The sequence below is a fragment of the Ornithodoros turicata genome, chromosome 2 (assembly GCF_037126465.1).
Source record: "Ornithodoros turicata isolate Travis chromosome 2, ASM3712646v1, whole genome shotgun sequence".
Lineage (NCBI taxonomy): Eukaryota > Metazoa > Arthropoda > Arachnida > Ixodida > Argasidae > Ornithodoros > Ornithodoros turicata.
The window spans coordinates 10,396,523-10,540,701 of NC_088202.1; the positions used below are offsets into that span (position 1 = coordinate 10,396,523).

The following is a 144,179-nucleotide window of genomic DNA, read 5'->3' on the forward strand; positions in this document are numbered from 1 at the left end:
TGTCTATGGCTTGTCGTTGTCACTTCTTCTTTCTCGTCTTCATCTACATCTTCTCGAGAATATCTCACAGCCCTCATGTAACCACTGGTGTAAATACGATGAAAGGGGGAGCATGTCATTTTGTACACAGTCGTGGAGCAATACATGTTCGTTTCTGTACGAATTCCGCTTCTGCAAATCAACAAATGAAGATGTTTCACTCTTTAACGAGTGGGTAGACCCACTCGTTAGGCAAACGATCTCATCCGATCGTAACTGGACCGAGAGATTACGCCCCTGTCACTTTAACGAAAAGAACGCGTCATACACCACGTGCTCGAACTCCCGAGTGCCTCGGGCTTCGTTAGATCATGAGCCATGTAGGCGATGAAGCCTGTGAGCCCGTGAACACATTCGTTAGGCAGACGACGCCGTCGGTCGTTACGCGAGCAAGAGATTACGCCTTTGTCCCGTTAACGAAAAAAGCGCGTCACGTGTTCGTGTTAACGAGAGCTCCGCCCCTCGTTTGCTCGCGAGCGATGGAAGTGATTAAGCCCCCAGGTTCGATAATTCTTGCACTGCGCACGAGTTCGACCTGTGCTCTAACCTGTGAGTCACCGAGAGAAACGGTTTCTGAAAACTGTGTGAAATGAGAAAATATCCAACGATTTGTTGCTGCTGATTTCTCTATTGAAACCATGCTGTCTCGGTCATACTGTGATGTCCTGTAGAGGCACCACCCTTACCTTCGACACAGAATCCTGGCATACTTGTGCCTGAACGCGGTCCTTATGCGATAGCCGATTTCGAATGCGAGGAAACAAGCACGGTTAGACTGCAAGGAATAGCCATTGTATTTCGTCTAACCAAATCTACCCGTACTTTACAATAAGTGATTTATCGAGGCCCCCTCACTAAAACCCTCGAATGTTTGGCCTCAGGTTCTGGATTCGATTCGGCTGAGAACGCTATCAGCTTTTCGGGAAGGGGGGGGGGGGGGGTACCAGCTGTAAAAGTTGCTTATAGATTGTGCACGCGCAGCGGGCGAACGCCCAACGCATTGCCAACTGGAAGGGTCCCTCGAAGCGCAAGGATCCCTCTGGACTGAGCGAGAATACGGCCGGTATGCACAATCCGATCACTATTGCATCGCTTATGATCATTGTTGTATCACGACATAAAGCAACAAATTATCAATTGCAAGAGAGAGAGAGAGAGAACCTCATGCAGCAAGCAACGACCTTGCACTGAGCAAGAGCTCGTGATGCCCTGCGATAAGCCATCCATCGGCACCATCGGCACTGTTCCGATCCTTGGCCGGCGCGGTGCGAACCTCTGCATTTCACGGAAAGGGCATGTGATACGAGACAGAAGAGTACCTCGGATCCCCACAGAAATCCTTCAGCAAGGCGCGCAGTGAGCTTCAGCGCATCCATGTAAACAGTCGCACATGGCCGGGTGCCATGGCCGCGACCAAGCGCTCCTATGCATTGGATAGGCCGGTTATCACACCAGTCATTCTAGCTCACCATAGACAAGGTGCTCCACTTCAAAACAGCAGTTCACGTATCTCGAGTTACAGTTGTTCGTGAGCAGTGAAGAAGGTAGTGTGTACGCTTCCACGGCGAAGGCGTAGGACTTCTTTTGCTACCGTGACGGCGGTGCCGAAAAAGCACAAAAACTCCGTAACGTATGATCTGACAGGTGTGGCAGAGCGCCTAAGTCGTTTTTCCACATGTTGTCCTCATACGTAGGGAAACGTCGCAGTTCAGTCATTTCGGCCGCCAGCCGACCGGGCGGCGTCCCATTCACAGCCGACCAAAAAGTCCTAACCAGTGTTGCCCGACGCGAAAGTAATTTTGCATATTACTCCTTACTTCCCCTCCATGGCTCCTGATTGACCGACATTATTTCTACAACGTTGCACTCTCATTGGTCGCGTGCCCAATGTTGTGTACATTATCTCAAACTATGGGGAGCTGTTGGAGCCTGGCTACACTCGTCCAGATGGAAAACTGTCGGAGGCATAGAAATCCCCCTCCCCTTATGATTTCTATGGTCGGAGGGGCCGCTCCTATGCTTTGCGTTTCCTTCTTCCATGTCGACGCTGATCCGCTGACCGATGCACACCTCCTCTATCTAGGGCACACATACACATGAGGTGATGCCAACAAAACTGCCACGTGTTATATCCCTTGTACGAAACCAAACCAGTCGGTCCGAGAGCATCCCCAAAACTGGAGAACGTTTTATTCTCACGCGCCTCCGTCGTTCTCTTCCATGTAGGGCACTACATAGGCCCGGGGGTGTTTTGACCATGCCTCCTGGGATGGTATTGGAAAACGTTGCCGATGGTGGCTAGACGGTAGTGGCCACTGGGGTGAATATACGCGATCGTTTTCAGGACGCCCTGCTTGTGTGCTGTCTGGAGTACTTTCACGGGACCTACTAAGGCTTGTGTGGCGCCAGGTAGTCCCGTCCGCACAGTGACGAGGTCCCCAACCTGAATGTCCGGAAGACGTGTGTTGTGTCGTCTATCGAAGTGTTTCTTCATCGACCTTCTATAGTGACTCTGCTGCTCGTGTGTGCTCCGCATCTCCCGTAGGTGGAGGTCGTCGGCTATCCCGAGTTCCGAGTCAGCGGCCAGGAGGGGTGACTCCCCATGCAATGCGAAGTGAGGGGAGCAACCAATCCCTTTGTTGTGAGATCGGTTGTGATGATGTGTGGCAGCCTCGAGGCACGAACGCCACCCATGCGGGAAGTCTGGATATAGGTGAAGAAACTGCTTGATGTCCCGTATGGCTCGCTCAGCTAAACCGTTTGCTGCAGGGTGATAGGGTGCAGTGCGCTTAACACGGATTCGCCTTTGTTGGCACCAGGTCTCGAGGCGTTTGCTTGCGAAAGCTGGGCCGTTGTCGCAAATGATGACTTTAGTCTGTGCAAACATTTCCCTTTCAAGAAGGGCAATTACACTGTTCGTATCCTCGCGACCCGGTCGGGTGGCAACCATGCGAGTGCATTGATCTATGGCTAGTAGGAAAGCTTGAGTTTTCTTAACGCCCTCAGCCTTCTTCTTCAACTCCGCAAAGTCTAGGTGGACTACCTCAAAGGGTGTACTCGAATGTTCAGGCAAGGTCATCTGATCTGTTCGCTGGTGATACTTGATCTTGTACCTTTGGCACTTGTCACATGACCGTACATATTCCGTAACGTCATTCTTCATTCCGGGCCACGTGAATCTTTTTGAAATTTTACGGTACGTACGCCACAGTCCATCATGGCCGCCTGAATGAGGGCTGTCATGGTAGAGGCGAAGGATTCTCTGGCGAGGGGTGTCTGGGACCTCGAAGCGATCCCCCTTTAGCATCAGAGGTTCAGTTCCTTCCCAAAGACGCGGATCATCAGCCGCGTTAACAGCTTGAAGGTCCAATCCCAGGCGCGACATAGCATCGGCATCTAGCAGGCTCTTCCCAGGCTTATACTGAACATCAATGTCGTGGTGTTGGAGTTCCGAGATCCACCTCGCCAGTCTCCCTTTTGGGTCCGCGGATGTGATGAGGTGGGCGACTGGTTGGTGATCAGTGAACAGTTTAAACATCCGTCCTTCTAGAAAGGTTTGGAAATACCTGGTAGCTTGAACCACAGCATACAACTCTTTTCTGTGGTGCAGTAGTTGTGCTCCGCTTCACTGAAGCTGTACGAGTGGAATCCGATGACAGTGAGCTGTTGCGCCCGACACTTGGAAACGTCTCGTTGGTATAGAACGGCGCCCGTTCCATATTGGGAAGCATCGGTGCATAGCTCGAACGGGAGTTGAAAGTCGGGGATTGAGAGGACAGGGTTCGAAGATATCGTTTGCAGAAGATCTTCGTACGCTGCAGCACACTCGGCGCTCCACGTGAAGGTGACACCTTTTTTCAGGAGTGCAGTAAGACACTTTCTGCGGCTCGCATAGTTTTGTATGAAGGCACGAAAGTGGCCTGCCAGGCCGACGAATACTTTCAAGGAGTGGACGTCGTGCGGCTTTCGGAGGCTCTTGATCTTCTGAACGGAGTCCTGTCTCGTAGTTTTCGTCTTTCCGTCGAAGACCCTGCCCAAGAAAACGACACTTGGCTGAAAAAACACGCTCTTCTTAAGATTTACATAAAGCTTTGCATCTTTCAGCGACTGAAGGACCTGTTGGACGTGGCTGCCGTGTTCAGTAGAGGAGCGGGAGTAGATGAGTATATCGTCGATGTATACGTGGACGAATTTCCCGATGTACGGTTCCAAAACGGACGTCATCAGCTTCTGGAACCAAGCTGAAGAGTTCTTCCAGCCGAAAGGCAGTCTATTGTATTCGTATAGATCAAACGGTGTTACAAAAGCGGTGTACTGCTTGGTTTCTTCTGTCAGTGGGGTTTGCTAAAAGCCTTTACAGAGATCAAGGGAGGAGAAGACCGTGCAGCCGCCAGTGTTATTGATTATGTCGTCCACGTGAGGCATTGGAAAGGGAAAGATGTCAGTCTGCTTATTCACTGCTCTGTAATCGGTGCAGAGCCGGAAAGACCCGTCAGATTTCGGCGCTATGGTGATCGGCGACGCGAAAGTCGAAGTTGACGGGCGTATGATGCCAGCGTTTAGCATCTGCTGTATTTCAGACTTCAGCCACTCTTTCTTTTCGCGGGTCATACGATACGGTCTTCGCCGCACAGGCGACGTATTCGCCAGCTCAAAAGGTACGCTTAGAGCTGACGTGGCTCCAGGATACCCCGTGAGAGAAAGGAGTTCAGGAAAGTGCTTTGCGACGTCTTCTTTGTCGTGGATCTCTGGTACAGAGGTGGTGACTGAACACTGGGACTGAGCGTTGTCAACGCCAACGGTATCATCCCAGTAGATGTTCAGGCGCATTTTTCGCATATCGGAACGTGATAGCAGGAGGTCGTAGTCTACACCTTCTATGACGAGTGCATCAGTTTTGATCTCTTGCTCACAGAGTCTCAGGGTGACCTGAGCCCAATGCCTGAAACGTTTTGTGGTCCCATCAAACGCTTTGATTTGAACAATTTTGCCTGGTGACAGCTCGTGAGGTTGGAGCAAGCGGCGGTTAACAATGGTCACAGAGGAGCCACTGTCTATAAGAGCCTGGACAGGGACGTTATTGAGGAAAATGTCAACATAGAGGAGTTTGCTTCCATTACGGCAGACAGTTTCACAGTGTCAGAGGGAGGAAACTGTGACCCTCGTTTATTAGTTTTTTTTTTTTTTTTTTTTGTCAGTCTCGACGGATGGGGCAAGGGAATAGTCCTCCGCATGTGCGGTCGTTCGTTGACGTGGGGGAGGTCCGCCCCGGAACTGCCTAGCGTTTGGAGTGGAACGCTCTTGTGTCGGAGGAGCGGCCATCCAGTGCATCTGCGGAAAACTGTTCTCTGGTCACATGTCTCGGAAGCACGAAAGCAGCTCTTCAGTGTTGAGAGGTCCACGAATCTGGGCCAGACGTCGTAGGTCGTTCGGGAGGCCGTGTAGAATTAAGGCCACGACGGACTCGTCCGGTAAAGTCGGTTCAGCACAGCGCAGAAGCCTAACCTTCTCAAAGAAATATTCTGGAAGCGATCCAGTGCGGAAGGTGTACTCTATAGCTTCGCTCCATTTCTGCGTCAAGTTTTCTCCAAACGCGAGGAGAAGACTTTCCCGCCAAGACGCCTACTTCGGATCCTTCTTCGCAACGATCCGGGAGTCGTACCACTTCTTAGCGGAACCCGTGAGAACGTTGTGAAGATTGTCTATCTTCGCGTCATCCGTGAGCCAGCCATTCCGATCACAAGAGCGTTCATAGTGGAGCAACCAAGTATCGGCACTTTGGGTATGGCCATCAAAGGGGTCAGGCATACAGGCATCGCGGCGGGAAGGCACAGCGCTCAGCGTAGAATTCAACAGGCGGACTAGGACGTCATGCTGTTTCACCATGTGGCTCTGCTGCTCCTTGAGAAGAGATAGCAGTGCTTGTACGTCCGGAGCTGGGGCTTGTATGTCCGAGTCTTCAGGTGCGTTAGCCGCAAAGGATTGCTGGTATTTTTCTGTTGCCTCAGGAATGAGACGTTGAATGTCTTCGCTCTTCATGTTGATTTTCACAACCTTTCTTTGTAGAAGGGCTTCCGCGCTGCCTGCTTGTGTCTTCAGCAACAGATACTCGATCAGCTCCTTTTGTTGTTGTGAGCTCCGTAAGTCGACGTGCTCACCTCCAACGGAACAGCTGCTGACCATGGGGCTTGCAGATGCACCTTCTATGTGGAATTCGATCCACATCGTCGTCAATGTCGGCTGCGCCAATGTAAGAGACCAAACCAGTCGGTCCGAGAGCATCCCCAAAACTGGAGAACGTTTTATTCTCACGCGCCTCCGTCGTTCTCTTCCATGTAGGGCACTACATCCCTTTTTCTGGACCTGCAGAGGGAAAAAAAATCATTCCAATTTCCCGCCTTTTCATACGTAGAATGTTCGCCAATGATAGCCAAATAAGATTAGCGCTCTACTTTGCTTCGCGGCGAGACTGTTACACATGTAGGTACACTGATTTCTATAGTATATATGGCTGGATCGCGCATATGGTGCGCCAGAGCGTGGTCACCGGCCGCCATATTGGTGGGCCCAACGCGTCCTGTCGTTTGCATTTAGTTCAATCGGGGCTGCCCGCGTTTTTCTAAAATTTCCTTTAAATTAGAGAGCATTCTATGCCAGCTTGTTTCAGTTTTGGGTGCACTTCACGCACGGACAGAGAAAGGGGGATAATTTTTGACAGGTAAGCTCTTCATTTTGAGGAAAAATCATGTTTATTCGTATCGAATGCATCTGACAACTCGGACTTGCTTGCACTGCTACTTCGCTGGTACCATTAAGTACTAAGAAATTATGTTTGGCTGCTCTTATATAAATATCAAAAACATGTATTTTCTATAAATAATGTGCTTGTGCTACAGGTTCCCTCACAGTCGCGCAGCTGTGCCGAAGAAGCGGGTGCAGAACCTGGGTCGCGAAAATTGGGGCCCCATCTAAATTTTCGGTGCTCTGCAGCAGACACTTTGAGGAGACCTGTTCCGATCGTACAGGGCAAATTGTGCGACTCTACGTTATGCTGTGCCTACAAAGTTCGACTTTCCGCAGAACCTCCTAAAAGAATAGTAACACATTAGAATTTGTTGAGGTACCTGTGGAAATGTGCGGTAGTTCTAAATGTGGTAGTTGATCCAACGAGCTCAGTACAAGTGTTCAGAAGCATAACATCAGTCAACATACATATGGCAGAACCATATGCAACAAAATTAATGGTACAAAATAATTTACATTCCCTGCTAGGCTATGTGTCATCTTTTGTAAGGCTCATGACAATGAAACAAACAGCTTCCTAACATTTTTTTTTTATATTGAGGTTCCACAATTTATCAATTTTAGTTGGTGGAGATTACAACAGCTCTGAAATTGTGCATCCCGCAAAATGAGGTTTGAATAGACTGGGCGCAAAGTCACAGAGAATTATACAATTTTTTTAGGAACTTGATCACATTGCACTTGTTGGACTGAACTGACACACCACTGCCTTTTTCCTTTATGGTTCCTCGCAATGTAATTTTACATTCACTACCTAAACCTTCAAAGTGAGGTCCACGATTTTATTATTGAAGATTGTCTAAGTCTAAGGCCAGGGTCCTGTGGCGTATAATATTGGGACATGTAGACAGTAGATACTAGCTCGTTAGGTGTTTCTCATGCACTGCAAAAAAGTAATAATTATAACAATGAATGAAAGAAAAATAATTTCTAGGTTTTCACTGCTGTGCCCACTGGCATCCATCATGACCTGCACGAGCACCTGTTCCAGTGCCCTCCTCAAGAAAACCACGCCATTCACCTCATGAAGGTTATAGATAACTGCTATGGCAAGTTAGGCAACTACACTATCTTGCAAACGAGCACACAGAGCACGTGAATGACAGACCACGACTACGAAAGAAGCTCTCACAAATCATAGTATTTAACAATCAATGACTGACGTAGACGTCGTGTGTTTCAATACTAATTTTTAATTTCTACATGTCATGTTTACAGTGAAGTTACTGTGCCGTTTTATCCAACTTTATCTCTGTATCACTTGCAGCAATGCGACGCTAAATATGCCGATCCGTTCCACTTTTCTTGTAATTTATGAGGTAGAGTAGAGGTAAATAAACTGCAGTGCTAGCCTTGTAAGTACAGTCGCTCCTACAGCATGTGCAATAAGTCATGCATGTGCATGCTCTTCGTGCACAGCGCTTAGAATTTCTGTAATGAGCTGCGCTGACAGCTGAACAACGGCAACACACTCGTAACAACAAGTGGGGAGTTCCATTGCCAGGGGCGATACTCCATCCCATTGCTGGTAGTGGTGTGGTGAATAAAATAATGAGCCCTGCACAATAAGGAACGATGTCTTATTGTAGAACACACACGCACACACATTCGTACATAATACGATAGTGGAGAAAGCCAAACGTGAACCATACAACACCAAACCACACAATAACGAACGAAAACCACCAGAGCACCACAGGAAAACCAAACACCACACGAAAACGACACACACAAACGGAACTACCTTATAATAACAAACAGTGTGAACCCTTTCTGAGCAAAAAGAATCAATTTTATAGGTTGACATTCACCGAATTTCTTCATGCGTATGCTCCCTGTGCACGACCCCATATTACAGGTACAGGCAACGGAGAAGAAAAATAAGGCAATTACCATTAAAAGCTACAGGAACACCGCTGAAGCACGTTTGGAATACGTCAGCACACTGATTCCTAAGAAAGATGTGTGCTAATCAGCAATGAGGAGCGTTTAAAGCGCAACAAAGGCTCCAAATCAAATCGATTCCCATTGTTTCCTATGGGAGCAGCCCGCGCCATTGGGCCCCCCAACATGGCGGCCGGTTGCCGCACCTCTCTCCCACAAGCCCCCTCTCCCCATCTCCTATGCGCGATCCAGATCAGTGTGTCTACGCGGAGCGGTCCATAGTCCCGTTTGTAGGAGGTGTTCACGTTTCGTCTGCTATTGGCACCATGGATGGTTCTGCAGAGAACAACATTAAACGTAAAGTATATTTTACACTACTAACAGGTCAAAAATTTGATGAGTGTTTATCGTTGTTTTCAAACATATCTGCTGTTTCTACGCGCTCTTCACTGCATGATACGCGATGGAAGCACAGGAATACAATAGCACAAAGCAAAAACATGGACGTGCATTTAGCATATGGAACGTTATGGCTATCATTCGTTACTGTGTGTCTTTTCTTCCTTTTTGCGTCCTGCACCAGACGAGTCAGAAGTTTCTGCGATATTGGTTTTACCAATCTGCGTTTAGTTTATTCAAACCTTGTTTCGGGAAAATGAGCAGCTGTTGCCGACGTCTAATGGCAGGTGTTTTGGTCAAATTCCCTCACTGTGCCCTTCAATTAATGTGGCTTGTCTCACAACGCAGCTTGGATGATTATGCTATGTCTGGTTCCTCTTTCTCTTTTCTTTTGTTCTTTTTGTGACAAGCAAACAAACATGCTATGTCTGGAAAAAGCGTATGTGTGACTCGTTAGTTGGGGGTTTGCTGTGGTTTCCACTGAACCGGAACCATTCAACTGAATTGATTCTGAATGTTGCGTGGATAGTTCCCTTTTCTGTAAATAGCGCGCCGTGCGGCCACTCTGCTCGTGTCGCTTAGTTGTATCTTGTGTGCGTTGCGCACCCTTGTAACTCAATCTCTGACAAAGTACCTCAAAATTGTACCTGAAGTAAAGTGCCAGTTCCTGGTACCTTTTGTACTTTAAGTGCAGTACAGGGTACACTACCAAGGTACTTAATGTAAAGTACAAAGTCCCTTGCAAAGTACTTCAAAGGACATTACAAATTTATAGGTTGAATCGCGCGCAAACATTTCAACACTTGGTAGTGACAAAAAGTGAGGTAATTATGTTTTGTCTGTTATCTCTAGAAAGCTTTTAGCTAGCATTTTCGGCAAGTGCTAGTTAGAAAGCATAGATAGTTTACAGCTGACTCATTAATATGAACCAAAAGAAATTACTTTACGACCAGGTTTTGCATTTGTGTTGCCTACAGGGTACTCCAGTACTTAATACTTAAAATACAGTACAAAGTACACAAACTGAAATGTACAAGTACTGTGGTAAATGAACTAAAGTAGTGCTTGAAGTACTTCCCATTAAAAGTTGCGATGCCTTGCGGTTGGCAGTCTGGTCTCTCAGTCCTGTTTACCCATCTCCAAGATTTCGCGACCAATATTTACTTTGTAGGAGAGATTCCGCATTTGAAAATCCGTCAGGATAGTCTTCCTCCAAAAATTATCTCTTGTGGTAAAAGGCAGTGTAAACGCCCTTCAGTACCACAAACATTCAATGGATGGTCCTATTTCGTGGCAGACAGAAATGTTCATATCTGATTGTCTGCACTGTGTATTGATCACAAACAATGGCCAAAGACAATTGTGTAACCCTCGGATGTCAAGTACACACTGAAAGAAATGGGCAGGTGTGTGGCAATCTTTTCCATTATGTTCTGCAGTGTGCTGCCCAATGACAGATACCGAATTACGAATGTAGTGTCCTTAAAACATATTTGCGCAGCTGGCTCGGAGGCAGAGATTGCTTGCTCTCAGACACTCCAACTTGCCTGATGAGTCAGAAAAGGGTTTTGTGTGATAGATGCACTTGTTGCTCACCTGATGAGCACTCCACTATGCACTCGTTGAAGGTGCCTTATTGTTTGACTTGATAAACTGGCGTCGGAGAAATGAGGCTTCACTGGGTACCATGCCAATTTTGGTTGTGAACGATTTAACAATCAGACTTAGGAGGAATGATCAAACTTAGAAGTGCTGTACATGGCTGTAAATTTCAATTTTGAGGCATCCTTCTCCATAAACTAGGTGCTTTACACAGTGTGTGAAATTACCGTGTGTATAAATGGGGTGTTTGTTGTATGCTGAAAAACTATTGCAAAGCCTAAATTGTTTTGGTTGCATGACCTGTCGGGGCTACTGCTTTGGGATGAATGTTTTAAATTGTAAATACTTTTTTTTAATGGAAACAGAAATTGCGAATATTTTATTTCTGAAAGAAAGCCAGAATTAAACTTTAATGGACCTCCGATTTTTTTAATGCGTGGGACAGACAAAAATAATGCAGGCAAGCTGGTGAAGCATGATCCAACCAAATATACGTAATTTCTCACTTATTGTCAAACACCTGGTTTCAGTAATGTACATGAGATACAGGGATTCCTATATATGGTACGTGGGAAACTCAGCCTTCTAATGATATGTAGTGACAACAGTATTTGGATGCACAGTGGTTGAGAGCATTCACAACATCAACATTTGCTGAATGAAATGCACCTCAAGTGATCGTGATACAGACAAAAACCCCAAGACACAGAAACAAACAGGGCTGACAGGGCAGATTCTGAGACACAGTGTGGTCAGCCCTGTGTGTCCCTCTGTCTCGATGTCCAGTTCCAACTGATCTGAAATTAAATACGTGTAACCTAACAATGATGCACTGAAGTGTTGCATCTGCTCGTGAGAGTTTTACTCCATGGCAAACTGCTCCAACAACGTTGCAAGGCAATGTTTAATTGCTTCTTAAAAGTTTTATTTCTAATGTTGTTATTAAATGGTGTTTCACCAAGCCTTCACCTCCTATGTTGCCCAGTTTTGCTTTTTACAAGTTTTTTTTTTTATCCACTCTTTTGAAAGTTACATTAAACCAGATACAGTTAACGAGAGGAACTCTAACCCAACGGAACATGGCAGTGAGACTTCCCATGCTGCGAAGCATGTGGGGACTGCTGCAGTTTGTGAACATTTTAGCATCCCAGGCTGTACATATTTGACCATATTGAATTACCCGTACTATAAACTGGATTGCACTTGACAGTCGCAATAGGGAATAATTTTTCAGACTTAACTTCATTACTAACCCACCCATTTGGGATCGATAAGTTGCAAGGAATTCTAGGAATACTTCACAAGTAGATTTTCCTCTGTCAGTACATCACTTATTTTCCTGCATGCTACTATGCTGCCTATTATCTATTACATCCCTAGTCTCTTTAAATACAATTTTAATTATGAGGACAATACCCAGTAGAACGACGCACTGTGTTTGAAATACTGGTGGCTCCGGTCCTGAGGGTTTTGCTTCGATAAATTATTTTTCACAAATTGTTTTTTACGTATCTTTTTCTCGAAGCTGCGTTTTGTTGTACTTCTTCCCATTGCAGTTCGCATGCATCCCTGTTCATGCCGTGTAAGCAGAATTGAAAGAAATGTGTAACGTCTCTCTGTAAAAATTCAAAGGTGTCATTCCTCTGCTACATTGGCCAATCTCTTGCAGCGTCTTACACAAAATGACATTTTATAAAATATTTTATTATGTATAATTATTCTGAATCGTTCCTGCAGTATTTCGTTGAACATAGTTCATCCAGAAACATAGGTTGACACCAACATTTCTGGTAACCACCTGGAATTGAAACAGTATTACCAAGGACAATATTTTGAACCAGTATTGGAAACAATATTTCCAAGTTAAACCATTTTTATACTGCATACTCTACTTACTTTATTCAAACTAATGGTACAAGACGGACATTAGCATTTGATGAACAAGTAACAATTTTTTAGACTGTAATTGTGTGTCACTTTCAGATCACCCTCATTGCTCATACCAAGAAATAAATTCTAGGCCAGCAGCCATAGTTTCAAAAGCTATTCAGCAAGGTATTTGCCATACTGAGTATCTCATCCCTTTGTTCCTGAGAAATATGCTCAAACTGCACATAGAAAGTCCTCGAAACCCTTATCACACCTCATTCAACGTCAATGTGGTGATATCGCATTGCCACAAGAATTCATAGACGTAGATAGATACTGGATGGCCAGACTCCAGTGCAACCAGCCATCCAAGAAACCACAAAGTTGATCAGATAAAATAGCTCTGAAAGTATCTCAAAGAGGTTCCACTGTCAGGAGGCTGTGTGCCAAGTGGTTCACATGGAGTAGACTGTAGATAATGCACATCTCCTTGTGTATTACGTTCCTTTAAGAAGAATATGTTTGTACTGTATTCAGTAAGATTTCCTAGACTGGAAATTTATGAATTCACATCCCCATGTTTGATGCAGACAAGCTGCAATAGTACTGGCACATAAGAAACTTTGCATCGTGCGTATATAAAAATTTTGTGTTTTAAAATCTGAGCATAATACGTCTTTGCATTTGGTACATCTTGATTATGCAGTGGGTGAGGAACTTTTTAACAATCAGTGGTATTACTCATACAAAATCCAGCATGAGTACTTACCTCTTATTTGGGAGGTTCTGTGGCAAAGTTGTTCTGGCATTTGAACAAACACATTGTTGATGTGCAAGCATCTGATTAGCAGAAATATGCATACCAACCTGCTACAACGTAACCATCTGCACAGCGGGGACCTATTTTATGCCTTTATGCCCTGGCTCCACCACGTTTTCTTTCCCCTTTCCGTACGGCTACATTTCCTATTTATTCAGCACGCCTTCAAATATCACACGGACATCAATAATGGCTGTTTGAAGTAATGCTTAAAAAAGATATTGGATTTTACTCCAATAAAGCCTTGAAACAGTATGCGTCAGTAAGACACCTCGGCCTTTCAGACACCTCGAAGACACCTCAGCCAGAAGGTATATTTTAGGTGCAAAAACAAAAGAAAAACGGAACAGCGCAAAGTTTGAAATATTGAATACGATAGCTGCAGTTAGCATACTTTCAACGAAATATCCTACAAGAAATAATGCAAGTAGCAATCAACAGGCTCTGCAAAGCAGTTCTATATATAACATCCTATAAATACAGAGTTTCTTTTCTTGAGCGAATACTGCATACAACATGTATGTGGTGATAAAAGTTTGAGGCACAAGGGTGTCGAGGTACACTTCTTTTTTTTTTTTTCAATATCATGCCTCTTAATGGAGGGCGCAAAAATTATCTGTTTGCCTCTTGCCTGTTGTTAAAGGCCTCTACCTGTGTACCTTTTGACAGCCTATTTCCTTACGATGATAAGGGGCTCTATAAAAGAGGATCAATGTGGTTTTATTGGATAGATTAGCAGACCCTGGTTGTAAGGTGCTTGGTCAGTTCTGTACCTCCTGTTGTGCGTAGAAGGTTCAAGAGCAAATTTGTTGCATGTATGCTGTTCACCATGTCAGCCATAATATGTTGTGCAGGTAAGCGCTGCATCATGTAGCTTTCAGACATGCTCAACTGTTGCTCTCTTAAGCATTGCCGTGATTCCCGACAGTGTGTAAGCACTACCTGAACCTATGATGACGAAGCCCGAGGTTGGGGACAACACCACCATGTCATGTGACGTAACATGACACAACACGTCCTTACATTCTGTTGTGACCATGTTCAGGCTTTGTCGTCATGGGCCTCGTCCTCCAGCTTGCCTGCGTGTCTGCTATTTTATCTTATGGTAGAATCTGCTCTTGAAATATTTTTTGAATAAGAAACGCATAAGAATTGAAGAATTGAATAAGAAACGCATTTGAATAAGTGCATGAAAGTGCACTTTAGCGACACTTTAGCGAATTTCAAGTTGCAAACTTTACTTATCCTGCACTGGTTTTGTCTCCTTGGAAGACTGAATATCTTATCTTAGGTGGTATTGGCAACATATTAAAACTTTCAGCAGAAGCTCCAACTGGTTCACTTCCACTCAAGCTTTGTCTAAATTCCCGGAGAGCATATTTGTAATTTGTTCAGAATCCGGGGAAATGTTACCAACAACAGCTTGCACTGCTTTTGTCTCCCTGCAAAACTGAATTTCTTATGTTAGGTGGTATTGGCAACGTATTCAAACTTTCAGTGAAAGGTCCAATTGGTTCACTTCCCATCAAACTTCGACTAAATTCCTATAGAGCATATTTGTGATTTGTTCAGAATCAGGGAAATGTTACCAACAACAGCTTGCTTTCATTTTGTTTCTTTGTTATGAATAAAAATATTTTGCTTCCTGAATTTTGTTATCCAATCCATGGTTTTAATGTGTTGTGTAAACAGGTTTCTAGCTTAAAACAAGCTCGAAAGTTTTAAACTATAAATACTACTTACTTTAAAGCACAAATACATTCTTAACTACAGGATCTCTTCCTCTGTAGTTTCTGCCAAATGTATCTGCCCTGTGTGAGTATGAAATCTGAAATATGTGTTTTTTGAGAAAACAACACATAGGTTCCGGATTATGGAGTCCTCTAAATTTACCATTCGATATTCAGATCACAAGATGACTTGCATGCTTACTATTATTGTTTTCATTGCAGAAAATCAGATGAATGCAAGGATGCATTCGAGATACTGTACTCATGAATCTAAGGCGATTGTCTACCCAGACAAGGAGAGCACCTGCAAGTGGGCTTTGGGGAAGCCTGCTTCTGAATCTCCGCATCGCCACGTACAGAGGTATCCTATTTTACACTACATGCAATTTATTTGCAACAGTTTTAATTTTGGTCAAAGCTAAGCTGAGTGTATGAAAAAAAAAATACATTTATCAGGAGAAAATGTATTTTGGTATGGAGAACTTTGTTCTGTGTACATAGGGCCTGACTCGTTTGGGTTATAGTTTTGGGCAATGTTGCGAGATAAATGTCCCTTTATATTTTGCTTCAATAATTTGTGTGTAATCTGGTTGAACTTAACCTCAATCAACATAATTCTAGTTGGATGGGATTGAATCAGGTGCAAGTCTTAGGTTTACTCAGCGTAAGACACCTGCTTAGAATGTGGAAAAATACGTACTAAAAATATGCGTGCAACTATGCACTGAAAATCTTCAAAATATGCAGTAAAAATCCTCAGTGTATGCAATATTTTTCATATGGCTAAAAATGTGTGCAGAAAAGTACTGTGAACAAAACAAGGGGTAGTTGCAGTAAAGCAGATAAATACTTTAAATTATTTCTTGTACAATTAGTTCCATCACAAGCACCAGATGTTAAAAGGGTAAACAGATTTGTATATGTATTATCTACATATGTAGATAAATAAATACATGTCTGTTGAATTGACTATCAACTTTGGTGTTATGCAGATAAATGTGGTCAGTATGTATACTTTTATAGCATTTTATAACAGTTGGTCCCTGGCCAATTCCAGCCCACCAACCTATATATAGGGCAACATATACCTTTTTAGGCTTCGATCCTTTTTGTGAAGGGGCTCATTATTTAATTCCACACCTCACCACAAGGAATGGGGTGGAGTATCGCTCCTGGCGATGAAACTGCTGCTCATCGTCACCAAATAATGTTGTTTGATTTTTACAACTGAGCCTCATTTCATTTTTGTTTCTTCAGGAAACCCTCTCCTAAGGTGTACCCAGACATCTTGCACCATGTGGGAAATACCCCTATGGTACACATAAACAGGATCAAGGCAGAGTATGGTTTGGAGTGCAACCTGTGTAAGTGTTACATGTACTGTTCTCTCTTTCCTTTTTTTAAGCTCTCCAAGGGGCAGTTCTAGTGAGCGTTTTCCTTTCTCATTACCTCTCACTGGGCCTGATGGATCAGTTGTACACCATCAGGGTACACCAGCTTTCCTATTTTCACTAACATGTTCTATATGCATTGTGTATTCACGCACTGCAGAATGTAATTCAATGCAAGTTTGTAACATAGACATTATTTCACAAACAAACATTTTTGAACGTATTTAGCAAATACCATATTCCTGATATATGCTAGAGACCCAAAACAACCATTTTCTTTATAATAATAATTTTACTGTGATGGATACATTCTGTTTCACATGACTCAGCATTTCTCAACCTGTGTGCTGAGATTAAATTAATCGAAATGAAGTAATGGGCTCAATAAATGTATACTGTCCTGTGTCAGAATATTATTTCAGGAGTTCTAAAACAGGGCAAACAATTTGGCAATATCGTGTGAAAGAGCAGATTTTCGAGCGAAAACAAAAAAAGATGCGCTTCTCACATTGCACATGAACACGAGACGCAAAGTGACAGTGCTGGGTTTGAAGTAATTAGCATTGTCCAGTGCCTGTATGGGTGGTCTGATTTTCGGGTCCTACCTGAAGTGACGGTGAAGCATATCAAGGGGTAGAAATGGGTTTTACCGGGTTTAACCCCGAACAACAGGTGACCCCTGAGTAAACCAGTGAACGTTTACTGTTTTAGTGGCCAAGTGTGAGTTCTTCAACCCAGGCGGCAGCGTGAAAGATCGCATTGGTCTGCGAATGATTGAAGAAGCTGAACAGGATGGCATTCTCAGGCCAGGCTCTGTCATCATTGAACCAACTTCTGGAAACACAGGTGAATGAATTAGAGCACTGCACGGGCTCGGGCTTTCCCGAAAAGCCTGAGACCATCCCATATCGTTACGAACTGACGAGATATAACAAGAAGAAAGTTCAAATATTCACCAGAAAAACTCAAGGCGTTGAGCACGAAAGAAGTTTGCAGAACATTATGTCTCAAAAAAATATTTTATTTCGATTTGAACAAAATCCGCACCATCTTGTTCATGGCATTTGGTAATGAGTTTTGGGGGAACGCCGTAAACTGTCTTGCGGAAGCTCCATTGCCCTTACACCTCAGTTTTGTCACAAAGGCCATATGACTGACCGTATGCACTTAAGACCCTAACCGTTAAGGCTGTAAGTGCACCCGTTTGACAGCCTCTAGACTTTGCCTGGTTTATGGAGGCCTCACCTTTCACCTGAGACATCGGAACTGGTGAACTTGATGTTGCTGACAATTACCATATATTCTGTATTTTCTCGAATCTAAAACTACCTCTTTTTTTTTTTTAATCTCGCGTTCCAAAGTGGGGGGGGGGGTCGCTTTAGATTGGGATATCCCCGCCACGATGAAGTCAGGAGAGAGGCAGGAGCGGGCGACGGGATCAAGCCAATAGTGCAGCACCACCGATGCCATGTGCTATGGTTGTCAGCGCAAAAAATATGAAGCAAGGCAAATATGGCAATACGGGCTGCGGGCAATCTGGGACGGCGTTTGTTCTCTGTCATGAGTTGTCATTGTCTGCTGAGTCGGAACCCAAAGCTGTCGCTTTCGGCCACTCAATGCAGCAATAATTTAGTGGAGGCAAGGTAGCTTCAAGCATCGCAAGCAAACGTTAGGAGTGGCTGAAGCAGCAGGGAGAGATAAAGAATTGCACCAGCGCAGTGGATTTTGGAAGCTTGGTGAAGCATGCCCGACAAAGTATGGTTTGTCTGATGAATTGGACAGAGTGAGGGACAGTGAGCTGTGGGCAGATAGCGAACATAAAAGAAAGTAGTGATGAATAAACAATATTGTGTGGTATTTCCAACTGTTGTACTGCCTCACAATCCCTGTTCATTTATTTATTTTTTTCCAAGTTCGTGTACCCTGAACTCTGCTGTCATCTAAGATCCGAGGTCATCTTAGATTAGAGAAATTACTCTATACACTGTTGGGTTGAGAATGGCAGAATGGTGAAGTGCTGCCCAAAAGGGCGAGTCATGAAAGTGCAGTAGTGTGAATGCTGCCAAACTCGGCTAAGTTGGTCTTAGAATGATGCTACATTAGTAAATTGCACGCAGTGGATCAGTTCTACTCTGTGGAATTCGCTCACCACAAACTAGAATGTTTGCTATGCTTTCCTGTTAAGATGATTTTGTCGGACTTAAATAAGAAAAAAACAAAAGACAGTCACACAAAATTTCTGCTTTCTGTTTCACTCAGGCATAGGCCTGGCAATGGCAGCAGCCATTCGTGGCTATCGCTGCATCATCGTGCTTCCGGAGAAGATGAGCCGCGAGAAGGTGGATGTGCTGCGTGCGCTGGGTGCGGAGATTGTGCGCACCCCTACCAGTGCTCGCTATGATTCAGCAGAGTCTCACATCTCAGTTGCTTTTAAGCTCTGCAAAGAGATCCCAAATGCTGTTATCCTCGACCAGGTAAGCCACCACTATTTTTTTTACTCTGTCACACCCCTGTATATGGGGTGCAGTGAACTACAGACCTGTTGCATGTCTTACTTGGCCGCGAAATAATTACAGTGGAATCTCTTTAAATGGAACCTCAAGGGTCCTGTAAAAGCTGTTTCGTTTACCAGGAGCTCCATTTCTCAGATGCTAAATGGTATAATTTGCAGGAGTGCAGAAGCTGTAAGAAGTCTTTATGCGCATCCCTGCATCAAAGACAAGGAGTACATACACAGTTTTCAGGTTTATTCTAGCCCTCATTGAGATGTTCCACCTTCGCACGAATAATTGGCCCATTAATTGGAATATTCTGACTTTGGGCACGCCTTATCCACAGTAGCGAGCATTTTTTAAGCTTGTCGTAGTCGCTGAGTAAAAGTCTTTTCCTTCGTGGTCCAAATCGTGAAGCACTAAAGGCATCACGCAGCTTGTCCTTCTCGCTAAGAGTTCTTGTTGGTTTACTTTTCGGCGTCCCTTACTGCATCGCAAGCACTTTTTTTGTGTGTGTGGTTTTTTTTTTTTTTTCTGTGTAGCAACCACTCTCAAAATTGTTGATAACTTAGATCTTGCTTTGAAGATCAAGAGGATGATGTGCATGTTTCTGAGATGCTGTTTGAAATGGCATTTACCACTGTTAATGTACTAACCTTAATCATGGCCATACCGGAAGCAGAAAGCTCAGGCTGCGATGTGTGTAGCGATGATGCTCTGAAATGTTCAGTCAGTTCCGTTCTCTATTCCGTTTACCCGGTGGTGTAAAAATTTTGTTCCGTTTAGTTGAGTAACTTTTGCATTGCATAAATACGAATCGAAACAACCTTGCGGCTGTTGTTCCCTTAAAGCAGTAATTCTGTTCAGGTGATTTCCGTTTAGTGTGATTTTGCTGTATGTACAGCTGCAGTTGCTGGCTGATTTGAACGTTGAGAAATTGCGAAGACTTTTTGATTTTTTGGACAAGCCCGTTCGCATCACCCGTCCTGTTTGCTCGTATTCAGTATTTTGGCATATTCAAGGGGACAGTTTGATTTTCATACACATTTCAGCATGAAATTGCCAAATTTTTTGGTGCACATGTTTCCTAACAAATGGAGACCTACGAATTTAAGGCCCTCCTTTTTCTGCTGCGGGAAATCCTGAATTCCGCAGCATGGAACTATGAATTCTGCATTTTTCCACGGTTAAAGGCAAATTACCCTAGTTCAGACAGAAAATACTCTCTGTTAGCTCGTAGTGTGGAGGAACACAGTTAAAACTCCCAAAACTTTTGTGACTTAGCGTAACAAGATACATTGTACTTTCTTCTGAGAGGGAGTGACATTTGTCACTGACTATCAAATTGTACTTGCTAAGTGACCTCTCTGCATGTACAGAGTTCACTGTCACACAGAGTTACTTGATAGCTATGGACACCAAAGCAGGGGTCAGCATTTGCATTCAACTCCAGAATTCCAGAGAGTTGAGGGTTAGAGAGAGGAGTTAGAGGGATGTTCCAGCACACAGATGGGGCCATATCACGGCCTGGTGGCCTTATCCGGTTGGCACATCTACGCTGTAGTGCAAGCCGACCTGGTCTGAGCAAAGTCCATTCATCTCTCGCATGAACTGAGTTAAGCACGCGGTTTCTGCAAAATTCTGCGCAAAACCTCATATTCCGCGGCAGACCCACAATTCCGGAAATTTTTGCAGAATCTCTGAATTGCAGAAAAAGAAGGGCCGTAGCTATGATGAATGGCACATTTCAACTCCCGATATTTCAGGCAGCTTCGGTGATTTCTGCTCCAAATGCATGGTGCTAGTGCATTTTGGCATAGCTGGGCGGCCTCACTCATGAGGACCCTCATGAGGACGCCTCACCCTCACCTCACGACGATGAGGTGAGGGTGAGTGAGGCCAGGCCACGCTGAAAGTTCCTTATGAGGACAGTCGTGAGGCATTGTCCCTCATGAGGCCCACCGTGAGGACCCTCATGAGGCCATCAATACGTGAGGGTACAACGTATTTCGTGAGGAACCTCACAGATGAGGCCGTGATGCCCTTTGTGAGGAGCCTCACCGATGAGGCCGTGAGGCTCTTTGTGAGGAACCTCACGAATGAGGCCGTGAGGCCCTTTGTGAGGAACCTCACGGATGAGGCCGTGAGGCCTTTCGTGAAGAGCCTCACGGATGAAGGGGAAGCCACTGTATCCTCTCGCTTGGAGAAGGTGTGCGGCAGATGACATCACTCTGCGCGAAGGGCCAATGGAAATTCGAAGATCTTCGAGGATCACCATGTTCCGTTCTTAGGTTTCATTCCTCCATATACAGAGTGTTCCACCAACCATGCTAGAAATTCATAGTAAAAAACGTTGGCCCCGGAGAGACATGCGGTCAAGGGATTTTTTTTCTGCCAATAACTTTTGCCACATATTGGTAACATTTTTATTTCATTTTAATTGACGGAAAGTTAATTTCTTGAATTGAACTCCGAAATTTTCCAAGGCAACCTGACTTTTTTTTTTTTTTGCGGAAATGGGTTCCCCGTGGTCATTTTTCTCAGTATAGCACATAATCCCACTCGTAATGCAATAGCAATTGCCGAAATAAATTCGTCGAAAATCCGTGGAGATGAGCCCTTGGCTCCGTCTCTTTTTTGACTGCTCTAAGTTTGAGCGCAAAGCTGCGAAGGAGGTTAAGACACATACTGTCCACCCCTATTGCGCTCGACTTCCAGTACATTGTGCTGCTTGGATTGTAACCTTTTACCCCCTCGTGTGGCATGTCAACGTAACCTCCTTTCTTCGCAGCTTTGCGCTCAAACTTAGAGCCGTCAAAAAAGAGGCGGTGCCAAGGGCTCTCATTTCTACGATTTTTGGCGAATTTATTTTGGCAATTGCCATTGCATTACGAGTGGGGTTATGCGCTATACTGAGTAAAATGACGACGGGGAACCCATTTCCGCAAAGACTATGTTAGATTGCCTTGGGAAATTTCGGAGTTCAATTCAAGAAATTAACTTTCTGTCAATTGAAATGAAATAAAAATATTACAAATATGTGACAAAAGTTACTGGCAGAAAAAAATCCCTTCACCGCATGTCTCTCCAGGGCCTACGTTTTTTACTATGAATTTCTATCAGGGTTGGTGGACCACCCTGTATGAAGGCTACCATGAAGAATCTCACTTCAAAGGGGCATGCGATTGTTTCATGAGTGACCTTACAGATAAGTCATAACTCTCTTAGGCGGCCACGTTATGTTGTTGCATAATATAAAACCCCGAGAATAAGGAACACGATTTTGAAGTCGTGTTTTGAGCGCCACACTACCTCTTGTGGGTTCGTTTTTCTGCCTGTTTACTGGAATAGCAGCCTCGTCTGGAGAGGCCCTGTACTGCGTTTTCGAAAGCGCGTGCAGCTGCTTTCCCCCGCTAATTTCGAATGATTGCAACTGGACACATGCGTGCTGTGTCGTGCCATGTGCGGTGTTTTTGTATTTTCTTTTTAAACAAATGTTACCGCTGCTGGGAATGGAACGAGGCTTTCTTTCTATTTTGACATCTCTTGTTCTTAACAGCATAAAGCTCAATATAAAGCAGCCTTTACCGGGCTCCCCAAAGTCTGTTCGACAGCAATAATGAAGGAAGTACAAAGGAAGGAACTAACAAAGCAGAACAAACAAATAACAATCAAAAAGATCTATGATGAAAAACCCGAGACTGGGGAAGAGACGAAAAACAGACGTTGAAATTGAGAGTTTGTGTGTGTCTGTTTTTCGTCTTTTCCCCAGTCCCGGGTTTTTCATCATGGAGTTGTAAGAATTTTCAAATTCTTTCTTTGTCTCCTCAAAACGAAGCCAGGAAAACTGGAATCCCCGTGACTGTAGCGCGCCTTTGAAATGTAAAAGAAGAAGAAAGCACAACAACAAAAAGGCACGACCTGATTGCAGGTGCGATTAAGTACCATCGTTGTGCCCTAACACTTCATCTGTGAGCGTATCCTCCGATTCTGGCAGCAGCGTCATACGGTTCTGAGAAGCGAGTACAGGATCTCTTCAAGCACTATTCCCCGCCACCACCCGATCATTTCCGTAACGGTACATCTGCACTGTAGTATTTCGGGCTGCACTTTACTGATGCCAAACACTAACGTTAAACCTCACTGTGACAGTAACAACTGTCAGCACATTTCTCCAAGCACAGCACGAAACCCTGTAAACAGTTTAATGCCGCGCAGTATCATTAGTACCAACTAGCGACACAGTAGATAAACGCCGACGTCTCATGTGATAGTTCTTTTGAGGCTCACGTGTCTCCTAGTGACTTGAAGACACATGAGGCCATGTGGGTCCTCATGAGGTGAAGGTACGTGAGGCCATGAGGGCCCTCATGAGGTGAGGGCACGTGAGGATGAGGACTCCTGAGGCCATGGGGGTCGTGAATAGCCTCATGAGGTGAAAGCATGTGAGGATGAGGATGGTGAGGCCTTTCGGGATCCCAATGCCCTGAAGTGAGGTTCGTGAGGGGAAAATTTGAAATGGAATGTGAGGGTGAGGGTGACTGAGGTTAAGTTACTGGTGAGGAAAATTTGGTGAGGGTGAGTGAGGCTGATAAAGTCCGTGCTTCGTGAGGAGAGGATGGGTGAGGCCGCAGGAAAATGCCCACCTATGTTTGGAACACACTATTACATATGCATAGAATGATAAATTATACCAATATAGGTTAATATAGCCGTGGCAAAAGCAGCAAGAGTGCAAGTGATCTGATATATGATGCTTGCTTGCTTCCCTCCCAATCTCGGGATATATCTCTCTCGTAATATACCACCCTTGAAGTCGAGTGACACTACTGTGACACACATGTCGGACGCAGGCACGGATGGGTGTAGCTTGTCACGCTCATTTGGCACTGTAAGGAGAGCATGGTTCCCACTAGTCCTTGACACCTTGGAACTTCCCTGACTTTGAAAATGCTGCTTCCATGGTCGGGGGAACCCTAGGAATTTTCCACAGTACATAAAAACTCTTGATTTTGAATCTTCTTATTCTCGTGGAGCAACATTGCAAATTGTGCTGTAGCACCCGCAGCAAGAGAAATCAGTCACAGATACCAGAAGTACAAGAAATTATTTTTTCTGTTGTACTTATTTGGCTTTCTACCTATCCTATGATCATTAACATTCAGGAGCTGTCAGTCACATTTGTGAACAGATCACTAGTGCACAGACCCCATGCATTCTGGCAAGTACCTGTAAGCTGTGGCTTATATTTTTCTGAAATATTGGAGTCCTATCCATAAACTGTGTTTTACATCATGGGCAAAATGATATATGAGCCTTAAAAGGTTCTTGAAGGGCCCTTGAATTTTTGTACCATAATTGAGTGGGAACTGTGTGATAATGGCAGCACACATTTTCACTTGTTTTTTGACAATTTTGTGACAAGGAACAATGTGTGCTGGCAACATACATTTAAAAAGGCCGTCACCCATTAATGAGCTGAATCACTTAAACATTTGAAGGGAACTCGAAGAAAGGATGTTGTGCTTTACTCATCGAGTGATGACAACTAGAGTTAGTTGGGGAACTTGGTTTCCTCAGTGAAGATGAAGATGGTGACTGTGGCGGGAGTCAACTTTTAGACCTGCAAAGAATGTTGAAGGCTGGATGTAAGCAATGCTCTGTTGTGCTCGCCTGACTTCCAATTCATTCCCATGCCTCTGGGCAATTTGCAAACAAGGATTCTATCAAATATGTTCAAGTTCTCCTGGTTGATTACCTGATTGGGCTGATTGTATCAGAAACAAATGAAAACAAAGAAATTTAGGCATTTTCAACAAACGTGTTAATCAATAGTTTAATTAAAGTTCCACAAGAAAACGTTTTGCATTTTTCAGGTCGCCACTCACTAAGTTGTGCGACACTTAACCTGGTTAGTCCCGACAGAGTGCTTCACTGTGGCGCAATATTTGATCTTGATCAAGTGGTGGCTTCAGCAAACAGATGATAAAGAATACTGCCAGCAGACTCATGGCAAACACGATAGGGATAGCTTATCACAGCTGCAGTCCTCCATTCTTCACTTCCGTCATCAACCTGAAGTGCGCACAGATGATAATGGTGGTATGTTCCACAACAGGAAGGCTGCACTGTAGATCTATGATAACTCAAACTTTCACAAAAACATGTCCCAGCCAATGGCATATACAGAAGCAAGAATAACCATGTCTAAAGGTTCTCAGAAACCAAACGACGTTTCTCCACAAACAAACTACACCTCTTGTAGTGCAAACTATCAAGAAATTTCGTGTTCATTTAGTACACCGTATATGAGCCTGAGCTCAGCTTCCCTTGGGCTTGTGGCAAAATTTTTCATGCATAGGTCCTGCATGATACAAGCCATAGCTAGTAACCATGGAAAATGTATCCTTGTCAGTGTACTGCCAACTAGTCTGTCGTTTCTTGCTCATAGGGAAAGGAATATTCCACATTTCTGCACTGTTGCATTTTATTATTTCCATGTACTGGATGACTTTGCATTTGGTATGTTCACATCCCATCAATGTTCCTGGCAGTCTTGTTGTGCTGTTGTGATAATGAAGCCCAAAATTGTTGTCACATTGTGTGAATCACTATTGAGCATTAAACAAGTTGAGGTCTCTTTGATTGAACAGGATTTGCTTAGGTTTCAGATATTAATGTCTCAATGGAAGTGTGTATTCTCACAGTGCAATTTTGTTTTGGATTTGTTGATGTGCAGGCTTGCACTGATACAGAGGACCACCATATGTACAGGGTTTTTCACTTAAGAGTGATGCCTAACTATTAAAAAAATGTACTTGAGATAAAAATTAGAAACCTTCTGCGTCATACTTGTGAAGATTTTTGTCGCCCAAACAGGTGGTTTCCATCAGTGTACCTCATTAATTTGTCTACTTAGCTGAATTGAACTAAAAAAATTCCCAAGGAAAGGTAATGTTTTTTTGCACTAATTAGAAAGCCCATGGCCACAACACCCCATTTCAGTTGCAATTACAGGATCTTTCACGATCTTTCCACAAATATTCGACGCCCTCAAACTTGCCATCTCTGCAAGCGCGCTTTCGGATTTCGCGGCACCGGGACTATCGTCTCGGCCCGAAGACACTCCCCCTGTGCATGGAAACTACATGAGAAAACGGAAAAAGAAAGGGAGGGCGGGGACCGGATGCAATCACGTATTTTGCCTTTAAAAGATTATCTGTTCGCAGCCATGAGTTACTGATAATCACCGACATCAGATGTTCTGTGCTGTTTTCTGTGTTGTCCTTTCCTCCTCCCCATACTTTAGGCGATGCAACTTGAACGATCGCGCCTTGGTTTTTCGAGCAGTTTTTACGTGTTTTCGGGTGTCAAATTTTTGTGGAAAGATCGTGAAAGATCCTGTAATTGTGACTGAAATGGGGTCTGTGGCCATGGGCTTTCTAATTAGCGCAAAAAAACTTTACCTTTCCTTAGGAATTTGTTTAGTTCAATTAAGCTAATTAGACAAATTAATGACGTACACTAATGGAAACCACCTGTTTGGACAGCAAAAACCTTCACAAGTATGACGCAAGAGGTTTGTAATGTTTTTCTCAAGTACATTTTTTTTAATAATCAGGTGTCACTCTTAAGTGAAACACCCTGTATATACGTACAGTAGAACCTCGTTAATTCGAAGTCGTCTGGACTGCGAAAAAATTTAGAGTTAAGAGTACCTGGGCATATGGTGAAGGAAAATATGTTTATTTGCTGGAGAACTCCCTTATCTTTGTCTGCCGCTTTCTGCAAGTGACATCTCCTGTCACCGTTCATTCAAGATGGGATATGAAGTTCATCATATTGCAGCGCGTGCTGTTGGCTTAACAAACCATGGACCATGGCTTAACAAACCACTTCTGAAATTGACGACTATCGCCGCCATTGTCACACTGATGATTTGCCCGAGCAGTGTTCAGAACGATGTCCCCCTTAAGAGTTGCGGCACAGGTCTGTTCGGTGTCTTCCGTCCTGACGAGCTTTTTGAAAGACGCAAGGCCCTCCTCGAAGCTTGCATCACCAGCAGGAGCTTACGGCATATTGCAGATCTCACGGTCGCGATGATCTACACTTTTCTTTCATTGTCACTACCTTTTATTTCACCTGCGGGCTGTCTCCTGTCTCCACACCACACAGGCCAGAAGTGGACTTCGAAGTGGATGTCAACAAAAGCACAAAACAAAAGCAAGCCAAAACTCGGTTCGCACAATACGTAATGGCAGCACAGCTGGGATGCTGGGCAGCAAGGAAGCGCTAGGAGCAGGGAGGTTGCGACGCACAAATGGCGGCTGGGAAAGGGAAGTCTGCTAGAGAGCAAACACATGGTTTTTATGGCAAGTTATCATTGCGTGGAATGGAAGCCGAATGGTAGACGATGAAATTCAAGAGGAAACTTCCAAATTAAGCAGGATATGGGCAGGTCTTCTTCAAATTATATGATCAGATTGCAACGTGCGAAGGCCAGACCACAGCAATCCTCCCAATACGCTCTGCAAGTAACCGAGCATTCGAACCGAAAAAATTTAGAGTTAAGAGTACCTGGGCATATGGTGAAGGAAAATATGTTTATTTGCTGGAGAACTCCCTTATCTTTGTCTGCCGCTTTCCGCAAGTGACATCTCCTGTCACCGTTCATTCAAGATGGGATATGAAGTTCATCATATTGCAGCGCGTGCTGTTGGCTTAACAAACCATGGACCATGGCTTAACAAACCACTTCTGAAATTGACGACTATCGCCGCCATTGTCACACTGATGATTTTCCCGAGCAGTGTTCAGAACGATGTCCCCCTTAAGAGTTGCGGCACAGGTCTGTTCGGTGTCTTCCGTCCTGACGTGCTTTTTGAAAGACGCAAGGCCCTCCTCGAAGCTTGCATCACCAGCAGGAGCTTACGGCATATTGCAGATCTCACGGTCGCGATGATCTACACTTTTCTTTCATTGTCACTACCTTTTATTTCACCTGCGGGCTGTCTCCTGTCTCCACACCACACAGGCCAGAAGTGGACTTCGAAGTGGATGTCAACAAAAGCACAAAACAAAAGCAAGCCAAAACTCGGTTCGCACAATACGTAATGGCAGCACAGCTGGGATGCTGGGCAGCAAGGAAGCGCTAGGAGCAGGGAGGTTGCGACGCACAAATGGCGGCTGGGAAAGGGAAGTCTGCTAGAGAGCAAACACATGGTTTTTATGGCAAGTTATCATTGCGTGGAATGGAAGCCAAATGGTAGATGATGAAATTCAAAAGGAAACTTCCAAATTAAGCAGGATATGGGCAGGTCTTCTTCAAATTATATGATCAGATTGCAACGTGCGAAGACCAGACCACAGCAATCCTCCCAATACGCTCTGCAAGTAACCGAGCATTCTGCACGGTATCTTCTCTTCCGGTTACTCCACTCAGAAAGCCCTATTGGCTACGGCAGCGCTCTCCCTCTCACTGCCTCCTCTCGTGCGTAGAGACGCACTTGCACAGGGTATTAACCGGAATTTCGAATTAAGCGAGACCGAATTAGCAAGGTTCTACAGTATCTAACATTGAGTTTGGGAGAAATGTTTCGCCTATTCTTTAACTGTTCTTGAATGGGAAGATCGCTTTAGATGTTCAGATGAAGATGTTTATTTGTGTGTGCGTGACATCAAACTAAAGAGCTGCTAAATGTGTTTATGCAGCTGCAATCACCACCTAAGATGTTGCCTAAGAGTTACTTAGCACTCACAGCCACAATTCAGCCGATCTGGGAGGTAATTTCACTTGTGTATTCAGGTGTGATGGTTAAGCCTGTTCGGCCCCTTAATGTTACCAGCGAGTGATTTCGATTGGTATGTCTCTTTATTGTGCAGTACCGTAACCCAGGCAATCCACTTGCCCACTACGACTGTACTGCAGAGGAGATCTTGGAGCAGTGTGATGGCCACATTGACATGGTGGTCATGGGAGCAGGCACGGGAGGAACCATCTCGGGTGTTGCAAGAAAGGTCAAGGAGAAAGTGCCGCATTGCAAGGTGGGTACACCAAAGAGCCTTGTTTCCAGAACCTGCAATGCTCAACTGATATGCTTCTTCTCAGAAGGCCATTTTTGTTTCCATTGTACACCGCTACTGCAGAGACAGCTTCATGGAAGTGGTCGAGGTCAACTCTGTCACAGCGAGGTTTTAAAAAAAAAATGTAATTTGAGATACAGTAATCCCTCGTTACAACGAAGTCACTGTATTCAAAGTTTCCCCATGTCCCGTATAAAGCGCATGCAGTTTTAACCGGATTAGATTCGAAGCATACTGTCGCCCGACTCCGCATTTTACGAAGGGGGAGCCCCGTATGCCCCCAGCTCCTGCATTACTGGCGGAGCGATAGAGACGCTGGGGCAGCATTCTCTGCGACCGTTCTTTCTCTCGTAGAAAAGAGGCGAAAGTTTCACACCCTCTCTTCTTTTTTGCACGGAAAGGGTAGCACGCACATTCCACTGTTTCCACTTCGCTCGATTGGCGTCTTGCTCTCCGCGCAGTTCCTGCGTTTTCCAATGGCTCCACCGAGGATCTAAGTGTAAGTAGCACTAATTAAAGAAGTTGAAAAGGCTACTATGCCTTTTGTGGAAGGAGCTGGCGGCAGCTAAGATCGCAATTTGTTTTGCACGCGCCAGATTTTCTAGGGGACGTGTGCACGATGAACAAGAGCACGTTCCAGACATAGAGGACTGTGATGATCTCTACAGGCGAGTGCATGAGCTTGTTGGACAGGAGGCGGACGACAACTTCTCTTTGTTTGCACTTGAAGATGCGGACGTACCCGTCGTCTGCCCTACCAGGGACGAGGATATTGTGGACACTGTGATAGGGCGCCGATGCGAAAGTGACGATAGTTCGAATAATAAGCCCCCGGGAAGTTCCAACGACGGCTGAAACACGGGACATGCCTCGTTTGATCCGCAATAAAATTGAGTGCGGCGGTGGTGACGACTGCCTCCTGCGGTGCGTGCACAGACTGGAGCAGGCCCTCCTGGTGCCCAACAAGGCCGCGTGTCAGACGCAGCTCGCCTCTTTTTTGTAATGAAATAAAAGTGCTACCATGCTGATAACTTCCCAAGGTATGTGTCTTTTGGGACACCATTGTTTGTGCGCAGTTCGGGCACCACTGGCAGCATATTTAGCTGTTCCCACATTTATCGAAATAGTACTGCTTATAAAGAATTTTTTTCCGGTCCCGACGACTTCGTTATAACGAGGGATTACTGTACGTTTTTTGAGAAAACTTGTATTCTGCTGGCTTACTTATTGACAAAATGTGCTAAGCTTTTGCAGAGGCCCATCATCTCATTTTGTAATGATAGTTGCACGAGTTATTAAAGGCCCTGTCGCTGTAGGGCAGCTATGATGTTGTAAGGAATCGCAGGAACCACAGCATAGAAGAGGTGCTCAACGTGAACAGGTCATCAAGAGCTAGTGATCGTATACAGCAACTTGCACTGAACATATATGCAGGTCATCAACATGTTTCTGTCCAGCAAAAGAAGATAAACAGATATGTATGGGTCACTTGGCAGAATGTGGTTGAAGCGCATCAGGTACATCAAAATATGACGCAGACCGTTGTAGAGTCATGTACAAGCTAGATACATGGAACTGGACTGGAATTGACATGAACTGGATTGACACGGAAAAAGTCATTGTCGTCACAGCTGGCCTTATGGATTTTGAAGTGTGACACTACTGTTCATGCTGAAAAGCTCTGACTAGATGGCATCACATGAAGATGGGAAAAAACTCAGAGTCTAATAAGCACAAAATATTTGTAATGATGTGGAATCACATTACAACTAAAATGCCTTTTTTTTTTTTTTCTGTCCTCCAAGCTGCCTGAAGTGGTAAGGCTTGAGTGCCACACTTGCTGCCTCAAGAAAAATATGTGGCGAAACTTTAGGTATGCGTACAGCTTTCTGATGTTTGTGTGACATTCAGAAGCGTACCAAGTGAAGCCTTCTCAGAAAATAGAAAAAATACAGGAATGAAGGCAGATCAATACACAGAACAATATTGGAGTGGTGCAGAAAGTGAAAGAGGTTTCTGATGAGTTCTAGTAGAAATTACTGCCACACAGCAACGCATAATCTGATGAATATCAAAGTTGCCCTTTTGCACTGTAATACTGGTGTCACTTGCATGGGCTACTGTGTGAGAGTGACAGTTCAGCTGCTGCAACTGATCATCTTAGATTTTATGTACGCACACTACTATTTGTTTTCCTAATGTGTGTGGGGAGACAGCCTGCTAATTAAAAGCTTCCTGCCACCAGTGGTTCGGTAATACAGGCTGCTATCAGTAAAATGACAGCTTACGTCGGCGCTTATATGGTGCAGACGTCATCTTGAGAAATTTATCATGTAAGCGGAGAACTTCGAATGCATGGATCATACCCAGGCCTCTCTGACTGCAAAGCTGCAACTCAAGCTACCTTGTGGTTTCACATTATAATCCACGAGAAGAAATCTAATGGCCCAACCAGCTTGCACATCGTTAAGGAAATATCTGACCCTGGAGAATAGGAAATGCATATTTTCTGCTACTGTCTCTGTCATCCGAGATGAACAAAGTGGCCATTGGACACCAGAGGACATGTGAATGACATGCCAGCATAGCATACAAAGCTCTAGTCTTTGTGTCTTATTTGGCTTGTAAAGTTCTGTGCAATGGAGTGAAAGTTTTAAGCCATAATATCTGCTCACCATTGTAATGCCTTACATTCTCAGTCAAATATGGACAATTTGAATCTCTGGCAGAGAGTGAAAGATGCTCGAACATGAAAAGTGGAATATGAGCAGTAGCTGCTTGTAGCACAAGCATGCAAAACTAAATATATACAGATCGCCTGTAAATGGCTTTTTAGGTTATATATATCAAAGAGGATAACTCGCATAATACACTGTGCATGGAGTTTTCATGCAGCATTCAGGAGTCACCAACAGCTTGCAAAAGTGAACATAAACCTGAGAGTGCTTCCATGACATTGATGAAACAGCAAGAAATGTACCATGATGTCTGCACTCTCCTTGCATTGTATTTTCAAAGCCCAGGTGTTGCTCTGGGACACTGCCAAGTACCAAGGTATATGCAAAGTATACGCAAGACAATGCCTTCACAGTTGTCTAAAAAGAGTCTGTTGCAGAAGTAAACGACATGAAATATTGTGTGCAAGAGCACTATTGCAGCTCACAGTGACAAATGTGTGAAATGTAACGTAAAAAACACGAAACATGTTTAGGTGTCGCTGACTATGGCAGACACCTTGTGTTCATTAATTTTAATACCGGTTCCAGAAAGGCCAAGGTGTCGCAACATCCGTGTGACAACCCCTACTTCCTATGTGCAAGTTCCAGAGAGGTTGCACTGCTTGCTTCGGCTGAAGAACGGCTCTGCTTGTGGTTCATCTGTAAGAGCAAGGCATTCTGTTGACAGCATGCCTTCTGGGATGCATATCATCAGCAAAGGAGGTTAGAATTATCCTTCAATGATTGCAAAAGCTACGAGACACTTTTTTAGGCATACAAGACATGTTGGATTTTCTGCACAATACTGTTGGAGAGTTATTTTGTTCCATTTCACTGGGTGGAGGCAACAGTCTTGGTCTGAGGCTTTCTCGCAAACGTCGTTCATGTAATTGTGTGGCAGTACCTCCAATCTGACGGTGTACATTGTCTTTGGAAGTGCCACATCTGTGGAGAAAAGCACCAAAAGAATATACAAGCTGGCATTAGAGGGTTACATGCACTGGCTGTGTATAAGTTGCATTTGCATCTGTTCATTGTTATCTCTGTTTGTTTGAGGAGAGCAGGGGCACTCGTGCCATTATCAAGACTGTAAATTTTCTGTGTGCTCCAAGCTAAGCCCTATCACTTGCCCGAGTTAATGCAATACAGTGCAATTCCATTAATTTGAGATCTCTTACCGTATTTACTCTAATGTAAGTCGACCCCTTTCTCCCAAACTGACAACTGAAAACTAGGGGGTCGACTTTCAATCAGGTCAGCGCTCCCGCGCTGCCCTAAATTCTGAAGTACTCTGGAAGAACCCTGGAGAACACACAGTCCGCATTCCAGATTATGTTGTACACGTTATTCACCCGAGAGCAACGAATAACTGTGAAGCGAAACCTGACACAAGACTCGGAACGACAACACCGTGCACATCACGGGGGAAAGTCTGAAGCTTGTTTCCTGCGTCTTTCAAGCGGCCTGTGATACGGTACGCCGATGGAACAGTCAACTGTGCCACGGAACGGGAGTTTGGTGTCTCTGAGCGTGTTGTACGTCAGCGGAGAGAACAACGTGGTGCTATCTTCAACTGCAGCGCGAAAAGCTCCCCGAAGATTACGAAGAGAAAGCGCTGGCACTCCACCATTATTTCCTATCACTTTGAGACTAGCATCACGACATGACAGGACAAACCGTAATGCTGATGAAACAGCGGCGTTTTTTGATCCGACCAACAAGACGACTGTGTCAGCGAAAGGCAGCCGGAAAGTGAACCTTCTCTCGTCCAGCGACGAGAACTTGCATTTTGCAATGATGCTGGCTGGCATGTCTTGCAGATGGCACGAAGCTGACACTGTACATCGCGTTTCGTGGACACATTACGGAAAAAGGGTGCTTCGTGACGCAGCTATGACATGCTTGTCACTCCAAGGGGTCCTAAAACTCAGCTGCAGCCGCTTGACGTGAGCTCAAAACAAATGGTTGGTGCGAGGAGATCACGTGCTCACGCCAACCGGAAGGATCCATAGAGCATCGCTGCTGGAAGTTTGCAAATGGGTGTCATTGGCGTAGGCAGCCCTGCCCCATGACCCTGTTGTGCGCGTGTTTAAGAAGTGCGGAATTTACTTGGATAACGACATTTGTTATAGCTGTGATGAGGAGCGCAACAGCACGACGGAGGGGGATTCTTCTTCTGACGAGGAATAAATGTTCTCTCGGAGAAACTTTTTTCTATTTTTGCTGATCTAAAAGTGGGGGGGTCGACTTTTCTTTCGGGTGAACGCGGTAATCCAAACTTCAGGATAATTCAAACACACGTCCGAGTCTCTACAAAGCCATCTGTATTTCAATGGGGGAGAACGCCCAGTAATTCGAACAACTGAAAGTGTGCACAGGTTGATTTGAACAATTTGCAACGCTGCGCGTGACTACGCATGGGCTTTGAAGTGCTGCTGCTGTGTCAGGGACACCTCCACTTATTAACTGCAAAGTTTACTTATTACTTATAAGTAAGGAACAAACCACCGTAACACTGCACACACCGTCACGGAACAGTGCCGCTCACTCGTCGTCGGCACCGACAAAGCAAGCAATCCTCACGGTTTTGGGGCGATGAAGACTTCCGTACCGTTCAAAAGACTTGCAGTTAGTCTTCAAGTTTCGCAGCTTCTGCCAGAGACTCTTCTCTTTAATGGACACACCAATCTTGTCCAAGGAGCAACATCTCACTGCGCACCTACTTGGAATCGTGACTATACTCACTTGGCATAGGGCTGTCGATGGTTTTTAGAAAGTCCCGCATTCCTGAAAGGAGTTTTGTATAGCTTCCCACCTGTAAGGTCAGCTTCACCTTAAGCAAGGTAACCATTGGTCGACCATTGGTCAAGATGCCCTTGCGCCATTAAACCCCCAAGTAATCATCACCATCAGCCTGTTAGAAGATAGAGGATTCATCAAGCGCTCTGTCAGGAGCCTCAAAGTTAGCATTCGATGAGAAGTCAGCAAGCGTCTATGGTAGGGCTGAAATCCACATCGCTCTCAAGTACTTCTGAGGTTTAAAGTGGAACTCTGCAACCAAATCATCATAAAGGTTGTGGTACATCCATAACCTTTGGCAGGCCAGGAACATGTAGTATACGAAATATCTCGTTCCAAAACTGCACATATTGTACTCATACGAATTTATTACAAAGTGAGCACTTCGCCTCTGTGAAGCGAGAGGGTGCTGAAAGCAACACACTGCTGACGTCATCTGACATCTTTTCCTGGCGCTGCTTCATTTGACCTGCTTGTGGGTTGGAAGAATACAACCTTTTTTCCAATGCGTAGTCACTTCTATCCTCTTGCAATCAACGCCGGAACGATTGGCTCAATATGTTGCATGATTGAAAGCAACGGTTGGTTGGTACAGTTGGTACATACTGACATAAACAACAGCACAGAGACAGGACGTGAGTAGACAAACGAAGCGCTGACTAACAACTGCGGTTTATTGAGAAGGAATGAAAACATCAGGAACAAGTTAGTTGTTGTTAGTAGTTGAAGTGGCTTCGCTTCCTCTATATCCAACCCTTGTCAAAACCTTATGTCCAGTGCCAATGTAATGTTGTATATGAGATAAGCCTTTCCTGTGGCAAGCCCTATGTGAGCCAAACAGGACGATGTGTTAATGACAGATTCCGGGAACACGCCAGGTTACTCACTACACACACGGGGAGCAACCTAGCAATTCATTGCCATGATTGCGGATGCCGTCCGTTGCTCGAAGACACCCTTGGTGTTAGGACGATATCGAGATAAAATGGATAGGGAAATCTTCGAAGACTTTTAATCTTCAAATTCGTAATAGAGGTGATAACAGTGTGAGCACATGCCTTTTATTAACCTCCTTTTCCACAAGATCTGGTGTGTCAACAACTAACTTGTTCCTGATGTTTTCATTCTTTCTCAGTAAACTGCAGTTGGTAGTCAGCGCTTAGTTTGTCTACTCACGTCCTGTCTCTGCGCCGTTTTTGTATCAGTGTTGCATGAGTGGCTTTGGCAAGAGATTCGCTACACGACGGAAACGGCAACTACGTGGGACATCCTTTTATGTTTCCTTCAAAACGCAAGGGAAAAAGGCAGGTTTTGAAGCAGATGACAATTCTGGGTGACGTCACAGTATCTCTTCGCAGTTCGATTTCAGTTTGCTGTTATCATCATTCACAACCTAATTACTCGAGCAAAGTGAATGCGAATGTTGTATTCAGTATCAAGAAGGTGGTTCGTGTTCGAAGTGTTACTCAACTAATTTTTTTCGAATCCTTGTTAAGTCTTCCTTTAAAGGGACCATGAAATGATTTTTGCGAATTCTGAGTACCCTGCCGGAAACAGTTCCCTCATGATCCCTCACTATCATATACACATCGGCTTTTAACCATATTCAGTGCACCGGGGGCACAGTTATCACACAAAAATGGCGGGTCGTCGCTGGCGCATACATCCCTTCGAGGAGAGGGCTTTCGTCATCAATGTCCAGTCCTCTCGTCCAATTGTGGCCGACCTGGAGTGCACACTCTTTGAGACCATGTGAGTCGGTGAACAAGGAGCATTCAAAACAGGGACAAAAACACAAGAAGACACACAAACAGAGGCTCCACTATCAACAAGTTTTTACTGTACAGGCACAAGCACATTTATAACCAATGGTAGGGAGGGGGAAGGGAGCATAAACGGGACACACGTGGGGGCCATAAAGACGAGGAACAACCGGATCTAACTACTCACTTCCACCTTTCAGTCTACATTCAAGGAAACCGAACTCTTCCCCTGTTAGCGATATTAACGGCTCACTGACACATTTATCAGACCCGTACTTGAATGCTCCTTGTTCTCCGAGTCATCTACCAACAAGCCCATCAAGCTACTCTAGACCATGTGAGTGCATGGTCTCGATTTGGACAACAACAATGTTGTATACACAAACTGTGAGCGATGAAGGAAGAGATTATGCGACGCACACAGCGTCTAGGAATCGTTCCGTACGCAGCAGTGACCAAATGGCCACCGACAGACATTTTCTGACAAAGAAGCCGCTCAGAGAGGAGAACATGCTCCGGTAAACATGCTGACAATCAGCGGCTACATTACGGTTCTGGTAGGATTCTGTGTCAACGATTAAATACAATCTCAGCTTGAGGTTAAATTAAAACATATTTCATGGCAAAGTTTGCAAGCCTGCATGCAAATTATGCAATTTGCTCACAAAAGATCGTCCGAGAATCGGCAACTTCTTCATTGTATGATGTCGTGGCCAGTTCGCCTCGCAGGCAGGTCGTAGCAGACGCCGTTCACGGCTGTGATTAATATATAATATTTTTGCTGCTATTTGAACGATTTTCAGCTTCATATTTCACAGGGTGAATACTTTAGTACAGAGGAACAAATTGAAGATGATTGCAGGCTTGTCAAATATCCTTTCATGGTCCCTTTAAATGTTGTGTTTGTCTTAGTTGTTTGCTCAGCCTCTGCAATTTACTTTATTCTCAGGAGGCAGCATGCTAAAGCTTCATGCAGGCGCCAGTATGCGAAATGAAGGAGTGAAGTTTAAAGGAGTGGACAGTGCCTCCTAAAGGGTGTGCATGTTAGGGGACCCCTTGCGTTGTGCAGCGGTGCTCGTTGTTCCTTTGCAAGAGCTTCTTACTTGTTGCACGACGTGCCGCAGCCAAAACCTTATAATTTCTGAAGGAGCATTTCACTGCTCCATTAAAGGGTCAATAAACAGGTACGGTAAACCCCCGTTAACTCAGAGTGGTAAAAAACGGGAAAATTCGAGGTAAGCGGGGGTCTCGAGATATGTGAAATTCCAAAATTTTCGATGTAGCAGTCATCTTTGTACGAGAAAATGCTTACAAAATTGCTTTTTTAGCACGTGACTGTTAGCATGTGAAAACCATTTATAACAACTGAAAAGTAACTTGTTCTTGGTATTTGTCGACACAGTCCTCTAAAAGTATCCTATAGACGCACATGCAGAAACCAATTTTGACATTAACGTTGAACATTCTTCATCTATCTTAATGTACTGCAAAGTATTAGAAGCATTCTAACAGCTCTTTGCATCAGCATATCTCCTCTCTCATCTCAGCTCAGCACACAATTCAAACTGCTTGGAAATCAAGAAGCGAAGGCTTTTACTACGGGAGACACCTGTCCGCAACGTGGATGTGGCTGTTGCTCACCGGGTTAGATCTGTCACAAAGTTAATTTCCCAGCTCCAGTGCATGTTCGAGCAATCTCAACTTGCAGTGTATGCCGTGAGGTGGAAGCTAGGTTGGATGCACAACCTTTATCTTAGTCTCGTGTGGACAACACATGTTCAAAAAATGTATGGGCTACAAATTTTTTACAGCATTTGTAAGCAACACAATTAGTAGTTTGATGGCGGTGAAGCCCTAATGGACGCTGTTCCACTCCCTTATCCGCCAATGGACTACGTCCTTACACCGATTAATTACGTCCGTTTGCACTTTGCCGCGACTAGCCGCAACAAAAATATGTAAACTGAAACCAATTAATGACTGCAACAAATGACTCGCTTCGGTGGCAGATTTTTCTCTGAAAGGTGTCTACTGAAGGTGTCCACTGAAGGTCCCATAAGGGGTAGTACCCATTTTTATGCCGACGGCGCCCTGCTTTAGAAGTTGTTTTTTCACGAAATTCATTTCAATTTTTATTTCAATAATAAGTGCCTCCCACTCATTCACACAGTGTGCAGCTTGTAGGTGGTATCAGGCAGATACTTGTAAAAAAAACTCCTTGGATTGGTGCACCCTCTCGTGAATTATTTAGCTGGGGGTTTAACTGAAACACCCTATGTGTCCTACACGATTTCCATAGCATGACGGAAACCAACCATACTTACAGCCCAGATCTTGAAGATAATTATGTTATGTTGCTCTGCTTATGAGTTTCATTTCACTAAATGTTGCAGATTGTTGGTGTGGACCCCCATGGATCTATTTTAGCCTCTGGGGAAGTGAATGATCCAGAAGTGAATTTTTATGAAGTAGAAGGAATTGGATATGACTTTGTCCCTACTGTCTTGGATAGGGAGGTGAGTACGGACCTACACAATATCATGATAGCACTTTCTTGCACATTGCCAGGTTGTCCAATTATCCATCTTTCCTTTAGCTCTGAGGCTCTTGAATGGCAGTTGATTGATATAACACTGACATATGATATCAGTAGATACCTTTGCAAAATTACTTTCTCTGAAGCTGGAATCAGCAGAGCAAACATGTTGCAGCACTCGACACGTTATACCATGCGTTCTGCACCATCACCGGGCTGCCCAAACTGGCACCCCTGGACAGTTCACTATTCTGAAATTATCTGTTCCTTTGTACTATTCACAGTTCTCTTTCATAAATGACATAATTTCCTAACCCTATATATTAAAACAAAAGTTGACTTTTATTTTTTTTAAGGACTGGCAGAAGGAAACTGAAGCCTTTTGTCCATTTTGGAAAGCAGCTTAGTTACAAGTAATTACTACCTGAGCAACTAACCTTTAATTGTAATGAGTAACTCGTTCTCATAGAGCAACTTAATTTCCATATTGAGTAGCAGTCATAGGTAGTAAATGAAGATGTGTCTAGAAATTATAGACATAAACAGGACAAAACAATTCTAAACCAAGTACTGTAAAACTGCAATAATTCGACCCTCGTTAATTCGGAAATTCGGACAACCTGTGCGGTCCCGGCAAACATCTGCACAAGTCCATGGGAACGAACGCTCGTTAATTCGGCAGCAGTCGCATGCACACTGGATAATTCAAACAATCACGGCTCAAGGGAAGCGCACCGGAGCAAACAGCGGATGCCAACATGGAAGAAAAAATGCAAAGTGTGGCAGACGCATCGCCGTTGTCATCAGTACCATGACCAGCATAAAGCGAAATCTCGTTTTAAACCACGTGTATCAGTCAGTCTTTGTACTGCCTGCATGCTCTTTTGACATGGCTGACAATGGATGACAATTGGAAGACGCTGTTCTTCGTTAGATTACGAACTTTCGCAATGAACAGCTACTTCTGAGTGGACATCTGATCTGCACCCAAAATGAGAACTTTGCAGCAAGATTAAGCATCGAAGCCTTCAAAGCATCGGAAGGCTGGTTCGCGTGGTGTAAAGGATGCCACGAACTTATCCGCGGAACTCCGTTAATCCGTGGACCTATCCACGGATTATCAGAAAAGTTGTTTTAAAGGCTAAGATCTCCGGTACAAAGCAGACCATACTCTTACAGTTTTTTTTTTTTTTTTTCCACAATAACGGCAAGTTCACCTTGTATTTTGTTGCCCGTTCGATAATTCAGACATTTTCGTCGGTCCTGTGCGATCTGAATTAACAAGGGGGATACTGCAGCTAAACATCACCTTGATGGGAGGCTATCACATTCTATGTGACCTTCCGACGCCACCCACTCAAACATTGCCCACCTGCTCACTGCTGATGATGGCCCAAGAAGGCCGAAGCAGCTGTCCAGTGCTCTGGTGTGGCGACATTTGGGACTTGTGAACAGTAGTTACAGTTACTGTAGAATTTCGTGGTTGTCTCATTTTTGTTCAGTGCCTGTCGCCGACTGGTATTGACCATGAAAGTTTCTCTGTTCGGAAGAGACACAATTAATTGCAGTTCAAGTTAATTGCTTAGGAGGTGATTTGTGTCTGAACTACTTCCCAAGACTGCCTTTCATGAATATGAAAGTCAATATTTTTTAGCTGTAATCCTTTGAGTAAGTGTGACGGGGGTGAATATATCTGAAAATATATAACGGAAGCATAATAATATCACATACTGACTGCTGAGATAACACACTCACGTACTACTATGTTGTAACAAAATAACTTCACTAATTTGGTAATGGCACTTAAGTGGCATCTAGATTCAGCATTTCTTAAGCAAAAGGCTTGTAACCCGGGAGTGAACTAATACACACTATCAGTAACCCTTCGTTGACATCGTCCGAATCACCCTGATCCAGGATGCGTACAAGAAATATCTTCCCTGAGCACTGTACAAGATAGATGATTTTTACACAGATTGCAAGAATCCTCATACCTACCATAGGTGAAGCCCTTAGCTTTATGCTGTGGAAAGCTTACTTTCCCCGCGAAGTTGGATTCACAAATCTGCAGGATTCTATGGGTAAGAGAAAACAAGGAAATGAAAGAGCAGCATTCTTCCAAAGATCGCACACAGACTCATCCTGCGCACTTTTCCAGCTTTTCGTAACTTTTTGATGCGCAAAGAAAATTAGACGCAACTTTGTCAATCTCACTTCGGTCGTTGCTGTCGTTACTGTACCCTTTGTCACAGCACATTCGGCCATGCATCATCAGTGATGTCAGGCATTGCAGTCATGACTGATCAGGTTTAACCGGCGAAAATGCTGCAGATCGATTGAAACCCTTACCTAATTCTGTAAGATATCGAATATTCCTCGAAACATGGGTGATTCTGAGGGAAAGAACAGGTTCTGCGAGACGCGGCCAATTTTGCGGATTCGCGGAAGGCTATGGGTTCTAACCGTGGGCACATCTAACTGTGAACATGCAAGGAAAAGTTGCCAACTAGCTGTAGCCGTTGGTCATGGTCAGCGAATACTAAAGATTGGAAATATGGTCCATAAATCTCAGTACATTGTTGACACTTTGCAGTGGTTCTAAAATGAAAGTTGTCAAAGTACATTTCTTCTGTCCTTACAGCTTGTTGACAAGTGGTATAAATGCGATGACAAGGGTTCGTTTTTAATGGCCAGGAAGTTGATCAAGGAAGAGGGCTTGCTGTGCGGTGAGACAGAGTTTCCATCTTTCTCCCATATCAAGTTTTAACTTAGAATGTCTTTCCAATATGGATGACACTTTAAGAAATTTCATTCAACTTTTTTGCATTACAGTTTGGTGTTCGTTAAATTAGTTAATGCACTTACCCTAATTTTAGTTGACTAGCTAAATTTATAAAATACAAATAATTAAAGAAAAATAAACCAAAGTAAATTCTACGCCCAAAACATCTGTATCCCTCCAACGTTTTTTTTCTTTCCATCGATATGTAAACGTGCATGCGATGACCCACAGGTGGCAGCAGTGGATCTGCCATGGCAGCAGCCGTATTGGCGGCTAAGTCACTGAAGAAGGGCCAGACCTGCGTAGTTATACTTCCTGATGGAGTGAGGAACTACATGACAAAGTTCCTCAGTGACCAATGGATGGTGGAAAGAGGATACCTTGACATGACAGCAGAAATGAGTTCCAAGCACTGGTAGGCACTTTTTTCCATACGATTCCATGCCTGCGTAAAAGCCTGTGTTTTACACCAGAATCTGTGACATGGAAATAAATGTTGGTTGTTGTACAGAAGCTTTACATGATAGCCTACTTCGATTCCTGCAGGTGTGCAACTCTGTAATTGGCCTGTAGGTTTGAAAACATTAGAAGGCAGAGATCAAGGAAATTTTCTGGAAAGATTTATGGTTGTAACCGGGACCATAATTTTGGGGATTTTTTTTTTATTTGCAGCATAAAAATTGGGAGCTATGCTTCAATAGGGATATACAGGAAAATTTGGGGTTGATATATGCTATCGGTTGATATCGCATAAATGCTCATGGGCAGGAACGGGGTTTTATTGAATGGTATGCTCCACGTCGCAGCTTCCACTTGGCACGTTAACAGGTCAAGAGCAGCTATCCACAGGTCTGGATACTTGTGGTTTCGTTTGTAGTGCTTCGTGATGCTGAGGTGTCTCATTGGTTGGAACACCATCCTTGAGGCACTACTGGAACTCTGGTTTAATATTCTCACTCTTGAATACCATTGAACACAAGTTTGTGTTCGAACTTTTGACTTGCACTGTGCATCAGTAAAGGGTCCAATACCACAGCTCATTTCCACATTTCCATGTGTGTTAGTTGCTGCCTTTGAAGCCCCGTTTGGTCCCTCGAGTGTGTTGCTGACCACAGTGGGAACATGTGGCGATTCATCTATAACGATGCTGATATTTGACTTTTCTCCTTTGTCAAGGCAAGCTTGAATCCATAAAAAGTGCTTCCCCCTCGGTTGCTTCGCCGATGGCATAGCTTTTGTAGCAGAGCAGTACTTTGTGGTAACATGTCAAAGTCTACTGTCGGCATGTTCCAGACGCCCGGAAAACAAAATGCTCGCGCAAAGTCCAGGTCATTGATTAAGAATGTTAATCAGGAGAGGATGGTAGGGTGTAAAATAAATCATGAAAAAAATGTACATAGAGTGTAGTGTGTGTGTGTGGGGGGGGGGGGGGGGGGGGGTAGTATATTCCATACAGTTGAAATGCGGAAGTGAATACATCGGGTAGACATCCCAGTGTGTTACTACAAGGTTGAAAGAGCATCAATATTCTGTAAATAGGGGGAATTGGTATGCATTTGAGGGGTTGTCAGCAGTGTTTTTCCCAAATTCAGGAAACAAGAATTCTTTGTAAAGGAAATGAGGCTTGCAATTCAGTATTCTATGAAGCAAAAGAAATTAAGATGGCAGGAAAGGAGTGCATAAGTATGCCATCAATTCAGTTATCAGATCATGTTGAAGTGTTTCTAGAAGGTGAAGGAAAAAACGGTGCGACGGATAGGAGGGAAAGCAACGAGGAGATAAGGCACGAGGACAAAAAGATCGGCTGGGGAGAGGCAACTTTGAGGAGGTGGGACTTTGGCGGGATATAAGCGGAACTTGTGCAAAATAACATTTCTTGGTTCGTTAGTCAGTGTTGTGTTGTGTCGACTTTTTTTAGCTTCCCAGCACTGGTGGATTTTAGCGATATTAAAGTAAAGCGAGGAGAGTGGTAACAGTATTTGCCTTTGTGAGGACTTCTAATGTAATGTGTTTTCTTTTTGTTTTTGTTTTTCAACATAGAGGTGAATTTTTTTGTCTTTCTGAATTGATTACAATTACTTTTGGAGGGAAAGGGCTCTGGCAGAAGAGTTTCCACTTTAAAACCCAGTTCCTCTTGATGCTTCTCTGGACCATATCAAAGTCCAGGTGCAAGGTCCAGACCCAGAAACAGCAGGCTATGAATATTCTAGGATGTGTCTATCCTTAGTCGACAGAAAGGCGTTGAACTCAACGTTTTAGCTATACTGTTGGGCAGGATTCGTGTTGTTTCTGGGTTACAAGGAGCGTTTCGGCACCATTCCACTCTTTATTTCACTTTATTGATTTGGGGCAATACAGGGTGGAACTCGATACCGTGCTTTCACTTTTTAAGGTGGTGGAATGAACCTGTGCGTACTCTACGTCTCAGTACACCAATGGCAGTTCTACCGACTGTCACGTGCCAAGAAGTCATCGAACTCATGGGGAGTGGAAATGTCGAACAGTTGCCTGTGGTGGAGACTGATGGGTAAGTTAGTGATGCATACCCTCGAGTTGATTCGCTGCATTAAGCTTCATTAGCTCGCAGACGGCAGTTACTACAGGAGACTGTTTGTTGTTTGCTTCGTCATGCGGTCCACAAAGAGTTTCCTTATATGAAAACATAAATCTTGCGCAGCAATTTGTATCCATGACTCACACACACCTGCCAAGCGTGTATAAAAACAAAGGAGAGTGAACAGCATGCCTATGATAATACGTACATTCTGGTGCAGAAATTGATGTGACAAATGTTACAGCTTTTAGTAAAGAATGTGAATGCTTGATGATCTTGCAGCACCTTAATGGGCATGGTGTCACTACAAAACATCATGTCCAAGCTCTTGGCAAAGGCAGTTGATGCCCAGTCTGCCATTTCCATGGCCACCTCTGAGCAGGTTAGAAAGGTAAGCATGCTCATTAATCTATTTAATCATGATGTTTCTCTTTTTCATTCTTTTTTTTTCTCGTGCATGTTACATTCCTTTCGTGTTTCATCCTAGGTCACCTTAGACACAAGCCTTGGAAAGCTGTCCTCTATCTTGCAGCAAGCCAATTGTGCTGTGGTGGTTGCAGAACAGATGCAAGGCAAGTTAACCTAAATGATTTAGGGCTGTGCGAATATTCAAAGTGTTCGACATTGGGCCCGAATACAGCAATCATGTATACGATATTCGATTGAAATAGTATTTCGTCAAATAGGTCTAATATATTCGAGTCATCGATCACCCACTGTAATGGCGTGCACATCTAGCACTTCAGTTTCTAGAGTCTACCGCTTTAGGTTGCATTTCTTTTCTGTTTGTGTTCAGAGCTGCACAAAACCTGAAAGCAATCACCAGCAGTGATAACATCACGCAGCACAAAACTCTAGAACAGTCTCTTGCAAGTTCAAAGTAACAATGATTGGTCAACTCTAGCCACCAGCTGAAAGCCACTCAGAGATGCAAAAGAGTTACGAAGTGAGTTTACGGCCACTTATCACAGAAAGCTAGGAATAATATATGCATAATTGGTCATACCAAATTATGTACGTTTTCTATTGTTTTCACGACCTCAAGACCTCTTATTATTTCATATGATAAGAAAAGCATGTTCACTGGAAAAGTGCACAGACTTCCTGACTGCTTTCTCTTTTTTCCTTTCCTTTCCTGTTCCAAAGTTACGCAAGTTTACCGTTACATTTGAGTCTCAAAAACAAGTTAATCTTTGTTCTCCGTAATTCAAAAATGCTATTGCATGTAGAATGATCCCAAAGGATATGCAGCAGCTATTGGAATATATCACAAAGTATCACAATGGCTATGCTAATGGATTAGCGAATACTGACAGAAAATATTTAATATTAAAAATATTAATGTATATCTATATATATATTAATTTATATATTAATATAGAAAATAGAAAAAATATAGAAAATATTAATATTTTTATTAATATTTTAAACTTTATAAAACCCCAGTGCAGAGGAACTAGAAGAGAGACTGACGACCTCTCCTTCAAATAAAGTATTGGCAGAGCACTTTCAAGCGCAACTGAGGTAATATGGGCCGCGGAACTACCGACAGGTGATTTTAGTTGACCGTGTCCTCAACAGTACTCCATGCGTGTTGGACTTAATGCTATATGCGTCTTACGGTCAGTCATCTGTAACAACAGTTAGTGCAGTTTCAAATGACTTTGAAGCGTTATTGTCATCTTAATTGGCACTTTTAACATGCCGCCGCACAGACTATGTCAAAATACTATCACATCCCACTCCTCAGTTATCGCCGCCATGGCATGCGACCATGATTCCACAAAATGACCACCATGACCACAAAAATCGAAACAATAAAGATTTGTTCTAGATGCAAGTTTTGGCCGTGCATGCAGTGGCACAGTGAACAGCGGTGTTCGGCTCAACGCCAACAAAATTTCAATATTTGAACTGGAATTTTATTAAACTGCTGCCTCACATGAACATTCAGAGCTCGTTGGCAATTCTCTAAAGCCGCGACTGTGCTGACGATGCATGAAGCTTACCCTGGTTTCACGTTTGGCTGGGGCAGGCTTTAAAATGTCGGCTGCATACGACCGTGTACTAGTTTCGCTTTCGGTTACCGAACATGTAGCGATGCATTCACTGATGAGCATACTTTGAAAGCTCTGCATGTCGCTCTGCAGCTGTTGTTGCAGTAGCATTGACAAACATGCACAGCAGAACAGCTGCGGAGTGACATGCAGAACTTTCAAAGTATGCTCATGAGTGAATGCATCGCTACATGTTCGGTAACCGAAAGCGAAATCTACGCTCATCTGTGAAGGTGTCGCTGCATGTTCGCAATATTCTCAATATCAAATATCGCAAATATTCGATTTGTATTCGAAATTTTGAATATTTGCACACCTCTAGTTCAAACGCTTACGAGTAATCCCTATAACTGACTGCGATAATGATAACCAAATCCGGAACACTGCTCTTGAAAGCCTTTCTCAACCTGCCATGTGGGATCTTGTGGATGCCAACCCATGTACGATGGCACACGCTTGATGCACAGATCGAGAGATGTGCATAGACAACTAGTCGTCTATGCACGTCAGAGTTGCAAAGATTAAGCAATCAAAAGATACCATATTTTCTCTAATCTAAGACAGCATTTTTTTTTCCCAAAATCTCTTGTTCCGAAGTCTGTGGTTGACTTAGACTCGAATATCTGCGCCACAATGAGATCAGGGGAGATGCAGGACTGGGTGACTGGATCGTCACGACGGGAGCGTGGCACAACTGATACCATGTGTTGTGGTTGTCAGCAGAGTTCGAGGTAACTCGTTACTGTAACTAAGTTCCTTTTTCTAGTAACTTTTAACTGAACTCGGTACTTTTCCGCCGTGGTAACTTTCAGAGGAACTCGTTCCTTTTTCGGGTAACTTTGCCAAAGTAACTTAAGCTAAGTTCCAAGTTACTTTTAATTCGCTTTTCACTCACGTCCACATATTTTCTTGCTTTCTCTCCAGTTCTTTTATGGCATTTTATGCCATAAAACGTGATATTCAATCAATAACAGTATTCCACTCAGGGAGTAAGAACACTGCCGTTGAAATGAAGCTGAACCATTGTGAGCCCACAGGGAGTAAGATGCAAAGCGTTCAAATTGTGGCACATAAACAAAAAAGATCTAGGTACGTTGCACTCCTCCGCAGGTCTAACTCAAGGTCTAACTCAACTGCTCACGCGCGCTGCACCTGTGTATTGCTATTTTATGTCCGAAGTAACTTGGAAGTAACTCATTCTTTTTTGTAAGTAACTCCGTAACTGCGAGTTAGATTTCAGGCTCAAGAACTTCGTTACTAACTTAGTTACATTTTTCACACGGTAACTTAACTTGTAACGAGTTCTTTTTGACGGGTAACTTGTCGATCTATGGTTGTCAGCACCAGTGAGCTCGAAACAAACAAAGCCATGCAAGTTGGGGCGTAGTGTCATGACGTTGTCACTGCTGAGTTTGAACACAAAGTTATTGCTTTCGCCACGAAATGCAGCAACAATTGAGCAGAGTCAAGGTAGTTTCAAGTATCGGAAACAAATGTTAGAGATGGCTGAAGCAATAGGGAGCGACCATGAATTGCACCGGCACAGTGCATCTTGTACGCTTGGTGCAATGTGCCTGACGGCGTTGTTGTGCGTGCTTTTAAAAAATATGATTTGTCTATCGCTTTGAACGGAGTGGAGCACAGTGAGCTGTGGGCAAATAGCGGCGAAGAAAGTGGTAATGAACATATGGTATTGTGTGTCATTTACAGCTGTTATACTGCCTCCCAATCCCTTTTTACTTTTTTTCCAAATTCGTGTATCCTGAATTTGGGGGTCGTCTTATATTCAAGAAAATACGGTAAATGTGTCAATTCACCTATAGCTGCTCTGACGAGTAAACAGGATCTATGCTGGCACATGGTTCGGCTAACCGGTTGACCCAGAAAGGCTTTTAAGTGAGGTGTTTCGGATTTTGTTGTCATTCATGTTGAAGGAAGAGTGGTTAAAAGTGTGACTGTTTCCAGGTCTGTTCCATCCTAGTGTCATTTGTCACTTCATCGTGGATATTTACCAACTGGCCCAGTTATTACTCAATGTTCTCGATTCCAGCATAGTCTTTGAAGTGTCAGATCTTGCTCAAAATTACCTTGTACCCTTAAAATTGTTCTTCAACTCATGTTAACTGAGGGCCACCGAACAATAACGGATTTACATTGCCTTTTTTGGCTCAGGCCTGAATTTTACCTGTGACTCGCTGTTTAATCATGAATCTAGTTCATAGTGTCTTGCAGAAGCACAAAGGGAATATGAGAGGAAAACGAGAGCAAAGATAATAGAAGCATGGAATTGCTTCACAAAATTATGTTAATCGGTTACTTGGCACAAAATTTATGTGGTCGCTACCACCGGTTAATCCAGCTTCGTTGCTCACTATATTTTGTTTAGGATGGAACAATTCCGTGTCAGCAAGGATGATATCCTTCACTTCACATCCCCTGACAACAGGTTATTTTAGTTGCAGGGACTACCTCAACGAGGAAAGAAGTTGTCATAGGCCTTGTGACCAGCCTTGATCTCCTTCGCTACATTACAAGAGGAATGAAGACGATGCACAATTCGCTCAAGCAAAATGGTCATTAATGTACTATAGTGTTATATCAAATGTGCAGCAGACACGAAGCCTGCCCCCACTGTTGCCAAGGGTCCTGTCAGAAACCTGTGTGCCAACTCTTATGACTCAATGTTAGTTCACACTACACCGCACCTGTCCTCTCTCTGAACGACCCAAATGTATACCTCAAGCGTGTTTAATAGACTTCACACTTGCTCAAATGTTCTGCAATGCCAAATCGATACTGTTCTTGCAAAAGCCACTTGGTTAGTTTCTTTTTTCTTTTTTCATTTTAGTTTGGTTTAGTTAATGAATTTCTTTTGATAAGTTTTTGTTTTAAATGCTTTATCTGGCAGAGCAGAGGGGCTATCAGTAAGGTCTGGGACACTTTTTTTTTCTTTCTTTTTCGAAAAAAATGGGGGGGGGGGAACATCCTTTGATCACCCTGCTGTCTGGTTTCTAATAACCATGACATTTGAGAAATGCAGTTTATATATACCTCTTTTAAATGTGGGTGGCAGATATCTGCTTTATTTTGTGATATGCTCTATCATATATACTCTGTCGTAGTAAGATTGCAGGTTCTTTGTACCATGTATTGAGACAGATGACACCCCTTTGAAGAAGCCCGCAAGACTTTCACGTTTGCATATTTGCATACCGTTTTCCATTCTTAGTGAAGGTAGAACATCACTACACTGATGCAGGATGGAGTTTATTATTGCTGCAAAGTGCATAAACATGCACAAAGCTCTTGATTGCTTTATATGCTAGTATTAAGACTACCATTCAATCTACAAAATTGAGAACAATTTAGATGAAGGCAGGAGGCTTTTGATATTGGGTACGAATCATTTAACCACAGCTCAAAAAGTGATATTGTGCATTCCTTTCTTGTATTTTCTTATATCATGTAATTTCTTGGGTATACAAATACATATTTGTAGCACTTATCAATAAATTGTTACGCACGTGGCAACACTGTTGTGCACTAGTTTCTGCGAGGGTTTCGCTGCAGATATTTTCTTAATGTTGGAGGGAACAAAAGCGTTATGCAGGTCTTAGTACAAAAGAAACAGTTCTGACAACTTACAAATTTCTACAGCATCTAATGTTTCTGCTCCGGCCAGTCTCCTATTCTCCACCTCCCAACACGTGTGCATGTGTTTACGATCTTGGTACATGGCCACGACAAAGCAAGCAGAATTCTTGAACGCTCCCCATGCACCAAAAAGACTGCCGCGGAAACGGGGACAAGAGGGCATGCCATTAGCCAGCTGATAGAGGTACAAAGTGTGCAACATTGCAAAAGTCGGTGTTTGTTTGAATTCCACTCCTGGTGCTTTTTCATTAACTGACATTCTTTAATAGTAAAAGAGCAGAGAATGACGCGAGCTGGTGTGAGAAGAGGCTCGGGAAGAAAGCTGCCGACATTTCGAACAGAGGCTGTTGTTCTGGACGCTCACCTTATCATTGACATGGTATTTAGAGGTTTAGAAATGGCGTGTTAATGGGTTCATGCGTATTACAGGTCAGCAGCATGCGTGAAGGGGAAAAATCAAACTAGGTTTGTACAACTGAGGTGAACAACCTGCGTCCTTGAGGTGCTTTGTTGGGGTGCAGAAGTGTTAGGTGAACGAATACATGTGCTAAGGCCATGTGGTTATGCTAACTGTTATGCTTCGGTGCTGTGCCTGTATGGTTATGCTATGTTATACCTTCTTAGCTTCAGTGATGGAAATGCTGAGCCGTAGAGGGTGTTCCTACTGCATTTGCGCCAAAGTTGCGCTGAAGCGCACAGTAAGCGACTACTACGCAGTCATTGCTCGTCACGAGAAAAAGAAACCCAACAAGGCGTTTCATCGTTTGACCAAATTTAAACGTGAGCAGGAGCCGTCGCAGCGACTTAGTCTGCTAATCATCGAAGGCGATGCCAGCCCTAGCCAAGCAGTCTCAGGACGCACACATGCACAGCTACGTTGATGCTGCAACAACTGTGCTTTGTTTTCCCCTTGCCAACGTCAAGTATACACCAACTAGCGTGCATTTTGCTTCTACGTTCATGGTTTTCCAAGCTGAGAGGTACGAAGTGGTTGCCACACGAATGCCGCCTTTCGATCCCTAAGGATAACTTTGCAAGATATCGTTTAGACCTATTGTTCACGGTCACTGTAACTCGCTATTCGACAACGGAACACATTGCGTATGTGGACACGCAGTTAACGCCCGCTCTGCACTGGCTCGTCAGAAGCGGCTTCACCATGTTACGTTCGCGGCACCCTGATCTCACGACTCTAAATTGAGTGGGAAATTGCACAAGACACAATGAACCTGAAGTTAACGTGGAAAACCCCCAATTTGACATCATAAATTAGTAACCATACACGCCCGAGGCCCTCCGACGGCGGATCGCGAAGCTGCGCCATGCTGCGCCAAAACTCTATTTTTCCTGCGCCACAATGCTTTGAGGCACTTCCACCACTGTATCTTTCTGAACAGCTTGTTGTGAAGATGCATTCACTCACTTCGCCCACTTCCGTACACCTGCCAAAGCGCCTCTTGTTGTTCACCTCAACCGAAAAAGCTGAATGGAAATCCATATTTCTGTCTCTCAGTAAAAGCATATAGATGCATCTGTAGGAGGTGGCGTCCTTTTGCACGAGTCCTGACCGGCGATGATGGCGTGTCCCAGCGGGCAGATGGTTGTGACCTCAGGCTACGACAGTGCCGGTAGAACTGGCGTAGAACTAGATAAACGTGAGCACTGCGCACACTCCCATACTGCTCCAAGGTACACGTGGCATGATGGCAATTGATGTTCCCGGAGAACTGACAGAACTTATATGTTTACGACGGTGCTGCGCGTGTGACCCGATCAGTACTTTTGTTTCGCACGGACAGCCCCCGTGTATCCACGGCCGGCGTCTACTTCTTGGTCCTGGGGGGAAGGGGGGGGACACTCCGAGATGTGTGCCCCCCGCCCGTACCACACAACCTCTTTAGCCGTGCGTTCCGTGGGTGATCCCTTAGCATATGACGCCCCGAAACGAAGGCACAACGGAATGAATGAATGAAAAGCGTACCATACGGTATCCATGGGCCTTTGATGTACTCTAATTTTATTGAAAGGCTCCTATATGTGTGTAGGGTGATTTCTACGCCAAATCAGGCTGGGCGGTCCGGTCAACCTCTCAATTTTTTTTCTTTCAAACATACGAGGGGTGTTCATGTCAAATCGGGACTTTTCATTTTTCGCAAAAGTAAAATTAACTTACAGGCGAGAAATTAGTTTTATTTTTCAACGTAATCTCCAGCTGCACTAATGCACTTGTCCCAGCGTTTCACGAGGGCTTGGATGCCAGCAGCGTAGAAATCCGTACCGGCGCGTAGCAGCCATGATCGGACCGCATTCTTGACCTCGTTGTCGCAGCTGAATGGTCACACCTCTGACAGGGAATCGTAGAGAGTGTGTTCAAATACCACTGCTGCTATTGTTCATCAACTGCCATTCTTTAAGCTTCGGAGAGAACTTGCACATAGGGGGTTATGGTTGAGTGAACCTTTGCTGTTCACGGCAAGACTGAGAAGTTGCCCAGGATAGCATCCCTCACTACGGCTTGTGGTTTGCAGACATGCACTCTAGGAATTGCAGGAAAGGCATACTTGGGAAGGATAGATGTCAGCAGTTCCTCCAGGTCCAGGTCAAAAGTTGTCCAGGGGTACATGCTGGCAGAGTACAGGGAACACTCTGTATCTCTCAGGGTTGTAAATAAAGATGTAAAATTTATGTAAATTTTGAATGGCATGAAAAAACCTTGTTTTTGAAAGAAAACAGTGATAAAGTATATGGTAGCCATCAAGTGCATTCTCACGAGGGGCAAAATTTGTGGAGTGTGGGGTGACATGGAAGAATGAAGGCGGAATGTAGTGGACAGCCCTGACCCTAAACCAGCATGAAGCAACCCATTCCTAAATTTGAGTGGCTATCCTCCTCAAACCCGAGAAAAGATTGCCCTTCACACGTACGTGTACACGTATGCATTCTTCGCTTCGTTCATACATATTTATTTCATAATAACAAAACTATTAAATAAAAAAAAATGGTTCAGAATTTTCGCGTAACACGTTAAAAGCGATAAAACACCCCAGTGTAGGGGACACAATAGAAGAGACGATCACGAAGAGCACTGATGTACCATTTTACATCCAAAGACGCGGACTCGAAGCGCTGTGTGTCGCTCTGAGCTAGTTCCGCCAGTTCCACTTTGCAAGAAAACCGTCCCTGTGCATGGCGGAAAGTTTTTTGCACGTTGAGATTGCACATGCATTAGATTTAGATCTGCTCGCATTGTCCAGCAATCCCGCTGCGCAGTTTAGTAGTTTAGTACACACATTTTGAAATTTTCGTGTCATACCGCATATGGTAGAATGTATGTAATTGCTGCACATGGACGAATCACTGCGAAAATCAGCAATGCTTGTGCAGAAAACGCATAAAACATGTGCCATTCGAAAATGACAACTGCGACTTATCACGCCTTTCGAAAACAAAACCGAAATCGACAGTCACCGAAACGCAACACGATAAAACGGAAAGTGCTTTCTCGATTGTTGCCTTTTCTTTTGTTATCATAATTCAAATGCCGTTGGAACGAAACTTGAAGTAGATATAGGTTGAAATGTCCAATCTACGCGCGTATAAACTCGTTGTCTGGAACTTTTAGTTTTAGAACCTTTGGAACTTGTCGTCACTTGTCAGTCAGCGCCTGTTGCCGCTAGCAACCGCTGCCATGACAACTCGGCATCGGACGTGACGTATGTCGCATCTGAATCCGTAGGATCCGTAGTAGGGATCACGGGGGACGGGCAGTGTTGCCACACCTACAGATTTATCATGAGATCTACCTACTTTTTGAAAAATCTACAGATCTACAGAGATTTATATAAATCTCATGAGTTTTGGTCCAATGAATGCATCACTCGACGCAGTACGTGTTTCGCATCAGTGCACAAAACGACAACGATGAAAAACGTCAGCAGAACGCGGGAATGAGTTGACCGACTATTTTTTAGAATATTTTCTGCAGTTAATTTGATGAAAACGAGTCAAAGAAACAGCCTCTCAACGCCCACCACAACTGGCCTCCTGCACACAAAACGCATGCTGTTGGGTCAAGCTGCTTTGCCTTCGCCATTGACAAGGATTTGATCCGCCGATCACGAAACTGGCGGGGCTCGCCGGACGAGAAGGACGTCTTCAGCGAACGAACCATTGGCGAGCCTCAACGCTAAATCAGTTTCCCTGAATATTAGGCGAGCTCTTCACCAGCAGCACCAGCACGCTCTTCACCAGCAGCAGCAGCAGCACCAGCTGCAGTCACAAAAACCGCGACATCGCAAACCGAAACCGAAAGTTCCAACGGCAGTGCGCCGCAGCAAGAAATTCCGGCTGTGGTCTTCAGCAGTGGAACGAAATAAGCCCTTGCTCTTCCACTAATTTAGAGACGCAGGCAGACATTCCAGATTCGAAGGCACTGAGTTTTGAGTGGACTCGGATCTACAGATAAATATTTTTTTGCGTGTGGCAACACTGGGGACGGGGTTTTGAGATTTGAGAGGTGTGATCGTGATTTGCTTAGCTTACGTTTGTGATAGGGAAACTGGTGAAACGAAACGCTTATTTCGTCCAGAAAATATTCGCCTCTTGCTACCGATCCCTCCGAAATGACTACTCTAGACATTCGACTGAAGAAAGTGAATAAAATTTACCACGAAGGGGTGAGTGAGTCGCTTGACAGTTTGGTGGTAAGGTAGTGAGAGAAAAGAGTAAACATTGCAGTAACTGAAAAGTTTGGGCGAAGACCAACCTATGTATTATCCACCCTATCTCCTTCATACCACGATAGAAACTTGAAGTCGTTATTAAACTATACACGTGAGCGAAACAACTTGTAGCATTTGTGTTGACAATCGCTGTTTTGTAGTTGAGCACAGTCGATATGGACTGCATATAAACTTCCTGTTTCTGTTCACGTGGTGCATTGATCAGTTTCAAGCTTCATATACAATCCTAGTGAACGTACTGTTAACTAGGTCTGCGTGTGAAGTTTCCAAAATATACTCGTGCTTTTCGTTAACGATTGTCACTTTTCAGGAAGATGTAGTCGGTGTGGTTGTCGTGGACAGCCGAAGTGAAGTGAAACATGAAGGCATCACACTTCATCTTGATGGAACTGTTACCATGCAGCTTAGTGCTAAGACAATCGGAATCTTCGACTCATTTTACTCCTCCGCTAAGGTATGTGACTTTGCAATTGCTGCATAACACCGGGTTGAGAACCCAATAGTTTGTGTCCAAATGGTCAGCTGTGTGTTACTAAGTGCGTTAAGTAAGCGCCTCTCTCTTGGCGCACTCAAATCGGGGGTGTGACACATCCGAAGTGACCGCTAAACAGCAAAAAGCAACTTTGAAGCGCCACACTGACGCTGCATCCTGTTGTCTGCTCATGTAGTGCACAGATGGAGGACAAGTTGGCTTAGTTCGAGCCTATAGCAACGTTGGAAGAGACGACTGGGTTGTGAAGACTTTGTTGTAACAGTGAATGAGATGGAAAAGATGGGACTTTGTAACAGACATAATAGGAGCTTTTTACTGTGAAGACGGCTGCATGGCGTGAAAATGTCTGCCCTAAAGCGTTTCCGGGGTATAACCACCAATTCCATGTGGGAGTTGTCCTGTAATACAAAAGGATCATAAGAGTTACAAAAATATTACAGTTTACTGAAATCAGAGCATTGGGTAACGTAGAAAGTCCGTATTTTGCTTCCAAACCCGCACTTCGAAGGTTGTCCCGCCACCGCACAGGAAGTACGTCATGGAAAACCTCTAGCACCCGGGCACTTGTCGTCTGCTTCCACACACTTCTTTGAAACTGGAACTCGGAAAGCTGCACAGTCTCATACTCTTGGGTGCGCAAGGGGCACTTGTGTTGCGTTACGTGAGTGGAGTCTGACACACTCAGGAGCACCTACTGAACACTTGTGTATACCCAGTGTCTCGGAATGCACATTTAGTCTTTCTTTCTAATTTTTGTCCTCTCCGTTTGGAGCATTTCATTAATAGAGAGAAGAAAGTTCAGGCTTGCCACACTCTCTACCATTGCGTCCAAATGCAAACATTTTCCTAAAATTATTTTGCTCAAATATTCTAAAAAAAGGTGGGGGGGCAGCTGCCAGTAAAATCATTTTCAGGTCTACGTTATCCAACAATTTTTGCTGGCTATGTTATATGCACTCCGTTTTTACATTTAACTTCATAAAATTTTGTTCCTGATGTCTAAGGTAACCTTTACGTGATTCCTGACTCCAATATTTCCCCCATAAACTGGGAATTTTAATCACACTGATCCAGCTGCATAGAACTACTTGAGCAATAAATTGATTTGGTTTGATTTGATTTACAGTTGAACCTCTATATAACGAATTTGTAAATGCTGACTCTTTGTTTCGTTAAATCGAGATATTCGTTAAATGGAACACGCCAAGTTAAACGAAGATGGCCGCCGCACTACCAGCGCCGCGCGTTCCGCAAAACGTCATTTGTCATGAAACGGGTACTAAGGTAAGAAGGGCACAAAATATCAAGCTTTATTCATTACATAATGCTAGGTAACACGTAATTTGTGCACAGTGTCGCTCTGAGCGTTCATTACCTTCGTAACTCCGGATGAACCTCGACTGCTTTATCCTACGCGCTCGCGTATCGAAGTTTCTTTGGTTCACTTTCACTCATGACGTCCGGAAAGAACAATAGTACGCCGCCGAAAAGAACGAGAAATGGGTACATGTCGCGTAGACGCCTACGCTGATGGAACCTTGAACGGCAGCGGCATCATGCCCATTTTACCACCGTCAGCATTAGCGGCGCGAACAAAAAAAAAGTAATGAAAAGGCACAAAACCACAACGTACTGTCGTCGTCATCAACACAAGCAGATAAGACTTCGCGAGGCGTGAGCAAAAAATGTCAGCAATGCGTGTTTTCTTGTCCGAAAACGGGTGCGAAGAGAGCCTCGCGCGGAAACGGGTGCGAAGAGAGCGAAGAGAGCGTCGCGCCGGCGCGACGCACCGTCGCGGCGCACAGCATCGGCGCACCGATCACCGGCAGAGGCGAAGCACACGTCGGCACGTTCGCGCCCCCAGCACGTGACGACCGAAGTAACCAACGAAAACTCGCGTAAAACCAACGGAGAAGGAAAGTTTCTCCTCCTTTTCTTTGTGGTTAAGGGGTAAAGAACGCGCAGGAGAGCCCGGGGACTTCGTTAAATAGAGGTGACCAAACGAACGTATTCCGTTAAATCGAGCTCAAAAATACATTGGCGTCTATGGGGACGCGCTCGTGCAACGGAAATTTTTCGTTAAACGGAGGATTTCGTTAAATAGACGTTCGTTATTGAGAGGTTCAACTGTAGTCAATTATATCGTATACACCAGTGCTTCCCAAACTCTCCTATACTGCGGCATACCAAATATATCAGATTTTCCTGATGCCACAAGCTTTTCGATTTGCGTGCAAGGAGAGTAATACACAGCATTGGTGCTGAAATTTAATTGGACAATTACTATAGTCAGAGTGAATCAGCCGGGCTGGAAACCTTCACAAAAAGAAAAACACATGGTAGCAGGAATGTCTGTTCCTGTTCACTAAAATGAGCTAGTTTGTTAAGCCTTGGGGACTGCCACCATGAGCCTTTTTTGTGACACAGATTAGTGGTCAGAGCATGGTCAAACAACATCATCTGCGGTCCCTTTTTTCAAGTTCCCGAGCTGTATTGCGACGTCCATGCTGAAACTGTCAACCCACAGTTTGTGAAACAGTGGCATAGGCAACTTCCAAACATCGTACAGACAAACAAGCTATGGTCAAGGGTTATATCATATATGCGTACATGAACAGGGTATTGTGTTTTTGAGTTTTATGGTCCTTGAAAATTAGGGTTGTTAAAATTTGGTATTTGTTTGAGGAGCCGTACAACAGTGTAAAATCGTGCAATGTCGGGTGGAAAAGGAAAAAAAAAAGAGTGCTTCTCGTATTTTAGATTAAAACAAGAAGCCGAATTGGTAGTGACTAGTGTTCTCCAGTGCCCACATTCGTGGCTGAATTGGCACTTTGCCAAGCTAGTTTTCGGGTTTTAGCCTAGGTGAGGATGATGCCAGTCGGGGGATAAAAACAGGTTTCACCTGGTTCCACCCTAATAGGCCATGCCCTACATATGAACTGTGACACAGCATAAGCAAAATGTATTTTGGATAAAACTGGTTCTTGAGAATAATTAATCATGAAAAGCTGGAAATAAAACGAAAATATCTTTGTACCACCTGTGGTCGCCACAATTGGACTTGCTGGAGAAGGACCGCAAATATATGGCAAATTTACAATGTGATCGACATGTCACACATCAGAACTTTCTTCAGTGTTGAAAGGTGTGCTCGAAAATGTTATAAAAATTCTGGATGTCCCAGGTTTGTTGCTGCAAAGTAAGCAAGCTGAAAGCAGAATATATTTTTTACATTGTTGGCCTATTATTCTGCAATTTTCTTGGGCACAGGTGGCATCACTCTTACTTTGGAACTGACTCCAAAAGGGCACATTTAGGAAAGATATGACAGCGATTGTTAATGCTTGAAAGTCGTAAAATACAGCAGCGGCAAACTAAATGATGTAACCAGGTTTATGATGTTACATTACCAGTCAGACCTGCACATTCATTTCAGACATTGGAAATGCATACAGGGTAGTGTCCTCTTAATTCTTATCTGAATACAACAATATCTGTACAATACAATATCTTCAGGGTGTCCCACGGAAAAACCACAAGCCATTGCAACCTCGAACCACTTCAGTTGTGTCTTTTTCGACATGTACTACAACTTCCTCATTGACATCTGAGAGCTAAAACCGATAATTAAAAAGTTCGATAATTAATTACCACTAATTAATTGACAAGGGGCGATGAAAATATTTTTGGAATGACCACACAACTACCAAGCACGTACAGTTGGTTCCATTTGCGTAGAGCACTCTGTTTTTTCTTTAGCCCCTGGCCCTTTTTCCATTGGACACCCTGTATACAATACAATACAATATCTGAACCAAGTGCCTATCTTTGTGGGATCTTTCAGAACCCAATAAGACTGTCATTGTGAGCCTGGACATCCAGACAGTTGTTGTTACATCCTTCCTATAAATCACAAGCCATCTAGTGTCACCCAGTATTACGCTATCTTTCTCCTGCTCAAATGAGACTGTTTCGGCCATACGAAAATTGAATACATGTGTATAAAACTCAAATACAGCTGTCAACATGCATAGCAGTGTGATAGCTGCACACAAGATCCATTTGCGGAGAACTAAATATCCATTGTGACAACATCTTGCATTCATACACAACTACCGTATTTTCCGGTGTATAACACGCGCGTTATAGTGTAAAAAAAAGTGTTCTGAAGAGGTCCTGTGCGTATCTAACAGTGCGCATTACACACGGAAATATTTTCCTACAGAGTTCCTTTTCAGGTCAGTGACATACAACTTCTAGCCTCTTCCAGAGTGTGCTGTGGCTTTCTCCCATATCTCTTAGGGTCAGCTGACAAAACCGCCAAAAGGGCACTGAACTTCATAAGGGGTTAATGATGCTGCTTAAGGATGCTATTCAGCAGTCAATAATCTTGAATTCATTTCAGAAGAATGGCGTGATTGAGAAGGGACGCGAAACGAAAAGCAGAGAGGAGACTGAAGTACACAGTGACAGCGACGCAGTTGCATCGGAGTTTAATGAATTTGACTACATGTGTTTCAAATATAGCATATGCATGTATGATACACCGCTTTGGTTTAATGTGTGTACTGGTGGCAGTACAGAAGCTTGTAGCACCATTGCGGTGCGCGTTATAGATAGAACATTTTTCAAATTCGGCCCATTTTTAGGGGTGTGCGTTATACACGAGTGCGCATTATACACAGGAAAATACAGTAGCAAGATTTATTAAATGCATTTGTGTTACAAATTTGGTATACATGTACTTCTTTAGTTGAACATGGAAGTGCATCAAATATATGCCTGCAGTGACTTAAATATTCCTTTTCCATTCCTGTAGCCTGTACAGTTGATTAGCTACACATTAGAGATCGCCAAGCCAGGAAAGCTGCCTGCAGGAAGAACTGAGCTTCCGTTTGAGTTCCCTTTGAAGACCAAAGGAAACAAGACATTGTATGAAACCTACCACGGCGTATTTATCAATATCCAGGTGAGATATTGCTCACTCTAAGTAGAATTTGTAAGACTGTGTAAAAGTTGTAATCTTTCTCTTTTTTTTTTTCAGTATCTGCTCAAGTGTGACATGAAGAGGTCGTTACTGAACAAAGATATGCAGAAAACAGTGGAATTCATTATGGAGTACAAGGTAGTGAATGAAATTATGTTGTCAGATGTAGTGGCATTACATGTGTATTATGAAAGTGAACTGGAGCTATGAGACACAGACAAAGATAGATAAGTTGACACACAAACGCTCCAATAACAACAGTTTTTACTCGCCAAGGTGTACACATATCTGTTCTGCCGTGATCGAGGTAATGAAGTATTCCGAGTCATGATGTAAGAACTTTTTTTTTTTTTTTTATCATGTGGCCCCTTTTGCTATGACATGTGCCATCACTTTAAACAGAAGGCCAAATATATGTGCTGGATTTGTTGCACTTCTTACCAGTACAGACTCGTGTGGTGTTGATTTATGTTCCGTTGTGATCTGGAATGTTTATGCTATGGTGAAACCATGCTCTGTTTGTCCCATGTACTATCTTGAGATCTTACATGTACTTAACATGATCTTCCTGGCTGCTGCACCACCCAAAGTGGTTAGCTTTAAAAGCAACATGTGACAGGATGTGGCTTCTGGAGAGGACAGAGATGCTCTTGTACCACATCATTGGTTCTTGAGCAATGTTGGCTGTATGAGCAACATCGACGATTGCACTCTGTACGGACTTCTGAGTAACAACACAACATAATATACAGTCGCTGACCGACTTTCCGGACTTGGTGGTGACCGGTAAATGGTCCGAATAATACAGCAGTCCGAAACATTCGACGATCACTAAATTAAACTTTATTTTGTCACAGCTGCACCAAAGAAGTCCGTAATTGAACCCGTGGATGCAATAAGGGGATAAGTCGGCTCATCTGCTTTCTAGTATTTTTGTGTCTATGACATCTACGTAGCAGTATGTACCTGCCAAAGAAAATTCAAGATCGTATTGCAGTTTATTGACCCGTAACAGAAGGGTAAGAAACAGGAAATGCATGTGTGTCAATGGGATGGATAGTCAGATCAAGCCCGTTTTCTACACACGCATACAAATGGTGTAGCTTAAATTTTGCTACGATGCGGAAATGAACTCCCGCTTCCACTCAAAAAACACGTTCTTCGTACCTCACGTGACTGTGTCAGCAGTGCTACTAAGCATTGTAATAGAAAAAATGCATGCACTATGCTAATGAGTCGTATTATGCTGGTCATCTTAGGATATCATTTTCAAGAGTTTGCTCGTTTATCAGCCCGATCATGGCTGCTCCACTACACACAGGTTCTTTTTTTTTTGTTCTGCACCAAAACCTTGTGCATGCAGTGTTGTATAGGAAAAGGGGATAAGTTATATTTCTCGATTTTGTTCAGTTTCTGCTAAATCACACGCCCCAAAACAATGCTAACAAGATATGCCTGTAGGGTAGACACATACATGTACATTACACATTTTGCATTTGCGTTATTCGAGGAAACCCAGATGCAATACTTTATTCATTTGAAGTTTTCTCGGTTTGGGATTTCTCGACTTATCCTGTTATTGCACCCACGGGTTCAATTGTGCCCTGTTGCATGTGGCGCATGCGTGTGATGTTGTCTGCTTCGATTCATGCAAGCGTCGTATGTTAATCATACACATTTGACAACACTGTCAACTCGTTCACGATGTCGACGGTTGTGCGTGGTCAGCACATTCGTCTTCCGAGTCTGATTTGCTTTCTTGCTGCACGAGCACTTGCCACACAATTTTGGCATCCGTCAGCTCCGTGCACAGCTCAAGGTTATTGACAATACCAGTGGCAGCGTGCCCAAGCACAAACTTACTCAAGTAGCGTGCAGCACTACCAGAAGCGCCACAGTGGCGTCACCTAGCGGTACGGTTAGGAAGTTTTAGAACAGTATCGCCTAGGATTCCAATTACCAATCCAATCCAAGCGCATAATCTAAAACGGCGAAAGTTGTCACCGTAGAGCCAAAAATGGTCGTATTGGTGCTTGTCTGCAAGTGTTTTAGTCCGGAAAGTTGTGCCTTCAGACTTTGATCTGACTGGAAAAACGGTACTAAAAATGTATTGATTCTATGGCAAAGGTCATGGTTTCGTGTGATAGTCCGAACTATCAAACGAGTCCGAATAATCGGCATCTGAAGAATCAGTCGGCTACTGTACTCATGCCCATTCCCAGCTCTACACACACTAGTTTGTTGAGAGCTCGACATGACTGATTTTCTGCCTCGTATTATTCAGATCGTATGACAGCTATTATTAGAAGCACATTGCGATATGGCAGTTATGGTTAAAGGCTTATTTGTAGTGTCTTTGCAGAGAGTAGCACCCTGACTAGAAAACTCTTGGGTGTACTCTCACAGAACCGTAGCGATGGGGGGGGGGCGAGAGGGGCAGCCGGCCAGGCCGCCCTAGCCCGAGAGTGTACCGAACGGCAGGCCCTGGTGGGACAGGATAAAGCGGAAACAAAGAAAATTTGAATTTACGGTCTCTGCAATACAAATACGCGTTTTCATTACCTTGTTTACATAGCTTCTGACGACAATGAGAGAGGAAAGGGCTTCAGATTTACCCTGCCCTGGGCGCAAACTTGCCTTGCTACGGCTCTGTACTTTCGCACGCTAGTTACACCAGTGACCAAACTGAAAATATACTGCTGACATCCTTGCATGGCTGTTATTGTAAAAGTATCACAACACCATGAGCTTCAAACCAAACAGTGCCTCCAACCCAACATCTTTTGCAAATTTACGTTCTTGTAAATCACCTTTCGAGGATATTCTCCCGAAGAATGAGAAAAAAAAAAAAAAACGTGCAAAGTGATGGAGTCCTCCAATATAAATCGTAGCGAGCTGTTGCAATTCCTTAGTCACACTTGACTCTGCTGTGGGATTTCCACATATTCTGAAATGTGCTCTCAAATAAGAGGCGCTCAGCCTTGTCTCTGAATATCAGCTGAATATATATCTGTGTTTCAGGAAGGGGCAGAGAAAGCGATACCAGTACCAGTGAACATAAAAATATCTCCAGAATCAGTGCAGAATGTGCAGGATGTAAGTCAGCATCGTCTCATCAAAATCGGGACTGTCTTTTGCTACTATGGAAATCTCAGCATGGTTTCCCTTGTTGTTCTCATTTTAGCGCTCCAAGGTTCCCAACTTCCTACTGAAAGGCCGCATTGACAGCACCTGCTGCTGCATTACACAACCATTCACTGGAGCGGTAAGATACCTTTCCAGATTTGAGGGAGCCAAATCGTGGTCACGCCTACATGTGCCAATTACTGCTCACTTAATGGGTCGTCTACAAAATTTGTATATGTAGGCAGGTAGCAAAACTCCCCTGTGTATTCAGAGGGATGCCGTGATAGAGGCCGTCTGTGCCATTGATTCGTTGCGCGGACCACTACGATTGTAAACAAATGACGCTCATGACTTTGTAGATGTGTACGAGCGGGGCAACAGTTATATTTTGCAATATTGAAATTATGAATAAACTATTAGAGTATACACACAAATCATGCACATGTCATAAATATTTTTTGTTTATGATTGTGCTTCTACTACCAACAGACAGGATCTCTCGCGCATCATGAAGATAGCCGTGTCGATAGGTCTCACTTGGTATTGTTGCTGGCTTTCGCTACCGGTTTACATTTACTTTGTTGTGTGTGCCTACCACAATTGTAAACAACCCTGAGGATTATACTGTTGCTCACTTTTGCCATCAGTTTACTGTAACTAGACTTTTGTTACCTGCGTAATATACAGTGACAATGTTATCAGGCTCTACTAAGTAAATCCCTGTTTCTTTATGAGAGTATTTTGTGCAGTAAGCATAGCACACAATGTTCTCCATTGGCAACCTGCACTGTTGCTAAGTTGCAAAGAACACAATTGAATGGACATAGGACACAGAAAACGCGAACACTTTTATAGCATTGCAGTACACATTCATGCGAGTGGCAAAACAATGGGTCACACATGAACAGCCCACAGGAAATTATTTTTGGAGAGGAACCCAAGCAAGGAAAGTAATTAAAATTAAGTGTCTGGCAGCAGTAGAATTTTTTAAATATTTTTTGTTTTGTTTTCGTTCTTCTGTGAGGTGATTTTGTTGTTTATTTTTGCTGGACCTGGTGGCTCGGTCAGTAGTGTGTCTGCCTGCTGATCCCAAGATCGCGGGTTCAAACCTGACCGAGGATGGTGGCAACTTGGTGGAAGGGTGCAAGTTGCTCAGACACGCCATCTTTTGTGAAGGAAGGTAAATGTGTTGTGCGTTGTGTCGAGATTTCAGCGCACGTTTAAAGAAACCTCAGGTGGGCACAATTGATCCACAGATCCGACAACTGCGGTGTCGCTCATGGTCAGAGTTGTCTCGCGACGTAAAGCCCTGAATTATTATTATTAATATGTTGTCAAGATTTAGTGATTCTTTTGTGCACTAATTTCCATCTAATGAACAGAGTTGTTGTGTTGTGCCAAGGCTGTTTTAACTTTGCTAGATAATCTTGATATCTACTGAGACAGGCGAGCACATAAACGTGTATGACTTTATTGTTTTGCTTTCTCATACAAATTGGGTAAGTGATCACTATGTTCAAAATCTAAAAGAGCTTAGACACATAGAGAATCTCTTTTAGGCGCAGAGCTATATGTAACATACTCGTGGATAGCATGAAAAGGTACAATAAGACTATATACGATGCTATCGGCATTCTTTTTTGACATCATGGTAGGGAAGGAGCTTTGACGGCCATCTTCCACTTCCCACTTGTATGCACAGTAACACTGCACACTATATTCTTGTACCATAGATTTGTGTGGAGCGCTGTGACATACCAATACGATCGATTGAGCTACAACTGGTGCGTGTGGAAACTTGTGGATGTGCAGAGGGGTATGCAAGGGATGGTGAGTCATTTTTTGAAATATGCAACACATATTTATAACAGTTGCTTCTGCACGCACGAATCAAAATCACATCGTCAGTGACAGGTGAAATTCTGACCAGTACTGGAGGTCTACATGGATAAAAACCACATTGGCATTTTCGACGACTGCCATATTTGAATTGTTCATGTTCTTAGACACCTTGAGGCTTGTGTTGTGTTTGTCTGTTCGTGTGTCCGCCTCCGAACAGATACTTTACATCGTTTTATAAAGGGGCACTTTGCAACATGAAATATGAGAGTACTGCATGCCGGAAGAGTGGAATATTCTGTAGTTTGTTCCCACGTGAAATGTTTGCATCTGAGCAGCGTCACGGTCCCTTGATAGCTTTCTGGTCGTGCAGCTCCATAAAAAAGTTGGCCTAGGGACAGCGGGAGCCACGTGGCGGCGGCCCGATCGGAACCCATTTAAGATCCCGCTAGGGCCAGTCATGGGAACGGCAGATGCAGTTTTGAATTTGTGCTTTTCCAAACATCCTACAAGAAAAATTGCACAACACCCCCCCCCCGAAAACCGATGGATTGTAATATCCATGACCATGTACTCGATACGTGGCCTCTGTCTCTCCTAATTTCCACTTGACAATATAATTAGAGCCTGAAGTTTTCGGGAGATATTTTTTTCTAGATTGAGGGGTAAAAATCGGGTACATAAACATGCGCTCTAAATTCATGAAAATTTGTGTGGAAAAACTTCCAGTATACTAAACTTGGGGAGAAGTCGGGCTCAGTTACTCCCACTAACTGTACTGATTTGCTACAAATGGTGATTTAACTGCTTGTTTACTGCCAAACAAGCCAGTGTACACTCCTATAGATGTCTCATTGAGTGGCTACTTGAGGGCAAAAATCTGGTTTCACCCTACAGAGGCAACCTTCAATTCAGGGTGCAAATACGGGCAAGAATCGGGTCGAACCCTAAAACCTTAGGCTCTAAATATAATGTAAACGTTGCAGTTTTTTTGCATTTTCCTGCTAATTTAAAGTCCCACGAAGTAATGCTGATGATGACGGGAAATGTACGGAAAAATTGTACGTTGCAATGATCGAGTGTCACTAAGTTGAGCTGACCAACCGAGTGTGATTTATTATGGCGCTATATTAATTATATAGCAGACATTTAGCACACTTTAGCAAGATTTATGCTACTGGACATGATTCTACACTCTTTCCCAGCTTGCGAGGGTATGCATAGTCATCAACATCAACTTCACCTAGGAAAGTTTTGTGCGTGGGTGGAAGCACTGCCGATTCCTGATATCCTGCCAAAGCCTCAGGCTTCCAGCATTCTGATCCAAGCGGCCTCCATAATACAACAACACGACACGCGTTGCACAATTAAGATTAGCATTTCATGATACGTACGATTACTGTGCTTACCAACCGCTGAAAATACTGGGTGTACAGTAATTATCAAAATAATTAACAAATTACTTATTTGTGTGTGCATGTATGGGTGTGCATCATTATTACATATTGGATCAAAACAAACAAACATGACCATCTGCACATGCAGTGTGTAACATCTTTTTGTTTTCTAGCCACCGAAATTCAGAACATACAGATTGGTGAAGGAGATGTGTGCCATGGCATCAACATCCCAATCTACATGGTGTTTCCAAGGCTCTTTACTTGCCCAACGCTAGTCACAAACAACTTCAAGATTGGTGAGTTGATAATCACGTGCTACGCATATTTCTTGAAGAAAAGAGTGAAAAGCAATACACAAGAATAATTGATACAAAACAGGAGTCTGGGAAAAAAATTATTTTCGAACTTATCAGTGCGACACGAAACGATACATATATAAGAAAACTACACCAATCTCCCCGAATCACTCTCTTAATTAGCTGGAACTCTTGCCCTGCTCTCTCTCTCTCAAAATTGCTTGATCCCTGGCCAAATGCAGCCGACCAACGCTCTGCCCTCAAAGCTCTTTTAACCTTTTTGGACACCATAGGACTTCGATCCTTATTGTGAAGGGGCTCATTATTTCATTTCACACCAGCATCACCCAGCATCACCCAGCATCACCCACATCACCACCAGCAAGCACCACCAGAATATCGCCCTTGGCGATGAAACTCTCCATTCATCATCTCACTGTAAAGTTGCTGTTACACCAATCTATCCTTTGACATTGCAGTCTCATTTCTTGATGCACTTGTAGGAGCTATGAATGAGAATGATGACTGTTTCTATTTGACAACCTAGTGACGTGATGTAGTCATTAAAAGACCACCAACCACATAGCCAACCCAACGCCTCCTCTAACTAGATGCCTGCTGAGATGGCGCAAAGTCTCCCGCGTTACCCTTTCCCTCGTTTCCCTGGTGTGAAAGGCAGTGCCGCCGCGCAGCTGCCTTTCGCACCACCAAGCAGACAACAGCCATGATAAGAAATGGAATCGAATAGTTTTTGGTGTTAAGCCGACCTCCCTCCGATATTCAACACATTGTGAGTGGCGAAATACTGCTTTGTTATCCCATACCTGCCAAGTCTCCCGATTCACCCGGGAGGCTCCCGGATTCATACCGGTTTGTACGACTGTACGACCGAGAAGCAAATCTCCCGGAAAATGCAGTTTCCCCTTCTATATCTCAAACTCCTGCTTTTTCTGTGGCCACACAGTCGCAAACGTCGATCCAATACCAGTGCGATTGCCATCCGCATCACTGCATCTTTCCGGTGCCTCCATGTTATGGACAGAGTTCAAGGGTTCTGGTCATGGTTCTAGTTCTAGCACTTCTAGTTTCCTCCATGTTTTCAGGCAACAAAGGTGCCTTTGCACTGTTTCTGCCTTGCATATTGCACGGCTCATGGTTCAGTGTAAGCGAAACAAGTATTTACATGTGTTTCTGAAGCAATACACAGATGAATTGGGACGCGTGATCGCGTCCAGGAAGGGCACCTTGTGTTCTGCACAGTTTACGGCTGCGACGTCAGCATTGTGTATGAATCGTGGACCGACATTGTCACCCATGTTATGTCGACGAAGCACAAGAACCTAACTTTACAATAACTTGCTGGCTTTCTCCTACACCCCCCCCCCCTCCCCAATTTGAAATCTCCCTAAATTGGATGTTCCCAAGTTGGCAGGCATGTTATCCTGTACCCACGTTTTTGCTCTGCCTCTGAAACAAGGAATCAGTCGAAAGCAAAATGAAGTGCTGCTGTGCGCTGTTTTGTGCGTCGTCCGAGCACAACAAACAATCAGGCGTGTCATTTCACGAGATCCCTGCGGACTTGAAACTCCGTGAAACCGACAGTGATTTCTAGAAAGGACTGGCAACCGTCCAGCTGCACAGTTCTCCGCAGTCTTCACTTCCCCGAAAGTGACTTCAAGACCGATACGAAGCGGCGAATGTTAAAACAAGGAGCTGTGCCCAGTATCTTTTCCCAATACCCCTCATACATGCAGCCAGTCCAGATAGCAGCATCAGGAAAACGCAATGTGAATGCAGCCTGTCTCGGAAATGAATGAGCCGGTACCTATCTGGATCGGGTTAACAACGACTTCCGACTATGTGGCAGGGGAAATAACTGCAGAATGTAGCACCTCCATTGGTGAGGACGAGGGAGCCCAGGAATCAGTGTCGCCAGGCCAGGCTGTGCCTGTGCAAGTTACGCGATCTTTCGGGGCCCAGACATTATGGGCTCATTCGCCCAGCTCTTTTAAGGGAAACAAAAAAATTCTGTAAAAAAGAACTTGAACACCTGAAGAAAGAATGCCACGTGGACAAGTTTCTTGCTGTCGCAAGGGATTCTGAACACGGCATAAAAGCGAAGCTTCTCATGGGCCATGTACAAACTTTGAAGTAGAAAGGACGATGCTTACGTGAAAATGTTGGACGTTCATTTATTCTATTAGCGACCACGAGTTCATTCTTCCTCCTTTTTCAACGTTACAATGACGATTGTTCTTACATGCTAATAACTTCCTTTTCGTTTGTACAGCAGACATCACAAAGAGAATATGAAGACACAGATACGATTGAAATTATGTAACACACTCCCCCTGCAATGAGCTAGCTCATTCTTACACAATTTCTAATGGGAACAAATGTTGAACTGCGCGCCTCAAAGTTTAACCATTAGGAAGTTTTACAACACAGGAACGGACTCTACCGTCTCTACCAGGAAATGTTTAAACCACATGACACATCCTACAAAGTCCCCTCTGCATTTTTTCTTCTTTCAAAAGAACCAATGCGTCGACCTGCAATGCCGAAGAATTTGAAACACTTTGCCAATGAGCTGTCTTAAGTTCGTGTAAGTACCCATGTTGCCTCCTCCACCAGAATCATTCCAGTAATGATTCTCGATACTGCACGGCTCTTTGAAGTTGTTGCTGGCTTGACATAGGAAACCTAGTAGTAGGTATAATACGGAAGTCAGCAACCTCATCAGTCGTTTCCAGACTAAAAAATGCAGGGCTCGGCCTCTGTTGTCTCTGAATAGACAAATGTAATGGGTCTGGAGTTCAGCGTCGCCTCCACTTCGGTAAGCACTGTGACTAGCTTTTCGAGCTTCAAGCTGCTCCTTCCAAGTGCCTTTCTGAGTGCAGTCTTGACAGACCTCACCAACCTCTCCCAGAATCCACCCCACCATGCTGCTTTTTCAACTATAAATTTCCAATGTATGTGGAGCCCGGAGAAGTAATCCATGGCTTGTGCACTGCGAAGTGAGTTCCATAGCCTTCGAAGATCTTTCGATGCGTGTTGAAACATGAGGGCATTATCTGAGTAAATCATATGACAAATCCTTCGTCTTGATACGAATCTACAAAAGGCTAAAAGAAATGTTGGAGTACGCAGGTCGGTAACTACTTCCAAGTGCACAGCCCTTGTGACAGCGCAAGTAAATAGGATCATATAGCACTTGCAGCTATTTGTCGCATCCTTGTAGTAAAGCGGTCCCCTAAGTCCACCCCGACTACAGCAAATGGCTCGTCCTTCGTGACTCTGTCTTTCGTACTCTGAATTCGTATATCTTTCCAAATCCCAGATTTTTCTCAGCTCGTTAGACAGCTCTGCCTCTTGTGGTCCGACTGTTACCCCATGATGCCCACAATCGTGCATACAGTAGTTGACGCTGTATATAATGGACAGTGTACTGTCCAACCAAAAACTGTATTCACCGCCACCAGATCCTCGATGTGCTTTGTCTCGCCCGTAGTAACTCTCCAGTAAACGTCGGCGCCTATAAGCATTTCGATCCCGCGTTCACAGATTACGCCAGTAGTGGAAGGTCAACAACATGCATTCCTGCCTGATGAAGCCTTGAAATTACATCGCTGTTTGGTAATTCCATGACATCATTGCATATGTCTGGCATTTCCAGAGCTTCTATCTGTTGTTCTGTTCTGTCGTATTGACTTCGTAGCCGAACCTCGACGCGGCGACAACTCCTTTTACAGGGAGCGTTATTGCCGAACGTGTGAAGTGTGATCTGTTCCTCTCCTACTGGCCGACGGTTGAGTTTCTCCAAAAGAGATCACTTAATAAAAGACCTCTGGCTTCTGCCATCAAGAAGTACTCGCACCATCTGACGTTCGGTTTCGCTCTCGGCCAAAGCATTTAAGGTCTGAAGCAGAACAGTGTCTCTGGCAAAACTTGCAGAGCTCAGGCCAGCAGACATGATCAGCGTTGACGATTGTGCGGTATTCAGACATGTTAACAGATCGCACATAACCGTTAGATGTTTGCCTCCATAATTTAAGCATCGAAGTCTATTGGCATTCCTACAGTCCCTTGAGCAGTGGTATTGTCGACCACACCGAAAACATTGTCCCTGAGACATCAATTTGTCCTTCTTCGCTTGAAGTGGAATTTGCGTGGAACAGCTCTCTGTACTGTCTCATGAGAAGTCTTGTGGCTGATGGATCCCGATGTCAAAGTGACGCTTCTCTCGTGGCTAGTGATCTCAACCCTGAGAAAGTCTAAATACGAGGTTAAGTCTTCTTTGTTGTCGATGTGCTTTCTGTCGTACTCAATGTTGAGATCGCCTGGAACAGCCTTTCTTAACGCAGAAAGTAGTAAGACACCATATGACGTTGACGCAACGTTGAGGGCCTCGAGTGATCGAACACCGGTCATCACTTCGTCCTACAGCCCCTGCAGTTTCGTTACTTGGCTGGAGTCGTTGACTTTGGGCAAGTTCAGAAGTTGCGTCAAGTGCTCATCGATTATGAGGTCGCTTATTGAATCTTTCTTTCAACAGCTTCGAGGCAACATCATAATTATCTGCAATGAGTGAGAGTCCAGATATCGCCGTTGCAGCCTTGTCGGTGAGGTAACTCCTTAGATACTTGAACTTGTCGATCTTATTGATTGACTGGTTTCGATTAATGGTGGAATCAAACTGGTCCCAGAAACTGCTCCAGTTACGAAGATCCCCATTAAACTTAGGAATTTCTAGCTTCAGTAGCTTCACTGCTGTCTCCATAGCATTCGTTGAAGTTTCGACTGTACTGTTGTCTCCTGCAGCTTGTTTCTGCCCTCCCGATCTGTTGACAGCAATTCTGTCGTTCTCATCGCTTATGTTTTGCAAGGCTTGAGACTTTGCGATGCATATATTGTCTTCATACGTTTGGGAGCTTGCAATCTCTTCGTCATAGTCTTTGTCATCTGTGATGAGCGCTTCTATAGATGTGTTCAACTGTTGTAATGTGGCCTCTTTTACCTTAAGTAGATCTAGCTTCTCCTGAAGGTCACCCCTGAAGCTAGTTGAGCCTGTTCCATTGATTACCGTGAAAACCGGACTATAGGTCGGACCCACGTATAAGTCGACCTTAAGAACCAGCGAAATAAAAACACAGACAAAAGGCTGTGATTTCAAACACACAAAAAAGTCACGATTAGTTTAATCACCAATCAATAGTTTAGTCACCAGCGGCATGGCCGAGTGGGCTAAGGCGTCCGCTCGTTGGTGGTAACCAAGGTCGTGCTGAAGACTGGGAGGTGGTGGGTTCGAATCCTACCGCCGGCTGTGCTGTCTGAGGTTTTCCCTGAGTTTTCCGAAGACTTTCCAGACGAATATCGGCACAGTTCCCCCTGAAGTCGGCCCAGGACGCATACTAACCCCCCTGTCCCCCACTCCTTCCTGCTGTCCTCTCTCCATCTGTCCACATCTGTACGCCGCTCATAGCCACAGTTGCTTCGCGGCGCTAACACGCAATAAAAAAAAAAGAAAAGTTTAGTCTTGGTTGCATTGTCACTCGACGTCCGCTTCACCGGCGACTCTGGTTCGTCCGAGTCGGATGACTGCTGCTCATCCCCGCTTGCCCAAAGCACGTCATCCTCTGTTCCATCTAAAGCGTTACTTATGCTGCACTTCTTAAAGCTCTTGACGACCATCTCTTCGGGAAGTGCCCGCCATCCCGCTACGACCCACTCGCACGCAGTTGAGAGGGACGGCCGCCGTAGTCGGCCACTCAGCGTCTTCAGGTTACTCTGCAGTAGCCACTCGTTATACAGTTCGCGGACACGGTCCTTGAATGGTTTATTCAGCACGACATCGAGTGGCTGAAGCACTGATGTCATGCCTCCCGGAATCACGACGAGGTCGCATTTCGACTCCCTCAGCGAGTCTTTGACACGGTCTGTGAGGTGTCCCCTGAAGGAGTCCAACACAAGGATGTTGCGTCGCTGCACCAGGGCACCTGGCCGCCTATTCCAGACAACCCAAATCCGGTCGAGCATTAGGTTTTCGTCCATATATCCCTTAGGGTGATTGCGCACAACCACATCGCGCAGGAATCTTTCCTTGGGCAGCGCCTTCCGTTTGAAAATGACGAACGGAGGCAGCTTTCGACCGTCTGCCGTACATGCGAGCATCACGGTGAACCGTGAGTGTTCGTGCCCAGTTGATAGCACTTTGACTTCTTTGGCTACCTTTGTCCGTTACAGTAGTAAGACATGGCTAAAGGCTCCAACTTTCTGTGGTGGAAAATTAATTTTTCCACGGGGCTCCAAAGTCAAATCCGCGGGCGTCCGCGAGTAAAAATCGCAAATTCCGCGCCATTCTGCAAGTGTGGCACAAATGCATGTCTGGAAGCAGATGCACTCAGATCAAGCCAGTCAGTACCTCAAAGAGTGAAACACACTTTTCTGTTAGCCACGTTATTTTCGTCGACCTCCACCGACGCTGTCGACCCACGCAGCACGCCAATCTTCGTGTTTCTCGAACAGTTCTGGAATTCGACGGCGAAGTGCGTTCGGCCCCGGTATCAACCCGACGTTGGTAACTCGCGTCTCCAAGAAATTCCTTATTTTTCGGGCGTCCAACCTTTTTCAGCGGAATATTAGCGGCAATGAGTGCTTCCAGAAATTCCGTAACAACGTCCATTCTTGCTTCCCGGGCTGTGACCACAGAGCCCATGCAGCGTCTGCAATCTTACATCACGCTGCTACAGTCCAGAACAACCAGCAGCAACGTTATTGCCTCGCTGCGTTTCTTCCTGCCTTCGCTTCAACTTGTCGGCGTTCATGCGGTGCCTGTTGCTCATTACGTGGTCGTCGATCGTAGATTTACGTCGATGGTCGACAGACTTAGCACACACCTTGCAAAAAAGGATGCCTCCGTCCTTATAGAATACGGCGTTTCTGTATTCCCGAGCGCGATCCCGCGCAGTTTTCCGCAAAGGTGCGACGTGACATCGTACGAATAGGAAGGCGTTTGTTCTCCACCGTTCCCCGAGTGCACGTGCGCGCTGAGCCGCTGACCCTATCTCATTTCTTTACAACACGCGGGGAGAGGAGAACCGTGCCATGTGACTCGCGCTGGTCGCGCGTCTGCTGTCGGCGCCGTTTGCACGCATCGCTCTAAGCAAGTTTTTTTTTTTTTTTTTTTTCACAAGGCTTTTTTAGCGAAGGGCTGTTTTAGATCTAATAGGCATTATTGACTAAGAGAGCATAAATTATTACTTGCACAGTGAATTACAGCATTCCGCGGAGTTTCCGCGGAAAAAAGGCGATTCTGCGGAAGATCGTCATTTCCACGAAATTTCACGGAATCGCGGAAAGTTGGAGGCTTTAGACATGGCATGTCGAACCACACTGGTGTCTCGTCCGCGTTGCCGATTTGGCCCAGCATGTACCGATGTACCCTCCGTAGCTGGATCACGTGCCGCTGGAAGTTGACAAGTTTGTCCTCGTACTCTTCGGGAAGTTTCTGGCAAACAGATGTCCGGCGCCGAAGACTCAGGCCCTTCCGCTTCATGAATCGTCGTACCCACGACGGGCTGCCCTGAAACACCGTCCTGTCAAGGCTGGCAGCACGGGCGAGCTGGACAGCCTTATTCCGGATTGCTTCGTTGATGACGGGAAGTGGTCTTTGCTGTAGACCGTGCACTAACGCGTATAGCTCCTCTTCGATCTCTGGGTGCAAAGGCCCATTGCCACGAAAGGCCCATTGCCATTACATCTAATAACTTCCTTTTCGTTTGTACAGTAGACATCACAAAGAGAATATGAAGACACAGATACGATTGAAATTATGTAACAGACCAAGCAGTAAACTATGGTGCCAAGCAACCCAAGTGGTCCGAAGCGACCATCCGACAATGTATAATCCTGCTCAACTTTTCAGCAAAGTCGTACGAATACATGAGGGCAGAAAACCTCTTTTCCCTTCCCTGCAGTAGCACACTTCAAAATTATGTGAAAAAAATAAGGATGCGAGAAGTCCAGGTGCGAACAAACGTTTCTATATCAAATTTTTGCCAAATTGCGGCCGTGCGGAGCGTCGCTTCATCTGTTCCCTCCCCTTTTCCCCCCTTATTACTGCACAGTGTTTTGGTACTGAGGTGAGAATTTTGTCCTACAGGGTCAGTTCTGGCTACTGTATCGATTACAGCTCGAATTATAAAAAAGAAAGCACAGAAAACACCCTAAAACTGCACTTCTTCTGCGGTTCCACGTAGAACTACATTGGCGATGCAGTGCAGAATGCTGCGCCATACCACGGACAACTGCGGAAACAGGTGGCAGATGGCTCATAATGGAAGCGCGCTCGCCTCGGCAGGCATTTAGTTAGAGGAGGCCTTGGCCAACCACACTGTGCTTTCAGCAGACGTAGCTATGGGGACTAGCCACCATCAGCCGCATATAAAACCAGAAGTGGTGTGCTTGTGGTCATTGTATCAGACTCTTCAACATGGGTCAGCCGCGCAAAGTGTGCATGCCATTTGAAGAGCGAGAGTGCAAAGCGCAGCGAGCCGTGCTACTCGTTTGCGTCATCGTACACAAAGTGTATATGACCCGGAGATGAGACAATGTGAAGTGTAGGCCGTGAAGCGAAGACAAGAAAACCTGATGGTGATGACGTTTTATTTGTGCTCTGTTGCTTCACTTCCTCACCCAAAGGGGTGAAAAGGCATGTTTTTTCTTGTTCTGAGGGAGAGAATCTTCTCTTTGTAACTACACATTTTGCAGGCTTTCGTGTTGGTGCATTTTGCTGGCTTCATCCTCGCACAATACACTGGTGTTTCTTTATAACCAGTAGATAACGCGCTGGCAGTACAACAACAGTTACAAACTGATTAAAAACACATTTCGAAACCCATTTGGGTTTTATCATCAGAATGACGACCCTGACATTCACACGCTGCTTTTGCTTCTGCTTTGTGCACACTGGTCTTTGCTTTAACTTGGCTCAGGTTATGTGGGACACCCCTGTGTGTGAGAAGTAAAGTATTCCTGGCTTATGAAAATATGTTTGAACATGATTTGTCAAATGGCATGCAGTCACATAGTGAAGCATGTACGTATGCAGCTCTAGGTTTTCACGATTTCTGGTGTATAGCTTAGCATTTTATTTCACGCTAGATTGTTTTTCTTTTCAGAATTTGAAGTCAACATTGTCGTCGTGTTTGAAGATGATCACCTCATGACAGAGAACTACCCAATAAAGTTAACTAGATTCTAACTTTTCTTCTTCCTCCTGACGACAGTTGTAAATCTACGATGCAAAGGTAGAAAGGAACCCCCCTTCCTGCGGGTGCAGTCACGTGTGCAAAAATGGCCACATGAGATGCTGAGCAAGATCAACATCGGTCCCGGCCAGGTGATTCCAAAACACTACCCAGTGCAACAGATCATGCTTTCTCTACTCCTAGCAGACGATAGGTGATGCTCTGGCAACGTACGTTGCCGTGGCGACGCTGAGACGCCACGGTATGACTAACCACGGCCTTCCATGTGGTTTCAAATATCGTTGGAGGAAAGAATGCAGGGTTATTCATCAGCGTACCCTTCCACTTCTGTGGACGAACTTTCTACAAGATGTGTTAAATTGCACAACTTGCACAATCGGTCTACTTGGAAGGTACCAAGTAGACTGATTGTGTTAAACCAGGACCTGTGATTCACGATGAAAAGGAGGATACTTCTTCTTGGTATGGGGAGAGAGTTGCCAGCCAGTTTTAATGGCTTGGCTTAGCCAGCTGAGCTGTGAAGACTCGTGGTGCTTGTAGTGTGATGATTAGCATTGAACTGAGGTGGTAACAACATTTTGGGAATCATGAGTACTTTTCTCTACGTTATAGGCGTGAAATGCACATCAGATAGTGATATCATTCGGGCAAACCCCTAGCGTAAATGGGAGGCACATGCATGGGCAGAAAAACTGAATCAGAAAGCAAAGGAGAGGTTTTCTTTAGTTATGAAAATAATTTCATATCACACAAAGGACACATATGTGGTACAGCTTGGGACAAAAATTTTACGGAACACCGGGGTGTCGCATTTCGCTGTTGGGACGACACCCTAGCAGCCAAAAGGAGCAGACACACATACTGAACGATTAACAGAATAGCCGGTCACCCGTTTTTTGTTCGATCTCTTCCTAATATCTAACAGGGGGCCGCTCCGATAAAGAAATGTGCCAGTGCCGTGTTCCGTAAACTTTTGTCCCAAGCTGTACATGATGTAAAACCCCGAGACTAGGGAACACGAAGGGACAGACACAAACACTTGTATTTCTTGTATGTGAAGTAAAATTTTCAGCTTTGTTTGAGACTTCGTGTTTGTGTCTGTCCCTTCGTGTTCCCTAGTCTCGGCGTTTTACATCATGCATCATCTTCACCAGCTCGCTTGCTTCCTAGCCATTTTTTCATTGACATATGCTGTGGTTTTAATTTCCAGTTGAGGATGGGGTACCGTAAAGGTGTCATCTCTGGTCTGACCATGAAAAGCGCCGACGTATGTTTCAGATCAACTACCTGCTGAGTATGTCTCAGGTATAATTATTTCTACGACGCGCACACTGCTCTCACTGCGCATCGCATATTTATAAAGATGAGTGCGGTGCAGGTATACGCGCGGATAGCCGCGCAAGTTTGCTCTTCGCGGGTACACATTTACGTGTCTTCGCCCCAAGAACACACATTGTCCTCAGGGTGTCCCCACAGTGTCATCGTGTCCTCGTCCTTCGAGGTGTATCCCCAAGAAGTCCTGAGGACAACACTCGCGGACTGTCCGTGAAGAGTCATTCAGGCACGTCCTGTGCCCGTCCCTGTGGGTAGCTAGGAGGACGAGAACTATTATATTGTTTAGTTTACCTGCTCAGACTCCGTAAGCACATTTGTTTTGTTTTTGAGCCGATCCTCTGACCTGACTGACCTTTTTCTTAAATGTAGGGTACGTGGCCCAGCGTAAAATTCCCTGCCGCCAAAAGGAATGACTGTCTATGATACATGAAGGATTTCTCCTGGAAAGAACAAAACGCGCGATTCTGTGGCACTTGTTTTGACTTTCAAATGTTCTACCTGAATGTCTCAAACCAAAGGAAATAAGAAACATAGACTTTGGAATGAAGCAGAGCTACTACTTCAATCAATTTTCGCTTTGGGTATTGTTCTTTGCGTAATCGAAAGAAACATGGACAGCTCACCCTTCGTTTTGCGTAGCGGGCGAGCAGGACTCTCGAATTTACGGAGGGTCACGTTATATGCAACAAACAGTATCTACGTGGGCTTCGGGAGAGAATTTTCGGAGTTGGTTACGGAGTGGGCAAGCTTAAGCTTATCCTATCCTACAGTTGGCAGTACGAGGATTTCTCAGACTTAGTGTCCTTGACAAGATTCTGTTTCTCAGTGGAACAATAAAAATACTGCCTTAACTTTGGTGTCATTGCAATTTGATGTAACTTCTGTAAGCACTTGGCTGATGTGCGTGCCAGAAATACCAAAATAATCCAGGTGACACGTGGTGCGCTAGTATACGTCTAAAAATGGGCTAACTTGAGACTTTAGGGGTACCGATAAATTTAGACGTCTACAAGCTGTCCATAGCACTATACATTATTTAGACGTCTAAGAAGGGGCGGTCATGAGACATGGCTGAGATATTTCGCAGTAGACGTCTCACGTTGACCACATTTAGACTTGCATCACAAATTCATGCAACCATTTTCACTGGAGCTATAACACAACGTTGCCTCTGTGTTCTGCGAAATATTAGCAAAGTATACTTTGTTCTTGCTGCTGTCATGACAGAGTGACTACCGTGTGTGTTGCAACCGTGAGGCTCAACGTGATGAGATTCAACTGTTATTGGCACGTACTGACCCTGTGAACAACCTAGTCTGAATAAAGTTTCAAGCAGGCAAAAGAACATGTGACTGCGGAAGAGTTCTGCAATGAGACGAAAACATACAGCACGAGGCGCAAAGACGCCCTCGGGCGCCAGTTTGGAAACGGCATCGGCAGAGGGCGCCGCCAGCGGCGCCGCGGGCCGCGCAACGGTCGGCGTTTAAACTTGTTCGCTCAGTTGCTCGAGCTGACGCTCGCTGCTGTAGTGTTTCGAAGTTAAGTTTATTTCTTGTCCAGCGTCGTGCGTATGTTTTCTTGCAATCTGTCGGTCAACTGGACAGTTCCGGCATCCTGTCCATACGCAATGAGCGATATCGTTAAGCGTAACAACGAGGGCTGCTGTAGCGGGGAGGCAACGTCCCTTATTTGTTCTCTGTACTTCAGGTTTCAGGGGTCAGTTTGCTTTCTTTCTTGTCCTCTGCTTTCAGATTTGTGCCTGCTTGTGTTCACAATCGCATGCGATAGAGCTCTGGAGCACAGCAGCTGAATATGGTTTTCTTTCTCTGTAGAATGATGTTGCGAATGAGTGACGAGCACAATGGAGATGTGGGACTGACCTAAATGTGTTAACAAGATTGTCGTTTGGTTACGTTCGATGCTGTCTGTTCAGTGTACTGGCGACGAACAATATGGAGATATGGGACTGACGTATGTGTGTGTTAAGATTCAATCGTTTGGATACGTTGTTGGCTCGGGTACCTCTTGGATTTACGTCTTTATTATCTTTGTAGGTGCTGGCAGAGTCATGGAATGAAGATCACGATTACTACGCTTGGCCTGTAAGCCATTTGTTGGCACTTCAGCTGCGCTGGAGCTACGATCACATTTAGGTAAACGCAAACAGTTACCTTTTCAGATTTGTTGTCCCCTTGTGTTCTATGTACTCGCTGATCTGACGCTGTCTAGTCTCACTACTCTGTGCTGTTGCCACTAATCTGTGCTGACTGTGTTGCAGTGAAATATGGGGGCAGTGACCATTTTGCCACGGGCAGCATGTTTATGATAGTTGCATTTTTTAAAACAGTGCGTACGTTGAGAAGTTCTTTCGTTTGATATCTGGCTATCATGATATCTGGCTATCAAAAGCCGCACACATTATGCTGGCGCGGGTACCTCATGGTTTCATGTATTTTATAGGTGCTTCCAGGCTCATGGATTGGAGGTGACGAATACAACGCCTGTCCTGTGGGTCATTTGTTGGCACTTCGGCTTAGCTGCAGCTACGATCCAATTTCAGGTAAACAAAAACTATTACCTTTTCTAATCTGACTGTGCTGTTGTTCAATATCGCTGGATTTCTAAGAGTTCGCTAATCTGATGCTCGTGTGAGTCTCTTGTAAATACTTTGTTGCCAAATAGCTTCAGTTACAGTTGGATTGTCTGAACTGCGTCTGATTCATGTCATTGATGCCATGCAGCCTGTCAAAATGATTATTTTTCAGATTCAGTCACACAATTTCCTTTTTGACGTGTGCACATTGTGATTTGCCGAGTAGGATGTGTCTCTTCACGATCCCTTTAGTAACCTCATCTTTCGTCTTCGAATTGTCAGTCTGGAATCAAATGGGTTCTCCACGAGCAACTATGATCCGGCATGTATAGATACGGAAATACTTGACACTTGCATAGTGCCTGAATAAAAAATATGCATAAATTGCAGTTCTGCAGTAAACAAGCTGCATGCAACATTTTTACATACAGGCATTTATAGTGATATCACACATTGCCTTTTCTATTTTCAGTGTACCTCGGAAACGTTCCTTCCTGCTACCCACAGCCGTCTACCACCCCACACGTGTGTAAAGTACTGGTTGTATTTGGAGCACTCAAGCACGGACCCAGAGACAGAGGCAATACTTGCAGCTACCAGTGGTATAAGTGCTGCGATTTGTGTACATGTACATTACTATCTGCTTTGGAAGAGTATCAAGATTTGCTGGTATGTGACTGTGCAATAAGGGGAAGTGCTCACAATGTCTGCTGACTTGTCGACATGTTTGGAAGTCAGTGTTTGCCCGGCATATTCATAGAAATAAATCTTGTACCAACATCCATGTTGCTTTTGTAAGACATACTGTGCATGAACCGCATATAAGTGCATGTGCATGTGAGTGACATATACCTGGACGAACCAACATGGGCCACTAGTACCAAAATTTAGGTAAAAAATATGTATACGTTTAGATGTCATGGCTAATACATGTCTATATGACGGCTCAGTGGAGAGATAAGTACCGTCCCATTTTAGACGTATGGTCTAAATCGATCCAACAATTATCCCGCTATTAGCTGTATTTTAGCGTAACGTTAGCTGGACAAGGGGACGGATACGAAGCAATAGAGCTACTTTGTTAGACGTCTAATAGACACTCGCAAAGTCTACATTTAGACATCTTTTAGACGTATACTAGCGCAAACGTGTTGCATGGGAACACAAATCAAAACAGGGAATTGAGGGAAAGCATTGTCCTCCATGTGTACTTAAACTGCCCTAAATTGGTCCCTGAGGATGGGCGAGGGACAGCCTCGGGGATGTCATCTCATATGCCAAAGTGGCAGTATTATGACATTTTGAGGATCGGATTTTGACATCCTAGGGATGCCATACCTGTCCCCATCTGACAACCTTAGGATAGCCCTGGGATGACAGTGTGTTCAGTGTGTTCGCGGGTTGCGGGTAAGGCGCGGGTAGACCTGCACTGCCTCCGCGGATTACGCGGGTATACCCGCAATACCCGCATGCACAAAACCAGCCCACCAGCGGCATGGCCGAGTGGGCTAAGGCGTCCGCTCGTTGGTGGTAACCAAGGTCGTGCTGAAGACTGGGAGGTGGTGGGTTCGAATCCTACCACCGGCTGTGCTGTCTGAGGTTTTCCCTGGGTTTTCCGAAGACTTTCCAGACGAATGTCGGCACAGTTCCCCCTGAAGTCGGCCCGGGACGCATACTAACTCCCCTGTCCCCCACTCCTTCCTGCTGTCCTCACTCCATCTGTCCACATCTGTACGCCGCTCATAGCCACAGTTGCTTCGCGGCGCTAACACGTAATCAATCAATCAAACAAACAAAACCAGCCTGTCGACTTTTTGTGTACGACCCCACTTACCGCGAACATTGTGCCCAAAATATTTTCCAAGACGTTCGATGTCCAGTCCTTCCGTGGTGTGCGAGATGTTCACAGCGTTGCCATTAGGTTTGTCAATCCCGAGCCATTTTTGCAGTGTCGGGATTTCAGGATCTTTTGCTGTCAATCCCGGCATCCCGGGACGGGATTTCGGGATTGTGACGAGTCCAGATGGTGCTTCCAAGTATAGTCCTCCGTGGGTCAGAAATATCTAACCCGCATCCGACCCGCAGGTTAAAATCTGCACCCGACACGCAACCCGCTTCCCGTTACAAATTGAGACTCACATATCCGTCCGCAGCCCGCATATTTTTTCCAAGAGCTCACCCGCACCCGACCTGCTACCCGCAAGGCGATGAACGTTGACGAGTAAACCGAGAGTACTCCCTGGCCTATGCCTGATGATTAGATGTGTCTGTGTGCATGGTTTCTTGTACGGCATCAGCGCAGGGGGCAAAAAGGTGCAAACGCGTATTGGATTGTGAGTTTATGCATGATGATACGAAACGCAACTTGGACAAAGAAGGACACACACGCTGTTGCATATCCTAACGGTGTGAGCGTTTGTCCCGCCTTTGTCAGCTATGTTTTACTTCATATTTCGGGCGACTGCAGTACAGACGCGTAAGAAATTAAGCAACTCGATGTACTTTCTAATAGTGTTTTGGTAAAATACGTCGACCGCACACGGCCCTCTGCCAGCTCTGCCTTCAACAATGATGTCCGCACCCGACCCGCTATATACCCGCACAACACCACAAACCTAGACCTGCTACACTCAACAACGTGCGGGCCGTGCAGGATTCTACTTACAAGTCCATTAACCTCAAGTGACTATATATCGGCGTGTTGTGCAGAGTTCATGTGCGCTTCGTCAATTCTACCTTTTCCTGAAGGAAAGCACTGGAAAATTCGCAGTGTAACGACATCGGTAAAATAATATAGTGACGGCGAAATTCTTACATATTTTTTTCTGCTATGATAATGCCACTCCTTTTTTATTCATCTGTTTCACTGTTCCATGTAAAAAGAAGGCGAGTCCCGCTACACTTGAAGAAAAGGAAATATTACTTTATAATTTTCTCAAACGGTGTAACATTCCACTTAAATGAAGAACAGCAACAAAAAATACAATAAAATACACAAATGGGAAGAAATGAAACATTAAACGGTTTACAACACCGTCGCTGCGTGCTTATCACATACTGTACAATGAATAGCACACGATTTTTTTTTTCGTTACAAACAAACACGATCTGAGAAAGCAGAGAGCGTTGAGGGTGGTGTTCCCCAGTTCGGAGCGAACTTTTGTGCAAAAACTTCCCAGCAAACCATATATATCCAGAAAACGTCTACAGGATATCCTATTTCAGACGTTGGGATATCCCACGGACTTTGTCACAGAGTCCATTTACATCCCCGAGACGTTCTGTGAACTAGCACTTTGTCATTTGTAGATCCTGCGAATATCCCGGGAACGTCTCTTTAGGGTATATGGACGTACATGGGGCTACATGCAAGCAGGTCCAAACATGCACTTGCTTTTAGTTGATACATATGTGACATGACAACACCACTCTGATATGTATGTAAATATATATGTATTTGCATACGTATTATGTACAATGTTAATTTTTACGTGTGTGTGTGTTGAAATAAATGCCTCGAACATCAACAACAGATAAAAAAATTCAGGGAATGTAGTACGCCCCGCCAGCGTTCGACCAAACTCTGACGCGTGGTCCACCAAGGTTGACCATGTTACCACACGTGCTTCCACACTAAAAAGAAGAGCACGCTCCCTTTTTGTCCCCTCCACCGCGTACGCGAATTTGAAGGGAGCATTCACAACAGCTGTATTGGCATCAGAGCGGAAGACCAGCCACACAGACTGCCTCCCTCTAACGTTTCACACGGACTAAACACATATATATGTATTGGCATCATCGTAAACACAACAGTTTATGCTGACAAAATGGCCAGAGCTTATACTGAAATAAAAGCCGTTGGGGCAAGTTCGTTACGTATTTGGGCCGTGATACACCTGTAACGGTGAGGAGGTGCTTCTTTGCAATTAACCCGTGAATCTGCAGAGACGTGGTATAACCAATAACGTTTCTCACATTCCTTCATGCCAGATACTGTGTTTTTAATTCAAGCTATTGTCTATAATGGGATTAGCTGCTGAGTGGAGCTATAAAAGTGATAAAATTCCACTGTTGCTTGAGGATTGTTTTTGTTACGAATATAGATAAATACTTTCACGGCTAGCAGCACGCGAACGATAGAAATATATAACGATTTTGCTTGTTCCCCCATCCAGTTAACGTTTACAGAAGTTTTTGCTTGCTCTCAGCAGGACAAAAATGTGGCTGTCGCAACAAGATGTCATAACTTCACGTTTATTCGCATATCTTCAGTCAACGTCCTGGCGGCGTTCCTGTGACGTTAAATCAGTGTCCAAAATCTCGTGTACTGGATCTTTCATGGGTATCCAAAGGATCTCCAGGCTTTTCCTCCATTCAAATGTCCAAAGCGCGATATCCTGCAGACGTACCTAGGACATCTGTGGTTTACTCGATGAAATAAAAACGCGAATGTCGTTCTGGGACATCCCACAGATATTGCATGGATGTCCAGATATTCAGGACGTTCACGACCTTGTAAGGATGTCCTAGGGATATTAGTGGTTTACTGGGTTGTTGCCGAACTGAAGGTCCGTTCAGGTTCTGCGCTAGAAGAAACGACAGTCAGCAAATATCTGTACGCACGTGTAGGCAGCGGTCATGTGCCACCTCCAGTCATAAAAAGTGCCATTTCCTTACGAAGGAGTGAGTCCATGCCTGATGGCCTACAGGTATTTGATGTTCCTGTCATATTTGCTCTCACGAAATCCCGGGATTTTCCGGAAGAAATCCCGGGACTTCGGGACGTGAAAACTTGGCCGGGATTCGGGATATCCCGATTGACAACCCTAGTTGTCATTTACTGGCACCGTTCTGTGCATACTCTTTGAGAGAGAGAGGGAAGGAGGGAGGGTGAGAGTCCAGCTGGCTATGAGACCGGAAAGGTTGGTAGATGGTAGTGTGGGCAATAAAAATGGGGTAGGGCATCGCCCCTGGCGCTGAAACTCCCCATTCATCATCTCAAAATAAAGTTGTTATTGTCACTCTGGTTATGTTTATCACATAGGGCTAATTTTGGCTATCTTGCCATGCGAGATAGCCATGGCTATCTAAAAGTGGCTCGTTAACGGACAGTGTACCCAGCATCAATAAATCATTTCGTGTTGTGACGATCTGGCATAACTGAAACATGCGTGCGCATTGGGCTGCGGGTACCCGCCTGGATGTGCGGACGCGGCTTGCACCAATGACATTGCTGCGGATGCGGGTACGAATTTTCATACTCGCACTCATATCTCTTTATAAGTATCTTAAGCTGGAATTCGGTCAGCGAACATGTTCAACGTCTGAAACATGAAAACAATGAAAACGTCTTGCTCAATTCAACGATGAAAGCGTCTTGCTGGTTTTGAGCCTTCGTGTTTGTGTTTGTTTACGTGTCTTGCCCATCGCTCAGGCTTGCCTATCATGGAATGTTCAGTTTCCTACAGATGGCACCCAATCTATTTGTATTTAAATGGAACGAGAAAAAAAGTTGAGTTCGAGTGAGTTTGCGCAAGGTATTACGAGATACGACGAAGATAAGTGGCAAAAGAGAAGTTATCTTGTTGTTTATGTTGTAATTCAATCTCATAGTACTGTAATTTGCTTTGGTGTACATTTTTACCGTGTTTTGAGTCTCAAAAATTATAAACACCGAAAACCGGAAGCCGGTTGTTCCTGCTGACGCAACAGCAAAAATATAATTATAAAGAGACCAGTTCCGAAGCTCTGAGCCACAATTAAGTTGTGGACCATTGTGCGCCATTTTCACGACGCCACCACTACGTCTCTTGATATACGATGTCTCAGTTGATATCTTGCATGGTCTCACTGACACACTGTCAATGTTCACAGTTAAACCAAGTTCAACCACGGTGGTTCAACATATCACACGACAGGAAGTCGAGCCATGAAATTACAAATTCCATGAAATTTTTCCCACAGGGTGCTCCGCTTTATGTTTCTGATGCTATTGATGAAATCGTACGTAATAAATAAAAACAAAACAAAAACAAAACAGACTCAAAGGGTATCGATGACGAGACATCAACTGGAAAAGATATCTTTCTTTTCATCTTTCTTTTCCTCCATCGATATTTGAACCCGGTGGAAATGTAGTAGCGTCTCGGCGTTGCCATGGGAACGCGGGTTGCCAGACGACCAGCTGTCGCCCGCTAAAGCTAGACACAGCGCGATCCGTTGTACAGGGTTGTGTTTTGGAATTACGACCAGTTCTCACTTGGCGACGCCCGACGCCACGTCGTGAGCGGGCGGCGGAAGTAGAGGCGCATTTCCGCCGCCCCGTCAGAGCGCACGATTTTCATGTTCCCACCACAGTGGCATTCCGTTGTACCTCCACTATTACTCAATGCCTCTCCATTTGGTCAGAGGTGCTGTAGTGCGCATGCGTATTAGTTCACGTTCTCTCGTTTGACGGCGCCACTACCCTACACCCAGGTCTGACGCGCGCTGACATCACCTGCCGCACATGTTCGTGTTTTGATGTTTTCCTTGTAATGACTCGCAAGGAAGTGCTTGCTGCACACAACGGAAGAGTTGGAAGTAGTGTTCGACTCCCAATCTTTCCTCGCTATCACTTTCTACCACTTCTTTCGTAACGCGAGATCCGCAGGTACCTCGTGAAACGATACCCCTTGTTCCTTTTTCTTGGTCCCAGAAATAAACAAATGGTAGAAGGCAGTACGCAGTAGCGCATTTTTCGAAACTTTCAAAACCGCGCTTATCGAAATCAGACAAGAGCGCATAGCAGACGACAAGGGGTATAGGGAAGTGGCGCCCTCTACGTGCCCTCCGCGGGAAAGGGAAACGACTCGGCTCATCTGCAAATGGACAGGCATTGAGTAATAGCACGGTCCTTCAATACTCTTTCTGGTCAGGAAACTCCGCTCGAATACAATAGACTAGGTCACTTAGGGACAGTTGCTCCCGCTTGGGGCGGTCGCGTCGTTCGAGGGGAGACACCCTCATGGAGCAGACGACGTTTCCGCAGCACTGCGTGTTTTCAGGGAATATTTGATAAGCTACTTTTTAGAGTTCATTTCTTGTTCATAGCAGAAACAATTAATTCTCGAAGCGATTCATGATTTGAGCCGGCACATTTCAGTTCAGTGGACGTAAATTTGCAGATTTGCCGCGTATATTACAACTTTCGTTGTTGTCTTTCTTTGACACGAAAAATTTTAATTTTGCTCTCACTCGTGTGGCTCTCAATGATGGTCTAGAAACATATTATAGCATTTTGTTGTACAGTCACTCGGTCCAGTGATATATTGTAAGCTAATGACGCTTTCCGTAGTTATTACGTGAGGGCGAAACTTTCCAAATGCGTGATTTTCTTGTTTTTCCTCGTAGCAGTTTGTTGTAACTTGAACAGAGATAAAATCACGAGATGATTCTATTTCAGCGCAGACAGATAAGACTTCAGATGAATATAGAACTCCAGTATTTTAATAATCTAAAATGAGCTCTGGCGATATGAGAGCCGGGGGGATACACATATAAATCGTATGGCTCGACCGTTCTCGGCGAGGAAATATACTAATCTTCTTCTTTTTCTTCTTTATATGTGGTGCAGTGCCATGCACAAGGTTTAACGTATGGTAGAGGGCAATTTTTACACACTTTGGGAAGAGGTGATGGGAAAACCGTTGTGAGCGGTCACAACGAAGCCAGCAGGCACAATATTGGTGCCTCCTGACTGTAGTTTGGACAAATACTCTGTAATTACGTAGGAAACGATATTTTCCTTTACCGATTCCAACAAGATTCAAGCCGGGTTATTAAATTAACACGATAGAATTTCCTCTTGCTGAAGTGTGGCATGATAGCGCTTTCCAACTATAGAATTCGGCTGACAAGATTCAGATGTCGAACTCAACGGCTACACTATCATCGCGATGTAGATAGCCTCGGCATATGAGTCAGATCAGTTCCAGAATATTTAAAATGGTGGAATGAAGTTTTATTTGTTAGGTCAGAAGGAAACTGTGGGATTGCCCAAAAACTACATTTACGAACAACACGGTGATACGTGGTAACAAAAACAAACAAACAAAAAAACAGTGGAAAGAAATAAGCAGGGGGAAGGAGAGAAAATCTTTTGTGTTAGCCTTTCTCTTCAAATTCAGGATGAAGACAAGGAAATTATATATTTTTTGCGCTATATGCTGCTATGAATGGGCTCTGAGTCTGTATTTTATGGTCCGCAGAAGCTTTTGAGGCATTGCAGAAGCATTGCGGAAAGAAAAAAAAAGAAAGAAAAATGAATAGATAAAAAGAGAAAAACATCACCCCTCCCTCTGCCTGCTTCCGGTGCAGCAAAAACTAATAGGTATGCACGGACTTCGTTTACTAAGCCGACTTGGCATTACATCTTCCCCCCAAGTTGTACCCTAAGACTTGTTGTTGTATTGATATCATGTTGAATGATATATCGTTGAAAATTTTACGGTTCTTAGTGCTTGATGCTACACATGTACACAGTGATCAATTTGAACGAGCTCAACAAACCACGCTCATCACAGTGCATCTCCAATAAGGCTATTAGCGAATGTTTTCTGTTTATTCTCGTAGACCAAGTCATCGCTGTTTTTTAGACAAAGAAAAAAATACTTTCATTCAGTCCTCGTCAAGTTAAGGATCCCCTTCCATGAAGAACATATAGCCATCACGAAATACTGCACGCTCGAATCAGACGATCGAAGTCTCCTTTGTATGTTTAGATCATTCTTACATACGAACAGAGTGCAAAGATTGCAATTATCTTCAAGGATATTTAAAAAAGAACCTCTGCTTACGCACTCAAAACGCAAGCACAAAGAAAGAAAAAGTGTACATTTTCAAACACCCATAGAAACACTATGCAAGCCATACGCGCAGGCACCGGCGGACACGAAAGTCTCCCCCCGAACGATCGCCGCGCCACCACGCGCCGCTCGGCCGCCGAAATGAAGTTCTCGCGCGAGTTTCCTGACCAGAAAGAGTATTGAGTGACCGTGGTAATAGAGAGGGCACTGCAAAAGCAGACGAAAAATCAGGAGGCGTGGCCTTTCTGTGTCACCTGATTAGTCGCCGGTACAAGGTATATCTTGGCCGGTATATCGTTCTCGGCAGCTGTCGCCGAGGTAGTGAAAGAAGTTCGGCATGGCAAGTTTTTTGGCTCGACGACTCTCCTGTCTCAACGCCGGAAATGCACATCTAAGTATTTCCGCCGTCCGTTCACGACGTAGCGTCGGGCGTCGCCAACTGACCCTTACGCGTCCTGGCCTCCTAGTAGAGCGCGGAGTTGACAATGAATAAAAACTAGATGTGTGCGAATATTCGAAATTTCCAATATAAATCGACTACTTGCGATATTCGATTGGTGTTCTGTTCGAAAATTTGATATTCGAAGTTTTTGAATATTCGATTTTTTTTTCGGACGCGCGGAGCTTTCGGGGTACGCTCATCTGCGAATGCGTCGCTAACCGGAACAGCAAAAGTTGCAAACAGTTGTGTGCAGCCGCCATTTTAAATTCCGCCCCAGCCAAACGCAAAACCGCGGTACGCTTCATGCATAGTCAGCACAGTCGCGGCTTTCGTGGATTGGATTACCAACGAACTCTGAACATTCGTTGCAGGCACAGAGTTCGGCGAAATTCAGGTGAAATATCGAAATTTTGTTGGTGTTGAGCTGAACACCGCTGTTCTACGTGCCACTGCATGCACAGCCAAAATCCGCTGTCGAACGCGTTCTTTCGGTTTCGATTTGTGGTAGTCAGCAATATACAGGGTAGAGCCCTGCACGGGCCTGGGACAGCCCGCGGGCTTGGCCGTGCTTGTTATTGGCTGTGTGATCCGGGCCGAGCCCGGGACGACAAAAGACGCCAGCACGGCGGGCCGGGCCGGACCCGGGCCGATAAACATGCTTCCGAGAGTCTGCTCGACCGGGTCACGCAGCTAATTCCACGCAATGGAGGACTATTAGTTCATATCATCACGTGCTTGCGTCATTCCTGTGCATAGTATTTGCAAAAACAAACAAAGGACACTGCATTATGCGCATGATTCGACCCTCTAGAACATTCTCAAAGCCACTTTACATTGCTCCTGACTCCTCACGTATTTCACAAACACGTTGGCAAAGCTTGGTGAGAGGGGTAAGGATTGGGAGGAGTCTGTCGACGGCATCCTCTACATCCTCGAAAACTTGGTAGTGTAACGGTAACGCACTTGCCCGCGTGCGTTCTGGATTTAATTTGGTCTCCTGCTGTTGTGGTGTCAAAGCGACAGTTCTTGTATGTTTGTGGCCGTGTCTTCTTATAAATTTACGCGTACGTCACGTCTGGAAATACTAGGCCGGGATCTACGCGCTGAGTCACCGGGCCGGGCCGGGCTCTATTCACTGGGTTCCTGGCCGGGCCGCATAAAAACATGAAGGTCCAGGCCGGGTCGGGCCCGGAAAAGTCGGCCCGTGTAGGACTCTAATACAGGGTGTCTTTTTTTTAGACAGATATTTCATAAAGAAAACTATAAGAGCTATAGACATGCTGTTCTCACTTCTATCATCTCTGGGCTTGCGGACGTTTTTCGCCATATGTTGTACAACCGTCAAATGACTAATTACCTGAAAATCGTTAATTAACTTTTTAATTATAAAAGCTACAAATTTGTCCCAACGAGAACATCTGTTCCTTTCGGTGACCTCCCAAGCACCAAAATGCACTGAAAGTCGAGTGCAATAGGGGTGGACGGGTAGGTGGAAGGCCTTCAACAAACTCGTGAGACTAAAGAAAACTGATAAGACACATACCGTCCACCCCTGTTGCACCCGACTTTCAGTACATTGTGCTGCTTGGGCTGATATCGTAGCCGTTTTCAGAACAAAAATCCGTTCGGTAGATCGTTCGCAGAAGATTCGTGAAGGAACACAATTTTTTCTTTATTTTGTTCATTGCACATCTTCGGAGACCCGTCTTTCCTTCACCCCCAATGTGAGAGGGTGAAAGAACACACTGCGCTTCTTGCGTCCTGGAAAAAGATTAACAGAAAATACAACCCAAGATAAGGGCAGTTCCGATAGCGTCACCCTATACACGTGTGTTTGCTTTGTTTCCGCAAGTTAAAGCTGATCTTCGACGCATGAGGCGGCACTGTGGCGGCATCTTCGAGCCATCAGGCTCCTTCACCCTCTCACATTGGGGGTGAAGGAAAGACGCGTCTCCAGAGATGTGCAATGAACAAAATAAAGAAAAAGATGGTGTTCCTCCACGAATTTTTTGCTGACGATCTACCGAACGGATTTTTGTTCTGAAAACGGCTACGATATCAGGTGAGTGAAAGGAACAGATGTTCTCATTTGGACAACTTCGTAGCTTTTATAATTAAAAAGTTAATTAGCGATTTTTAGGTAATCAGTCATTCGACGGTTAAGCAGCAGATGGCCAAGAACGTCCGCCAGCCCAGAGATGATAGAAGTGAAAACAGGATGTCTATAGCCCTTATAGTTTTTTAATGAAAAATCTGTATCGAATAATAAAAAAAGACACTCTGTATAATAGAATAATGGTCGCGTGCGATGGCAGCGATAATCGAGGAGTGGTACGTGACGATATTTCGACACATTTTGTCAAACTCCGGCGCTGTACGACCGTATGTTAAAAGTGCCAACTAGGGCAATAATAACGCTGCAAAGTCATTTGAAACTGCACTAACTGTTGTCATAGATGATAGCAAGACACATGGAGCAATTTCGCTCGCGATTCGCGCGCGTCGGCGTCGGCGCGACAAAGTTTTGAGGCACGCGTGCAGATTTTCGCCTTGAAATGAAAGAAACGCTGAACACGAACGTCGCTGAAACAGTGATGAGCACAGCCATACAACATCGTCGACGGTCGCGGTTTCACTGCGCTAATGAATGAGGCTGTTCCAAATTATGCGTTACCGTCGGGAAACGATGGTCTCACGTGTGAGAGCACAATCGAACCGTGCAGTTTCTCGCTTACAGGACAAGTGCGGGAGGCACTGTCAATGCAAGAAGATAGTACTTGATACCTCCATTTTCCTTCTGAGATGTGCTTGTCACTAAACCATCCCACATTATGAACATGTTACCATTTACTTCCATTCTGTCTGTTTCCCCGGCACTTGTCAACACAGGTGTTCACTATTCATGAAAGATGCTTGAAGTGCAAGTTGTTTTTACGCTTTTCAGCTTGCCTCGTGAGAACAGCACATTGCTTCACTGTAAAAATAATTTTACTGTACATGCACGTATGCCCTACGCTAAGCCAATACATTAAGGGTTGAACAAGAGAGAACTGATGTTATGAGGCTGGAACAACATAGAAAGGACAAATACATACAAAGCCTCAAATTGCTTAAGAAATTAACGATGAAAGAAGAAAGTCACTGAAAAGGTTAGCTAAAAGGTTAGAACAATAGGTTCGCTGAGGAGTATTGCAGAGTATTGTACGATACAAGGCAGGAGGTCTCTGTTCCTGGAGCTTTCGCCGTTCCTCGCAAGCACTGCCAATCGTGACACTGTCTTTCTGGGAGACTTTAACTGCGTTCTGAGCCCTGGCGACAGGCTGGGTAGGGCTTTTCGGCCTGATAGTGGTGTGAAAGTACTTCAGGAAATCCTCCACAGAGAAAACTATACAGATGTAGGGGAGATATCGGGTACGGCTAGATAGGATTTATGTCAACTTTCAAGTAGCTGGTAGGACGAATTATGCTGTTGAGGCGTTGCACTTCACCGACCATTGTTTAGTCTCGTTCGTGGTGCCCGGTGCACCAAGAAGGCGCAAGCTAGTTTATTTGTCCGGTTGGAAGTTAAATAACTCTTTGTTGTCAGACAAGGGCTTGGCAAATTTTGTCGCGCGCCAGGTTGAGATCACTCGCTCTTGCTCAAACCTGGTTGTTGGGTGGGAAGAGTTCAAGTGTGCCTTTAAAGATGAAGCCATTAGGCTTGGGGACTGCTTGGGCTTCAAGTCGTCCGGTTATTTAAGATGTCTCGAACGACAGTTGTGTGCTCTCACTGCCCTTGAGATTCGTCAGCCTGGGGTTTTTCGTGACGACATTAAGCGGTGCGACGCGAGATTGGCTCCGTTATGTACGCCAAGTACGCCGGTGCTGCGATGCGGGCTCGTTCGGAAAAGTTTCTTGAAGGTGAACGACCCTCCAGGTACTTTTTGGGTGCGGAAGCGCGGCACGCAATGGAGAAGAAAGTAGTTGCATTTGATTGTGGAGGCGTAACGGTTACAGATCCCGATCAAATCAGGAGGGCTTTCTTCGCTTATTTTCGTGACATTTTTGGCCGGAGTGTACCGCCGGCTCCTGAAGAAACAGTTTCCGAGTTTCCTCGTGAAATGCCAAGGCTGTCCAAAGAGAGTGTCGAAGGCATTAATGGACACGTTACTCCTGAAGAGGTCGCCCATGCTATTGCTTCTTTAAAATCTGGAATGTCGCCCGGCCCAGATGGCCTCACTGCTGAGTTTTACAAAACCTTCGTACCGCGCTCGCGCCGTTACTATAAGAGGTTTTTAATGCGGCTTTCGAATGCGGAGTTCTGCCAGTTTCCTTTCGTGCTTCACACACTGTGCTTATCCCCAAGAAGACTGACCCGACGGAGAGGCGTAAAGTTGGAAATTACCGCCCTATCACTCTGACGAATGTTGATTATAAAACCATCGCAAAGGTTCTTACGGAGCGCTTGCAGTGTGTCATCACAGACATCGTGGGTGTCCATCAAACGTACGGCATCAAAGGTCACACAATATTCACCAATGTTCACACGGCGCGCTCAATTGTAGAAGGTTGCTCGCTATTAAGGATGTCTGTGGGAATGTTGAGTATAGATCTCGAGAAGGCTTTTGATAGAGTAAGTCACAGTTTTCTATTTCGAGTACTGACTCATGTAGGAATCGGTTCAACTATGTTTAAGTAGATCAAAATGTGCTGTAAGGATGTTGATACCCGCCGTTTTGTCAACGGAGTTGCTTCAGATCCACTCCGAATTCGTTGCTCGGTGAGACAAGGCTGCGCTATGTCAACACTCTTGTTTTCCTTGTACCTTGAACCCCTTTGCCGGTTCATCTTAGCAGACAGGGATTTGCGAGGTTTTATTCGTGGGCACTACAGCATTAAAGTTCTAGCCTATGCTGATGACGTCGCCTTTTTCTGTGGCTCTATAGGCGAAGTGTCACGCGTGTTAGCACATGTTCGCCAGTTCTGCTCGGCTTCTGGTGCGCGTGTCAGCTGGTCAAAAAGCTCGGGTTCTTGGTTGGGAATGCCACAGAGCTTCCCTACCCAGTTCGCGGGTTTGTCCTGGTCTAGGTCCCCTTCTGTCTACCTTGGCGTTCCTCTGAACGTGGTTCGATCGTCAACGAGTTGCTGGATATCGCGTGTCGCTAAGGTGCGGCAGTGCGTCAGAACGTGGAATCCGCTGGAACTGTCGGTCTTCGCTCGGGATTTTGTGTGCAATGCGAGGTTGGCTTCGCGCATTGGATATTTCCTGCAAGTGTTGCCTTGTGAAAGGATACCCATCAACAAGATTCACAGAGTTTATGCTACCTTCGTTTGGAATTCGCAGTACGAAAGGACACGGCGTGAGAATCTCTTTCATAGCTTCTCCAATGGGGGTCTTCACTTGGTGCAGCTTTTTGTCCGTCAGCTTGTGTGGCGAGTCTGTTTTCTCCGCCATGAGACTCATCCGTTCCTGAGACACCGTATTTCTACCTTTTTAAAGGATGAGCTACCTGGGATAGTTGTATCCACAGTGTACGACACACCACTCCACATATGGGGATTCTACAAGGAACTTGCTGACACTATACACTTCCTCGCCAGGTGGTTTTCGTATGAGTTCATCTTCCAGGCCTCGCTTCGGTCCCTATATTGGGCTGTTGTTGACTCTCTTTCCCCCCTCCTTTCTACATGCACCTTTTCGGCTCGGGTCCCGGGGAAGATGTGCTCATGCGAGTCAGGAAGATGCCTGTAGAAGCTAAGGTGAAATACTTTTTCTTCCACCTACACACCGGCACTCTACCTGTGCGCGCTTGGCTGCGAGAACGAGGTTTCTTCGTGGCTTTCAATAACTACAACTGTAGGCTCTGCCCAGAGGAGGAGACCATCGAGCATGCCTTCCTGTCTTACAGGGATGCTTTCTTCTTCTGCGACGTGTTCCAGCGTGCCTTCAAGAAGAACATCTACCTGAGTGCGCGGGCTATTCGGTACCTCCCGATCCGTCGAGGCGGTGAGCTCCCGTGGGACGTACTTATTTTGTTAGGTTTGTACTCGTTGTGGATATCTCGTCGTATTAGAGACCGCAATGATCCTTCAGTTGGCTCCTGGCCTTTCTTCAGGAGGTACGTGACGTCATTGTGTATGTTTCTCCTCTCCTGAACAGGTAGTGCGGAGGACCCTATCTGGCTGAAAGTACTTGAGCTTGTGCTGTCAAGCCCCGCGGAGTATTAATGGACTGTCCCTGGTCAAATCATCCTGGTCAAATCACACCCACACTTTTGTACATACTTCATCTCAAGCACGTATTCTTGTGTGTGTCATCCCTCTCAATCACATACCGCATCTTGCATTGTAAATAACATTTATGTCTTCAACTGTAACAGTGTGAAGTAAACCGTTCATGAAAAAAAAAAAGTGTTAGCTTAGCTCAATTGGTAGAGCCCTGCACCGCAATCCAGAAGATGTGGGTTCGAGTCCTACAGCTGGCTAACCTTTTCAGTGACTTTCTTCTGTCAACATTAAGGGTGGTGTCCGCGAGGAATCCGGAATAAACCTCTACCCGAGAAACGTCATCGTGACGTTGGTAGACAGACTGAAACCGAAACAAAATCAGAATGGGAGGGCTGGGTTCCACGAAAGTACATTTGTTCGCTGCCTCCCATTAGAGCCCTGCACGGGCACGGGCCCCCGACCCGGCCCGCGGGCCGAGCCGGGCTTGTTATTGGCTGTGTGCTCCGGGCCGGGCCGAGCCCGGGCCGACAAAATACGCTAGCACCGCGGGCCGGGCTGGGCCCGGGCCGTTAAAATACGCCACCACCGCGGGCCGGGCCGGGCCCGGGCCGACAAATATGTTTCCGAGAGTCAGGCCCGGCCGGGCCACGCAGCTAATTCCACACAATGGAGATGCATTAGTTCATATCATCATGCGCTTGCGTCATTCCTGTGCACATTTTGCAAAGACAAGCAAAGGATACTGCATTAGGCATATGATTCGACCCTCTAGAACATTCTGGAAGCAACTTTACATTGCTCGTCGCTCCTCACGTATTTCACAATCACTTGGCAAAACTTGGTGAGAGAGGTATGGACTGGGAGAAGGAGTTTGTCGATAGCATCCTCTACCTCCGCAAAATCTTGACAGAGTAACGATAACGCCCATGCCCGCGTACGTTCTGCATTTAATTTGGTCTGGTGCGGTTATGGTGTTAAACCGCCATCACTTGTATGTTTGTCTTCTCTCCTTATAAATTTACTGATAAATTTGTTTGATAATCGCCAGAAACGCGTACGTCGCGGCTGGAAATACTATGCCGGGATCTACTCGCCGGGTCACCGGGCCGGGCCGTGCTCTATTTGCTTAGATTCAACAAAATGATTTGCTTAGATTCACAAAAATATGAAGGTCCGGGCCCGGGTCGGGCCGGGCCATTTTTCGATGCGCCCGGGCCGGGTCGGGCCCGGAAAAGTCGGCCCGTGCAGGGCTCTACCTCCCACTGAAAGAAAAGAAGGACCGAAGGTCGCGTCCCTTTCAGGGAACATCGTAATCTCCTCAAGACCGTGCCTTTCGGGCGCGACCTTGTTCGCCTCTAGCTTCCAGCGTAGTTCAATTCTACCAAACTGGTGACGCTGCCGAACACTATGACGTCGTTTGTTTACGGGGAGAGGTCTATTCGTTCGTGTTTTTTCATAAAACATCGAGTTCAACTGCCGGCTTCCGGTTGAAACGGCCCTTCCTTGCTTCGCCTCTTCCTGTGACGTAACTGGCATTGCCGGCGAGATTCCCAATTGCTCAGCCGACGGCGTCGCCAGGCTGGTTGCAATCCGATATTACCGAAAGCGTGAACGGAGCTATTTCTCGTGACTGTTCGGCAGCAGATTGCGAGTCGGAAGACGGCATTTGGTGACGGACAGCCTGCCTATATAACCGACTCCAGTGGCGTCGGTCCGCACACTGTTGCCTGAGTTCAGTCGGGAGCGCGCAGTCGGCTGCAAAACCCGATTAAATTCATTTTCTAATGTTTCTGACTGGTTCGAAACGAAAGATTCCGGTTACAGGTACCCACTATTCCGATTGCACCCTCAGTTTAACTGCGAAGAAACGTCACCGTGACGTATTCATGACGTTGGGAGACCTAGCAAAACCGAAACAATGCGGACGGAGGGCACTGCCGTTTCACAAAGCCGTATTCCGTCACGAAGGTCAAGTGTCGCTTCTTTATATTAGTGGTATGCACAAATGAGGTCACGTTTTTAGTTACTTTGCTGTCTTCATTCGCGTATTCCCGGTCCACCGCGGAAAGAAAAGAAGGAAGGGTTGATTGCATACAGAGTTTATACAGCTTTTTCCGCCGTTATTAATCCTCTTGTCGTACATTTTAATCCTTATACCATGACATTTAATCCATTTGCCATCGGAATTAATCCTCCTTTCATTGTTTTTAAATCTCATTTCACATAATTTAATCCGTTCCTCACGCAATTTAATCCAAGTGACTATGTGTGGGCTACATGACTTTTTTTTTTTGTATTTTGGAACAATTCCGATGTATACGCATATTGCACATGCTTCTCACTAATATTGTGGGTTTCTGCACCATAACGGGATACTCTGGGACTGTCAATCTGGATTACGGTGTTGTGGGACTATTCCCATGTCTACGAGTATTACCCATGGTTTTCATTAAAAACGTGGGTTTCTGCATTGTAATAGGAAACTGTGGGGCTCTGTATATGGATTACGATATTGTGGTACTATTCCCAGGTGTACAGATATTACCCATCCTTTTCATTAGAGATGCGGGTTTCTGCACTGTAATGGGATAATGTGGGACTGTCGATCTTCATTACGATATCCTGGGACTATAAGCATGTGTACGGTTATTCCCAGTGCTTTCCATTAAAAACGCGTTTTTTGCACTGTAATGGGATACTGTGGGACCGTCAATCTTCTCTACGATATTGTGGGACTATTTCCATGTGTACTATTACCCATGCTTTTCATTCAAAATGCCGATTTCTGGAGTATAATGGGATACTGTAGGACTGTCTATCTGGTTTAGGATACTGTGGGACTATTCCCATGTGTGCGGGTATTACCCATGCTTTTCTTTAAATATGTGGGTTTCTGCACTGTAATGAGATACTGTGGGACTATTCCCATGTGTGCGGGTATTACCCATGCTTTTCGTTAAATATGTAGGTTTCTGCACTGTAGTGGGATACTGTGGGACTATTCCCATGTGTGCGGGTATTACCCATGCTTTTCGTTAAAACTGGGATTCTGCACTGTAATGGGATACTGTGGGGCTATTCTCATGCGTTCGGGTATTACCCATGCTTTTCGTTAAATATGTGGGATTCTGAACTGTAATAGGATACTGTGGGACTTGCAATCTTGATTACGATATCCTGGGACTGTAAGCGTGTCTATGGGTATTCCCCCTGCTTTTCATTAAAAACGCAGGTTTTTGCACTAATGGGGTACTGCGGGACTGTCAATCTTGATTACGGTATTTTGAGACAATTCCCAGGTCTACGGGTATTGCACATGCTTTTCATTAATAATGCGGGTCTCTGCACCATAATGAGATACTGTTGGACGGTCAATCTGGATTGCGGTATCGTGGGACTATTCCCATGTCTACGTATTTTACCCATGGTTTTGATTAAAAATACGGGTTTCTATACCGTAATTGGATACAGTTGGACCGTCAGCCTAGCTTGCGATATTGTGGGACTATTCACATGTGTGCGGGTATTACCCATGTTAAATATGCTGGTTTCTGCACCTTAATGGGATACTGTGGGACTGTGATCTTGATTACGATATCCTGGGACTATATGCATGTCTATTGGTATTCCCCTTGCTTGCAATTAAAAACGCGGTTATTTGCACTGTACTGGGATACTGCGGGTCTGTCAATCTGGATTACGATATTGTTGGACTACTTCAGTGTCTGTGGGTATTACGCATGCTTTTCATTCAAAATGCGGGTTTCTGCAGTATAACGGGATACTGTGGGACTGCCTATCTGGTTTAGGATATTGTTGGACTACTCCCATGTGTGCGGGTATTACCCACGCTTTTCATTAATTATGCGAATTTCCGCACTGTAATGGGATACTGTGATTTAGATAGACAGTCCCATAGTGTCCCATTACAGTGCAGAGACACTCATTTTGAATTCAAAGCATGGGTAATACCCGTAGAAATAGTCCCACACTATCGTGATCCAAATTGACAGACCCACAGAATCCTATTATAGCGCAAAAACACGCGTTTTTAATGAAAAGCACGAGGAATGCTCATAGACATGCTTATAGTCCGAGGATATCGTAATCAAGATTGCCAGTCCCACAGTATACCATTACAGTGCAGAAACGGACATATTTAATAAAAGCATGGGTAATACCCGCGCACATGGGAATAGTCCCACAATATCCCAAATCAAATAGAAAATCCCACAGTATCCCGTTATACTGCAGAAACCTGCATTTTGAGCATGGGTAATACCCATAGACACGGAAATAGTCCCACAATATCGTAATCCAGATTGACAGACCCGCAGTATGCCATTACAGTGCAAATAACCACGTTTCTCATGGAACGGAACTGGAATACCCCTAGGCATGCATATAGTCCCAGGATAGCGTAATCAAGATCGACAGTCCCACAGTATCCCATTAAGGTGCAGAAACCCGCATATTTAATGAAAAGCATAGGTAATACCCGCACACATGGGAATAGTCCCACAATATCGTAAGCAAGGTTGACAGTCTAAACTCTATCCCATTACGGTACAAAAGCCCGTATTTTTAATGAAACCCGTGGTAAAATCCGTAGACATGGGAATAGTCTCACAATCCAGATTGACCGTCCCACAGTATCCCATTATGGTGCAGAAACCCACACTATTAATGAATATCATGTGCAATACCCGTAGACATGGGAATTGTCTCAAAATACCCTAATCAAGATTGACAGGCCCGCAGTATCCCATTAGTGCAAAAACCCGTGTTTTTAATGAAAAGCACGGGGAATACCCATAGACATGCTTATTGTCCCAGGATATCGTAATCAAAATTGCCAGTCCCACAGTATCCCATTATAGTGGAGAAACCCACATATTTAATGAACAGCATGGGTAATACCCGCACACATGGGAATAGTTCCACAATATCCTAAACCAGATAGACAATTCCACAGTATCCCGTTATACTCCAGAAACCTGCATTTTGAATGAAAAGCATAGGTAATACCCCTAGACATGGAAATAGTCCCACAATATCGTAAAGAAGATCCACAGTTCCACAGTATCCCATTACGGTGCAGAAAACCGCATATCTAATGAAAAGCATGGGCAATATCCGTACACATGGGAATAGTCCCACAATATCGTAATCCATAGACACAGTTCCATAGTATTACAATGCAGAAACCCATGTTTTTAAAGGTACTGTAAAGCAGTAGACAAGCATGATATGCCGGTGATGTGACTAGAGACTTTGTTGCTTCTAAATACCATATGCGGAACCATACGACCGACAACGCGCTATAAATATTTTTAATTTGCCATGAAAGATGCGGCGTAGTGGAGCGGTGCGACGCCTGGTGTCAAACAGCCCCCTGTACAGCGCGCAACACTGAAAATTGGTATTACACACTATTACATCGGAACTTCGTTATTTCAGTAACCATATTATTAGTTTTCCCGTTAACCTATGCATTCTGAAACCCCTGCTAACACTGTTTTTTGCGAAGTAACCCAGCGCTGGCCGCTGTTCGATGGAGGCTCTCTCTACTTCTCTGCTGCGCCTGCGCGCTCCTTCTGTTCTCGGCCTCTTCCCATGTGTGCGGGTATTACCCATGCTTTTCTTTAAATATGTGGGTTTCTGCACTGTAATGAGATACTGTGGGACTATTCCCATGTGTGCGGGTATTACCCATGCTTTTCGTTAAATATGTAGGTTTCTGCACTGTAATGGGATACTGTGGGACTATTCCCATGTGTGCGGGTATTACCCATGCTTTTCGTTAAAACTGGGATTCTGCACTGTAATGGGATACTGTGGGGCTATTCTCATGCGTTCGGGTATTACCCATGCTTTTCGTTAAATATGTGGGATTCTGAACTGTAATAGGATACTGTGGGACTTGCAATCTTGATTACGATATCCTGGGACTGTAAGCGTGTCTATGGGTATTCCCCCTGCTTTTCATTAAAAACGCAGGTTTTTGCACTAATGGGGTACTGCGGGACTGTCAATCTTGATTACGGTATTTTGAGACAATTCCCAGGTCTACGGGTATTGCACATGCTTTTCATTAATAATGCGGGTCTCTGCACCATAATGAGATACTGTTGGACGGTCAATCTGGATTGCGGTATCGTGGGACTATTCCCATGTCTACGTATTTTACCCATGGTTTTGATTAAAAATACGGGTTTCAATACCGTAATTGGATACAGTTGGACCGTCAGCCTAGCTTGCGATATTGTGGGACTATTCACATGTGTGCGGGTATTACCCATGTTAAATATGCTGGTTTCTGCACCTTAATGGGATACTGTGGGACTGTGATCTTGATTACGATATCCTGGGACTATATGCATGTCTATTGGTATTCACCTTGCTTGCAATTAAAAACGCGGTTATTTGCACTGTACTGGGATACTGCGGGTCTGTCAATCTGGATTACGATATTGTTGGACTACTTCAGTGTCTGTGGGTATTACCCATGCTTTTCATTCAAAATGCGGGTTTCTGCAGTATAACGGGATACTGTGGGACTGCCTATCTGGTTTAGGATATTGTTGGACTACTCCCATGTGTGCGGGTATTACCCACGCTTTTCATTAATTATGCGAATTTCCGCACTGTAATGGGATACTGTGATCCAGATAGACAGTCCCATAGTGTCCCATTACAGTGCAGAGGCACTCATTTTGAATTCAAAGCATGGGTAATACCCGTAGAAATAGTCCCACACTATCGTGATCCAAATTGACAGACCCACAGAATCCTATTATAGCGCAAAAACACGCGTTTTTAATGAAAAGCACGAGGAATGCTCATAGACATGCTTATAGTCCGAGGATATCGTAATCAAGATTGCCAGTCCCACAGTATACCATTACAGTGCAGAAACGGACATATTTAATAAAAGCATGGGTAATACCCGCGCACATGGGAATAGTCCCACAATATCCCAAATCAAATAGAAAATCCCACAGTATCCCGTTATACTGCAGAAACCTGCATTTTGAGCATGGGTAATACCCATAGACACGGAAATAGTCCCACAATATCGTAATCCAGATTGACAGACCCGCAGTATGCCATTACAGTGCAAATAACAGGCCCGCAGTATCCCATTAATGCAAAAACCCGTGTTTTTAATGAAAAGCACGGGGAATACCCATAGACATGCTTATTGTCCCAGGATATCGTAATCAAAATTGCCAGTCCCACAGTATCCCATTATAGTGGAGAAACCCACATATTTAATGAACAGCATGGGTAATACCCGCACACATGGGAATAGTTCCACAATATCCTAAACCAGATAGACAATCCCACAGTATCCCGTTATACTCCAGAAACCTGCATTTTGAATGAAAAGCATAGGTAATACCCATAGACATGGAAATAGTCCCACAATATCGTAAAGAAGATCCACAGTTCCACAGTATCCCATTACGGTGCAGAAAACCGCATATCTAATGAAAAGCATGGGCAATATCCGTACACATGGGAATAGTCCCACAATATCGTAATCCATAGACACAGTCCCATAGTATTACAATGCAGAAACCCATGTTTTTAAAGGTACTGTAAAGCAGTAGACAAGCATGATATGCCGGTGATGTGACTAGAGACTTTGTTGCTTCTAAATACCATATGCGGAACCATACGACCGACAACGCGCTATAAATATTTTTAATTTGCCATGAAAGATGCGGCGTAGTGGAGCGGTGCGACGCCTGGTGTCAAACAGCCCCCTGTACAGCGCGCAACACTGAAAATTGGTATTACACACTATTACATCGGAACTTCGTTATTTCAGTAACCATATTATTAGTTTTCCCGTTAACCTATGCATTCTGAAACCCCTGCTAACACTGTTTTTTGCGAAGTAACCCAGCGCTGGCCGCTGTTCGATGGAGGCTCTCTCTACTTCTCTGCTGCGCCTGCGCGCTCCTTCTGTTCTCGGCCTCTTTCGAACGAACAAACTCTCTCTGTGAACCTCTGTGAACAAACAAGTCACGACGCAGTCTGGCTTCTTGAACGTCGGACACATTTTTTTCAACGGCTCAGTATTTCATTTCAGTTCGCTTATCCGTTTATCCTGAGATGTGGATCGTTGTGTGGATTGCAGGGGCGGATTTTATGGTGGATTGTGGTGGATTGTTATGTCGGGCCCAGTGTGATACGCATGCAGTGTGGTTGCCGCCGTATGTGTCAGGAGTACGGATTCATTTCGAATACCTAGTACAGTGTTGCCCGTAATCTTTAATTGTAGTTTTCTAATTAATTGCACCGTCGATTGGAATGAAACTTGCGCAGTTTTTGTCCCGGTGGCTTGGACTATCGAATAGCCACACTAAATGACATTTGATCGGTGCTGTTTTACAGTACCTTTAATAAAAGCATATGTAATATCTGTAGACATGGAAATAGTCCCACAATATCCCAATCCAGATTGGCAGTCCCACAGTATCCCATTAGAATGCAAAAACCCACGTTTTTAATGAAAACCATGAGTAATACTCGTAGACATGGGAATAGTCCCGCAACACCGTAATCCAGATTGACGGTCCCACAGTATCCCGTTATGGTGCAGAAACCCACAATATTAGTGGAAAAACATGTGCAATATGCGTACACATGGGAATTGTCCCAAAATACACACAAAAAAGTCATGTAGCCACACATAGTCACTTGGATTAAATTGCGTGAGAAACGGATTAAATTATGTGAAATTAGGATTAAAAATAATGAAAGGACGATTAATTCCGATCGCAAATGGATTAAATGTCATGGTATAAGGATTAAAATGTACGACAAGAGGATTAATAACGCCGGAAAAAGCTGTAGTTGCATCGTCTCAAAAGTCAATCCCGCGTAATGTGGTTTGTTATTACGCCTTTGTTCGCGCTTGTTTTGCATGTTTTAACACCACGTGCACTCTGCCCCGAGAGAAACTCGTGCCTTCAGGCTCCTGAAGATGGAAGAGCCCGGCAGCCATCTTTAGAAAGGGCTGCCGAAAAGATAGGGGAATATGGTAGCCAGTAGAATGGAGTAGAACAAGGCCATACAACTAATATTATGCAAGGAACTACGTAAAAACCTTACAATATGAAAACTATATTTAATCGTGCTTTCTTTTGACTTATTTCTTCTATAGTACTTCCTCTCTACCAAGTTGGCGCTGTTGTACCACCTGACGTCATTTGTTTGTGAACAGGGGAGGTCTATTTGCACTTGGGGCATTTTTCTAAGGATCCACAAAATGCAAATGTGATCATGCTTGTTTTCGAAGCTTAATTGTTACTTTCAGAAGCCTTTATCCTATGACGTGATATTTGATATTAGAAGGACAATTTTGCAGATATTCGTATTCGATTGGTATTGGAACATTTCAATAGTTGCACACCTCTATATAGTAAAACCAATTTGTCACGGAATGGTAACGGATATATTTTTGTTACTGCAATATTTTCGTGTCCGTTATCCGTTTCTGATACAAGCCTTTCACTTTCGTTTCCGTCACTGTTTCCAGTAATGCAACGTCTGCTACAGAGCTGCAGGAGGACAGCCCATCCAGCTCTGTCAGCATCAAGTTTTGCCCAAGTGCTGCTTTGGCGTTATGAGTGCACACTACACAAGTAATTTCGCGTCGGTGGGACGTGCACATCTGACAGGATTTTAGAAAATTGTGTAGAACTATATATTCATCCTGTAGAGTGCCGTGCTCAAACTCTGAGTCCAGCAACTCATTATGGGCGTGACCAGACCTCTGTCGAACGTCACATTCATACGCGGGCACACTCAGAAATAAAGAATGCTTCCATAGCCACGGTAAAAATGAAAAAAAAAAAAATCTTAGACTTGCATTTTTATGCTATGTCGTGGAGTCTTGTGTAGGTCGCATGTGTTGACGTCATGACCCATGTGCTATGAGGACTGGGACGAGTAAGCAATGGATAAAACCCTCAGGATGCAATACTATAGTGCTTTGCATGCTCCCGTGTAGTACCTATTCGGGGCATATTTTACAAGGAATTGAGTCACCAAGATACAAAAAGAAAATGAAAAGCCACTCAATGTCATCGTACTTCAAGAATAGCTTACTCGAATTCAATGCTGGACAATCATTATCATCTCTGATTTCGGTAATAGTATACTACTTCTGTTACCGTTCCCTGCATTTTGTGACACGATGGGTCCCACCGTGAAGGTGAATACTGAGATTGCCCCGCAGCGCTGGAGGATGGGCTGACTGAAACAACATTCAGGCATGAGGGAACAGGTTTGGCAGCTTTTAGCTGCGAATCACACACCCATTGCTTACGTGAATTGCATGACGCTTGTTGGACAAGCTAGTGGTGCTTCCAGGTCTTCTTGCGTGTAGAAAGATAGTCATATGCTTCTACAAAATATTTCTCCTTTTACAACGTGACTGAGTACTCTGCAAAACTCAAAATAATCTTGTCCAACATACTGCACTTTTTATTCCACGTATGTGCAAGTCCAGATCGCGGGCCGTAGTGGTTAGGATGATCGATCGCCTTCCCCGCCGAGACTGGCAGGTGACACGGGTTCGAATCCAGGTGCAGACTGTGCGGTCCGAGGCTTTCCCTGGGTGTTCTGGCAGACTTTAAAAGCGATAAAACACCCGTGCCGGGGAACAAGTCAACAGACGACACAACACACAGGCACAGACTGACGAACAAGGATTTATTATTATCAAACCTGGTTTATATCCTCTAACCTAACCTAACCTAACCTAACCTAACCTAACCTTTTTTGTTCTGGCAGACTTTCCAGCCGAATGGCGGCACAGTTTCCCCTGAAGCACTAACCCCCCTGCCCCAACTGCTGCTTATGCTGTCCTCTATCCATCTAGCTGTCTACGCCTGTACACCGCTCGTATGTATATCCCCCCCCGCGCTCGTAGCCATTTAAAACAGATGTGCAATAAACAACATATCATGAATTCATGAAGGCAACTAACTGGATGAGTTTGCATCATTTCCGCCGATTATGCACCTCGGTTTTCTAGGTTTTACTCGCCATTGAGCACCTATGTAGTTGTCAGTTCCTAAGCACCGGGAACTGACATACCTTCCAGGCTTCGACATACCTTCCAGGAACTAATCGAGGGCGCGTGCATCTTGATGGCACGGTACCAGTTGCTTAGGTACTTCGGCATGCGATTTTCGCACTGTTAATATGTTAGGGAATTGAAAGTGGGTTTTCATTTAGGTGGCGGTGGTGGGTGGTAATGGTTTGAAAGGGCTCGCCGTTGTCGGCCTCACAGAGGTGGGCAACGTCACGACTGACGCCCTGTGGGAATGTGCGTCCTGGGAAGACTTCTAAGAGAACTGTGCCGAGATATGTGTGAAAGCGTCTGAGGGAAACCCAGGGAAAACTCCAGACAGCACAACCGGCACCGAGAATTTTCATTTAGGAAGGGGAAGTGGAGATAGCGACAGAGGCGAGCGCGTCGTACATGATACCGCTGTGTCGCAGAATGCATTATATATTAACAACCATGGACGTTCCTGGGACTTTATCCAAACAGGGACGAAGGGCTTCCAAGAGGTGGGAGGGAAACCCTCTCGCCTCTCCTCCTCGAATCGGACGCTGCGGGTGTTCATGGGTTAAAAAAATTAGGACGATAGCAGAGTACCAATCATGACGACCTGTGAGGAGAAAGCGCGCACTTTTCACGGGGGCTTAGGAGCTGCGGGGGGAGGGGGTGGCACGGCCCCCTTCCCCCTTTCGGAATGCACATGTTATGAATGCAGAATATCAGAGTCATTCTGTTGCTCTGGCAGCATATCCCGCACCAGCAGCGAGCACGTGGTCAACGCACTGGCAGGGCTATTGGGTATGAGGCGGAGATTCGTCTCAACTGGTATGCAAACGGGGTCGAGAAGAGGGGGTGAGGGAAAGGGGTGACGCGTGGTGGTGGGTAGGGTGATGAAGGGGGAAGGTGTGGTGAGCCTGCTGTGGAGTGGCGGCTAGGTGCACCCAGGTGAGGTTGAAAGAGGGAGGGGAGAGATGGCGCTGGCATAGGAGAGGGAGGGATGTGCTAACACTCTTGCTCTGGGATTTGGGTAGTCCAAGAAAACTACCCACCACAGGAAACATGCGAGCATTCTCAGGGGCGGATCCAGACCCTCGGTTTGGGGTGGGGGGCGGTTTCTTTGTCGGAGCGCGTAGTGGGGGAGGGGGAGAGTCCAATGTATGTAAATCCAATGTCTAAACTGACGTTTTGGGGAGGGGCGATCGCCCCCCCCCCCCCCTTGGATCCGCCACTGAGCATTCCTCATTGGAATGCTCTCTGTACCACGGTAACCACCAGGATTATTGGCGAAGTTACCCCATCGTAATGACGTATGGCGAAGGTGTAGTGAAGAAGAATTTTGCAAGCACGAGGACAGCAGAAACATGAGTGGAGTTCCTCGTTTTGTCATCGCCAGTCTCAAGCTTTTATTGAAGAGAGGTATTTCATGCATTTACAATTGCAACACTGGTTACTTGTCTTCCCGTCCAACAACAATACGGGTCATCTACGGGTCATCTTAGCTTATAGTATATTAGAGTATAGTACAGTGCTGGTATGTTAGAGCCTATAGTTTGTAGTGAGCCATGCCATTGGGGATGCAGAACTGAGCGGAGCATGGCTCTTGATGCACTTTACCAGAGACGCTCATGAACACCGACGGAGTCTGTTCCGAGGGTTGGTTCCTGGAAACGTCGACAAGGAAAGGGATTCCACGTATGGGCACCCTGTAAAGCCTTACGTACACTGTGTAGCGGCCCTCCTGTCTAACGATGAACTTGAGGGAATACCGACCATCTTTCGAGTCACCACTCCAATGCTCAACATCGGCTCCGCTGGGGTCCCGCACCATGCAAGAGATGAAGTCGAACAAGAATGGTTCGTATCCAGTGGTGCACACGTAGTACAGTTTCACAGTGTCACCTACGCTGCGCGAACGCGAAGAATAGTTCTGGGCGAAGGTGATATTTTCAGGTCTTGCCTGACATGCTTTGAAGTAGCCGAGTGTGGTGGGCACTAAAAGTGGGTTCGACAGCCATTCGGAGGACAGCAGAGACCGTAGAGGTGTTGATGTGTAGAAGACGTCAGGTCGCATTGTGTCTTCTGCGCCGGTAATTGCTTCCTCTCCAATCCGCTTCAGCTGCTGAAGTTTGACGCGAAAGACATCATCCACGTGTGATAAGAGACGATTGCAGATCTCGGCCACTGTTTTCTCAATGTCACATTGTACTTCTTCTTTCTGAATGTGAAGCGCCTTTGTAATATTGGATATTACTCGGTCAATCCTTTCGTCTCTGCTCACAGTGTCGAAACGCCCGTCCATTGCCTGCGAAGAAGAGAGAAATGTAATTGTGGCAGAATATTCAAAGTGCCACTGTGGTCTATGTAGAACAGGCGGGGCCTCAAATTCAATTCGGGTCGCGAGCCGCATTGACCTTAGACCACATCATGAGGGCCACACAGAAAATTAATGACGGTTGTGTTTGACTTTGAATGTAAAAAAAAAAAAAAAAAACAAGAAAGAAAAAACTGGAGAAATTGTATTCGTCACTCGACGAATTCTGCTGCTTCTGTAATGAGCCCCTAAATGAATGAATCCCACAAAAAGAAGAAGAAGAAAAAGGTTAGTTTTGGCTGGAGGGATGACTGGTGGGAAACATCAAATTTCTGCGAAACCTTTTCGGCGATGCGCATGATTGAAGCTCATCAACAGTAAAATGATTCATATATGTGCACAATTCAGCATAGAAGCATGGTAGAACTCACGCTGTAGTCGGTTATGTCTTTAAATGCAAAGCTTGAGTGTAATAATCGGGGACATTTATTTGTCGTTCATGTATTTCAAAAATATCTTTCAGGCGAGTGCAAAATCGTATAAAAATCATGCGTATCAGTGCTGCTTTTACGAAATGCTGCGAGCGTATCGAGCTAAGTGCCGAGTAGACTAATCTAGTCGCAGATTTTAACCCCGACTTCGTGAAATGCAGTGGGCGCACATATAAGCTCAGTGGTCGCTTCGTGAAAACATGGGGCCGATTCTGTTGAATATGACTCCATACCGTGAACCTACAAGGAATGTGAATTCCCTTGGTAGGTGAACCTCGGAAAGGTCTTTTTGTACCTCATATCTCGGGGAGCGGTGCTGCTTTGTGTATGGGATGTGGTGTTCCTCCTTCTAGTATTTCCTGTACAGGTAACGAGCACTGGGAGGTTTCCTCCTGATTTCCTATTTTCTTGGAAAATCAGTACCACAGGAATGCCGGCTGAAAAAATGTGAAGTTTCAATACCTCCAAGCAACAAAGAAAAGCAAGTTGTGGCCACGGTAATAAATGGTCAAGACAACTGCCAGCTGTCATATCTTGCGTTTTGGAAGTCATTACCTACGCACCAAGGAGAGACTGAAGCTGTTTTTTAGCAGATGTCGCACGATGCATTTGTTTCTAAAATGTTAGAAGAATTAAATTGTGATTTAAAAAATACAACGCTCATTTATCATTCACTATTTCACACGGTGAAAAAAAAAAGGTCAAAAACTTACTTAGGTGGTGCAGCTGTCGGTAATATCGGTAGTTCCAGTATTCACTAATTTATAGTTTAAAAATGCTAAATTAGCAAAAAGAAATTAAATAAGGAAACCGTCAGGGTGGGCTCATGGTAAAGGAGAACGGGGTGAACAAATGTCCGGTCTTGGCTCTGGATTGGTGAGCAAATGCTCGGTGAGTAATTGTCCGCTCGCCGTTGTGGATATGCCTAAGCCTGGCAGAATAACCCATCCTAACAGGCTAACAGCGAAGCTGGGAGAGAATAGCAGCGCGAGACAGGGCAGACGGTTTAGAGCAGACTACCAGGTGTGTTCCTTTTTTTTTTTTTTTTTTGAATAGCAAGCCGACACTCTGTCTGGCTGACCTTTCCCTCGTTCCTCTTCTTTGTTATCATTAAACATATCCCCCCCCCCTCAGTTTATTTATCATTTACACGATAGGACGGCAAAGCAAAAAGTTAACAAAAGGTGACTTGACCAGGCTCTGTCGCCCGAATTTTCAGCAGCGAGCCATCAACATGTATCACGAAATACAGTCGACACGCGTTAATACGACACCCGTTAGAATGACATCCTCACTTTATGGCGACTTTTCTGGGTCACCGTATGTTCCCAATGGAGGTCCTGTGTAAAGGGGTAACATCTCATTACGGCCGAAAATCCTTTAATCCCCAAGTGTCTCGTTACGGCCAAATCTCATTTCGGCCGAAGATGTTTCATCACGGCCAAAAAGAAAAAAGAAGCATCCACCATATTAGCAATCGCTGTGTTTTATGCTTCCCAAAGTGCGTCCGAGGCGGTGTGCCCCCACGGTTTGTGTCACACACAATGGTTCATGCACACCATACTGCGACAGTGTTTCACGCATTCCTCGTGAAAAATGTTTTTATTGTCATACTGTGTCACACGATCTTTGTAGGTGATACGCCATTTTCTCTCAGTATTCGAGCAACATCCTACTCGTTGGTTTTGTGAGCAGAGTGTGTGTTCTGAAAAGTTACTCCACAAGGGAGACCACTGGGAGCTCCAGGAGCCACATCACCTATGACCATGATCTTTTGCCCCACTAGCTGCCTTCTACAATTTACGTCCACCTGAAATAAAAAAAAAGTACAAAATGTGCTGAACAAAACGACATATGCTCTTGTTTGATGATAACCATAAGACATATGCTGTCAAGCAGGCCTTTTTTTCATACATTTTAAACATATTTAAGAAATTATGGACAACAATGACAATTACGTCATAATGATGCAGCTGCATAGCCAGGAAAATACTTGAGGAGGTGTTTTATGAGGCTTTACATGGGGTGGAGTCCCCCTCGTCAGTGCTTTATCCAGACCCCCCTACACACCCAAATATTCAGTGACACCTCCTAACTTTTTGCCTGTGCACCCCCTACAGGGGGTGCCCTTGCGATTTTAACTTCAGACATGATGACCCCCTCCCCCCCCCAATCTTTTCCAACACCGCTCTCGTACTTGGGATTCTGGATAAACCACTGCCCCTCGTTCATTTTAGTGGGGTACCACATTAGTGCTTATGCCACTGCACTGATGTCACAATGTTATAAGCGTGTGTCACATTGGCATTATGTAAATTCAGAATCAGTATATCCGAAGGGTAAGCATCAGATGTTACCTGCAGGTTTAATGCTGAAACGCGTGTGCGTAAAACACTTCAGCCGTGGTGGGCAACGTCGTTAGTGTAATCATACACGCAGGACAATTGCGGGCACATGGAGTAGTGGCAGCAACCTGAAAACGAAACATTTTCTCGTTATATATGAGTAATCAAAAATATACCTTCCAACATGTTTCGGGGGGGGGGGGGGGATATAGGTTTATTGCAAAACAAAAAAAAAAAACATGTTTCGGTTTATCGTTTGTAAGAAGCGCTAGTAAGGGAACAGCACTTGGTTGGTCACATGCAAGCCACAACGCAACATGTGCCGGTATTCCGATTACCCGATCAAAAATTAAAAGTCTAGAACCAGGCACACTTCCCATACAACTACTTCCCCAGCATCGTGAGACACGACACCCATGTATTCACGTACAGTGTAATGTGGAATGATATGCAGGAATCAAAAAGATGCCAACATACCTGTAATCCAGTGTCTCATAACTTTGCTTCGTTTCTGGCAGCTACGATGAAGTACAATGCACGATATACAAGTTTCGTTTCGCCATGCTCATTGCTGCACATTTCGCAAGCGTCACGTAATCCCACGTGACCTCTTTTTGATCAGTGAAAATAACTCGCGTCATGGACATGTATGTTCATCGCAGCGCTAATCACGTTTTGAACGCTATAGAAGGAGGGGGGATCAATACTCTTCCTTTCGTGTTTTGATATCTTATCATTTTGCTACTCTCACGTTCTCAACTCCGGATGGTGTCTAGCAACGTTGGGTATCTCGTTTCTTGTGTTAGCGAGCAGTTGTAGTTTACGACGTGTTTATGTATATCGATTTGTAGTGCTGTAACGTGCAAATTAGCGGACTTAGGCCCGGTTTCACCAACGCTGGTTAACTTTGAACCGAGATCAAGCGTTGCTAAAACTTGAAGTTAACGCTCAATTCTTTTTTGCAAACGCTAGTTGGTGACGTGATGAATGTTTCAGTAAAAATAACTTTCTTCTGTGAAGCACGGTTAAGCGTTAAATTCAAGTTGAGGTACCGTTGATCTCGGTTCAAATGTTAATCGGCGTTGGTGAAACCGGGCCTTAAGCGGCTCTTTATTTTCCGTCGTTGTCTTTCGTGCAGCGCGTGTCGTTCCGGTGAAAATTGAGCTGAATCAATCGTCACAGTCCCAACGTATATCGCGCAGTGTTGACCAAGGCCGAGAACCAAGAATAAACCTCTACCCGAGAAACGTCATCATGACGTTGGTAGACAGGGTAGCACCCCGATTCGTCCAAATGTTTATTTCGTCCAAGTATTCACAACGTCCAAGTACTCAGCACGTCCGAAAAAAATTGGACATAGTGGGCATTGGACGAACTGAACCAAAGGGGGGAAAACTTGACCAACCCGTCCAAATAACCGTACCGTCCAAACGCTTGTTTCGTCCGAAAAGGGAGGGGGATCTCCGAATGCGAGGGAACAATTGCTTCGTTTACGATTGAAGGTAGGATTTAAACATTCACACCGAAAGATGCCATGCCATACACCAAGTAAAACGAAAAACAAATGCTCAGCCTGCTCTGTTTATTTATTGTTCTTTATTTCTTTCTTTTTTTGATTCCAACAACTGACTTATTAATTGAAGGTAAGATTTAAACATTCCCACAGAAAGATGTTATACACTGAGTAAAACGAGAAACAAATGCCCAGCCTGCTCCGTTTAGTTTTTTTTTTTCCTTTGAACAACTAACTTATTAGTTAGCATGGCCCAGCAAGTGGGACATGCGCTGCAGGTATGCCTTGATGACATGAGCAAACTGCTCTGTTACGTCTGTGAAGGGTGCTTCGTTTCCCAGCATCATTTCCCCTGAGCTGTATTTTCCGTACGCCCATGAGAAGGAAGAGCGAGCCTCTTGTATCGTCTCCTGCTTGGCGAAGCCCCGTTCAACAGCAGCCGAATGCGTACCTGCAAATGGCGGTAAGAAGCATGAATACAAAGAGAGAAAGCGAGGAAGTATATATGCTATATTCTATTAATTATCATGATGATGTTCCCTGATTATGCGAATTTGTTGCGTACCTGGTTGTGCTTACATTGTGTATGGTTGACTCAAATTCGACGAGGAACTTCGAAAACGTCATGTGGGGTTGGCTCTTGAATTTCATGCGCAGCGAATTATGCCACCCTTCGGCGTGATTGTTTGTGCGGAGATCGTCCTCATCCGCAAACTAATTCCAGAGATGAACGTTGGTAAGCTACTGCCGCTCGAAGTAGTCTACGTAAAGGCAAAGGACCGCAAGTTTCCTTTCAGATCCCTAGATGTTTCCAAGATCACCGACATTGGGAAACGCGGTACTTAGCGAGAACACAGTTATGGAAAACAACACATCGTTAACTGGACGGTCACTGTAGGTCAGCGGTCCTGTGAACGGGTTTGTGTTTTCTGTGATTCCCCGTTTGATCGATAATCCATTTGCTTTCATGAATACAGTCACCTGCCATTCACCCAGTGTCAAAATGGCCTGTGCTTTCATGAATGCGGCCAGGCAGTCGCCTGCCGAAAGGAGCAGAGCCTTTGGGAATTCCCCCATTTGGACGAAATGGACTATTGGACGGTACGGGTATTGGACGCGCTGGGCAAGTTTCTCCTCGCCTGTTCATTTCGTCCAAGTGTTCAGTACGTCCGATTTTTTTCGGACGAATTAAATATTTGGACGTTGTGAGTACTTGGACGAAATAAACGTTTGGACGAAATGGGGCGTAACCGGTAGACAGACTGAAACCAAAACAGATCGGAAGGGGAGAGCTAGGTTCCACGAATGGGCATTTGTTCGCTGCCTCCTATTGAAAGAAAACTAGGATCGAAGGTCGCGTCCCTTTCAGAGACCATCGTAATCCCCTCAAGACCGTGGCTTTCGGGCGCGACCTTGTTCGCCATTAGCTTTGAACGTAGTTCAACTCTACCAAATCCGTGGCGCTGTCGAAAACTATGACGTCATTTGTTTACAAACAGGTAGAGGTCTATTCTGGTGAGTTATGCTTTCGTAGACTGTCTGGCTTAGCATGCAGTGTGTTATCCACACATAGTTGCATTCTCATACGAGTAATCTGACTGAATCAAAACAGCCGAAGAGCCTGTAATAGGTGTAGCTCGGTATTGTAGATTTGCACCGTTTGTAGTTCGTTGCGCGTTTAGGAACAACAAATTCATTCGAAGTTAAGACACCGATAATGCCGCACCGTACAGCAGCATTTATCATTGTGAGCCATATTTGATTTGTTAAAATTTGTCGTCATATTTGTTCAAAAATAAAAGCACAAGTCTGCATACTTGAATTGACTCCTCGAATTGCTTACCGCGAACATCTGCAAATGTTGCGCAGGCTTTTGCACCGTACTAAGCGCAAAAGCATATATGAGTAAAATAAATATTTCAAGAGGAAGTAATTTAAGTACATTGTTATTTATAGCTATTTTCCATTCCAGTCATGTTATGTGGCTGCGCGAAGGATTCCGAAAAAGAAAAACAACAACAACATGGCTAATAGGATGTTGCTGCCCAAGGAGTCTTGGCTTAAGAGGTGAGCTGTTAAGATTACCAATGTATCATACGGTTCTGTTGTGAAGTGAAAAATTGTGTAGTAGTGCACGAGTGTTAATTCGTGCACTACTTTTATAAGAAGAAACGAGAAAAGGATAGTCGTGCATGCATCATTTCATGAATTGTAATGTATCACTGTTTCATATTCACATGTTTCCATTAAGTCAATGAACTGATGCAACTAAATTCATCTCATGGTCATGCATTGTGTTTACCTGGAAGTCACATTCTTAAGGCTTGTCATTTTTTGTCTAGATGAATATTTATGTTAGCCTTGCATAAAATAACGGACACATATCAACATGTATGCAGCTTGTGCACATTAAAACCAGCCATGTAGAGTCAAATGCCTGTTTTTTAAAAATATTCTAGCGTATTCATGGTTGCTCTTTGCAGGTCTACTCATTCCAGAAGCAAGAATTGTACCATTGTAAAGCAAATGGAAATAAACTGACGTCGACTGAGACAGTGTTCCTTCTTGGCCAGTGACTGCATGTAGGACGACTCCAAAAAACGTCCCAACAAAGCCGATGTTCATCTAGCTCTCCACATAGTAGCCTGCTGCTTCACAGCAACATCTTTGGGGTGTACACATTACACAGTATGCTGCATTGTGCTGTGGTATGATAACATACTGATTGTCTCACAATATGTCTATATATATGATAAGGGCCCTAAGGGCACACTGCATGGCTTATACCCTCTGGAATGTACGAAGGGCGTTCAAGTCAAACCGGGACTTTCTGTCTCCTGAGTGTACAAATGGCTCCCGCTACTTCTTTTTCATCATTTTCACACGCGACAGGCCTCCGCGTTCACCACGTAGTGGTCCAAAGTTTGTGCAAAACAGATGACATGTGCTAGCCAAGAGGGCCGACAACGATGTGAGCGCGCACATCGAACAGCGAATTGTCATGAAGTTTCTCGTGAATGAAGGCGTAAAGTCATCTGAAATTCACAGAAGACTTCAGGCTCAGTATGGCCACGATACCTTTAGCCGCAGCAAAGCGTTTGAGTGGTGCAAACGGTTCTGATACGGCCGTACATCAGTGCAGGACGATCCAGGCCGGGGCGGCTCAGAGCCCAGTGTCAGAGTTCCTGAGAACACCCAACTTATGGAGCGCCTGATCTTCAAGGACCGACGGATAACATGTCTCGAACTGGCTCGGAAGACGGACCTTTCTGTGGGAACGTTGAACACTATCATTCATGAACACATCCAGTTTCGGAAAGCCGGGCCTCATCACCAAAGGAGTCCTCCTCCTACAGGACAATGCACGCCCGCATACCGCGCATCTCACGACACGCACCTTACAGGAGCTTGGCAGGGAGTTGCTGCCACATCCCCCTTACAGTCCAGACCTCGCCCTCAGCGATTTCCATCTCTTCGGGCCACTGAAGGCGTTCCTTGGGGGCCGCCACTTCAGCTGCGACGACGAGGTCAAGAATGCGGTCCGATCATGGCTGCTACGCGTCGGGAAGGATTTCTACGCTGCTGGCATCCAAGCCCTCGTGAAACGCTGGAACAAGTGCATTAGTGCAGCTGGAGATTACATTGAAAAATAAAACTAATTTCTCGCCTGTAAGTTCATTTTACTTTTGCGAAAAATGAAAAGTCCCTGTTTGACTTGAAAGCCCCTCGTATATCCATACCTGGCTGCAACATTGCATGTCAATGAGCGTTACAATACACATTGACTTTTGGCCGTTATGAGACATCTTCGGGCGTAATGAGACTACCTTCGGCCATATCGAGACTTTGGCCGTAATGAGACACTTGGTGATTAAAGGATTATCGGCCGTATTGATACTTTCGGCCGTATTGAGACATCGGCCGTAATGAGATACAATCGTGTGAAGGCCCCTCGTTATTATGACAACTCGATAATCCGACTATGACCAACATTTCCGGGTACGACCTGGGGAGGACACATGTATTATTTCCCCGTTATTGTGGCCGTCCACCACGGACCGAGTCATCCTGACCTACAAGTCAAGTGGTCGAGGAGTGACATACGTGCAGTATGTGTTCGCCATCACCGGTGAAATTTAGTCGATGGGATACCTACATATTGACAGTTTTTTTTCAAGGCAGACGATTTAAACGAATTTCTTTTGTCGATAAATTGTGAACAAATTGCAAACACTGTAGATAATAACTGTTGTTGGTAAGATAAAATAAATTGAAATAAAATACTGTGCCTCACAATATATGCATATTCAATAAATCAGACAGAGCCAAACAGATTTCCTGTACTATATGAAGGGCTTACCCGGAGGATCATCCATGATGCTCGTTACTATGACAATTCGCGTAATGATCTATGTTTATGCGTGATCTGTGCTGCTTTGGTTAAGTTTGCAAAAGGAATATTTACTTATTATAATTACATATCTTCCATTGTCTTTATGTATAGTGCTCATCTTCATTGTATAGTGGTTAAACATTTCTGATGACAGTTGTGTGATTCGATTCTCCCAAAATCTGAATGCAATTGTGTGCCACGTGTTACGATGATTAGAATTGTAGACTCCGCCTGCGCGTCATGCTTGCAAAATCCATCACTTGCACCGCGTCATTTGATAATAGATTCATTTCAACATATATTGACAATTGTCCCACCGTTTGAGAAAATATATATATATATATATATATACACTGTGCAATTTAATTCATAAAATAAGCTTTCGCAAAATATTAGTGATCCTCTTTTGTAAACAAAGATTGATGTAATATGCCTCTAAATTTCATTTTGCGATTCTTCTACAATTCTGTCCTTCGGATGTCGAGGTTGTATAGAGTGTGGTCATGTAAAATATCTTTGATTGCCAGCTCTGATTCCATGCGAGGATCCTTGTACATAGTGTGGAATAAACGTATCCTTGGCAATCTTCAATGTATCCATACTAATAAGCTGTTTTCGTTGCAATGTGTAGAATACATTACATTAATGACGAATATTACATTTAATATTTTGAGTTATACACTTGTTTATTTCGATTGACTTAGTTTTTATTTTTGCTTTATACGTTTATTTTACTTATATTAACGACTCTGACAGCCTTCGACAGCCGCTCACCCGCGTGTACATACTTGCATGTAAACCACTCACGCCCCACCTGAACAAATTGGGAATGAAGTCGACCCAGTGTGAAAAATGTGAATGAATTTGGCCCAGATGTTGTCTGTGTGCATGCCCCTACTTACATGTAAACTACTCACGCACCACCCGAAAAAATTGCGAACGAAGTTGGCCTAGGCAGAAAAATCGCCAGAGAAGTCGGCCCAGGGTGAAAAATACACGACGATAAGGGCTCGCCTAGCCCTTCGGACAGCTGGTAAGCTCCCAGGCCGCCCCTCACCCGCGCACCACCCACCGCGCACTGGAAAAAAAATTCGTGAGAGAAGTCGGCCCAGGTTGAAAAATGCCAGACGGTAAACAAAGGCCCTCCGCCAACTCCACCGATCACTTCATTAGAATCTGATTATTTGTGCCATATTGGAATATCAGCTGTTGTGCTGAAAGTTATGTACATCTGTCAGAACTTTTAGTTAAAACTCCGCTATGGTGCTCACATATAATAATGTTAAAATTTTTATAATAAAACTTTTAATTTTGATTGTAATCGTACTGATTAAAAATATCTTCTTTGATTAAAATGTGCTACCCCTTCTGCTTAATTGAAAACTTGCGTGATTATCACTAATAAAAATATTGTGTATGATGTGTGATACACCTTCAATGCTATTGCATAATGTCTGTAACAAGTATAACCTTTGTTATGTGTATCGTATTGTGTTTCTTCTGAATCAGGTTTTTTGGCTGGGTTTTTCTCCTTCATACAGAGTCATAACATAATTCACGACACTAATGACTTTAATAAATATATTTTCACTTGTACTTTTGTGTATGGTTATCCTTTGTGTGTATATGGATGCATGTAAATCGCCTACTTCACGCCTGTTGTAGCGGGTAAAAATACGAATGAAGTCGTCCCAGGCGGAAAAATGATGAAAGAAGTTGGCCCAGGCTGAAAAATGGACGAGTGTAAACACGAGAGCAGCCCTCCGGACACGCGCCGCCCACCGCAGCAGCTCTCCACCCGAGCGCCGCCTGCCGCGCACGGTAAAAATCGCGAAAAAGTCGGCGCGACGGTTGCGATGCCCCTGCGGGGGCTCCGGCGTTTCTCATTGCCGTAGTTTCTCATAACTTCTATACTACTAGTAGCATCCGGAAAAGTCCGTGTGAGCCTTTCCCAAGCTGTCATCCGAGCCTGCGACGTTAGGTGCCCCCTGTAGAACCGACTGTACAGGTCAAGTGAGGCGGTTGTTGCTGGCATCGTGACTTCTCAAACTGTGTACGCCATGGGATCTTTTGGCACGCAAAAGGCGAAGCTCACTGGTGCTCTTCAGAGAAAGGAAGAAAATTGCGTGAGAAAAAACGTGCCTGAAATGCACGGAAGAAAACGCTGCGGTCCAGCGTGAACGCCTACAAAAAATAACTTGAGAGGCTCAAAGAAGAAGGCCAAACTAGCAAGTTTCTTGAGATCGTTATATGCCGAGCAGATGAACATTAAGGCAGCTTGTGTTTTCACCGTGTCTTCAATTTTTGCACGTTCTCAAACTAGTCCGAACCCATCCTTAATAATAATAATTGGGTGTTTACGTCGCGAGACAACTGAGATCATGAGCGACGCCACAGCGGTCGGTCTGTGGATTGCTTTTGCCCACCTGAGGGTTCTTTAACGTGCAATGAAAGCTCATTACACGGCACCCCGTATTTAACGTCCCTCGCGGAAGACGGCGTGTCTAAGCAACTTGTACCCTGCCACCAAGTTGCTGGCGTCCTCGGCCGGGTTCGAACCCGCGATCTCGGGATCAGAAGGCCCGAACCCATCCTACTCGCTTAACAACACTCAGCTATCATGCGTTTCAACATGTAAGTATCTGGGGCTGCATTTGGATTCGAGCATGCCCCCCCCCCCCCCGTTGGGCACGTCATATCCAAAAAATCGTCGATGACGCCAATAGGAGACTCGGGTATCTTCGTAGGCACCTTGTGCTTGCACCACCTCATGTAAAACTGCTTTCATACCGTGCATTGATGCTGCCCAAACTCGAATACGCATCGGTCATATGGGATCCCCATCAAGAGTACTTAATTCAAGCATTAGAGTCAGTTCAAGACAGGGCGATGCGCTTCATTACATTCAACTATTCTAGAGACGCACACGTATCAAGAATAACCTTGACGTTGATCTTCTCTCGTCAAGACGGTTGATAGCCAGGCTGTACCTCCTCCACAAAGTTTATCACAACACAAACGCTCGCGATCGCCTCCTAGTCCCTGCTAACTACATTTCATCTCGTCTGGACCACATCCATAAGATTAAGCTACCCCATTGTAACAGCGCTTTCTTTCTAAAATACTTCTTTCCTAAAACAATTAGTGATTGGAATCTCTTGCCTGAACATGTTGCTTGTACACACTACCCTGCTGGTTTTAGGGCTGCCCTCCTCCAATCCAGAGCTTCAGGTTCATTATGCTCTTCCCATGGTACACATGGTCTTCTTCCCTTATCAACTTGATATTTCATTTTTCACTTTTTGTAATACTTTTGTGATGCGTTTCTATTGTACGTGCTTCTCCCCACTCCGTTATGTACTACCCCCTGGGGGTCTTTAACGTACTTAAATAAATAAATAATGTGCTTCTATAATGTCGCCTCACTCTGCACAGCTCCGGAAAGGATAGAGAAACTGCACTTCTACTGAGCAGCTCTCTCGAATGTATGATATCCGCATAGCAAATGCATGAGAATGTTGTTGTTGTGTGCCTCCCCAGGAACATGGTTCTCTATTCGCTTGCCTCTTTGCTACAATGTGCTCAAGCTTATTGAAAACAGCTGGGATGGCAGAACTCATTTACAGTGAGACTCACAATAAATACCTAGTGAGTGGAATAACGAATTCCACTCACGTTCGTAATTGTGGTCAGCCTAAGCCATTTCTCGTTGTTTGCGAGCGGAATAAATATCTAATGCATTGAAACAGCTCGCATCCTGCTGGGATTTACAAGGAGACTGTAGCGGGCGGCAGTGTCAGAAGCTGGCGCCATCCCGCGTTATCTCGCGAACCAACGGGGTACACGCAAAAGTATGGAAACGCGCTCGACGTGACAGGCATCTACAGGTATTCCCGTCGTACTCCTTATTCCGCGGAATTTAATCCTTCCATCGTGAAATTTAATCCTCATGCCGCCACCTTTAGTCCTTCTTTCGCGGGATTTAATCCTTATGCCACCACTTTTAATCCTTATGTCGTAGGACTGTTAAATCCTCTTAAATTTAATCGTCGTGCTGCCAATTTTTATGGTTATGCCATGGAATTTAATCCTACATTATCGGGCTATATTTTCATTACTGTTTTCACTACAATGTGATACTGTGGGACTGCCTGCATGATTTATACCCTGTTTTGACTATTTCCCCGTTTACAGCTATCACTTCCCTTTTTGTGACTGTTACTGCCCAATCCTGCTGCTCAACGCTGCCATCCCATTGCGGTGAATAGAGCAGTAATAGTCGAAAAGTCAATTTATAGTTATAACAAGGAAATAGTCATAACAGGTCATACATCATGCAGGTAGTCCTGTATTATCCAATAGTAGTGCAAAGAGTAGGCATAGTCATACAAGTCAGTTTATAGTTGTAAACAAGGAAATAGTCAAAACAGGTAATGGATCATGCAGTTAGTCCTATACTATCCCATTGAGGTGCATAAAGCAGTGATGGTCAGAAACAGTCAATTTATAACCGTAAACAAGGAAATAGTCACATCAGGTCATAAATTATGCAGGTAGCCCCATGCCATCCCATAGTAGTGCATAGAGTAGGCATAGTCACAAGAATGACCTGTTCTTTGACCTGACAATGACCCGACAAATTATGACCTGTTTTGAGTATTTCCTCGTTTAAGGCTATAAATTGACTTTTTTGTGACTATCACTGCTCAATGCACTACTGTGGGATGGCATGGGACTACCTGAATGATTTACGATCTGCTTTGACTATTTCCTTGGTGATGGATATAAACTGACTTTTTATGGCTATGCCTACTCTCTGCACTACAATGAGCTAGTATGGGACTAACTACATTATTTATTACCTGTTTTGACTATTTTCTCGCTTACAGTCATAAATTGACTTTTTGTTACTATAACCACTCTATGCACTACTAAGTGATGGTATGGGACTACCTGCATGATTTATGGCCTGTTATGACTATTTCCTTGTATATAGCTATAAATTGACTTCTTGTGACTATTACTGCTCTGTGCACCACAGTGGCATGGTATGGAACTATCTGCACGATTTACGGCCTGCTTTGACTTTTTCCTCCTTTACAGGTATAATTTGACTTTTTATGACTACGACCACTTTATGCACTATTATGGGATAGTATGGGACTACCTGCATGATGACTATTATGCGTTATGACTATTTCCTTGTTAATAACTATAAATTGACTTTTTGGAACCATTACTATTTTGTGACTACAATGGGATGGTATGGACTACCCGCATGATTTATGGCCTGTTTTGACTATTTCCCGCTTTACGGACTAGGACTAATCTGCACTACAATGGGGTAGTATGGGAGTACCTGCATCACATTTAACATGTTATGACTATTTCTTTGTTTATGCCTATACGAAATGAACTCTATGACTGACTACTACATGTACTACTATGGGAGAGTATGGGACTACCTGGAACTACCTGACACTACCTGGAGAGTAAAGGCTCTGAAGCTGGAACATACAATCATACAAACACAATGCAAGCTTCAAGTTGCCTGGGTACAAGAACAATTGGAATATGACATTCATCGAAAAAGCCCTCTTCTTTTTACGCCTATTTCCCAATGTAAGTTGGTCAGCAATGACAAGCACATCACAGTATCACATGCTGGTCATCAGTTCTTTATAATGCTCTTCATGTTCTTCTACAATTTATCGCTTCATTGATCTCTTTGCACGTCACTGGCCTTCTATGTTAAGATGACGTGGGCCCCGATCTTGAATTCTCACATAGCAAGCGTTACCGTTATGTTTACATTATGTTGTAGCTTCCAACAGGTCATAACCCATGAAGGTAGCCTTATACTATCCCATCGTGGTGTAAGGAGTCGTCGTAATTATAAGAAGTCCATTTCTGCTCGAAACCAGGAAATTGTCATAACAGGTCATAAATCAGGTAGTTTTATATTACCCCATTTGAGTGCATGAAGTAGCCGTATTTATAAAAAGTTCATTTGAAGCTGCAGACACGAAACAGTCATAACGTGTCATAAATCGCGCAGGCAGTGTCATACTAACCCATTGTAGTGCAGAGTAGTTGTAGTCACAAAAAGAACATTTGCACCTGTAAACCAGGGAATTGGCACAACAGGTCATAAATTATGTAGTTTGTCCTATAATATTCATTTGTTCCACAAAAATAAATGCATTCATAACAATCAATAAGCTACGAACCAGGAAATAGTCCTAACAGGTCATGAACCATCCACGTATCCTAACTTATTCTATGGTAGTTTAAATATCGTAGAACGTGAAGAAAAAAGCAATGTACAAGTTTCCGGCGATGCAGAATAAAAAATAACAAAGACGGTTAAGAGCATCAACTGTTTACTATATACATAAAAACAAGACTTTCGTGCAGTGGGCTGCACTTCTTCAGGTTTGCTGAAGAACCTGAAGAAGTGAACCTGAAGAAGTGCAGCCTACTGCACGAAAGTCTTGTTTTTATGTATATAGTAAACAGTTGATGCTCTTAACCGTCTTTGTAGTTTAAATAGTAATCATAGTGACAAAATTGTCAATTTATATAAGTAAACAAGAACATAGTCATAATGGGTCATAAATCATGCATGTAGCCCTGTACTATCATATAGTAGTGCATTAAGCAGTGATAGACACAAAAATCCAATTTATAGCCATAAACAAGGAAATAGTTACATCAGGTAACATATCATACAGGTAGTCCTATACTATCGCATAGTAGTCCACTGAGCAGTGATAGTCACAAACAGACAATTTCTAGTCATTAACGACAAAGTAGTAATATCAGGTCATAGATCATGCAGGTAGTCCCATACTATTGCATAGTGGTCCATTGAGCAGTAACAGTAACAAAAAGTCAATTTATAGCCGTAAACAAGAAATAGTCATAAGGTCATAAATCATGCAGGCAGTCCCATGCCGTACCAGGGTAGTGTATTGAGCAGTGATAGTCGCAAAAAAGTCAATTTATAGCCGTAAACAAGAAAATAGTCATATCGGGTGACAGATCATGCTGGTAGTCTCATACCATCACAGTGTATTGAGCAGTGGTAGTCAAAAAGCCAATTTATGGCCAAAACAAGGAAATAGTCACATCAGGTCATAAATTATGTAGGTAGTCCCGTACTAATGCATGGTAGTCCGTCGTGCAGAGATAGTCACAAAGAGCAAATTTATAGCCATAAACGACATAACAGTCATATCAGGTCATAAATCATACAGGTAGCCCCATATTATCGTACAGTAGTGTATTGAGCAGTGATAGTCACGAAAAGCCAATTTGTAGCCATAAACAAGGGAATAGGCATATCAGGTCATAAATCATGCAAGTAGTCCCATGCCATCCCATAGTAGTGCATGTTGCAGTGACAGTCCCAAAAAGACTTTATAGACGAAAACAAGGAAATAGTCATGTGAGGTCAGAAATTATGCAGGTAGTCTCATACCATCAAATAGTAGTGCATTGAGCAGTGGTCGTCACAAAAAAATATATTTATGGCCGTGAACAAGGAAATAGTGAAAACATGTCATAAATAATGCAGACAGTCCCATACTATCACATTGTAGTGAAGAAGTAATGAAAAACTAATCCGAGAATTTAGGATTAAATTCCACGGCATAAGGACTAAAACTGGCAGCACGAGGACTGAATTTTACAGAAGAAGGATTAAATCCTACGGCAGAAGGATTAAAAGTTGCGGTATAATGATTAAATTCCGCGAAAGAAGGACTAAAAGTGGCGGCATGAGGATTAAATTACACGGTATATGGATTAAATTCCGCGTTATATGGATTAAATACGGCGGGAAACCTGTAGTCTCATACCATCACATAGCAGTGCATTGGGTAGTGATAGTCACAAAAGTGAATTTATGGCTGTACACAAAGAAATAGTCAAAGTAGGTCATAAATCATGCAGGTAGTCCCGTACCGTCCCATAGTAGTGCACTGAGCAGTGACAGTCACAAAACAGTGAAGTTATAGCTGTAAACGAGGAAATAGTCAAAACAGGTAATAAATCATGCAGAGGGGAGGAGGAGGAGGAGTGTCGTTGGGAGGAACCCGAGAGGGCTGCCTGCCTGATTAGGCGGCATGTTTCTCGGGAAGGGAAAGATGGTGGAGAGGAGGAAAGGGTGAAGTGGAAGACCGAGCGGAATCCGCTCGGGGGGGGATAGCTGCGTCCATGGGCCGACTTCAGGGGAACTGTGCCGGCATACGCCTATTACACATCTGAGGGAAACCCAGGAAAAACCCCAGACGGCACAGCCGGCCCGCGGATTCGAACCGCGGACCTCCCAGTCTCCAAGCGCACGCGTTACCGCTGCGCCACCGGAACTGGTAAATCATGCAGGTAGTCATATAGTGTCGCATTCTAGTGAACAGAGTAATGAAAAGATAACACAATTTTCGGTTAAATTCCACGGCATAAGGATTAAAATTCACAGCACGAGGATTAAATTTAACCGAAGAATTAAATCGCATGGCATAAGGATTAAAAGTGGCGCTATAAGGATTAAATTCCGCGGCATAAGGACTAAATTCTCCGGTATAAGGACTAAATTCCACGGTATAAGGATTAAATTCCACGGTATAAGGATTAAATTCCACGGTATAAGGATTAAATTCCACGCTATAGGGATTAAATTCAACGCTATAAGGATTAAATTCCACGCTATAAGGATTAAATTCCACGCTATAAGGATTAAATTCCATGCTATAAGGATTAAATTCCATGGTATAAAGACTAAATTCCGCGATATAAGGATTAAATACGACGGGAAAACCTGTAGTTGGTGCTTGGCTAATGACATTATTCTGAATGCACACAGGACCTATGTAATGTCCTTCACCAGGGAACAATGTCCCAACAACAAGTAAATTGTGGCTATGACATGGGGTGATTCACCGCTGGATAGCAGTGCACTACCCCATTACACGCGAAATAAAGCCACGTGAAACGATGTCCTATCACTGATCTTAGGCTGGATCGCGCATAGGGTGCTCCACAGCGTGGTCACCGGTCGTGGGCCCAACGCATCCTGTCGTCTACATTTAGTTCAAGCGGGGCTCCCCGTATTTTTTAAAATTTCCTTTATATTAAAGGACATGTCATGCCAGTCTGTTGCAGCTTTGAGTACACTTCACACGGACAGAGAAAGAGGGATAATTTTTCACAGATAAGCTCTTTATTTTGAGAAGAAATCTTTATTCGTATCGCATACATCTGACGGACTTGCTTGCATTGCTATTTCGCTGGTGCCATTACGTACTAAGAAAGTATGTGTGGCTGCTCTTATAAATCTCAAAACCATGTATTTTCTATAAACAATGCGCTTGTGCTATACAAGTTCAACTCACAGTCGTTCAGTTGTGCCGAAGAAGCTGATGCAGAACCTGCGCCAATATGCCAATTTGTTCCACTGTTCTTTTAATTTGTGAGGTGCAGTGGAAGTAAATAAACTGCTGTGTTAACCTCGTATGTGCAGCCGCTCCTACAGAATGTGTAATAAGTCATGCATGTGCATGCTCATCGTGCATAGGGCTTCGAATTTCTGTAATGAACTGCGTCGACAGCTGAACAACTGCAACACACTCGTAACAACAATGCTATTTTAAGATAAGGAACGGGGAGTTTCATTGCCAGGGGCGATACTCCACCCCATTGCTGGTGGTGATGTGGTGAATGATGAGCCCCTTCACAATAAGGATCGAGGTCTTATTGTAGAACATAATACGATAACGGAAAATGTAAAACGAAAACCATACAACACCAAACCACACAATAACGAGCGAAAACCGCGGAACACCACACGAAAATCACACAATAATGAGCGAAAACCACGGAACACCACACGAAAACCGAACAACAAACGAAAACAAACAAAAAATATAAAAACGGAAGTACGTTACAATAACAAACAGTGTGAAACCTTTCTGAGCAAAAATAATTTTATAGGTTGACATTCACCGAATTCACCTTCATGCGCATGCTCCCCATGCACGACACTTACGACCGTACAGGCAGCGGAGGAGAAAAAGAAGGCAATTACCATTAAAAGCTACAGGAACACGACTGAAGCACGTTTGGAATACATCAGCACACTGATTCCTAAGAAAGATGCGTGCTAATCAGCAATGAGGAGCGTTTAAAGCGCAATAAATACTCTAAATCAAATCACTTCCCATTGTTTCCTATGGGAGCAGCGGGCGCCGTTGGGCACTCCAACATGGCGGCCGGGTGCCGCAATTCTCTCCCACGAGCCTCTCTCCTATGCGCAATCCAGCCTTTATACATAGAGATCAGTGTGTGTTCTTGTCTCTACTCTTCAGGGATATGTGAGTCTGCATAAATGTAATGTGGCGCATGACCTAGGTACACATATAGATACCAAACTAAAGTTCACTCATCATATTATTAACTTGGCCCGCTACGACAGCACGTCTCTGCTCATGAGAGAAAGAAGATATTGGAAAAAGTACCTGACAAAGCGTCTGTCCACCCAGAAAGCAACAATAAAGGCTGGTTTAGAGTCCGACGTAGTCTTCGCCCATTGCCGCCCGCGTTGCGCGCCGACAGCCAGCGTTCGCTAGGCCACGCTTCCTCATCCTACCGGAATCATAGTCCGACGCGATTCGGCGCAGCGCAACGAAAACAGCGCCGGAGATTTTCACATTTCGTAGTGGGAAGCAGTCATATCTGTATCTGAACCCTGGAACCCGACTAAAGACAATCCGTGTTCCCATCGTTGGCGTTGTTATGTTTGTATTACTGTAATACGTTTGGTACCCCCAAACATGAACACTGAATTAAATAAGAAAGTCGCAAGTCTTTCCAGTTGCTCTCCTTCTTTTGCTTGTCTCTATAGTCCATCCGTCGTTTATTATATAGGCACGGATGTTCCTTTCCAGTTGCGATCAAAAGCTCAATGGGCGACGCCATGTTGAGAAATGCGAGTCCCACGCCGTGCACAGCTCACTGGCCACCGCCAGATGTAGAGCATTGTTCTACTCCCCCGACGGCGGCTGGCGTAGTCGCGCGTTGACGCCGCGCCGCGCTTCGCCGAGTGTCGTCGAACTACGAACTCACCGGCGACGGCTCGCGATGCACAGCGGTGCGCCACGCGTCGTTACGCCCCGCTCCGTCGGTCTCTCAACCGGGCAACCGGGTTCGCAACCGGGCCTCAAGACTGTGGTGAAAAGGACGAAGCAACGTGGTCCTCACGTGCAGTTGTTGTAGTACCTTATTTGAGAGCAATCCAACGAGACCATTCAAAGTGCACGAGGGGAAAGTGAAAAGCTGAGGGGCTGCGCACAGGGCTGACCTACTTGCATAGCGTATAACTACAGGTTCTCCCGTCGTCTTTTATCCTTATACCACGGAATTTAATCATCATGCCACCACCTTCAGTCCTTCTTTCGCGGAATTTAATCCTTATGCCGTCACTTTTCATCCTTATGCCGTAGAATTTCATCCTAAATTCTGGGGTTATCTTTTCATTACGCTGTTCACTACAATACGATAGCATGGGACCACCTGCATGATTTATGACCTGTTTCGACTATTTCCTCATTTACAGCTATAAATTTTTTTTGTGACTATCACTGTTCAACACACTACTACGTATAGTATGGGGGCACCTGCACGATTCATGACCTTATATGACAATTTCTTTGTTTACGGATATGATGATGATGATAATTGGAGGTTTTTGGCGCAAAAGCGACTTGTTTACGGATATAAATTCACTTTTTGTAACTATGCAACTCGGTGCACTGCTATAAGATGGTAGGGTTCACCTGCATGATTTATGACTTGTTTTGACTATTTCTTCGTTTAAAGCCATTGAATGACTTTTTGTGACTTTTACTGCTCTATGCACTACAATGAGATAGTATGAGAGTAACTGCATTGTTTAGGACCTGTTTTGACTTTTCCTTGTCCAATTACGGCTACAAATTGTCTTTTTATGACTGCCTACGCTATGCAGTACTATGGGGTGGTATGGACTACCTGCATGATTTGTGACCTGCTTTAGTATTTCCTCGTTTACAGCCATAGATTGACTTTTTGTGACTATGACTACTCTGTGCACTACTATGAGATAATATGAGACTAGCTGCATGATGTACGACCTGCTGTGACTCTTTCCTCGTCTATACATATAAATGGATTTTTGTGACTTACTGCTCTATACACTACAATAGGACGGTGTCGGACTACCTGCAAAATTTATGGCCTGCTTTGCCTATTTTCTTCTTGATGGCTATAATTACATGAATAGCACTACTCTATGCACTATGATGGGGCAGTGCTTTTTTTTTTTCACTTTTCACAGGCTCCACTCAGATTCATGTAGGCCATACACATTGCCATATTTCCTCATGACTGCCGTGTTCGCGGGGATGAATTTCCCTCGCTCCTCATTCTGAGCGATTTTCACGGAACAAACTTGTCTTTAACTTCGTACCTTTTCACACTACAGAACTTTTTCCTCCGTGTCATATCGAAATTTGTACAGGATAGAAAACGGACCAGCATTTTTCAAGGCTGCTGTTCACACTGTATTCACACTAGGGCCGGTGCTAGGGGTGTGCGGGGCCTGACGCAAAGGCACATCACGGGGCCGTTTCACACTAGCAGTAATGACAAGATAAGAAATGATAAGATTTTCGCAGTGGGAGATTTTAGCAGTACGGGAAATGGCAGCAGGAGAGAAGAGTGCGAAATCCTCGGTATAGCTTGCAGGGTTGGTGGATTTTTCTTAAAAGTGGGACTTTTTCTGTAAAGGGAAGATTTATTTGACGCAATAAACTCTGCAACGCACACGCATACACCCCTGGCGCCACACACACTCGTGAGAACACACATGAACAAATATATACGATGAACAACGATAGCATGCACACAGGAATGACAATGATAAAATCTAACTACACAGTGAGGAGATCAGTCAGTCAGTCAGTCAGTGAGTTTCTCATCACGTGACGGAATGGCACATAACCCATTCTTCTCTCATATCTGTTTTAGTCGAAGATCGCGCGTGCGATTAAGTGCATACTTGATATGTAAAAAGAAGTAATCCCTGGTTGAGGGCTTCGTGCGCGGAGCCTATGCAAGCGCGGGACCTAAGGCGGTCGCCTTACTCGCCCCCCCTCCTATCGCCGGCCCTGATTCACAGTGTCCGAGCCCGTGTGCCCGTTCCCTGAAAATTACTCCACCTCCCTTTCTCGCCCGTGTTTCTCGTGCACCACACCGCCGTTGGATGCATGTTTTGTCGCTCTCGCTCATCAACGATATCAGGACGTTGGAAGTTTGGTACTTCTCTGTTCCAAGTACGTACTGCTGTTGCTCCATTAGCGGTCATATCATGAATATTACAATATTTTCTATATGTTTTATATTTTTACATATATTTTTACAAGTTATGTTTTCGCCTCTGTGTTGACAAAAGACTGCAATTAAAAACGTTCTCTGCCTCCAACATTTCTTGTTGTAAATCATTTGTCACAGCCACGGCCGGCAAAAGCGATACAGTATGAAAGTCAGAGTCATATGGCTTGAAATCACGGCATGGCGAAACGGCTGGCCAAAAAGACGGACCGACCCAAAAAGACGGACCGACGCAAGCAGCAGAAACTGGTGTCTCGCCTATCTTGTAAGAGCACTGTCCTTGAGGCTGGCCAACGTCAAATAACACTCTCTTCCCCTTCCTTATTTATCTCTTAATTTTATCAGTATCAGGATGCACATGAACGAGGAATTCGGTGGTGTGGAAGGGCGCACCTACACGCCGAGACTATTGCGTGAAAAAAAGAAAAAGGAAAACGGGTCAGAATAGAACATGCCGGCAGGTCCTCGGCACGGATACACCGTTTGTGAACAAACGTGCATGTGTGAATAGCACAATAGACTTTAATGGGTCCGTTTCTCGCCCGTGAAAAACACGGACGAGAAAAACGGTAGTGTGAAACCAGACTAACACCTTCAGATCAATGATAACCAACCTCGTGCAAAAGTCATTTTGTTGTTGTTTTCATTACTGGAGTTTGCTGTGCTTTTTTCTTTCTGTGTTCTTGCTGTCGCACCATCTAAGTAGGCCGTGCTGTTTATGGGCAACATAATACAACGAAAGGAAATCAAATCAAGTCACTATCGAATGCGCGCTTGATCTACGCGGAACGCTTATCGCAGGTACTCCGCGCGATGCACGGCGTGTCAGTTGAACTATTGCGTGGAAAGGACAATACACGCGTTGTCCTTGGAGAGGAGCAAAGGGATGTTCCCCCATTCGCACGAATATGATCGTTTTCGCGTTCGTTTTTCACGGAGGCAAATAACGTTACGTTTCGTGAATGAGTCTGAAAGCGGCAAAGTGCGGCTGGAGGCCCGCCTGCAATGTACATTTGTCCGTTTAACTGTCCATGACGTTATTATTATTATTATTTATTAATCCATCAAGGGGCCATTAGGCCATTACATGAGGGAGTGAGCACATATGTAACACACTGGCACTGTACATCAAACAACAAACATACACTGAAAAAAACAAGAAGAGAAAAAAAACAGCAGACAGAATACGTTTTATATTGTATCGAAAGTTCCAAACTAACAGGCCAACCGCAATTTGAGCGTTATTTATGCTTAGTGCTGTTCCTGCTGCTCTATAGTAATGGCTATGTTCATCAGTAAGTTTCAGTACGGGTAGCAGCGGGTAGCAGCGGCTAGCAACATAATAAAAATGGCAGCTCACTGCACCGTGGCAGGAGCTTCGAGTAGGAACAACCGAAGAGCACATTTAACTCATTCTGATTAAATGACGTACGAAAAAGAAAAAGGAAAGAGCGGAAGTTCGCACAAAAATTAACGTCACGAAGATGCTGGTGTATTTGTGATTGGAAATATTACACGGTATAGTGACGTATCAGATTTCTGTAACAAAAGATAGAGCTGTACCAGTAGAGTACGCCCGCTTCGTTTCTCAGACACTATATAGCTGACGCCGTCGCATAAGGCTCTTATAAGAAAAGCTGTTTGAAAAAGCTTGGCATGAAACGTCTTTAAATTTTGTGCATTAAAATGTGTTAACCGCAATAACCGCTGTACGAGCGTCGTGTTTTCTTCTAATACCCGATTTGCACTGCCACACACAATCTGGATCGGCGCTCGATCATGATCGGGCGGTTCTCATCAACACACAGGTACAGAAAAACCCGCAGTTACAACATGTCGACTTTGAAGGAATATTTTTACGGCGTTCTAATTCGAGAATTATATCAACCATATATTACAGTTATGGTAGTTATACTTTTCTGGCTGGTGAGAAAAATGATGTGGCGAGGGTAACGTCTCCTTGGGTCTGGCGATTTTGCCCTTTCGTTCTCGTCTCTGTCACCGCTCCTCAGGCTCAAGGAGATGTTTGCCTTCATCACGTATACATCAGCTAGCTTGCTTATTGCTACTTCGTTCAACTATAAACAATACATCACCTAAAATTTCTCCCTGAATAAATCCCTTATCGTCCCCGCCACCTTTATACTATTCTTGGTCTGACGCGACAACGCTATCCATTTCTATCTACTCAAGACCGCACCTCAGTAATAATACACTCTAGCACAGTAATAATTTAAGACAAATATACTCACAGCGCGATCCATCGTGCCTTGCACAAAGAATGAAGGTACTCCCAGGAAAGGAGTGATCAACTTCCACCAGTGGTGTATCGATACCACGTGACTACAAACCACGCTATTTAATACGCCAATGAGGACACAAGACAAAACAGAAGGAGAGAGGCAGAAACTAACCGGCATATTTGTGGCGCTAGTACCTGAAACTGATAATGATTACGTATAGATAGCAGCCTTCCACGGCAACGCAGTAAAAATCAACAACTTTATTTTTGTGATGATGATGATGGGGGTGATTCATCGCCTGCACTCTACCCCATTGCTCGCAGTGATTTGGTTGATGAGCCTCACAGTAAAGACCGAAGTCCTACATTGTCCAAAAAGGCTAGAGTGTTTTAGGGGAGGGAAAGGTAACAGAAACGGAAACGGTTTGATACCGGAAATATAATTGGTAGCGGCGACAGAAGCTGAAACCGATATCGCACACTCAGAACACCTGAAACATAAACGGAAAAGAAAATAATTTATGGTAATAATTCGGGTACTGTATCGACCCGAAATGTTACAATAATTTCAATTATATTGATGAACTAAAGCCGAATGTAGCGAACTAAACTGAACTGAGGAAGTAAACCTAAAATGAACTGTCAAACTGGAGCATGTAGCGTAAGGTGGGCCAAGATGAGACACGGGGCAAGATGCGACATTTCTTGCTCCACGCCGCCTGTATCAGAGACGCGCTGCTCCATGCGGTTGCGAGACGCGCTGCTCCACTCATAGGTGGTTCTGCATGTTCGCTTTATTGCACATGAGTATTATCCGGATTGGTGTTTGCGTTGAAGAGAGAGGAAAAAAAATCGGTTACTTCTGCCTGGAATGTAAAGACCCGCAAAAAGGGCGCGATATTCTGTAGTCCTTTTTCTTGTCAGCCGTGCAGCAGCGTGTCTCAGGCTTATTCTGTCAATGTAGGTACACATGCTACTTTTCTATTCATCATCTAGATATATGCAAAATATGGGCACTCTTCGTTATCCGGTGTTTAACTGAAAAATTAATGCATCTCCGATGATATGCACGGGGCAAGACGAGACAACTTAATGTAGTTTAAATTTAATGTAATTTAGAAACTGATAAGTCAACCATCAAGTGGCTTTATTCTTGTTCCTCAGAGATGCCTTTTTTGCATATTACCAAGAATTTCCCAGCAAATTTTCCTTTTTCCTGGGATATTTCCAGCAAAGCAGAAGCGCACTCAAGAGCGAGCGACCAGCGACACATCAGGTTGGCGGTACCTTGTTTGCAAAGGACGGTGGAGGGAAATGGCACCGGGTTCTGAGTGGTTTTATTGCACATCATGTGTGCGGTGAGCTCAAGAGGGCTGTGTAGGTGCTTGGATTGCAAAATCTAGTGTGTACAGTTCATTACGACTCTCATCTTACCCCACGCGATATCTCGTCTTGCCCCGAGGATTGGGGGGGGGGGGGATATACAGTTATTAGAAGGATATGTCTACCAGACCAAGGCCGGCATGCTATTCCATTAAAAAAAAAGAGGGTTGAGGCAAAAGGACCGGTAAGCTGTTGAATAACTTTGATTATTATACATACTCTGGTGGCATTATTAGAAACAGTCCAATATTTATGAGCCCGTATTAAGCACATGTGTTCTAAAGCCACTCGACGGCTTTGAATGTGACAAAGGAAATTTCGCTTTGGAGCAACGAAAGAACAGACAGAAGCAGACAGCGGAGTGACACCTCGACTGTCCACCGTACCCTTGTTCTCTAATTTTGCGCTATTCGTCATATACAAAGGTGTAGTGACCAAGAAACGAGCAATGGACAGGAAACGGAACACCACGATCATTTACACAACGCAGTTGAGATGCGGAACTTCTGAAACAGGACAAAGCAGTGGTATCATCTCATAGGGCCCGAGCGTGCATAAGGCCCAAGTGATCAGAACGTCATGTCAGTGGCCATGTCACGTCGAGACTGGGAGGTACCCGGGTTCCATCCCGTTGTCGGCTATGCTGTCTGGGTTTTTCTCAGACGTTTTCATACATATCTCGGCACAGCTCCCATAAAAGCCGGCCCAGGAGGAACATCCCCCAGGGCGTCGGTCGTGACGTTGCCCACCTCTATGAGGCCAAAAACGGCGATCCCGAGGGCAGGGTAAGGTGTCCAGAAGGCCAAAATAGTCATATTGCTCAAATGGTCATATCGCCCGAAAACCAGGTGGGAAGACTAGGAGTGACATGGCTATTTTCTTTGCTCATATGCGCAATATTAATTAGATGCGGAATGCGACAGAGGAGAAAAAGGTAAATGAACTAAGAATATTAATAAAAAGTGAAATGAAGAAACACATTTTCAAGCAAGTAAGATATAAATATGACATAAAGTAGAATAAAAATAAATATGAATCCTTACAGCGTTCAATATTTCGCTCGGTACAGATTGGTAGGCTCTGTGCCTAATATTTTTAATTAATAACTTATTCGTTTGCCACATTAAAAACTCTTCAACCTTCTCTTGAACACTGATATGACACACAACAAGTAGCGCTTTTTCTGTGAAGGTAACCAGCGTAGCCTGAAAAAAAAAAAAAAAATTGTGGAGGGGTTCAGGAAGAAATTTGCATAGGAGAGAAGGGTTTACTCCTCATTTCCCTCTTCCAAATGCGCTACCAAGTGTACGATTTCGGGAGGGTTAGAGCTTTGAATGCCGCAAACAATGCTACACACTAAACTTTTTTACGCCCTTTTTGGGTGTAAGGTGGGTTTACCATAACTCACCCCCCCCCCCCCCCCAAAGTGTAAAAGTTTGTAGGTGTAATGAAATACACTCACCTTTCAGGGTGTACTTCACAATATCTTCAAACTTTTACTATCTCGCCGAGTAAGCCCTGTTGGTAAGACGCGGTGGTCCTTTGACTCCCGTTATGACAGTGTATCTTCGATCGTTAGAGACCAGACACCTTGAACTTATGCGTCGTTCGTCGTTGGCGTCTCAAATCGCATTTTCGCATTCTAATGCAGTAGCTGGGCAAGAAACACTGCGTGACACAGCTCACAAGTTTGACAAAAACATCAGGTTATGTCGCACTGATTTTTACCCGATTGGACTCTAACGTTACAACCGGCGCGCATTCTCCAGATAATGCAGCAGCACGTTTTCCCCCAGGAGGACACGCGTGCAGTTCCAGCGTCAGTTCTACTGTTTTCAACCACTGTGCAATGCTCAGTACACATGAGATTTTCGCCCTTGAAAGGGATCTAATACCCGAAGAACATGATTCGTGCGTTAAGAAGCTCAAGCGGGGCAAATGCTCTGGTCCGGACGGTCTTCCAGCCGAATTTTATGCGACGTTTTGGCCACAGTTATGTTCGTGCTTTGTGAGCCTTTTTAACAATCTGCTGCTCGGTTGTGCAGTCGAGCCAGAGTTTACAATGGGGCATGCAGTACTGATACCCAAACCGAGGTCGGATCCACAAAGTCCTCATTCATGGGGGTCCAGGAAGAAATGTCCCCGGAAAAAATGTCCCCGAAAGAAATGCCCCCGGAAAAATTGTCCCCATAAGAAATGTTCCCTGGAAGAAACGTCCTGGAGAAAATGTCCCCTGAGGAAAATTCACTTTTGGTACGCGTGGACTGGTCGACTTCGGACGTTGACTTTACTATACAGGGTGTCCCAGAAAACGTGTCATTGAATTATAATTAAAAAACTACACCACCTAGAGTCATGCGGTACAACGGTATTTGTTCTTACTGGGTTTTTGCCACCTCCTCATGTGAATGTCGTGTAACGTAAGTTTAATTATGTAAATTTTTGCGAGCTTAAGTCGGAAATTTGCCTAGTAAAGGTCACTTTTTTACCCCACCAATGTGAAGAGCGTGTCTAATTTACTCAAATTAATGATAATTGACAGGGATATTCAGGAGCTATCCCACCTGAAAAAATAGCCGAACATTATGCTCTACGGAGGTCGCACAGAATAGCGCACGATGAATTTTTCAGCGCAATCTGTGTCAGTCCGACGAAAGGGGGTTGGAAACCCAGCCCTCCCCGACATCGCAGAAAGAGATATCGCAGGCATGGCTTATCACGTCCGACTTTCGCTGGGATAATGCTTTCCCTCTCCCAATTTTAGGAACTGTAACTTTTTCTACTATCACTCTGGTGGGCTGGCTTCGGAACCTTCTTTCGTCGGACTGCGGGCGATTGCGCTCAGAAAGACATCGCGCGTTATGGTCCGGTGCTCCGAAAAGCATGATATTCGGCGATTTTTTCCGATGGGACAGCTCGTGAATATCACTGTCAATTATCATGAATTTGAGTGAATTCGGCACGCTCTTCATATTGGTAAGGTAAAAAAGTGACCTTCCCTTGGCAAATTTCTGAGTTCAGTTCGCAAATATTTGCATAATTAAACTTGGGGTACATGACATTAACTTTACAAGGTGGCAAAAACCTAATGAGAACAAATGCCGTTGACCGCATGATTCTAGGTGGCGTAGTTTTTTTATTATAATTCAATGACACGTTTTCTGGGACACCCTGTGTAGGACGGTGTGAGTGTTTGGATTTTTGAGCACCGAAGCGAGTAATCGTATATCCTATTCCATTTCCTAATCAAATATGGAATTCAATGTTCGAATTCCAAATCGAATTGATGCTTCTACTAAACTGAATATATTTGAAGAGACCCGGCACATGGAGAACAAAAAAAAAAAAAAAAAAAGAGTAAGCGCTATACTTACGCATACATATACGTACCGTACATGTTTGTATTCCAATATATGTTGTATATGTATCCAATTACGGTTATTCAACTAGTCACTGAATTTATTCGTATTCAATTCCATTTTAAAATGACTATTCACACATAGCATTTCTTTGCCTAGGTAGTCGCTGTGCGTCAGTTTTAGTGAATTTACTTCATTGTGTCTTGCAACAATGCGGCCTGTACAGTCATGGGGCTCCCGAAATGTGATACCGCTAGACATACTGAAATATATTTTTGTCTGTCAACTTTGTTGCTTTCCCCCCGCATTTTATTTTCCTCTTTACACATCAACGTGCACGTCGATCTGCACACTTCTAAAAAAAGAACTTGACATGCTCCTGGTCAATCCGAATGACGTCTTCTCTGCTGATTTGTTGAAACTGGACGGCGTACTACTTTCTGTGACACTTCACATTTGTGCTAATTAGCAGAGAAAATGTTTTTCCGTGTTAGCGCTGCGAAGCAACTATTGCTGTACGCGGTGTACAGGCGTTGACAGAGGACAGCAGGAGGGAGGGGGGTGACAGGGGGTTAGTATGCGTCCTGGGCCGACTTCAGGGCTAAGTGAGCCGACATTCATCAGGAAAGTCCGACGGAAAACCTCAGAGAGCACAAACCTGTGTCACGTTGTATCAACGAACGTGAAATTGATTGCGGTGTATTCCCTACGAGAAATCGTAAGTGAAAGTAGGTCGAGCTTTCAAAGTGAAAACCCTTAGTAAATGGTTAGGAATTTTAGTATTTATTTTGAGCCGGAGGACTTCAAGACCTGCAATATCGCAACCGGGGATTTCGCAAAAATTCCACGCATACCAAGAGTGGATGTTTCTCGAGGGGACATTTTTCCCGGGGGGCATATTTTCCAGGGGACATTTCTTCCGGGAACATTTTTTCCGGTTCCCCATTCATGGCGCCCCCTTACCTTGCTTAATCACGACTATATAAGTTTCTTACCTCTGTCGCTGCAGTCCGTTTACGGGAGTGCCACCCTACGTTGGTGCACCCCGGCCAGTGTTGCGCAGTACTTGACCGAAGTATGTATTCAACACTTCTGGGCATCGCTCAGCTTATTGCCCATACACAACTAAGCGGCGTGCCTCAGGTTATGTCGTTTTTGTGGACCAGAAGCAGGCATTTGATTGTGTACGTCAAGATTTTAGTTTTCCCGACTTCGGCATTATTGTGTACCTGATAATGTCATCGCTTTGTTGTGCGACATCTACAAAGTCCAGTTGAGTTGCCTCATACTTAATGGAGAAGTTGGGCCAGCATTCCCCATTTTAAAGGGACCGAAAAGTGAAAAATAACCCCCATATTTTGGCCCACCATCCTGCACATTATCATTGTTTGATAACACAGAGAAAGCATTACCTCACAAATCGGAATATTTTTTACATATAAGTATTTTGAAGGTTGCCGGAACATGGACGGTGCTGCCAACAAACGACAAAAAAGAGTAACTTGGGTTTCAGGTCCAGGGCGTCCGGGATTGGTCAACCTGTACCACGTGACAATTAGTTTCTAGAGAACAAAGTTGACACACATTATCGTTATAACTAAACGTCACTTTAAAAATGACGTTCACTTCCAGGCATTTGAAGAACATAGTTTCTATACTAATAAAACATTCAGCTACGACGCGCCGTGCCGTTTGCAAGACCGTCTGGTGCTGGTCTGTGTTATCTACGCCGTGGGTGGTCATACCGGCAGCGCGAAGCATAAAGTGGAAGTCTGTGAAAGTAATCAAATCACTTGTCTGTCACTGTTGTGTCACGTATTTACGAATCCCTGGTGTACGTTGTGGCGTTCGGGGATGCGGAAATCGTTCATCTTCGACGACGGGCGTTTTCTACCACAAGATTCCACAGGACAATGCGCGAAAACGAAAGTGGTTCGAAGCACTCGGCTATGAGATACAGCAGTCGTGTCGTGTGTGATCATCCCATTTTTCTGCCGATGACTACGAAGATGCCGCAGTTGGCGAAGTGCGAAAACGTCTGAAGCAAACTGCCGTTCCGTCACCTGTTATTCTGCTTCGCATTGGAGACGGGTTCAACACAACGTCTCAGGTATGCAGGTGTCACACATGTATAAATTATAATATAGCGATGACGTATACCATTTAACTTGTGTTATCCTACCTACTGGGCATTGTGAACATGAACAAATTTAATTTTAGGGACATTCCGGTGTTGAAGTGGCGCCGGGCTGCTTCGTAGTATGTAGAGATCTCATCATTTGGTCATCTTTTGAAAATTTCTTTTTTGAAATAGTTTTAAAACTGTTTCAGGTCGACTGCAATGATTTCATGAACTTGTGCAAGGAAGTCACCGTATCGGATGACACTACTGATGCTGCCAGCACATTTTCCACGTCGACGGACACTGTTTGTGAAGTACGCAGTAAAAAAGTCTTGTCCAGATCTGCACTGCAAGAATTCAAAACCAAATATACTCAGTAAACTTGAACTTTCCTACTTTGCAGGAAACAACTGTAGTCGAGTTCGACCATGCATACTGCAGCACTGTCTCTCCAACCACTATGAAGTCTGCATGTAAGAAGTGTATACAAGATTAGTGCTCAATGTGATCCGCATTTCTTATGACTCTTTTTCTTTGTGTGTGTGTGTGTGTGTGTGTGTGCGTGTGTGTATGTGTGTGTGTGTGATCCAGGCACTCAAGTTAACACGACAGAAATAGCTGGAAGCTGGTATGCTAAAAATGATGATCCGGATTTGCCAGGAGTGACAGCATTCCTACCAGTGGCTTCGTCTCCCCCTCTTGCTTCTACCAGTTACAGCTGTGTGATTGCTCAAGAGGTAGGATAGGGGTGAGTCTGTATACAATTGATAATATTTTTGCAATCCTTACACGGACACAAAGACACCTGAAAGGACATCACGTGGGCCAATAATTACATCGACCCCCACTTCGCAGATTCTGCCAAGTCCACAGGTGGAACCACTAGCTTTGTTACGTGTTGCACACTTTGTAACATTTTTGGAGTCTTTGGACAGGTGCAGAACATCAGTATGACATCAACAGTGGGAGAAGAAACTGATGAGAGCTACTGCCCATCTGAGGATAGCTTCCTTGAAGGGTACAGGAACACTTTCTGTTGAAGCAAACTTATGATTAAAGATGGCCAATTAATTTTCTAGAGACACCACTACACCTGAATGTCCAGTGGAACAGCGAAAATTCATTGTCTTTGAAGCCCCACTACTGGAATTGTTCAAAGCATGTCGCAGTGGCAGTGAATCATGCAAGGTTACCACATCAGTTCGGGGCACACTTCTCACTGTTGTGTCCGAATGTGGAAGCGGCCACAAATTCTCTTCCCTGAGATTATGTGGTTCTACACGTGCTGCATGGACGCTATCTTTTTTTACTCATGCTTTCCGTTTCTTGTGCTGTTGAATAATTGTGAGTTTGCAGCCATCATGTTGTCTATGTTGTCATGTATGTTGGTGTGCACTAATGACCCTGTGAACATGCCAAATCTTTTTCTAGCCACAACTTCCACCTCTGCACCGTGCTGCGACTGAAGAATGTCGAGTAGTCCTACTTTTGGACGGAAACTACATGAGGTAGTAACATCCAGGTTTCTAAAACTTTTGTCAGCAGACATTTGCTGTTTCTGTACAACTTTCATCGTATATTTCTTTTTTCACAATTAGCACACTCTCGAAGAACAGTTCTCAGCTTCATCTACGTGCTCCAGTATTATTCCTGTACCCTTTTCATCAACAGGAGGATACAAAAGCACATATATGGTAAAATGTAACTTTCTTGTTAAGGTCAAAAGTGAAAGGCAAAACTGTTTATACTTCCATTCTGTATCTTATCTATTTTTTTTTTCAGGTTTTACAGCTCTATGAAGTACATGAAAACATCAGAGAGCAGAAAGTCCTATTCTGTCTCCTAAATTGCTGGACATTAAAAAAGAAAAATACAGAGTTGTGAAAAAATGTTGTTCCGGCTGTTTTATTATATTTCAATTAATTGTTCCGAGAAGTCTGTTGCGTACACTGAAGCCAGTTTCTATTTGGAGGACTGTCAAAATTTCTTTACAAAAGTATCTCGGTCACAGTCACCGAGAACTTATGAAAAAAAGAATACGTGGGTACAGTCATTCTCATTCACAGAGACTGTTCACAGTAGTTTTGTTGTCGAATGGTGGCGAATCGAATACTGTGTGCAGAAAAGTGTCAGTGTATTTCATCTTAAAAAATAGCATTGCAAAGGTAGTGTGTGCCTGTTACTGCATAATAAATTATGTAGCCATTTTCGAGTACTCTTGCCCACACCGATGCTGCATGGTTAACTGTGAACTGAGATGAAGAGGTGCTATACCATTTAAGTCAGCACTAAGGACTTTCTTTACAAATGTTAGTTGGTCATATGATAATAGATCAGTTACAAGTGCTCCTTTCAGTGAAATCAAGTTAAGTGTTTTCAACCGTTAATTAGCATTTGCAAACCTGGTCAATCTCTAGTGTATAAAAAATTATAAACACAGTTCAGGTGAAGTACAATGATAAAAATTATTTTATTTACTCTCCATATATACAAGACATGAGTATGTACAAATAGATATGCTCCCAGGCATCCATGCACAAACATAATAATTACAACATTGTGGGACTATCTGAAAGGAAAAAGCAATGAAAAAATTCGCAGCAAGCTAGAAATGAAAATTTGCAGGCATCAATATACATTTTTACAAGTGTGCAGGTTCAAAGCCCTTATACACATCTGATGGAAAAGCATCCCTAATGGCATGCACCACGCAGGCAGGAAGAATCTTCCTATGGTGCTTTCCCAGACCACCCCATATCCACCTTGTGAATTGCCGATAGGCGATATAATGGTTTTTCCTGCAGAAATGAGGTTTTTTCATTCAGTTTGCCGTTCAAGTAGCGCGTAAACACTCACTTGTTCACGGCGATGTCACGTATGTTGCCATACTCTTCAGTATCTCGGATGTACGTAAAAGACACTCGCAGAACTTCGGTGTCGAGGCAGAGTATCTCGAAATATTCGTTGTCTGTAATGCAGTTGACCGTCTGCTTTTTACAGACGTTCTCTACCTCCCGGCAGCACAAACACTCATCCGCGGTATCCATCGGTTTGCACTTCCCGCAAGAACACCTGCACAACGAAAAAACAGCGCTTGTTTCACCTTAAACAAGTGCTTCTCCCTAATACATATAAATTTCACTAACCAGCCCGCGTTCCCGGCACGATCAGATCCTGGTGAGGACGGCGGTGACTCCGGTATATCTGAGGACGATGAATCTTCTGCTGCGACGCACACACTTTCCGGCATGCTATCGTACGAACAGAAGTTCTGTGCGCGCGATAGTTCTAGAATGCGGAGTTCTAGCGCACTCAGGTTCGGGAGACTCGACATTTTCGACGTAGAAAGTGGTTGCAGACGCTCACAGCCACTTTCGTTTTCACCGGATTAGCGAGTGGAAGCGCGCGTATTACATGCGTCCTCGACAGATGGCGCGGTGTGATGCCATTGTTGAGAGACTGCCGGTTTCCTACTAGGTACCTAGACATGCAATCATCGAAAATTCGATTTAAAAAAAAACTACAGCGATTTCAGCGGAGTTCTTTGACATTTGAACTTTAGAAGGTTCAAGCTTTTCACTGAACCTAAAGTTTCGATAGGTTTATATTAACTTTTCGGTCCCTTTAAAGAGTGTGAGGCAAGGCTGCCCGCTCTCACCGATTCTTTTCACGTAGCCATAGATCCCTTTCTTCGTATGGTGGAGAATGACCGTTTCATTCAGGGTCTACCGTTGCCGGGCACAAGTCGATGGAGGATCTCTCCGTATGCGAACGATCTTACGTTGTTCGTTGAGCGACCTGAGGAGCTTGACGCTGTCTTAGAAGACTGCCGCGTATGGCGCTAGCTCGGGTGCTTCCCTTAATTTCTTGGACAGCATTTCCCTTAATTCACTATCTTGGGTCATCGAGACACAAAAGCTGCTTACAGAATGCACGTCTGGCTTCCCTAAAGG

The 144,179-nt window shown here is 44.5% G+C and overlaps 4 protein-coding genes and 1 long non-coding RNA gene across 9 annotated transcripts; 3 read left to right on the top strand and 2 right to left on the bottom strand.

The window, feature by feature from the left end:
- The first annotated feature begins 8,975 nt into the window (after positions 1-8,975).
- Positions 8,976-49,852, top strand: LOC135385184 (cystathionine beta-synthase-like protein). Of its 4 annotated transcripts, none has more exons than XM_064614376.1 (14): positions 8,976-9,084; positions 15,370-15,508; positions 16,405-16,511; positions 17,250-17,384; positions 18,798-19,012; positions 28,742-28,813; positions 28,913-29,074; positions 38,786-38,908; positions 41,570-41,654; positions 41,942-42,125; positions 44,103-44,237; positions 44,547-44,655; positions 44,752-44,836; positions 48,778-49,852. In XM_064614376.1, exons 1-14 carry the CDS (start codon positions 9,054-9,056, stop codon positions 48,900-48,902), a joined length of 1,707 nt encoding a protein of 568 aa, XP_064470446.1. In that variant the 5' UTR covers positions 8,976-9,053; the 3' UTR covers positions 48,903-49,852. The 4 variants fall into 4 exon arrangements, with proteins under 4 accessions (XP_064470446.1, XP_064470447.1, XP_064470444.1 ...); XM_064614377.1 differs by lacking the exon at positions 8,976-9,084 and adding an exon at positions 14,170-14,271 and having other exon boundaries at positions 48,784-49,852; XM_064614374.1 differs by lacking the exon at positions 8,976-9,084 and adding an exon at positions 14,171-14,271.
- Positions 49,853-54,452: 4,600 nt separating this feature from the next.
- LOC135385185 (vacuolar protein sorting-associated protein 26C-like) lies at positions 54,453-76,125 on the top strand. The gene is made up of 9 exons (XM_064614379.1): positions 54,453-54,651; positions 55,028-55,171; positions 60,030-60,179; positions 60,255-60,335; positions 63,219-63,293; positions 63,382-63,462; positions 65,057-65,153; positions 66,733-66,858; positions 76,038-76,125. Exons 1-9 carry the CDS (start codon positions 54,598-54,600, stop codon positions 76,118-76,120), a joined length of 891 nt encoding a protein of 296 aa, XP_064470449.1. The 5' UTR covers positions 54,453-54,597; the 3' UTR covers positions 76,121-76,125.
- A 2,802-nt stretch (positions 76,126-78,927) lies between these two features.
- Positions 78,928-80,835, top strand: LOC135383097 (uncharacterized). Of its 2 annotated transcripts, XR_010419660.1 has the most exons (5): positions 78,928-79,178; positions 79,295-79,433; positions 79,517-79,615; positions 79,923-80,022; positions 80,528-80,835. It is a non-coding gene; the product is annotated as an uncharacterized LOC135383097 (long non-coding RNA). The 2 variants fall into 2 exon arrangements; XR_010419659.1 differs by having other exon boundaries at positions 79,295-79,615.
- A 27,182-nt stretch (positions 80,836-108,017) lies between these two features.
- Positions 108,018-133,441, bottom strand: LOC135383098 (uncharacterized). The gene is made up of 2 exons (XM_064612721.1): positions 133,373-133,441; positions 108,018-108,941 (listed from the first exon to the last, which is right to left on the bottom strand). Exons 1-2 carry the CDS (start codon positions 133,382-133,384, stop codon positions 108,183-108,185), a joined length of 771 nt encoding a protein of 256 aa, XP_064468791.1. The 5' UTR covers positions 133,385-133,441; the 3' UTR covers positions 108,018-108,182.
- Positions 133,442-140,431: 6,990 nt separating this feature from the next.
- On the bottom strand, positions 140,432-143,560 carry LOC135384314 (uncharacterized). Its single transcript, XM_064613519.1, has 3 exons — positions 143,373-143,560; positions 143,083-143,298; positions 140,432-140,573 (listed from the first exon to the last, which is right to left on the bottom strand). The coding sequence occupies exons 1-3, from the start codon at positions 143,558-143,560 to the stop codon at positions 140,432-140,434; spliced, it is 546 nt and encodes a 181-aa protein (XP_064469589.1).
- Positions 143,561-144,179: the final 619 nt, after the last annotated feature.

Bases quoted from the DNA above. Each gene is read 5' to 3' on its own strand.
- LOC135385184 (XM_064614374.1), top strand. From the start codon at position 14,235: ATGCTGTTCACCATGTCAGCCATAATATGTTGTGCAG. The intron at 17,385-18,797 runs GTGAATGAATTA...TGTTTCACTCAG, and splicing joins ACCAACTTCTGGAAACACAG to GCATAGGCCTGGCAATGGCA. The intron at 41,655-41,941 runs GTGAGACAGAGT...GATGACCCACAG, and splicing joins GGAAGAGGGCTTGCTGTGCG to GTGGCAGCAGTGGATCTGCC.
- LOC135385185 (XM_064614379.1), top strand. From the start codon at position 54,598: ATGACTACTCTAGACATTCGACTGAAGAAAGTGAATAAAATTTACCAC. The intron at 54,652-55,027 runs GTGAGTGAGTCG...GTCACTTTTCAG, and splicing joins ATAAAATTTACCACGAAGGG to GAAGATGTAGTCGGTGTGGT. The intron at 65,154-66,732 runs GTGAGTCATTTT...TTTGTTTTCTAG, and splicing joins AGAGGGGTATGCAAGGGATG to CCACCGAAATTCAGAACATA.
- LOC135384314 (XM_064613519.1), bottom strand. From the start codon at position 143,560: ATGTCGAGTCTCCCGAACCTGAGTGCGCTAGAACTCCGCATTCTAGAA. The intron at 143,299-143,372 runs GTTAGTGAAATT...TTCGTTGTGCAG, and splicing joins CGTGCCGGGAACGCGGGCTG to GTGTTCTTGCGGGAAGTGCA. The intron at 140,574-143,082 runs GTGAGTGTTTAC...GAATTCTTGCAG, and splicing joins CGTGACATCGCCGTGAACAA to TGCAGATCTGGACAAGACTT.